Source organism: Podarcis erhardii, assembly GCF_964252035.2.
Source record: "Podarcis erhardii genome assembly, chromosome: 5".
In the NCBI taxonomy this organism is placed as follows: Eukaryota; Metazoa; Chordata; class Lepidosauria; order Squamata; family Lacertidae; genus Podarcis; species Podarcis erhardii.
Window position 1 is genome coordinate 57,877,887 of NC_138509.1, and position 144,179 is coordinate 58,022,065.

A 144,179-nucleotide genomic window follows, 5' to 3' on the forward strand; every position below is an offset into this window, starting at 1 on the left:
ATAATATTATATTGGGGAAAAGGTGTGTGCCATACCAGATCAAGCCACCTTTCAATTTAGTTGCTAAGTAGGTTGAATTCCTTCTCCCTTTCCCCTCAAGTTCTTCACTGCATCAGCAATTTCAAATTCCTCTATGGGAACACCACACAGCATCCAGGTGGTACTTATAGCGAACATGGAGGCAGCTTTAGAATGCCATCCCTGTTGCATCATTAGTCCAACCAAGGATCTAATTCATAACAGAACTTAAAACATGTTAACAGGTTTTATTGTCTTTCAGCCATCACAGCAATCCTTCATTTCCAAAAGAACAGAGCACAAGGGGACCTTATTGTGCTGATCCCTAAGTGATACACTGCAGAGGTACAACATGGAGGTGCGCAAAGGAGCCTGTGGGGCTAAGGGGATAACTACAGCTCACTAAGGTGTATTTCCCTAAGGGTCACCTAGTCAAACACAAGAACTGGGAAGGGCCCATGACTCAGTGGCAGAGCACCTGTCCTGCAAACAGATGGTCCCAGATCTTCAGTTCCTAGCATCTCCTACTTAAAAGGATCATGTAGCAAGAGACTGGGAATATCCCTGCCTGAGACCCTGGAAAGCCACTGCCAGTCAGAGTAGACATTATTGCGATAGATGGGGAAATAGTCTGATCTGGTATTAGGCAACTTCCAGTAAGCTCTGACTCATCAGCTAAGGCAAAGTGTATTCTGCTGTTTAATTCCTATTCAAGCCATACAGATGCAGAATGTGGTAAAGCACCCTGAGAACTGCAGCTTCATTTTTTAAAAGGGGGGAAAAACAAGTTTCAAGCCTTTAAGGCTGTGAAGACATGTTTGAAAGAGTGCAGGTAGCGCTTTGAAGAGTCTCAGTAGTGTACGGGTGTTTCAGCAGCATTTCTGGGTAAATAGACCTCAGTGAGTGTATTTTTGTGTTTTTATATTGTAAACACCCTGTGATCCCTGGATGAAGGGCAATATAGAAATTTAACAAAGAAATAACAAATTAGTACAGAATTATGTTTACCTTGGCACAGAAGTTTGATATTTAACTGCAAACTATATCTGAAACGTTCTTGAGAGATGTTGATCCAGCCTCTTCTTGGTACTCAGAGAAGCATATACCCCAAAGTTGTTTCACTGCCTGATTCTTCTTAGTGCTAGAAAAGTACCTCCAAGTTATTCCAGCCAAAGCTACCCTCCTGCTGTGTTTCACTTCATGCCGTCCTCTGCCCCTTCCCTACTGGCTTGCAGTAGCTCCCTCTCCTTTATTCACCTCCTGAAAGTACTAAGAAGAAGTTCCAAATCCTGAAACCATACCAAGCTCTACAGTTAGCATAAATTATGCAAATAAACAATCCTGTGCCACCATTTGGGGGAAGGGTAAGATTCTAAAACCTCTAAAACATTTTCCAAGGCCAGGAGCAGGGTTGGAGGGAGAATATAATGTCAGCTAGAAGAGATTAATCCCGAGATGGAAATCCATGACACTTCATTTCTTGGCAAACAAACCACAAACTCCCCTCTCTTAGCAGAAAAGCAGCCTTTCCAAATAAGAGAAGCTAGCAGCCTTAAAAGGATGCTACCTTTGCAAAGGTGTGTTTAAAATTCATTCTTAAAAATCCATTCTTAAAAATCTATTCATTCCCCCTACCACTCTTCCTCCGCCTTTACATGGGAGTTTCAATGTGCAAAATCGCTTTACAAATTTTCTCATTCATTAATTAAAACTGACTGGTGAGGTAGGTTAACTTGCCCTTAGTGCCTCTCTAATGGCAATCCATTAAAAAACTGAATCCATTCAGGGCCTTGGGCTTTTCCTCCCAGTAGCACAGAGAAGGACCAGCTCCCCGTAATCACACAAGTCCTCCTGTCTTTAGCACCAGCAAAAATTTGCCAAGGAAAGCATACATGTCTGCAGGCTAAAAGGTCCCAAGTGAGTCACATGCAAGCACCACGACAGCATCCTCAAATAGCTCTCTTCCTGTCACCAGTCCCTCTCGGGGGGCTCCCGGTAAGGCAGCCCCAGGTGAATGAAGATATCCCTCTCGGTGGGAGTAGAGAGGGCCACGCCAGGCACTGTTTTGAGGCCACCGGCTCCACGCACCACCCCGCTGCTGAGGGCATGCTCCGACAGGCTCATGCCCTTGGTCTTGGCCAGAGCTCGCATGGAGCGGTTGAAGTGGGCAGAGCCAGTGAAGTAGAGCAGGGCGCAGGCAAACTCACTGTAGGGCACCACAATGATGTCAAGGCGGTGGTGGCGCCGGCCTGGTCCTGGCAGACGACAGACCCCAAGGTATTTCTTCTGGCTTCCATTGTCTTCCTGACTCACCAAATCGTCTGTCAGGAAGCCTGTGGGGAAAGGCACAAGTCAGGGAGTTTGGCTGGCAGAGTGCCTGGAACATGTGCAGGGGACGGCGATCAAGATGATCTGGAAACCAAGCCTTATGAGGAGCCGTTGAAGGAGCTGGGTATGTTTGGCCTGGAAAGCAAAGGCTGAGAGAAGATGTGACAGCCATCTTCTCAAAGGTTGTCACATGGAGGATGGAGCAAGCTTGTTTTGCCCTGCTCTGCAGGGTAGGACCTAAACCAATGGATTCACGTTACAAGAAAGGAGTTTTTGACTAAACATCAGGAAGAACCTTCTGACGGTAAGAGCTGTTCGATAGTGGAACAGACTCCCTCAGGAAGTTGTGGACTTTCCTTCCCTGGAGATTTTAAAGCAGAGGTTGGGTGGCCATCTGTCATGGATGTTTTAGTTGAGATTCTTGCATTGCAAGGGGTTGGACTAGATGACTCGGGGGGGGGGGGGGTCCCAATTCTATGATTCCTGTAAGGATTGTTTTCTGTCCCCACTCAGTGGTAAGCCTGTGCTGGAGGGCTCCCTGCTTGCTAGCATCAGTACTGGGCTCCTGGCTCACCAACATGATTGGTAGGGAGTCTCCTGGGATCTGGCGGACCGCTGTTAAGTACTGGCCTGATTCTGCAGGGGTCTTATCAAGATTGTGCATCACCAGGACAATTCACGGTGTTCAACATACAAGAGACCTGAACTACCTGATCATGATCAGCATTCTGGCCTCTCAAAATATATGTTCTCTCCTAAAAGAACATCTGAGACATAGCTAAACCAGTATCTTGGAGAACGGCAAGAGTAAAGCCTTTCACCAAAATTTGGCTAGCGATAGAGGCTCCGTTGCCGTTGTATGTTGGCACTAAGAACAAAGAGTCCAAAATGTAAGCTAGAAGCTAATCAAACCTGCTATGTTCATTAGGTTGTGGGTCTCATCTTTACGGTATAAGAATAGGTGAGAAGAGGTTCTGACATTCGTACAGAGAAGTATGTCAAGAAACAGAATCACCCATGTTATTATATTATGGAAGCACGATAAAGCATCCCTTCTTAGAAAGTCCCTCATGCAGGGAGCCCAACTATCTACACGGGGGAGGGGGGAGAAGATGGCTCCTTCCGAAGATGTCCCAGATATAGGCACTTTTAGTGCCAAGATGAGCTCAACATGGCAGAGCCAGATACACATTCTGGATTCCCATTCTGCTGATTTCAGAGTGGTGAAAAGGTTCAACAGTGTGACCCCTTGCCCTGCCCTGCCATATTCCAGCCCCACAGATACCCTCATACCACTTTTCCGGAGGCTATCAAGCAGCTTGCTGAACACTCCTTGGTGCGAGTGCCCATCGGGGTGAGTCACCAGCACATCCACATCCCCACAGGTGGACTTTTCCCGCCGGAACGAGCCACACGCAACACACACCAGCCCAGGATTGATCAACTGGGCTGCTTCTCTGACCTGCAGTGAAAGACAGTGTAGAGGAACGGGCAGAGGTGTAGTTGCTGATTTCAAGTATCTTTCCATTCCCATCCACTGTGGTGATTCAATTACCCCCAGCAGTGTGGGTAAAACAAAACAAAACAAAAAGCAAAACAAAACAAAGCATACACCATAATTCAAATTCTTTTGTCAAGACAGCTGAATTATTTTGCTTGTATGAATCATTAAATCATTAAATTTATTCTGCTTCTGCTGGGCATGAGGGAGGGCAAGGAGTCCAGCCCCTTCGCAACAGAAAATTGTACTGAGCCCGACTGGGGTTTGGGAGTTTACTTTCAATTATCTATATGCTTGCAAATTTAAACTTCAAACTCTCACAGTGGTGATAATGAATGCTAAAATTTTCAGGATGCTGAATTACATGAGTTGTTACGTATGCAGATTAGCTAACTTGTGACCCATTTGTAGTTTGGGTTATAGGTGAAAATAACCCTTCAAAATTATGGGATGTTACTCTGCTGCATAAACAAAGCATTCTGTCCAAAGCTGTAATGAAGCAGGTTGGAAAAGAGTGGGACCTGGGACCTTTTAGCAGAGAAGGGTGGTAGCAAAATATGTGACGCAGGAGAACCAGTCCTAAAGTCACCAGGACATCCAAAATTCATAAGGGATCAGTATTTTGGGCTGGAGTAAGGCTGGCTGACTCTGGCACTCTCCTCCTGCAGGACTGGGCCATTTCCCATTTCATGGAAGGAAAACTCTTGGCAGTGAAGAGCAAAATGTCCTGCTGGAGCAGCAGTCAAACCCTAGACTGCTGGAAATCACATCCCAGTGGGTGGGTGCCCAAAGAAGAGTCCCTCGCCCAAGAGCTTCTCTGCACCAGCATACTTCTGATGGCTTTATTTAAAAGCATCGCTTGAAGGTGATTTCAGAATTCAGGATTATGGGTATCACGGTGCCAATAATCCACCTTACTAAACAAAGACATGATTGCTGGTTCAGAACATAGAGAGTGGCATGGGTAGAGGGAAAGGAAGCAGTTGTGGGGCTGGGCAGTGGCGGGGGGGGGAGGGTCTGAGTGCTCCTTGTCAGTCTCCAGGATCATCCTTCATTAGTGAGGGATAAGCTCATTAACCTTTGCCCTGCAACATTTGGGAACAGCTTTCATGGCTTTTCGAATGCAGATCTGTCCCTCTGCATCCTCAATTAAGTTTTCTTGAAAGCAGCCAGCCCCACACAGCACCTTGGGTCTCAGACGGACAGCAGCTAATCCCCTCATTCTCTTGTCTACTCCCTGAGGTGGGCAAGAAATGGGTAATTCCATCAAACCCACAATAGGTCCACTCCCAAGGGCAGGGGCTTCCAAAAGAGCTTTAATCCTGTGTGAGGAATGATGCCCTACCTGGCAACGATGCATTCTTCAGGGGCAGGCACTGTGACTGAGTGACAGTATCATGCTGCCCAGTGCTGCCATGGTGATTTCAATGTACAGGAGAAGCAGTGATAAAGGATCACGTAACTTCAGCCTATAAGCCGACAACTTGCAACCCAAAAACCATTTTATGAACTGCCTATTGGCTTCTATGAGCACCATCCTGGCACAAAAGGAAGAGAGACCTGTTCAGAAAGTTAGAAAGCTCCCTTTCCCTACCATGGGGGTAGGGGGGGACCACAAAGATTTTCAAGGTGTTATTGCACCACTGTTCTGCCATGATGCAGTCTGAGGGTTCTTTAAGAGAAAGACTGGCCTATCAGGTTGGGAGCTTACAAAAAAAGGGGTGAGAATTGCTGGTTTGTAGAAAATAAATAGACAGGTAAGATTTCTAGGCTCTCTTTAGAGCTGGGATGTGGAGCCTGGGGTCCACCAGATGTTGTTGGGTCTCCAAATCCTATCAGCCAATGGTCAGGGATGATAGGAGCCAGAGTCCAACCACATTTGGAGGACCAAAGCTTCCCATCCCAGTTATACATGTTTACAGAATCTGGTATGTACCAAATCGCCAACCTGGAGAGAGGAAAGGCAAAACAGGCAGCAGCTTTGCTCATCATCCTTCCCCTTTGAACTGCCAGGAAGTCCAACTATGTGGGACCTACCAGAATCGTGGCTGCCTCAAGAGCTGATTTGATGAGGTGTGTCATGTGACCTGTTAAGCCTTGACATTGCCCTGCCCAGAGTCCTCACAGGGGTACTCACCGTCTGCTCAATTTGGGCAGCTTCTTCACGTGGCATGCGCTCCAGCAAGTCCTCATAGTGCTTCAAGCCAATGGCCTGCTGGCTGGTGAGGGAAGCTTTAGTGCGGATGTCATCCAGAGTGCGGAAGCCCTGCCCAGAGGACACACGGGACATGTATGAAGTTCCCTCCTCTAGCACTTTAGCAGGTTTTTCCATACCAGTTTCAGCAATGAAACTAAAGAATTAACTCACAGACAGGGTCCTTGTAACAATACCATAATACAAGCAAAACTGCAGCACTTGTTGACAGCAGAGGAGAGAATATTACCTGCTGGTACCACATCTGAGCAGTCTTGACTCCTGCTCCCCAGATATTGGAAAATACTTCCAGCACGGACACACTCTCACTGATGTGGTCCAGCTTTCGAAGATGCCCACTCTCCAGGATCTCCACAATCTTTTCTGCCATCTGCTTCCCAATTCCAGGGATTTTGCAGGCTTCCTGAAAAACAGCCACAAACAGACAAAAGGCTAAAATGCTGATTTAATCTGGAAATATCACCTGTTTCCAGCTTGGAGATGACTAGCCTCAGCTTGGGCAGGGGGGAATTGGTTCTTGACTCCTGAGGGTATCTAACACAGACCCTCCTATCCAAGAATCCACCTTCCTAAATTGGGATTTAGAAGCCTATGATTTTTTTGCAAATAAAATCTGACCTTTACTCTTTAACTATAAGATTTTTCTGTCTTTCTCTCAGTGCAGACAGAGACTTCCTCTGCATTCCTTTTAAATGACAATAATAATAATAATAATAATAATAATAATAATAATAATAATAATTTATTATTTGTACCCCGCCCATCTGGCTGGGTTTCCCCAGCCACTCTGGGCGGCTTCCACAGAAACCAAAAATACACTAAAATATCACACATTAAAAACTTCCCTGAACAGGGCTGCCTTAAGATGTCTTCTGAATGTCAGGTAGTTGTTTATCACTTTGACATCTGATGGGAGGGCGTTCCACAGGGCGGGCGCCACTACCGAGAAGGCCCTCTGCCTGGTTCCCTGTAGCTTTGCTTCTCGCAATGAGGGAACTGCCAGAAGGCCCTCGGCGCTGGACCTCAGCGTCCGGGCAGAACGATGGGGGTGGAGACGCTCCTTCAGGTAAACTGGGCCGAGGCCATTTAGGGCTTTAAAGGTCAACACCAGCACTTTGAATTGTGCTCAGAAACGTACAGAAGCATAGTGTAGGCTTTTGCTAATTTCATACTTAAGAAATCTCTCTATACAATGGCCCAAGTAGAAATGGAATGATGCTGCCAAGCCCAGGGAAGTTAAAAGACAAGCAATTTGGACCTTACAACTGTCCAGTGCAACAAAGCTGCTGGCTAGCCACACAGGATGCAGTGCAGCCAGGAGTTGCAAGTGTGAGGCAGGAGAAGAGAGGCTAGTTGCTCCATAAACTTAATGGCTGCTCCCAATAACATTAAGCTGCAGCTGCTTTAGAGAAGACAAGAAAGGATTTGCTTTAGAAGAGATCTATCTGAGTTACCTGATAAGAGGTGATTGGCTTGTGGTAGCTCTTGAGGGCGTTTATGGCTTTTGAGTATCCCAGAGACCTCCACTTGTCCCCTTGGACAGAGTAGGCTTTTGCCAGCTGCTCCAGCTTCTCTGTAATGCTCTGGTTATGATTAATTTTCTTGCTTGCAGAGGAGTGGGCACAAACCCACTTGCTAGTGGGAAGCGCCACAGAAGAATCTCCTGGCAAAGTCTTTGGGTCTTGGCCTGACCTCAGTGCTTCCAGTTCTCCCAGAGTGACAACAGGCTCTTCCCCTTCAGTTCCCTCATTGTCCAAGATTGTCTTTGGAGAGAGGTAGAAGAGGAAGCTGTGAAATGTAGCCATTACTTAGGCAAGCAATTACAAGGCACTGGCTCATAATGCACCAAAGGCAGGGAGACTCTGAAACATTAAAGGGGATTGGTAGTCCCTGTGAGACCCACCACAATCGTTAGATAGGTTGAGAGAGAGAAAGAAAAAGCATAAGCTGTACTAACAGTTGCATATAACATGTTCCTCCCCTCAGTTATGATGATCATCTACAAGAAAGCATAGCTGGCAGAGTCCCTGCAGTGACCATAATGCTATGGATTCATATAACTTATGAAAGTGGCTTTATTTTGGAGTGGTGGTGACGAGTGAGCAGGAATAAAATGTCCCAAGTTACAGCAACCTTAGTGGCACAATTTCCTTTTGCTCTCTACTTCAGGCACTAGGGGGCAACATCCCATTATGAACATACCAGGTATTCCATTGACTAGTAGAAAACAGAAAGGATATACCGTATTTTTTGCTCTATAGGACTCACTTTTTCCCTCCTAAAAAGTAAGGAGAAATGTGTGTGCGTCTTATGGAGCGAATGCAGGCTGCGCAGCTATCCCAGAAGCCAGAACAGCAAGAGGGATTGCTGCTTTCACTGCACACTGATCCCTCTTGCTGTTCTGGCTTCTGAGATTCAGAATATTTTTTTTCTTGTTTTCCTCCTCCAAAAACTAGGTGCGTCTTGTGGTCTGGTGCGTCTTATAGAGCAAAAAATACAGTAATACTTCAGAAGCTGAACAATAACTTAGATTCATTACACCTCGTGGTCAAGATGCTATAAGGAGCACATTGTAGTCAATATGATCTTTTTATGTTCTGACTTTAGGGTGCTAACACTTTGTAACTAGTATTTTACTAGCTTATTTTAATATTGCTTCAGAGTTGAGAAAGATTAAAATTCAAGGCAACTGGACATATAGAGCTTTTACAACAGTGTATATTTTTGCCAGATTCTCTGAATGAAGAGGAGACTTGGCATAAATGAACCTCAAGGCATTGCCAAACAAAGACGGCAGCAGAATAACACACATACATTCCAATGCAGAAACAATCTACCAAAAGCTCCTTCTACATTTTCCTATTTTTGTAACTTTTAGGTGTTCTGAAGTGAAGCTTGCTAGAAAAACATACTTAGAGTAACCAAAGGAAGCACATGTTAGGTGCCCAGCTTCTACAATGACAGCCCAGCATTTGTTTAATAGAGGCAAATTCACTCCTTTCAGAAGAGAAAAAAATGGTTGTATCATCTATAGACTCCACCCGCTTAATCTGTTGTCAACACACACACCTCGTTCCAATTACAATATTGTTCCCTAACTCTAAGAGGAGAATGACACCTTTTCATCTTTGGAACAAAGGGGTGTCAATCATGTCCACAGTGACAGCAGTTCTCTAAGATTTCAGACAGGGCTTTCCCCCTGCCTTACCTGGACACACTGGGGATTGAACCTGGGATATTCTGTATGCAAGGCAAATGCTCTGTCACTGAGCTACAGCTCTTCCCCAATAAAAACCCTGGCATAGCCTACAAAAATGCTCAAAAGCACAAAAATGGGAATCTGCTAAGTGGGCTCACCCCTTTAACTTCTTGCTGCCCTGAGGAATTTGCTGCACTACAGGGAGCGCTGGAAACATCTGCCTGAGATTCATCCTTCAGTGCCAGGACTGCACTCTCCATTTGAGGCTGGACCATCACTTCATCCAGAAGTTGTGATTGCTGCTTTGAAGTGTCTGACACATCCAGATACCTGCCAAGAATCAAACGTACAGCAAGGTGCAATCACTGCTTCTGAAGGCAGCCATTCTATCCATAACAAGAGTGTGAGAAAATTGAAAAGAAATGAGGAATTCAATTCTCTTTCCTCTGTGTCCATTCCCAAAATAAGAAATGGATTTCCACATAAAACTTGCCACCACATGCTTAAGTAAGAAAGGCACCTACTTCTCCGGGATGAAGAGGCTATAGCCAGTAGTCTTCAAGATCTGCTGTGCTGCAATACAGGAACTCAGCCAGGATGCCTTCACCAGTTGCAATCCCTGGGGTAACTTGGCTAGTTTGAGAAGCCGGAAAGCTCGGTCACAGTCCATGCCTTCATCCACTATAACATGTGTCACATCTGGGGAAAGCTGGCTGCAGACAATTCCCCCATTCTGGACGATCTGCTTGCGGAAGATCTCAGCCCTGGCCTGGCCAATTCCTGCTTGCAGCACATAGGCAGTGATTGGCTCCAACCACGCTGCTAATGAAAGCCAGAGAGAAAAGACTCAGCAAAGCAAGAGTGGGCTTCATGTCTTATCTGAGTGATGGGAGTCTGACAGCCTGAAGCCATAACTAGTATGGAGAAGACCAGATCTCTTGTATCACACAGATAAGACTTCAAAACTCAATGCCTCCATTTGATTGGAACCCTCCAGGTTTAAGTGATTTCTCCCAAAGTAAACCACTTGCACTAACAGCTAGGCCATAGTAATCTCCAGCAGAGCATGCTAGGTTGTCTCATAGCTTCACATGGCTGAGGAAGCAAACAGAAAACTCACCTTGCTCATTCTTGGTTTCTTCTTTCAGTACCTTTGTAGGCACTGCCTTCTGTGAATCATATCTGATCTTCTTTCGTTTGGGGAAAGCTTTGACAATTCCTTGGGGCTCCATGGAACATGGATGCCTCCTTCCCAGGCAGAAGTAAGCAGTCTTACTGAGGAAGATGGTAAAGATTGCAAGAGTTTGAAGTGACTAACAACACAAAGGTATTTGTAAACCTGAAATGAAAATCAAGCTATCATATGCCCCATGCCAACAGGTGAAACGTAACCTTATACGCAACTTTAGCTAGAGGTGGAAATTAATGAGGTGCAAGAATTTGACATGCCAATAGGGTAACTTCAGTTTCTAGAGGGCATGCCTTAGCTTGTGATCTACCTTAATGACAGAGAATCTTCTAGCAAAAGGCACTCCCTATGTTAATTCAGTTGTGTGTTTAGAGCTGGCCATTTATTTTTCTGCAACAGGTGAAAGGCCCTGGTAGATATCCCACCAAATCATTAATAGGTCTTATTCGCCTCAATTTGCAAAATGTGGTACATTCAAAGACCAACAGACTTAGTGCTTCATAGCAGTAACATAAGGCCACCTCCCTCAAGAATTCCTGAATACACACTAGCTCCACAGACACCACCTTTTATTTATATAGCATCCTCAATGTGCATGGTACTTTACAGAGTATGAGGGCAGGCCCCTGCCCCGGGGAGCTTTCAATTTAAAATTCAACTCAGGGGAACAGTTTGGCTGCAGTTGTTTTTTTTAAGGGGGTACAGGGCAGGCTGTCTTCAGTGGAGCCCCCAGCACAAAGCAAAACATACATTCCAGGATCTGCTGCCCCTTGGGCCCTCTAGTGGTGATGTTCCTGCAGCCACCAGACTCCCCTCACACTTCTCCACAGTGGCACTATAACAGGCAAGGTCCCAAGCAACCACTCAGTTCCTGGCCCATTTCAGAGCTGTGACCATCTCTGAGAAGGTCCATGACAGCACGCAGGGAGGTGGTAGAGAAATTATCAGCCTCCTCCTGGCTCACCTGTTGCGGTGCTGCTGCAATGGGCTGGGAGTAGAGTGACTACTCAGCAATTCATCCATTACATCACTGGGGTCTCAGGCAAGCTCACAGGCAAGCCTGTGAAGGGAGCAGGATGCTGGTGACCACAGCAGTGCTGCCACTAGGGAGTCTAAATGGTGGTGGATACAGAGCATCAATCCTGGTGGCCCTGTTGGAGCCCTGAGAAATAAAAGTGGAGGCAAGGATAAACAGGGGGGAAACACACAATTGTTTGAGTTGCATGTGCTTAGGCTCAGTTACAGCCTTAGTTGCAGCAAGGCATAGGAACTAGGGAGCTGAGCCAAGGGCCTCACAGAAAAAATAGGATTTGAGGAGGAATTTGAAAAATTAGGAAACACCACACAAGTATTCTGGGAGACAGTTTCAAGCATAAGGGGAGAAAGGGTAGAGTATTTTGAGGGAGCAGGAGACTTTAGGATGGCTGAAAGTGGTAGAGCTGGAGGAGCCAACGTCACAAGCAGAAACCTAACAGGATGTTCGTTGTAACAGGGCTACAGAGAGCGGAGGCAAGGGACGTGGAGCTTGTGCAGAATGCAAGAAGAGACAGGAAGTAGGTGTCTCACTTCCAGAGTGGAGTGCCGGACAGATGTGAGGAGAGCAAGATGAGACAATGCGAGACCATAAAGGAGAACAGGGGAGAGGTAAACATAGCCTGCTGGACTACGAATCCCATCAGCCCGGCCAAGCAGGCCAATATTGCCGTCGCCTCAGAGAGGTAAACAGAACCTGCTGGACTACGAATCCCATCACCCCAGCCAAGCAGGATGGGAGATGGGGCTGATGGGAGATGGAGTCCAACACCGCCCCAGGCCCCTCTCCACGTGGCAGCAAGGCTTCGCGCCCGCAGGCATGCAGGTGCGCCGACTCTTCCTGCACCTGTGCTCTCGCTCTCTTCTGATCTCCCCTCGGGTAGGATGAGGCCCACTAAGGAGGGAGGGAGGCGGGGCTAAGGAGACGCGCGGAGAGGCCTAGAAACGCCCCTCGGGCGGAGGAAGGAGAGCGCGCGCGGTGGGGGCGGGGAGCTATTTCGCGTTTTATTTCACTTACCCGGGGAGTTGCGGGCGCGAAAGAGGACTGGGGGAGGGCGAGGGGGAGAAGCAGCAAAACTTGCCCCCGCGCGGCGTTTTCTTCCGTGTCCGGTCAGGAGAGGCCGGAAGTGTAGAGCGGTTGCCCTGGCAATGCGTCCGGCGGCATCATGGCCGGGCCGAGTTGGCTGGAGCAGTTGCGCGCGGCGCGGAAGACCGCCCTGCTCGGGGACGGTAAATGGGAGCGGGGCGTCCTCGGCAGACCTTCCTCCGGAGAGCTCGGAGGGAGCGGGGAGCGGCGAGGCCCGGATCCTGACGGGCTGCGGACGAGCACCGGCGAGGGACGGGGGTGGACAGGGGCGAGTACGAGGAAGCGGGGAAAGTAGAGCCCCGGGGTCAGTGGGGTGTATGCAGTGCAGGGCTTAGGACTGCTGACTGCGGTCCACGAAAGCCTGTGCCACAATAAATTTGGTTACAACACTACTGTCCCATGTCTTCTCCGAAATAAGACTCATTGGTTCCAGTGGGACTTGCTTCCAAGGTAAAGGGGTCTAGGAGCGATCCAATGCATATTTACTCAGAAGTGAATCCTACTGTGTTCAGCTTGGGCTTGTTTCCAGGCGAGTGTGAGTTGGGCTGTCACCTTCGCATTAAGGCTGCTTTAGTACGTACAGCCCAAGGGCTCGCCTGAGGCGGCAGCCCCTGCTTGTGCTTACCTGGGAAGCAGCCCCAGTGAGGTGCTCGTCCCAGTGAGGTGCCCTGGGAAGCAGCCCCAGTGAGGTGCCCTGGGAACTTGTCGAAGGGTGGGGGTATAAATCTCTTAAAATAACAATTAAAACTGAACTTAACTAAGAGTAAATTTGCAAAGGGTTGGGCCTTAGTCATTTACGCTTGGGTCAGTCCCATTGAAATCTCTGTCCGCTGTCCCATAAGATCAAGCTGTATGATTTAGGGTGGCAGCCTGTGAATGCCACAGATGCTGTGGTCTAGACTTTTGGCTTCTCTAGCAAAGTCTTGGGGTAGCAGAAAACAGGGTCAGGGAGTGTGTCAGTGGGTGGGACTTTTCTCTACATCATTTCTGTGGATTCACTCACCTCTGCTCTCCTTAGGTATGCGAAAAATCCATTACTTGTTTGACAATGGGAAGGAGATGGCAGAGGAATATGACCTGAAGACAAACCAGCTGCTTTGTAAGCAAGCTTCCTTTCTTTATTAGGAGTTTAAAATTGGTCATAACAGGGGCTTGGCCTATTCATAGTACAGGTTGATGAGAAGTAGGAGCTTGCATCTGACAGTTGCTGCACATAACACAGGTTTCATGTTGATCATAGCAAAGGGAAGTTCCCAGTCAAAAATGCCTAGTGCAGCTTCGAATTAGGCCACTTGTGACTCATTAATTTCATCCTCCCACTCACTTTGGTAATTATTTCCAACATAGGAGAAGTAGAATAGAATTGTACAGTGGTACCTCGGGTTAAGAACTTAATTCGTTCTGGAGGTCCATTCTTAACCTGAAACTGTTCTTAACCTGTACACTTTAGCTAATGGGGCCTCCCGCTGCCGCCGCACCACCGCAGCGCAATTTCTGTTCTCATCCTGCAGCAAAGTTCTTAACCTGAGGTACTATTTCTGGGTTAGCGGAGTCTGTAACTTGAAGTGTCTGTAACCTGAAGCGTCTGTAACCCAAGGTACCACTGTACTTTGAGTTAGGAAGCAAATTCATACTTGACAGGACCACGGGAAAGAATACTCTTCTAGAATGAGCTTGCATGTTACGGTACATATTAGCAGTGATGCAAGTAGGAAATTTTCCCAATACTACATTTATCCTTGGACATTTGTTTGTTTCTAAAACTGCATTATTCCATAAAATTTCAGCAATAGCATGCATTAAGCATGTATGTCTGAGCCAGAAAAGACTCTGTGAGTATATTTCCATGAAAGCTGAAGGCCTCATTGTTTTGACCTTGCCCCTGAGGCCTCATGATCACACATCTCCCAACATCTGCATATTGAGTGTGAACATCTGAGCTGGGTAAGGCCACTCCTATAGGAGTTGAAACTCTGAGCATGATAGCCCCAGCCTCAAGTTATGTGGTTCCCCATACCCATGTGGATCTCATGGGTGGGGAACTCTGCATGGCTTTGCTGCCCCTTTCAGCATGCGGGGCATAACTGAGGATAAATTAAAACTTAAAGTATAAATAACCCACCATTGTTAAATCAGCTTCAATTGGTTTTCAGCATTGGGAAATTTTCTTATTTCAATTTTTTACAGAAAACCTACACCATGCCTAGTGCAGTTTCTTGTTAATCATGTCTTACTCCTATATCAAAATTCTTAGTCATGCAACATCTGAAGTTACTCCTTGTAGTGTCAAGAGAATCCCATCCTCAAATGCAAATTTACTGAGGATGTTTCCCTGAAAAAGCAGTTTCTTTTTCTTTGCAGTGAGGAAATGGAGAGAGAAGAATGCTTTGGGTGCTTGTGGCGCTTGGCAGGTTGAGGTAGGAGAGCCAAACTTGCTCGCATCAGGACCTCTGGATCGTGAGCTCATTAAGGAGAGCAGTACTAATGTAAGTAAGTTCCTTTCTACATCACAGTCACCTCTGAAATTGCTACGGGTCTAATTTTCTTAGGATACCTGTTTTGAATTCTGAGACTACAGTTTGGCTTCTTAAGATGAGTAGTAATGCTTCCATTGCAAAGTAACATAATGTAGCTCATCTTAGCTTTGGAACTGAGAAAGAGGTAATGCATGGTTTCTGTTTCCTTGGGGATGTATCCGGGTTGAGAAACCTTACGTAGTACTCTGTTAGGTGACTTTACTTCATGACTCACTGGAGAACATATGCCTATGACATTAGTGCTGGTATAAACTTGTAAAGCTGTCTCACACCAAGTCAGACTAATGGTCCATCAATATTACCTGACTGGCAGCAGCTACTTACTGAATTAGGAATGTTTCCAAGTGCTACTGTTTAAAATAATTTAACCAAAGGTGCCAGATCCTAAAACTTTCTGCATGCAAGGCATGTGCTGTCCCACTATGCTATGGCCCTTCCTTAAGATAAATAGCTCTCTCCATAGAATGACCAAGGGAGATTCATGATCTCACCACCAGCAGGTAACCAATGTTCCTTGTGGAACAGGCTCATGATACCTCTACCAGAGACCACATTGTTCCTCATCTATGAGGCCTTTGTTAGTTAGTTAGTTTCCTTTCCTTCTGGCTTAAATCTAATACAGCTTTCTTCCTCCCCATTCCGTCACATCAGTTTCATTTGTGTATCCTTAAGAAGCCTCTGACTGCTTGGAAATTATATAAATGACTTATAAACTTATATAATTCCTGATACATTTGAAGAACTATAAGCGAGGATGGGGGGGTGACCTCAAAGAGACTCCATCCTCAGTACTGCTATGTGGGTCCACATAACTAGACCAAGCACCTGAATGTGCAAAGCCAAAAACTCCCCACTGCTATCTATTCCATTTGAGTGATGCCAGGATAACTGAAATGTGCCTTTTCTCTAGCCTATCTTTATGCGCAAAGACACCAAGAACAGCTTCCAGTGGCGGATCCGGAACTTGCCCTATCCTAAAGATGTCTATCGTGTTTCAGTGGAGAAGGATGAGCGCTGCTGTGTGGTCCGTACAACAAATAAGAAGTCAGTAAGCACAAGGTTCCCCTGAGGTGGGGTGAAGCTGAGTGGGGGGCTGCAGATTTTGATAAAGCCCAGGATATGGAGGAAACTTATTGCAAAGTTTCATCACTTCTCCTCTTCCTGCCTGACAATAGCATTACAAACAGAAGCAAATGCATTTCTCAATCCCAATTTTTGATGAAGAAGTCGGGGGGAAAACATTGATTTTCCCTTCCGTTCTCTAACCTATTTTTGTGCAATCCCTGACAATTACCTAGAGGTGGTGCTGTTGGCAAAGAGCTGCTTTGCTCTCTTTGACCAGTTATGTTTTTAAGTTAAAGTTCTTCTGAGGGCATAGAATACTATTAATCAGTGACAGTAAAGGGCCATGGATATGGTTAAGACTTGTCGAACACTTCACAATGAAGGCCAGGCTACATTGACCCTGTAGGCCTTCCACTTAGCATCTTTGCTATCTGACTGCAATTGGCAGGTGCAAGATCAAGTTCTTGCTGCTCAATGGCCTCCTCTTGATAGGTATGGAGATGCTTAAGTACTTCGTGATTTGAGCAGCCCTTGACTAGCCTCGACTTTCTGCAGAAACGCATGGTGCATCTCATAACACAGGTATTCAGGGTCAACCAATAAAAGAGGGGACTTATTCACACATATAACTCTTAAAACAGAATGGGCAGATGGTCACTGGCTTTGATGGCTTTAAAGGAAACATGACAAATTGATAGGGGATTTACCTATCATTGGCTACTAGATATGATAGTTAAATGGTATCTCTATGTCCAAAAGCATAGCATCTCTGAATACCAACAGTAGAGAGCCGTTTCATTCATGTTTTGCTTGTGGGCTACTGGTTAGCAGGCCTGTACAGAAGAGGAGAAGAAGGGAGATAATTTTGGTTTTCAGAACTGCGAGAAGGGAAAGATGAGGTACATCTAGGTACATTAGATATACCTGGAGTGAACTGCTCTTAACTGTGTGCAGGATCAAATCCCCAGGATCTCCTCTTCAACAAGCAAGACATGTATTGTGAAAGGCAAAAGTGTTGGGTTGGCATCCACATCTTGAACTTAAAAGTTCAAGAACAAAAAGGAGCAGAGTGTCTCCTGCTCTGTAAGCCTCTCTGTACTTTAAGATTTACAGGAGAGGGCTTGCTCTCTTTTGTAGCACCTCCCTTATGGAACTCCCTTTCCAGCAAGGCCTGCCCAGCTGCAGTCCCCACCCCTGCTACTCAGAATGCCGGTGAAGTCCTTTTTCAAAAAGCTTCTGGGACTACAGATGGCTGCTAATATGGTGAATAGTGGTGGTGGGGATAAAATAATCTGAATTCAGGTTTCCTGCCGTTATTGCTAGTGGTATATTATTTAGAGAGCAGAGATGCTGTGTGTGTTTGATCTTCTTTACAATTGTTGTACTCTTAGTGCTTTTACAAAAATCAGGCTTTTGTTTAGGCTAGATATAAACTCCTAAAAACCGTGTCAATTCTTGTGGCTGGGTAAACAAGTCCATGCCTGCACTTAGGAGTCCAAAGAGACTACAGTTAGGGATATCTTTATGCCTCCAACAGCTGCATGGCAGGCAGAAGTTAAACAGATGAAATCTCCACGCAGGGAGATGCACTGAGGGAGAAAACTAAACCTATTGAACATTGACTATGCAGCTGTTGACAGCACAGGAGCCCTGCCAGAACACACAGCTGCCCCGAGGGACCTTAAAAAAGAAAATATTGCCATCCGTTCCAACTCATTCATTGTTGGCCCCTCTAGCCACAGCAAAAGGCTGCTCAAGTGGGATTTGCTCTAGCCCTCTTGCTGTAAAACAAATCCATTAAAGCAAACTTTCCAAACAAACAGGCAAAGCCTCTTCAGCCACAGCAGATTCAATTATTGCAGGGCAAGGTAGCAGTTAACATTACACTAGAAGGGGGCAAAGCAGCAGATCTGTTTTCCTTTGATCTCTCACAGATTTTAGTTGGAGACCATACCAGGTATTATTTTTCCCACTACTTCAGTCCTGGGGAAGGCTGGGGGGCAAAGTTGGTGTTCCCAGTGCAGGCTCCTTAGGCTCTTTGAAACACTGGGCTTTTTCTGGGACCTGCTTTTTATTGTCTCAATCAGTAAGAAGTTAACACTTCCTTAACATGTCTTTGTGTTCAACTAATCTTTGCAGTTTAACCTTTGACACCCCTATTATTATCCATGTCTGCCACCTTTCCCAAATTTACGCAGAAGGCTCCAAGCCCTGCGGTAACATTCCTTACTAGCAGGCAAAGCATCCAAGGCTGGTTGTCCTTTGTATGCGTTTTCGCTAAGGCTTGGAAAATAAAGGGTTCATGTTTTGTGCAGCAGTAGTTCAAGCAGTCGACCTCTAAGCAGAACGGGCTTAATGGAGAAGGATTGCTTATGGGCCTGACACCAGGGAATAAATTCTCCCATTCAGTTTGGGGCACCAGAAACATGTCCATGCGATGGAGGGAATTTCACAAGGGAAGAGTAACAAAGGGGCTAAATGGTAGTAGTGCAGAGGGTGGGGTAGGGGGGAGATAAGAATAATGTTCACTCAGTTTTGTTAAGTCATAGCTGGGTAGAAGACAGACTGTTTAGATCCACCAGATACTTGGCAGAACAAAGGTGTACGAACCAGTACAGATTCAAGGTAATTGAAAATAAACAGCCCTTCAAACAGTTATGGTTCTCTCCCACTTTAACCAGCACTCTGCAGCCATATTTGGAAAACACAGCTTTCACATGATTAAGAAATCTTAAGTCAGTTGGTGTTACAGTGGTACCTTGGTTTTTGAACGTCTCGGAAGTCGAACGTTTTGGTTTTCGAATGCTGAAAACCCGGAAGTAAATGCTTCCATTTTCGAACGTATCTTGGAAATCAAAATTCAATTTTCTCTATTGAATTTGCAGACCACCCTTTGCGCCTCGGGTTTTCGAATGTTTCGGAAGTCGAACGGTCTTCCAGAACGAATTATGTTCGAAAACCGAGGTACCACTGTATTCATATTGACTTATTAATAAAAATAAAATTCATTAACAGAGCTAGTCTAACCTTAGCTGGGGTGTGGGATAGAATGGTGTAGCCACCACTGCACCCACTCACGCTGGCAGGAATGGAACGCAGGGCACACAGGCAAACCTATGTGGCAAACACTGCACTATGCTAGTCTGGGGTTGGTGTAGCAACTGGACCCATATCTGGACCAGTGCCATCAACTAACAGCAGTGGTCCTGACTCAGCTCCTTCTGCCCCAGAACACTCCATCTGGGGGCTTTCTGTGAGTTAGTGCCAATGGGAATCTTGCAAGCTGTACCCCTTCCTGCTCACACCTTTGGTAGGATGATCTAGAAGCTGCACACTGGAGGAGTGGAGCTGCTGGAGCTGTTTGGGACTGGGCAGAGGGAGACCTGCACAGCAAATCAGGGAGATAGTTTGCAGCCTAAAAGTGCACATGAGAAAATAAATCTAAGGGGAAAACAAGCACACTTCATTTTTGAATGATGCTGTGTTGTAGTAGATATCATCTGTGGAATCCCTCCTCTCTCATAGCAGGTGGGATATCTTAAAATGGTGCTTGCCATTGCAATTTATATGTACTTGCATTAAAAAACACTATAGTCCCAGCAACCAGGGACATCTTCAGAATCAATCAAAATGTGTGCTTTTCAAATTGAGTGATCAATGTTAAATATTGAAACTGTTTCTGGTCAAAATAGAAGTATGAATGCATTTCTGTTTCTCTAACTTGTAGATTAGGTTTTATGTATAGGATTACATCTTATTGAACTAGCATTCCAAAGATGACAAAAGTAACAGCAAAAAATGGTCTTACCCTCACATTCTCTCTCATGCTTATCTTCAGATATTACAAGAAATTCTCTGTTCCTGACTTAGACAGATTCCAACTGCCCTTGGATAGTACTGCTCTGAGCTTCACTCATGCCAACAACACATTAATAATCACGGTAGGTACCTATAAGACTAATTTGTCACTGTAACTCAGAACATTTCCTGGCCTTCCTTTTGGCATCACCACCTCTCTGAAAACTGGGGAAACAAACAGAAAAATAGGCCCTTAAGTACAATGGAAAATTACAAAATTAGGAGCTAATAAGTCTCTTGAGGCTTAGTAGGAAAAATCCTAATTACTATTTCTGTTTCTGCTTCAGAGTTTAGAATGCCATAGGATTTACACCTCTCCCATGAGTAACCATCTTTTTCTTATGGCTGTAATGTTTAGTGCAGATATTCAAAACTGCTTGCATATATGAAATAGCCAGCAAAGTTAAGTGCATAGTTTGCCAGGGGAGACTGTACAGTCCAGTAGTCTAACCAGGGTTAAGTTCCAATATGAGATAACATGCATTAAATTAGATGCATTTGAGATACAGTTTTATGCTGTATTTCCTCTGTAAATTCTTATGCTCAGTGTTATTGAATTTTGGGGTGACTGCAAAGACTTCGCAAGTGTGAGAATTTCCAAGGGCTTGCAAGCTTGACACTGTGTAACAGCTCTGTTTGTGTTACAGATAGGTAGCCGTGTTGGTCTGCCATAGTCAAAACAAAACAAATTCCTTCCAGTAGCACCTTAAAGACCAACTAAGTCAGTTCTTGGTATGAGCTTTCGTGTGCATGCACGAAATGTGCATGCATAGCTTTCGTGTATCTGAAGAAGTGTGCATGCACACGAAAGCTCATACCAAGAACTGACTTAGTTGGTCTTTAAGGTGCTACTGGAAGGAATTTGTTTTGTTTTAGCTCTGTTTGTGCTAGAGATATACGTGGCTTATTTTTCGTTTTCACAGTACCTGAAGCCAGCAGAGATTCTGGCTGCGGAGGAGGAGCTGCAAAAGGAGCTAAAGAAGATCAAGGCAGCTAATAATGGAGATGGGGAATGCAAGACACAGTAGCCAGCAGTTGCAGAATCTCATCTGTATATATTTTACTACTTTTATTTAATAAATAAAGGAGATAAATAAATAAAAATAAAGGAGATGATTGGAGACAAACTTTTTGGGGAAGGACTTAAGTTACCTGAGTTTGTAGATCCTGGAAGAGCTTTCTCGCAAGACTTTTAGAGCTCCCCATCAGCCTGCTGGTTTCCAGCACAGGTGAGAAGCACCAATCTCTTAGGAGTTGACGTCTTTGTATGTGTGCTAATTACAATTCTCCAGGGAGCCAAAGCTCCCATATTGGCCCGAATATAAGCCGCACCATTAAAATTGGAGGGGGGAAAGAAAAAAAGAAAAAATACCCAAATATCAGCTGCTCCATTCCTCACTGCTCCTGGCTGGGTGGGGGGGAGAGCCGTGCTGCGTTGCCGACGGCTTATCCCCCTCCTCTCTCTCTCTCTCTCTCCCGTCCCAGCCTTGGGGGACTACATATGGGGCGGGCACCGCTATGCCGCGCTCCTGGCGCTGTTTGCCTCACGCTCCTGGCTGCATACCTAAGGTCGTGGATATAAGCCACGCTTTTACTTTTCACAGTTGGAATTTGGAAAAAAAGTGAGGCTTATATTCAGGCCAATATGGTATATGCATCCTCTATAGCACTATGAATTACTTTAAAGGTTCTAAAAACTTGTGTCTTTGTCTTCAAGAATATGGCAGGAGAGAGGTCCCAGAAAAAAGATGAGTACCATTACTTCTCCTACTGCATGCAATAGCATTTAAAGTTGATAGAAAGGGAAGTGCAAGAACCAAGTAAGCATATCTGACAGTGTCAGCTGCCCGCAGTTGCCCCTCAAACTGAATACCCAACCTGTTTCAAACAAAGCATAAAGGATTTTTTCCCACTGCCTTTGCCCTAGAACGTGTATATTCTGAGCTCTCAATACTTTGACCTCTCTCAGTATATCATTTATGCCAGTTTGTACCACTATTGAAGGTATCAATTTCATTTTAATAAAAGCAAATGTTCAAATTTCTATGCTGGTTTCTCAGTCGCGTATGTGTGGAAGAATAACCTGATCTTGTAACCATATCTGTCCATTCTATCATTCATCTATGAAAACTATACCCCTCCCAGCCTGATCCCAATTTTATATGTGAATAAAGGCTAGAATTTTTTAATTAAACAACAACACACACAAACACACAGGCCAGGCACACAACAGGCAAAAGGTAGATGATTATCTTTAGGCTGCAAGTTCACAAACCTTAAAAGCACAGCATTTCCTAGTTTCCATAGAACTCTGCTATACTAATGGCAAATAGAACCAACAAGGACTTGCAACAAAATGTTATAGTCTGGAGAGCTGCTGTTCAGTGGTCCAGCCATTTCCCCCTCATTGGACATTCAGCATTCTTTGGCTAGGCATGCTCAGTCCTCAATGAGTTGCTGCTGGGGGCTGCCCCATAAATGTTTGTATTCCTGAAGATCTTTTAACCTTTGGGTTCTCTCCTAAGCATGCTGATTTCTCAGTGTCACTCACTGAATTTGTTAGGACTGTATATCTTAATGGAAGGCTGGAGACAGGATGATCAAGGAACATGTCACAAACACAGGTGTTTGTTGGGAGTGGCTGACAGGGGCTAGGGTACTTGGCTACTTTCCCCCCGTTGTGTCCTACTCTTAGAAGTAACCAGGAATGGATGTTGCACAAAGTTCTTGGAGAAAAACATCCTAGTAGATTGTGGTCGATCACAGGCAAGTAATGTCCCCTTAATGGACTGCAGGCGCTAGGTCCCTTCGTTGGCGCCGCAGCAGCAGTGACTGTTACGGGAAAGCGAAATTAATGTTAGCTGTATCGCTGTGTGTGGTATGCATCTTTTAAATGATTTTATTCCCTTGATTGTCTTTTTTCCTCCCCCCTAAAAAAAAACCAAAAACCTCCCCCAAAAAAGCTCAAGAACTCCAATAACAATGGGTAGATCACTGCCAGCTATTTTATACTGGGAGTAGATCGCAGTCTCTTGGGAGTTGGACATGCCTGATGTAGTTCATTGCTTCAAAAGTTACAGCTGTAGAAATAACTTTATTTTAGGTAAGCAAATCATTGCATTTGATCCTAGGAATCTATTCAAATTATACAGCTATTAGTCAGTCACTGGTTTTGAACTCACATTCTTTCTTCCCATTGTAAAATTTATTTAGCACATTGACCTGACAACACCTTTCTAGTGCAGCACTCCTTGTATGCAGCCAGTTAAAAATTGGTACAATTTGCACAGAGTAATCTAAGGCTTTGGTCTTATAGCCCAGTGTCTATTTATGTGGCAGTGATGAGAGTCAGTGAAGTAAGCAGCTAGTCCCATCCTCCTTAACTAAATCCAAAACATGAAGAAATGGTTGGCTTGCAGCATTCAGAGGCCCAAACAGAATCTATGCTGATAGCAAAAGAGAATGCACAAGTTGCCAAGCTGAATAATGCCTTCAAATAAATTAAAATGCAACACAATACCCCATAATGTGCAAAATAAAATGAGGCAAGGAGACATTAGCCTTTAATGGAACCAGAAGGCAGGTGAACATTCCTTCCTTGGGTTCCCCCATAGCACTTAGTGTGAGTTTCAGGCTGCTTGTTCTGTCAAGGTAATCATTTCCTTTTTGTGCTCCCTGAGCTGGGTATTATATCTGCAGTCCAAGCCAATCTCCATCAGGAGGTAGTAAAATCAAGGGCATACAGGGCAGATGCCAGGGTGGCATAGAGATGAGTGGTGCTGAAGCGCAGGCAGTACACAGGACTGCTGGTGGGTGATGACAAGTAGAAGCTCTAAAGAAAAAAGAAAAAAGATCCTCCTAGATAGGTGATTTCTGTTATTCAGGAATAAGAGCCAGAGATAAGATGGCAATCATCCAGCACCCACAAAATTCCATTGCACCCTGTAAATCTGCATCTGCATCATATCAAGAAGATAACAGAACTGAGGTGAGGCAACAGTGAGGGCACTGCCAATTGTCTTTCTGAACGAGACTAGCTCAAAGTGGCAGCAACAGCTTGAGAAATCGCCACTACACAGATATATTCCTACTGACATCTTTGGAGTTCGACTGAACCCAAAGCTGTTGTATTAGATCCCCATAGGCAATTCCTTGCTCTCCCAGTTAATTTGCATTCATTTATTTAGAACACTTCTTGATTGCCCAATCAACAAAGTCCCCTGGGCAGTTCACACAGAGTTCAAACAATGAAAACTTTAAAATTATTAAAACATTAAAAATGAATCAGTTCGGTTTCCTGCCTAAAAACCAGCACAAAACAGCATGTCAGCATTTAAAACCTGTACCTGGTCTCATGAAGTCATAAACACAATTCCTTGTCCTAGTACCATGACAATATGGAGCAGCTGGCAGGCTTGTTTTGGTCCTGTAAGAACATTTGTATCCCACCCTTCTGGAGCTCAAGGTGACAAACACAATTCCCGTCCTGCAGCCAAAAATTAGTGTGTAGCAGGCTTGTGCCCCAGGGAAGTCACTTTGGTGCTGCTAATACAGTGGTTGGACTTCACCCCCGAAGGCACACTCCACTGTGTTTCAAGACAGACGGATGCCAACTAAGCAGCACTGAACAAGTTACTAGCTTCATGGCTGAGTAGGTATTTGAACTCCCATCTATTACTGTTTACGTAAAGCAATCAGGAATGAGCAGAAGTGACACACATCTCCACACCCTTAGTCCTTGTGCGGGAAACTTGATATAGTTCCCCTTTTATCAACTTTTGGGAACATAATGGTGATTCCTTACCTGTAAGCACCTGGTTTGTCGCTTATCCCAAAGACGGACCACGCCATAATAAGAAGATCCACTTGCAATCATGTGATTCCCATTGCTCCTAATGCAGTACAGGGCACTGTCGTGAGGCTCTTCCCATTGCTTGACACATTCCCTTTTGGGGAGAAAAACGTCACAAAAGACCTTTAGAGCATTCTTTTCCACATACTGGATCACCAGTCTTTATGGATAGCCTGGCATGTCAGAGCAAGACACCCAGGAAATTAGCAACCAGAATATTCCCAAGCAGCTTTGATAAATAGGCTACAAGACTGACCTTGTGCTCGTCCGTAAATCCCAGTATCGGATATAGGTATCATACCCACATGACAGCAAGGTGGAAGGTGTTTCATAGAAAACATCCAGGACTCCAGCTCCTCGATGGAAGTCTGTCCCAAGGCAGGTGACTAGTTGCCCACTGAAAAGAGAACCGATTATGGTACTGAACATCTTTTTATTACATATGTTAGGCTTCTGTTTTGATGCAGTTCTTCTGTCAGGAAAGATTAATGAAACCAAAGTGTTGAAAGATCATTCAAGTGCAGGTTAGTTTGTATCCAGTTTTTTAAAAAGAAAAAGAGCACAGGTTGCATACCAGGACAAATAAATAATAGCCGTTTTCCCTTTGAAAGTATAAAAGCCGTTACTCAAATCTACCTCTCACACTAAGCAGAACTAACATGTTTTTCTGTAAAGCAAAGAGCACTGACAAGCAGCCCTTATATTAGCAAAGATGCAGATTTATTTAGATAATATACTAGTTGTGGAATCCATAGACACCACATTAGTGGTCATTAGAAGATCTCTGTAAATATGAAGGGGTATATGTGCTTGGCTGTAGTATAATTCTCCCTCTGGTGTACTTATATTATTTTCTTAGCACTCTGCTTCTATATCTAGCCATAACAATTTGGGGATTTCTTGGCAAGAGAGGGCAACCACTTTGTGAACAGCAAGACGTACAACTGTGTCAGAAAATAAATCTTTGTTGAGAGCACTACTATCCTTGACAAACAAAGACTCATGCAAAAGACCTCCCTGGTAGACTGAAGGAACACTTACTTGATATAGTGGAAAACAGCATGTGCTGGAAACAATTGTGCTTCTCCAAGGGTTCTATGTATTTTGTCTTTGTGCTAATAGCCCTAAGCAATCCTCTCTTGTCTACAAATACCAGCACAGCAAGGAAGGAGACACTCAGTCAGTGCAATCCCACATTATGGCTGGAAGATCACTGATCAATTGTAAACGCAAGAGTTCAGAACGGAAAGCAGGTTTTCATGAAGACTGTGGACCATAGCAGTGAGCTGCATTCTACAGCTCAATTGTTTAGGAAGCTTTTGCCTGTTACTCCCCCGCCCCCCAAGCATTCATGTAAAATGGTTACTTGTATACCTGAGAAAGTAAAGCATGAACATGGCAAAAAAAAGTCCAGTGTTTGGAAGCACATGTACCCTGAAAATTGCTAGGAAGCCTTGACTCCCTTCGTTGCACATACATGGCAAAAACGATATTCGCTGCCATGTGATGAGTAAAGCTGCCCTTGGTTTCTGATCTGTCCAACTCTAAATGAGTGAAGGATTCTTCTCATGGGAAACATTTTCTGGCTCACTGCATTTTTAGGCAGCATCTCTGCAATACTGAAAAGCAACTCCATTTCTCCAAGACTCATTTCCTTTTTTATTTTGTTCTCACCTAGATGGGTTGTACTGCATCTGTACTCCAGATATGCTTTTTGTTTTCAGTAAACCTTTTCTTTCAGTTCACCTAGATTGGTTCCCTTCTTCCAGCCAGCCTCTTGCATGTAATGTTAGTGTTAGAGATGACAGCATTCACTGCACTTCCATCATTATCATGAAAGCATTTCAACCTGCTCTGTTGTGAACTCTTAGCATTGCAAGACAACAATGCCCAAGGGAACTATCTAGACTTTTTCTAGTGCTCAAATTACACAGGATACAGCACTCCCCTATCTTTCATGACAGCTTATCTCTCATGGCAGCCTTCGGGGGGAGGTGGGGAAGCATGATACGGCTAAAATTGGGGAGGACTGGGGATGGACCATATCGTTGTTGTTTTTAAGTGTCCCCACATCACACAACCAACACTGAAAGGCAGGCTGTGTTCATTCCCATCATCTGAATCAGTCTATTGAGCAGGCTCACTTTAGATGAAAAGCCATCTGAGGCTGCTTTCACAGGGACCCAGTCTCACAGACATGGCCCGGGTTGCAGAACTTTCTGCAGCCACTTCCCCATGTCTAAACTGGAAGGAGAGGAGCTGCTTCTGCAATGCCCCACCTTATTCAGGAAGCATTTTCATAAAGGAATGAGAATGCAACTTTATATCAGGAGACAGTTAAGGACCAAATGGGCATGAAAGGCAAAAGGATTGCAAGGAATAAGAGGCTGAATAAGACAGCTGAGTAGTTCCCTTCCTTCATTACAGCTACAAGTTCTGTCTAGCACAGGGCTCTCTGATTAATTAATACATGCTCCTAATCCACCGCCCTTGCAAGAGAAAGCCGGGCTGCCACAGTTCTCACTACCACTCAGACAACAGTGTCCAATGAAGCCCATTCAGCCACTAAAGACCCACATGTTCCCAGCCCTTCTCCTCCTCCCTAACGGTCTAATCAGAACTGGTCACAAAGCACCGAGCGCCTGCTTTTCAGGCTGCCGCACTGGCTCTCGCTCCGTGGGACAATGCAGCCCCACTCCCTGAAGCAACTAGTGCCTCCCCCTCCTCCCAGTTATTTTGTTACTTTCTGCTCCTTGATCCCGTATCAGTCTTTCTGGGGCACCCGAGCCAGAGGCCTTAATTCCATCTGTAATCTGGGCTAAAGCCCCATCGGGGGTGGGGGGGATAAAGACCACACAATAGGCGAAATAGAGTCCCGGGAGATGTTCAAACAAGTAAACACCGTTGTGTCAGAGGAGCAAAATTGCTGAGAAAGCAGATTAGCACCAGCAGCACTGGTGTCCCCCAGATCAGAAGGTGAGCCCTGCCCTGCTCGCCAGAGCCAACACGCTTCCATGATCACAGCACCGGCGGCCTGCTGGGGCCGGCCCATCTCCCCCAGTCACTCTCCAAAAAGCAGATTACGGAGAATAACAATTTCTTTGTGGCTGTGTAATTCCCTCCGTGACCGTGACTGTGGAACACTCCATCGGGCCGTAATGCCAAGGCCTTAGCAACCATTTAACACAACCAGTCGGCCCTAGCGATGCTCCCCCCAAGGCAAACCTCTTGGGCAAGCTTTAACATCAAGTGCAGGAATTAATCCTCATCCCTCCCCCCCCCGACCCACCCACAAAACCTGAATCCAGGGGTGCTGTGTTATTGCACTTTGTGTTTCTCAAGGCAGGGAATTGCTGGACAAGTTCTTAAAACATTAACCCTTGGAGGGAAGGAGTGTAGCCCATCTGCTCTATACAATATGCAGCTAGAGGTAGATGAGGGGAAGATGTTTGCAGGATCAGGGCAGGAGTAAGAGGCAAGGGACCCATCATCTAAAGAAAGAGGGACTCCTAGCCAAAACAAAAACAAAGAAAACTTCCCTGCTTTGCAATTCAGAGGAGGAGCTGGGGGAAATGAGGTTAGTGGGAGCTATACTTAGGCACCCTACTTAGGGATGCTGGCCAGATGTATATGGAAGCATACAGAGGCAACTATATCACCACACACTGGGAGCTCTCCAGAGACCCGGCTTTGCTTCTCTGGCTTTGCCATATTCCTCAGCCCGGCTCTTGAAATGCAGAACCTCAAGATATGAAGAGGATTTCCTGTCTCTCAAAAGGAGGAACACCTGAAAGGATGGTCCTTTAACTCCTGGGCAAGAACATCCTGATAAGTTGAGGGTTGTTTTTGTTCTTTGCCTGTCCAAACTGATCCAAAACTCGTAGAATTCATAGAAGCATGGAATTGGAAGGTACCCTGAGGATTATCCAGTCCAACCCCCTGCAATGCAGGAATATACAGTTGTCCCATATGGGGATCCAACCTGCAAACGTGGTGTTACCAGCACCATGCTGATAACTGAGCTATTTGACCACATATGACTGTGATTATATTGCAGTTGTGTGACTGACAGAGTTGCCTGAAAAATGCTCCTTAGATGATAACTGAACTGCCAATAAGCTTTCCTCTCCTATACTCACATTAGTGAAAAACTTTCCAAGTTGTAAAAAAAAGAAGAAGAAAAGCTCTTGACAAATGCCAATAAGCAGAACAGAATTGGAAGCACATCATCTATAGAGGTGCTTCTATGCAGATTAGAAAATCTAGAGATTACTTGGGCAGAGAACATTTACCAGGAATTGAGACCATGGCACTTAAGTTAATCATGGTTATAAAGTAAAATAATATTGTGTAACATTAAAATGAAGCCACCCTAATAACCTCACAAAAACTTTTTTTAAAAGCAAACTTTCAGAAATTCTCATGGGGTGCTGAAGATTTAACAGAGCTTCTGTTCTTTCTAATGAAAGCATTTGTGGTGTATGAACATTTTTAAGGATTGTATGAAATGTATGTTTGTGTATATATATATATATATATATATATATATATATATATATATGAAAAGAAAAGAAAAAAGCCAGTGGTTTTCAACCCTTTTTGTTGAGCAAGCCGTGTAATAACTCCCCCTCCAGGAAAGTGAAATAAAAACATTTTTAAACTATTACAAAATTCAAAGGCAAAAGTTTGCACTAACTAACCATTACTTGGAATTTTTCAACATCATGGGACAAGAATGTTCACAAACGTATTTCCAAGACTTCATTAAGCTTTCAGTGTCAAGACGAGCTTGGTGAATTTTGCAATATACAGTATGTCATGAGACAAACTCAGGCCATGTGTTATTTGCGGACACTTCCCACTATTGGATTGTAGATGTCTGGCCAGCATGAGAGGGCAAAGCAAAATGCCTAAGATGGAAGGCTGTAACATTTTGCAGAATCCCATGGGGATTCTTGCTGAACCCAAGGTTTCCATGAAAAATGCTGCCCCAAGTGGTACTATACTAACAGAGCCTTCCAACAGCTCTTTTTGTCTGAAACTGTAACACTGAGAAGATACCCAGGGAGCTAAGGACATGCTGCAAGGCACTTTGGGGTGTGGGGTGTGGATATGGAGGCATTTCAATCTAAAAGCACTTCTAAAGGTGGTATAAACTACATTCCCATTTGTAAGGAGGATCTGTTAGTGCAAATGAGCTCTCAAGTCTGCAGATGCATCCACAGGAGCTCTCCACCCTTTATCCTGACATGAGATCTGTAGCACTTACAACTGCTACATTTACTTACTCACCCACTCATTCTCTTTTGTGTCTGAGACACGACTTCTCCATCAGCACCTCACCTACCTTCCAGGCTGGGGAAGGATAACATCAAAATGTGCTGGCAGATGGGGACTGTTCAACCTCTTCTGCTTAGACTTGACCCTGAGCCCTCTCATTTATGAACAAAATGATTTCCAAAGGGGTGCCCGTATCACTCTGTGGCAACAAACACTAGAGTCTCTCCCCTGTAAGAAGTATATTGTGTCGTCACCTTTCATAGACTTCATCGGATGCATGGAGTAGTCTGAAAAGTTTATTAGGCTTATACACAAACTGATTCAGATAAAAGCAATCAAAAAACAAACAAACACGCATTAAAATGTAGCTACAAGGAAGAGAAAATGCAAGAGGTGTTCTATCCAGAGTGCAGAGGGAGTTCAGAATTCAGTTTCAGCCAGTGTCATCACAAAATGAAATCTGAATGGAAAGGGGCAATCAACAATTGTAAAAGCAGTCAGTGATCAAAATAATTGTTGAATTATGTTCACTCTTTTTGTATAGGAACTGGCAAGACCTTTCTTGCATCAGAAACTGTGGGGCTGGAAGCAGATGAAACAGAGAAGCAGTTTGCCATTTCCTCCAGATAAATGACGAGACAGCTTTAGAATCTTATTTTTGGAGGCTACCTATGTGTCTTCCATAGTGTTAAGGTATTCTGGGGCAAGCGCAAATCCTAACTATGTTCCACTGTAGCTGGTTTACCTGCAGAAATAACTACATGTGTGGGTGGATTACTCATTCCACTACTTGTTCAAGTAGTAGACCATTTGTGTGAGTGGTTATTTCTGCAGTTATGTCTATCCTGGCTTGAGCAATTCAATCATTCTGCTGCCACCCATTTCCCATAAAGATCACCTTTCAACTCCACACATCATAGAAAGGTTGAATGGCTTCTGGCTAGGTTTAAGGAAGCCAAGACTTGACGTTCAACTCACTGTACCCACTGTACCTTGGAAAAGCTTTTCTGTTTGCAACACTACAAAGAGACATTTCGATTCTAAACAATGCCCTTCGTCAGTTGGCAAGAGGCTCTTGTATCTCTTGCTACTACCCAAGCCCCTTCCAAGTGGCACAAGCATCATCTTACTAGGGTGACGGCTGCCTGCTCAACAGTTTGACTGCTGAATACACAAGGTCATCTGGCAGGGGGGAATAGAATTTAGTTTGCCAGCAGCTCTCCTGTTTTGTCATAATACCCTTCCTGAAATAGTATTCTAACCACACTACTAGGACTAGGAAATCAGCAGCACAACCAAGATTAAAAAGGCAGAACAAAATGAGATGACCTGGAAATTCTCCACTGGGTTGCTGTTGTTTTTTACCCAAACCCGGTCTTCCATTATTCAAGTTGGGTTGAGAACAGAGGCCATAAGAAGTATTGTAGCACTTTCAGGTCCAGTAAATTTAGGAATGAATTCTCAGAGGCAAGAACCTATTTCAACAGCTGCAGTGCACTAGAACTCACATGAATTTAAATTTACAAATTAGATGTATCAGAAGCTAATTTTGATGCTGATAAGTTAACACATTCATCTCTCTCTTTTCCAGAAGTTTAGACAAAACAGAAGTGGCTAACCTTTTCAGGTCTAACAGCTGCATCACCAAGCAGACCTTTATTTCATTGCATGCACATGTATTGAAATAAAGTGGGGAACCTTTTTCAGCCCAAGGCCCAGATCCACAGTTGACGTGCTTTCCATGTGTCATTTTGCAGTTCTGGCAGGTGGGTGAGGCCGCTCGCCTGTGATCTCACAGTGCTAATATCTGAGAAAAGCCTCTGCTGCTGGCTTTTACCATCAAGGAGCAAGCAGCCTTTGAGTATTTAGACAACAAATCTCTACACCTAATGTCATATGACTTCAGGTGACTAACAGATGGGCATGATTTGTCCAAAATGGCCTCACAGGCCAAATTCAGAGGCCTGGCAGGCCTAATAAGGCTTATAAGCCGGGGTTCCCTACCTACTGATTAAAGCAAACTTGTGCATGATCTTAACCCAGTATATCATCCATGCACGATCATCTACACTGGCAGAAAAAAACATGCCCAAGGCAGGCTTAACTACGTTGCCAAAATTTGATGGAAATTTTCATGCACAGTTACGTTTGGGCATTGTTCGCAGATGTTTGGGTTTGGGTCTCAATAGCCAAATGCTTTGTTTCAATCAACTGCAAACAGCATGCCAACAAAAGTCATAAACTGGAATGTTCCAGAGCAAATATAGAATTGTCGTACCACAAAGAAATGACTTGGTGCTTAATTTTAACCAGAACTGAATTTGCAAATGGTGTTGCCCAAAGTTATTAATGAAAACGAAGCTAGGATTCTCAAGATACTATCAAAAACCTGTGAGTCACAGAAAACTACACCAACGCTTATTCCTGCCACTGCCTGCCCCCCAGCCTTAGTTCTCCATTTTGATACATTCCAATTTGTTTTTTAAAAGTCACACTGTTGCTTATGCCTATGATTCGCTAATAATATAGGGACGGAAAGCATACATGGTGAGAAGCATAGAAGAATCAGGAGGTGGTCTACTGCTTTTATGAACTCACAGCTAAAAGTTTATTAATAAAGAATCAACAAGTGTTCCTGGACCATTTACAAATGAACCAGAGTGAAAAGAACTTGGAGGTGTAGCCATAACAGGATTCTTGGGACAAGGCTACTTTTTAAAAAGTTAACGCTGGACAGCACATTGCTTATAATGCTCCCTGTGCCAGCTGGAGGCACGCATGCCTTTCGCTACAGCAGGGGTGGCAATGATAGCGGTGGTAGCGAGGCTGGAAAAAAAGCTTTGCCCTCTTTTCTTCTGGTGACTCTGAATTAGCCCACACACACTTTAAAGGTTCCAATAAAGAGATACAATTTCTTTACCTTTCCTGGCTCTGAGACCCTGGAAGTTTTTTGTTGTCCGGGTTGTCGTAAGGTTAAGTTCAGAGGATAAACTGACATGCTAGCTATGGGAAAAAGCCAGTTTTCTCAAATAAAGCCACAACGGTGCAAAGGAGACCCCTCTGGGGCTTTTATTTGGGAAAACAAACAGAAATGGCACCAAGCCCTTCTGCTTTACGGGCCAATTTAACTATCAAACCAACTCTCTCCCTCCCAGTGGCAAAGAAGGGAGAGAGACACGGCAATATGACAATGGCAAGAAACATTCAGGGGAGAAAGGACAAAGCAAGCTGTCTGTCTCCTTGTCTTTCTTGTTCAGGGTTCTTTTTCTTAGCACACGTGTGTTCTTGTAAAAACGATTAGATTGCAATTTGTATAACATGGTGACCCCCAAATTCAGACGTTTAACCCCTTTTCTCTGCAAAGAATGTGAAGAATGTCTCAAAGATGGGGGGAATTCGCTCAAATTGGGGGGGGGGCAGTAAGGAAAACCGGCGGGGAGTTGTGTGGGAATAAGCCACTGTATAGCTTCTTTTTGAACAGACAGCACTTTGGAGGTCTCCTTCGGCCGTCAGACAAAAAAAAAGAAAGAAAGAAAGAAAGAAAAATGGAGATTCCAAATCAAAACAAAGCCATCTGTTTAAATGAGCCAGCCCAAAGGGTTGCGGGGGGGGGGGAGGCTCTGTGTGTGTGTCCATCCCACATGTAGGTGCTCTTATTTTTTATAGCTTCTGTTGATTCTCTTGCCACCTAGAGGAAAATAAAGATTGTCTTATGACTCATGAGCATGAAACTGATCAGAGACCGAAATCTTCTGGAGGATTTTGTTACAGATATTGCAAGATGCTGTTTGAGCACATGAAGGGTCAGAACAGAAGTCAGGAGTCCAAGGTAGATTGAAGGGTAGATGCTGTTGCTTTAACTGTATAAGAACTTCAAATGCAGCAAAAGAGGGCTAAGAACTAAGAAAGTTCAAGTCTACCTAGAACTGATTGTACCCATGGTCCTATGCACACTGACTTTTAAATAAGCTTCACAGAAAGTCCATCCAACTTACTTCTAAATAAAGGTGGCTGGGACTGAGCTATAACTTACACTAAAAGGCAAGACACCGTGAGAGTTATAAGGTAGAATCTTTGACCAAGATTTTCATGCACACGAAAGCTTGTACCCAGAACAAACTTAGTTGGTCTCTAAGGTGCTACTGGACAATTTTTAATTTTTTAAATTTATTTCTAATTATTAGAGTTTGACTCTATCCATAAGGCGTATTTATACAATCCCCCCCCCAAATGCAAAACACAGACACTAAAGCTCTACAAAGTGTATTAACCTCTACAAAGTGTACCCAACACTAAGGTCGGAGAAGCCCCTCAAGATATACCTGGAGAAAAGTCTTACTTGTTCAACTCCTCTTGACTTGGGTATCAATCAGATAAACCCATATGCTGCCCCTCTTAGCAGTAAAATATATTAAGCTTCAGAGGGTGAAAGTGCATTCTGGTTACATGTCAGCACACAGACAAAAAGGCTAATTTTTATATTGTGATTTTTGAAAGAGACTCTGCTTCCAAAAGTGAACATCTAAATTCTGATCAAGATTCTTTAGCCAGGAATGTTAATATTGAAAACAACAGAAAATAAGTCAGTCCAAAGCTTTGAAAAAAGTGTATGTCTTACACCCCTTTTGAAGAGACAGCAAGAAGGTAGCTTTCCTCACATCTTCTGGGAGAAGGTTCCATAGTTTTATAATAATAATAATAATAATAATAATAATAATAATAATAATAATAATTTATTATTTATACCCCGCCCATCTGGCTGGGCTTCCCCAGCCACTCTGGGTGGCTTCCAAAAAAATATTAAAATACTGTAATACATCAAACATTAAAAGCTTCCCTAAACAGGGCTGCCTTCAGATGTCTTCTAAAAGTCTGGTAGTTGTTGTTGTCTTTGACACTTGGTGGGAGGGCGTTCCACAGGGCGGGCGCCACTACCGAGAAGGCCCTCTGCCTGGTTCCCTGTAACTTGGCTTCTCGCAGTGAGGGAACCGCCAGAAGGCCCTCGGTGCTGGACCTCAGTTTTGGAGAAGTCACTATAAAAGGCCTGCTCTGACTAACTGAAGCTTATTTATTTGGTTATATTTCATAAGTTTTATATACCACTTGATTGTAAGAAAACCTTAAAGCAGTTTACAAGAAGAATAAAACAACAAAATTATCAATAATAAGAGTTAAAAGCTGCTATTTGAAACTTTTTTTTTAAAGTATAAGCTCAAAGCCAGAATAAACACATGTCAACATTCCACAAGTCTGGATAGGCTTCCCTGAAAAGAAATATTTTTCGCAGGCACTGATAAGGTGCCTGCCTGATGTCACTAGGCAGGGAAGCTATGTCATCTACAGGGGAAGCTCCATGTAGACTGCGCTACAGCTATCCAGCCTGGAAACTACAGTGGCATGGATCAGCATAGCAAAGTCTGACATTTCTATAAGAGGGAGGAAGGAAAACTTCCTTATGACCAGAATATCGTAGGAGACCCTCCTGGCAACACCTCCAAACTGTTTCTCAAGAAGCAGTGGTAGGTCCTGGAGTATTCCCAATATTCTTTAATAAAGGTCTCTGTGATTTATCTTAATTGGGGAATCACAGGCAGGCTGATCTCCTCCACATCCTTACCATTCCATATCAGCATGAATATATATTGATCTCACTGAACAACTACAGGTAACTTGGTATGTTCTGAATCAACAGTAGGAATGGGGAACATGGAACTATGCAGATGTTGTTGTACTACAGCTTTCATCTTCCCTAAACTACTGACCATGCTGATGGCATTTAGAGTCCAACAATATCAGGAGGGTCTTATGTTTTCAATCCCTGCTCAATAAAATTGTGGAAAAGGTCTTCATTTTATGGATGCAATATGTTGTATAAAAACTGGCCTTAAACTTTTGCAGGATCCTATTCAAGCCCCAAAAGAGAAATTCATCTTAGAATGCACTTCTATGTAGATATCTTTACTGGATTTCAATGAAAGGAAAGCAATACAACTTACGCTTTCCATTTTGATTAGAGGCCATGTTTCTATGGTATTTGCAAATAAAAAGCTGAATAAGCTTGAATTCATATATGAAAAGTCACTCTAAATCTCACCTGGAAGGTTTCTTAAACAAAGATATTTGAATAATATGTAGCTTTGGGATATGTTTGGAGTGATTTTGCTCAGAAAATATTGAAAGAAGGCATAATTAAATCATACTATCAAATTAAACAGGATATAGGTCAAGCACAGATACATTTCCTCCAGAATCTTCAAGTGAGGCAGATACTAAACCATTTGTTGGTGCAACAAAGATCCCTAAAAGACTACACAAAGTTTGAAAAGTCAGTATTATGGGTGAAAAAATGTGAGAAAAAGCCAGATACACACTCCCTTCAACAGTAGCCTGGATAATAAAAATGAGGGATATAGCTTATATATGATTAAACAAACAAATGTAATGGGTCAGAAAAGGCAGGCAACAGGATAACTTTGTTGTGAAATTGAGTTTATTCATCTTTCACTGGAATAAGTGTAATGTGCAATTAATTTGTATACAGTATTAGGTGAAATATAAATTGAACAGCACCAATCCAACAAATTCGCACGTCAGAATGTGTGATGCTTAGCGTGGCATTTACACAGGGTTCTCCTCTTTCACTTTACAGTAATATCTTTGACTAGCATTTCAAATCTCAAGTCACTTATTTTAAAATCCCTATTATGAATGAAGCAGTAGGTATTATTGTGAATGTTAATCAAATTAATCCAATTAATCTGGAATGAAGGAGACTGAAAGTACAGGAGAGAATTGTTAAACAATGTAATTTACAGCAGAGTTGTGAAGTATATTCATTATGTTAAGCATCTCAGGAATTTAATGAAATGTTATGCATATTATTTTACTGACAAGAAGAAGTGGGGAAAGAAACAACAAACACTGATCACTCTTTCTCTCACACACACTTTTAAACTTTACTCAAAAGGACATCAAAAGGGCCCTACCTAAGCACTTGAAGAGGTAAGAAAAAAGGCACCAGAGAGGAAAGGAACAGAAAACCCAACTGGATGAGAAGTGAAGGTCTGTGGCTTTCGCTTCACATGTGCTCCCTACCCCTCCTCCCTTTCTTCTTCTTCCTTGGCAAAGATAAATGAAGAAGAAGAAGAAGAAGAAAGCCACAATCTCTGTCCATCCGCCCACCGCTATTACCTAAGGGGGAAGGGACTTTTCCAAATAACCCAAAACCACATGTGCTCAGACACAATAGCTCAAAAGGCAGGCTAGGTAGCGGACCAACCCACTTTGTACTGCTAACAAGGGGAACCTAATTACAGGAAGAGGTTAAAGAGGGGCAGATAAAAGGGATACAAAATTTCAACATCTGTTGCTATAAAGGGATAAGAAGTGGGGAAAGGCAAAGGTGTCAGTTTGGTGTCAGAGATGGCATGAAGCCAATTTCAAAGAGTTAAAAAGATCGAGAACTGAAGAAGAAAAATTAGAGGGTTCCTTTAAAAAAAAAGCTGTCACAAGTACTTTTAAGAAAAAGATTATTTAGAAGAGGGAAGAATGTTTGGAAATAGTACAGCTAATTATGACCAGTGTTCACAGGGTCTCTGCAGAGCTGTGGGATCAAGGTGCATGTTAGAGCACAAGAAAAATCTCATTGGATCAGGTGAATGGTCCATCCAGCCCAGGACTCAACAGTAGCCAGTTCAGTTATTCACTCAAAGAAGAAAAGCAGGTGTATGCAAGGTGTATGCACATGCATATACACACACGTTCCCACACTCATTATCCATGCCCTTCTTTTCACCTCCACCTTCTGCTTAAAGACATATTGCAGAGGGTGCATTGTCATCAATACTGCCATTCATGACTTTGTCAGATTATTGTTTGTTTGTGTGCATTATTATATCCAGTGACAGCGGGATTCAGGAACCAACTGTGAGTAGCATCAAAAGTGTTATTTACTGTTTTAAATAACACTAGAAGGAGAAAGTACCTGAAGTTTGTCCAACAGTTTTAAGGCACATGCAAGCTTTGTTTCCCAGTTCCCTATTGGCCACCAATCATCATGCAGGCCTCTCCTTGAGCCACATCTTTTGAAAAATACCAATCTTCTTTATTTACTTTCCTCCTGAATGCATTTTGTGTACCTGACACGTATTTCCCTCCTTGGGGACAGTAACCAGGACTTTTATAGTACTGAGGCCACAATACGAAAGTTTAGAACAGTTCTGTTGCAATACTGGATATTTATAGCAAGCTGCTGATTTTACCTAGGCCAAACAAACAGCTATCTAAGCATATCACCCAGATTTTTCTGGGCAATATCCCTATTTTGCTTTCCTGTAGAGCAGATAAGAGAAAGTGGACCCAGAACAAGTGACAATGGCAAACATCTTACACAGATGTCAGTGGCAGAGGTGGGGGCAGAAATATGGATCTGAACACATAGTCTAGAGTACTGCCAGTGCAGCATAGTCCCAAAAGTGGTGAACTGCATGGGTAAATAGAAACATTCAGAAGCAGCATCTGTTTCCCATCCCCCTGAGGGTGGGAGCCCTCCAAGCTCCACTAAGATTCTGTGCTATGTTTGGTGTCCAAGCAGCATGGCATAGCTTTTCACACATCCAAAGTGTTAGAAGCACAGGGTCAGGAAAAAAAGCAAAGGTCATCCCATCACCAACCAAGTAAAGTCACAAACAGAAACCACACCTCTGGTGTAATTCTGTGGCATGTTCCAACTTCTTGAGCCAATGCACCAGAAAGAGAGGCACCCAAACATCTTTCTGGGAAAACAACACCCAAATGGACCACCATAGTTCAGCTAAAAGATGAGCAGCAAAAGGGCTTTGGAAAGAAACAACTACTAAGGTAGCAGAGTCCATTTGGCCACAGCCAAGCCAACATTAGATTAGAGGGGAAAGAGAGGGGTCAGCCTGGAATGTGCCTGCTTCCTTGGTGTCAGTTCTGGGATCTTCAGTAAAGCTCTGCAGCTGGATCACAATGATCAGCAATCCAACAGTGTCCTGTGGCCCCGTGAGGGTAAAGGAGAGAGACTTGAATATGAAATAGAGAACCTACTACAGTGGTGCCTCGCAAGACGAAATTAATTCGTTCCGCAAGTTTTTTCTTCTTGCGAGTTTTTCGTCTTGCGAAGCACGGTTTCCCATAGGAATGCATTGAAAATCAATCAATGCGTTCCTATGGAGACCGTCCGGGGACAGAGGGGAAGCGCCGCGCGCCTTCCCCTCTATCCCCGGACCTGTTTTAAAGCAAGGGGCAGCGGAGAGAAGATTGCTTCTCCCCGTTGCCTGCCCCGCAATCTCCGGGGACAGAGGGGAAGGCGTGCGCGCCTTCCCCTCTGTCCCCGGACCGGTTTAAAGCAAGGGGCGGCGGGGAGAAGATTGCTTCTCCCCGTTGCCTGCCCCGCAATCTCCGGGGAAGGGGATTTAAAGCAAGGGACCTGTTTAAAGCAAGGGGCGGCGGGGAGAAGATCGCTTCTCCCCGTTGCCGCCCCTTGGTTCAAAAGGGGTCCGGGGAGAGAGGGGAAGGCGCGCTGCGCTTCCCCGCTATCCCCGGAGCTTGCGGGGCAAGCTTCGTTTTGCGAAACAAGCCCATAGGGAAATGCGTCTTGCGAAGCGGCTAAGAAAACGAAAAACTCCTTCGTCTAGCGAGTTTTTCGTCTTCCGAGGCGTTCGTCTTGCGGGGTACCACTGTACTGCACAGACATATGTTTATCTACCTAGAACTGCCAAAGCAGAGAAAAGGAGGTACAAGGGACTTGTCAGCAAGAGTGGGGGAAAGATATAGGGAGAGGTATATGACAAAGAGATGTGCAGCTGAATGGGCAAGAAGGTTACAGAATATTGATAGGAGAAGCAGAGGAAGGAAAGAGAAAACATGACACTTGAAAGATTAAAATTGTGAAGAAGCACAAGGCTGTTTGGAGAGGGAGGGAGGAAAGAAGGGAGGGGGGAGGGGGTCCAGTATTGAGGTGGTGAATGAGCCAGAAGCAGGAGGGCTACAAATAATAATAAAGAAAATATTCAAACGCTTAAGCTATACAAAATGAGCTGGGAGGGGGAATCTATCAATTGTTTGCTTACTACATATAGCATTCTAGAGTGCAAGTAAGCCAGGCATGTCCAAAGTCTGTTTCGGGGGCCTAAGTTACAGAAGTATTTATGGACTTGCAGGTATTCAGCAGTGACTCCTTTGGACAGTGGGAGGGCTAGCTACATTGGTGGGTCCAGAAGAGAACACAAACTCACAAAAAATAACCCTTGGCTGGAAAAAGCAATGCAATAATAGAACAAAAATTAAAATACCAGTAGGGAGAAACACTGCTGGTCCTTCTCCTCCTTAACTGCCCAAATTTCACCAACTACCACGTCTCATGAGAAGTTGCCCCACCAACTATAGACTTCCAATTAACCTGTATATGTGAGAGACCCAAATTGTGTAGACTTTTGCTCCTCCCTCCATGTGCAGCCTGAGATGGGCAGCCCAGTGGCACAGTGCATTCCACTAAAAGCAAGTGAAAAGGGAGGAATCCGTGACACTCAGCAGCCACTGTAGGTAGTTTCCCATTGGTTGGATGGTTCCAGGCTTTAGCTCTGCCTGTCAGTCAGGCTTTTGCCTTATTGAAAGATCAAACTCCATCCTGCCTGTTCATTACCTTAATCCTATTTTCTACATAGCTTTATTATCTCTAGAGGCTTCCTTTGGAAAGGCAGAAAAGGTGACACAGCCACTCCTCACTTGCTCCTCGGTGCTGCTTCTATTTCAGGTAAGCCAGGAGAAGTTCATGGGCAAGGAGGATGGGAACAGAAAAGGCCAAAGAAGCCCTCATTCTTCCTGTAGTCTAAGCACAGGAACCACATTACACATAATTCACCAAGCACAGAGAAAAAGAATTTGCATAGACAAAGTACGAAAATATATTCATTGGTGTGTGTGTGCAAAGAAGTATACAAATATCTCTAATGCAGGATTTTGGTCCAGAGATCAATGACTAAGCTGAACCAGATGACTTCAAGTCTCGGCTACTTCTGAGTTAATGGTACACATTAATTTTCAACTACAGTCAGGTCTTAGAAAGTTTCCACAAGTATTCATCCCACAGGCAGATTTTTCTATTCACTGCCACAATTATAAGAGAGTCTTACCTCCCCAAGTCCCAGATTCTCAAAGGTGAGGTATGTCCACAGCAAGCTGTTCCAGTCACAAATGAACTGTCAATCAAGAAAGAAAAAACAAAACATTATTAGCCATCCTCTTTGTACCATTACTAAATATTTGTGTGACCACAAGCAGATGAAATACACAGAGGCCAGATGCCAAAACATTTGAGAGATGTAATGCATGAACTTCCATGCCCTGAAACCACAGCAGTAAAAAGCAAAGTGCACAAGCTGGAATAGAGTCTGCAATGGGGCTGCGGTTCAAGTCAAGGCATTGGACTAGGAAACATGGAAAGGTGTTCTTTTAACACGAGCTCTAGTGCAACTGTAAACATTATTGAGGTTTATAGTCTCAAGATAGTAATATGACCAGAAAAACTAAATGCCTACCATCATGACAATGCCAGCATAAACAGATGATTCCCAGCTCCCTAAGCCATTTTCTTTAAATGAAGGAAGGGAGGAGCATTTTTCTGCAAAATCTATTTCAAGACAAGCCATCCTACACCTACATACATAATGAACTGGCTCACATGATGTGCTAAGCCAAACCTTTGCTTTGCAAGACTGCACAAACATGTGGACTCCCAGAGAGTTGCACTCAGTCACTAGGTTCCTCCTGTCCTTTTTGCTGCCTTGCTGAGTATCATCCAAACAAGGACTTGTGGTTCAATTCTCTCCTCACTAACTACGAGGTGAAATCAAGAGCAAACATTAGCTACAACTGATGGTTAGTGAGGAAAGAGCATAACCACAAGCTCCAGTTCAGACAACATGCTAAGCCAAAGCTTTGAATACCTGCTTAGAGCAACTCAGCAACAATCAGGACCAGGGAGGAACAAAGGGGCTGCAACCGCCTCTTAAGAGCCCACAACTCTGTGCGGTCTTGCTAAGCCAATGTTTGGCTGAGCACATCGTGTGAACCAATGTAATACCTTTCTCCAATTTGCAGCACTGTTAGTGCTGATCCATGTTGCCTATGTAGGAAGATTACTGCAGCACACAGTCAGAATTATTACATGAAAAGCTCTTAGAGCTCCTTAGGCAGGTTGAATGAAGTACAAAGCTAAAGGTATCAGTGCAACTGCTGCTTCATCCCCCATTTTTGTGGTGTAGTAAGTGTCCAACTGCCCTTTTCAGTTGGACATCTGGATCAGAAGATTGTCTCTTGGAGTGGCTTCATAAACATATCCACAGTAATCACAAACAAACACAAAAGCAGCAACTCCCTAGTCTCACCCCAAGTCCCATAGCTCCTTGCTGAAATCCTGCAACTTTTCAGACCGAACGTGTCCTGGTTCTTTTTTTGCTGTTCTGCTTCCCACTCCACCCTGCTTTTCTTCTGTTGCACTATAGTGTAAGAGTGCCCTGTAGAAGGCAATTAATGTGGCAACATCAAGGAAATTCTGCAGAACAATAAATAATGAGCATGGTCTAACGCTATGACATACTGCAGAATACACTTGGCAAAAACAACAACGAAACACCAGTCGAGAGGGCCCTGAGATTGCTGCACCACGGTTTGAATAAAAGAGAATCACCGTTCTTCCTTTCCATGGCATCTAGCTTACAGGTGTTAGTCTTCTTGAAAACCAACAATGTTGCTGTTGACGCTTCAGGATTTGTGGGCAAAGAATTCAAGGAATCTCTGGTTGGCTGGCTGGCTGGCTGGCTGGCTGGCTGGCTGGCTGGCTTCCTTCCTTCCTTCCTTCCTTCCTTCCTTCCTTCAATGTGCCAACCAATTAGTTTTTTCTTAGCTAATTCCCTGGACTGTGGCACAGAACAGCCTAGAACGCTATAAATGTGATATTAGTTTCTCTGACACTATCTGTCTAGGTTTTATGCTGCTGAGAAACCCTTCTTTCCACACATATATATTATAAACATAATAAAGTTTATGGACTTGATGTCATCCTTCGCTGGCTTAGATGGCATATACTGCCTCATTGGATGTCCTCCTTGGAATGGCACCAGTTGTTCGTCAATTCTAATGTTTTCACATGGCACAAAGCATTGTGGGAGAGTGTTGGTAAACATCCCACAGGTTTTGCATGGGGGAAGCCTGTTTCTCACACTGGTTGCTCCGCATTGAAGCTGATAATCAAATCCCAGGCCTTAATTGACTTTTGAAGAAGGCCAGTGACATATTGGTCTGGAAGCGTTGAGGGCAACCCTTAACAGCACATTTCGCACAGAACTTTTTGTGAATAGAGGAAAGTGGCCATCTCAAGGTCCTTGACTGAGAGCTGTCATTAAGTCTGCCACTTGTCAAAGTAAGAGTCCTAGGTGCTTGCAAACATATGCAGATCCATCTGGGGGATCGGTGACCCCAAAAGCAATCAGTAAACTCTGTACAAAATGACAGTTTGATTAAAAAAATAAACTGTTTTGCTGGGTCAGAAGAAATGTTTCAGCTGCAGAAAAATGCTTTTTAAAAAATCAGGTTTGTACAAGGTTTTTGTAAACATGTGGAGTACTATTAATCCCCAATGTCATTTGTGGTAATGGTAAGGAAAGTGAATGATTCACCCAATATGAAAATAGTAAAAATAATGGGTAATATTCAACTATATTTTACTCAGAATAGACGCACTGAAATTCATGAACATGTCTATCTTATGTCCACTGATTTCAAGAGGTCTACCCTGAGTAAAATTTGATGACTATCATTCAATTTTCCCCACTCTATATGTGCTTTTCTCACACAAAATGGACAGAATAGGTTCTGAGGTAAGTACCTGTTGACATGACAAGTAACTAATGAATCAAGAGCATCTGACAAGGCTGCTTTCACCCCATCGCCTTACAAGCATAGTTCTTCATTTTCTCTGTCATTCCAACAGAGATAAATTTGTAACCACCAACCATAAGAGTAAAACCATAGGTTTTTAACCAAACTGAGGAGAGCCCTAAAATATCACATGGCAATTAATTGCTCACCAGGAATACAAAAAAAGTGTTATTGTGCTTGGCCCCACTGTTGATGGAGGGTTAAAAGCCAGAAGTGATTGATTTCTATCAACCAGCTAGCAGGTTCCCTTGAGGTCTAACTGAAGGTCCAAGCTGCTGATCTGATGCCCATGATAAGAATCTGCTCCACTCCTCACAGGCTATCAAAGGTGAGATGTCTGAACACTGACAAGCTCTTAATATGGAAAAGTGAAATATAAATATTTTGAAATAAACAAAATTAAGGATAGAGCATCATATCAACTGACACACATTTCAAAGTTGGCAAGCAATCTTTAGCAGCCCTGAACTACAAAGTGAGGTGCTGGGTTTTTGTCTCTTTCCCCCCTTTACCATAAGTCATTAGTAAATAGTAACGCCAATTACTGTGGTCAGAAACATAAGAGCAGCTTGGAAATCACTGAAGTGGGCAATTGGGTTTTAAAGGTTTTTGCTCCCTCTCCCCCTTGCTCTGTCTATACAGGCATACAGATCTTTCAGAAGAAGTTTGCAGCACCCCTCCAGAGACGGCACAGGTCTAAATTAGCATCAAGGTATGCCAATAAGAAAGGAGAAGTGGGTGGAGATGACCAGCACTAATCCCTGCCACTCTGCTGGTACAGCCTCCAAGCCAGTCTGTGGTAGGGATTAGACATTTCTCGGCAGTTGACTTCCACATTGCTCCTTAGCTTTGCACCACTTCCCTCTAGCTAAACAGATCCTGACCCACCAATGTACCCTGCCAACCTAGTGCAGAAAAGGGTCTGTAGGAAATCTCATAATTGGAATGTTTCTATTGTTGAGGTTAAAGAGACACACATTCGATTCTAAAATTATTGCTTTATTACTATTTTTTGAGAGTATAAAGGGGCTATCCACATTTTCAAATTTCTAGCTACTTTAAATGGATTCAAATCTCCATGGCCTGATGAGCTGCATCCAAGGGTACTAAAGGAGCTTTTGGGTGTAATTTTAGAGCCTTTGTCTATGATCTTTGAGAATTCTTGAAGTACAGGTGAGGTCCCTACAGACTGGAGACGGGCAAATGTTGTCCCCATCTTCAAAAGGGGGGGGGGGGAGGAAGACCCAGGTAACTACTGACTGGTAAGCTTGACATCAATACCAGGGAAGGTCCTAGAGCAGACAATTAAACAGTTTGTGTGTGAACACTTGGGAAAAGATGCTGTGATTACTAAGACCCAGCATGGGTTTTTCAAAAACAAGTCATGCCAGACGAATATAATTTCTTTTTCTTTTCCTTTTGTAGAATTACAAGCTTAGTGCAGTGTTTCCCAACCTTTTTTGGGCAAAGGCACACTTGTTTCATGAAAAAAATCTCGAGGCACACCACCATTACAGCCCCGTGACGTCAGCGCGCAGCGTCACGCCGGGAGGGACGCACGAAAGTGTAAGTTTCAATTTTTTCCCCTCCCCCTTGCCTTCCTTCTGTGCCAACCGCCAAAAAGCCAAGAAAAAAGCCAAGACTTTAGGGCAGCAGGTCGACACGGAAGAAGCTCCTACCTAAGGACAGGTGCGACGGCCGTGTCCTCTTCTGCCACACTTGGCAGCCCTGCCTCACGGTCGTGACTCCCACCCTGATTTCTCCCCGCAGGTCGAGCGGCACAGGCAGCCCAATGTGTCCAGCCCAGACACAAGCCCCGCTTCCCCACTCTAGATCCTGAATGCGACCAAGTGCTCTGGACTCCCGAGCAGGGTGGGAAAGAGGACTCGCATCTGGTAGCCTCCGGGCTCCTCGCCTGCTCGAGGGATGGCATTGCAGGCAAGCTGCCGGCCGTCGCCATCGCCGCCCCCTCATGCGAGTGGACCTGCCTGGAGTGGTGGGCCGGGGGAGGCTCGCTCTCTGTGGGGATGTGGCCCGCACGCGCGGCCCCGCTTCCTCCTGCCCAGGGCTGAGCTCCTTACCCGCGATCTCAGTCTCGCGCACGCGGATCCCACTTATTCCGAAGCTCGCGCCACTAGCCGGGGCTCTCACACCGTGCCAGGGCGAGGCGGCGCGGCCCACTGACGTCATCGCGGCTCGCCGCCGCCCTCGACTTCCCTGTTCCCTCCCCTCCCTCGGGTCGCCGTGGTTACCGAGGACTGCAAGCTGCTCGGGCGAGCGTGGGGCATTAAGTGGGAGAAGGAAAATTAAAATTAAAACTCGCCCGAAGGCCGCCTCTCCGGATATCTTTCGAATTTTTTAATTTTTCCCGCGGCACACCAGGCAACGTCTCGCGGCACACTAGTGTGCCGCGGAACACCGGTTGGGAAACACTGGCTTAGTGGATCAGGGGAATGTTATGGATGCAGTGTATCTCAATTTCAGTCAGGCTTTTGAAAAATTCCCCCTGGTATTTTTGTGGAGAAGCTGGTAAAATATGGACTGGACTAAGTAACTGTTAGGTGGATTTGTAGCTCGCTGGCTGGCCAAACCCAAAGAATGCTCACTAACATTTCCTTGGCATCCTGGAAAAAAGTAGCAAAAGAACACAGGGTTCTGTCCTGGGCCCGTTGTTGTCCAACGTCTTTATAAGAGACTTGGATGAAGGAATTGAGTGAATACTCAACACACCTGCAGATAACATCAAAACTAACAAAATGAATTTCAATAGAGACAAATGCCAGGTTTAACACTTAGGCAGGCTGCACAAACATAAGATGGGGAACACCTGGCTTGCCAGTGGTAAACGTGAGCATATTACACCCGTCCTGGCCTGACTGCACTGGCTGCCAATTAGTTTCTGGGCTGAATTCAAGTTCTGGTTTTGACCTATAAAGCCTTAAACGATTCAAGACTACAATACCTCAAGGGCCGCCTCTCCCCATATGAACCAATACAACTATTACAGCTCTAGAACCTAGATATACAGTGCACTATAGGATAAGCCAGGCCGACAGAAGCAGGCAAATTGTTCATTGTTTGCCATAAAAGGAAAATAAAGATTAAAGTTGCCACTTGAATATATTCTCAGCCTTGATGTACTGTAGATGAACCCCAGGCAACCAAAAGCATCCAAAATATAGCACATGCCCTGCAGGTATTGCACTTTATTTCCAGGTACCAAGACCACTTCCAGGTTGTCAGTTGTTTTAGAACTAAGGCTTAATGTGCTACCCTGTCTCTTGCACCTGCATCCAAATTAACCATGTTTCAGTTCTTTTCCATTTTATCCCATAATTCTACCCATTCTACTCTATTAACCCAACACTTTCCACCAAGTCCTGCACAGCTCTTTGCATATGGGACTCCAGAATCTGGCTGCATCACACAAGCTTCTATCTCTGTTCTTCTCTCCCGCCTATCCCCACACCCTTTAAACTGGATGTTATCATCGCATTTTGGAAATTATTCTATATGAAGGATCATCGAACCAAGAAACAAAGAACCTATTACTTAGCAAGAGCCCAGCAGCTGGGAAATGGGGGGTACGGCAAAGGGGGCTGAGGGCGGTCTCGTTGGGACAAAGAGTCTGGGCATCAGGGAGGAATGAACCCAAGTGTTATAAAGAAACAAGGGGAGGAACTGAGTGCACAGAGAGAGGAGACCAAAGAGAAGGACACTTTTCCTGAGCCTCTTTCAACCCCAGAGCTGTGCTAACCATATAGACCCAAACTGGTGCAGCCTTTGAATCCGCACCGACACGCTCTGGCAAGGGCGGCCACCAAAGCTGTCAAATCCTTCACCAACTTGCCCATCAATTGCATTCAGCTCTTCCCGACCCACATTGGCATTTTAATTACTGTTGGGTAAACTAATTTGTCCAAATGAAGGCAACTCGGCCTAATAGAATATGCAGGCTCCCTGACCTCTGACAGGCAATGACACAGGATACAAAAGGAGGCAGAGGAAAGCTTTTTTTTAATCAGAGCCTTATTACTCTCTATTACTCCAATTAGTCAAGCTCCAGTGCTCTGAATTGGGGGGGAAATTGCAATTAAATCAATTTTTGATGGTCTGGAAGTGGGTTACCGAACCGCCTGGCCTGTGAATAACTGATATTATAGCAGCAAAGGTCAAAGTCTTTGTCGGCACCTTTGGGCCCCCCGCCTTTCCTGCCTCTTCCTCCTCATTGCTCCTGCGCTCCTGCTAAAGCAAATCATTAGAACATGTCACGTCTTATCGTGGCTGCCACCAGCCCCGCTAACCTAATCAGTTGACATCATTATAGAAGGTAACTCCTGCAGTCTGAATTTAGTGCTAAGGTCACACAAACTTACTGCGTCCCCCCCTGCTGGAGGGTGATGGGAGGAGGGGCCCCAACAGTAGCAACATTGTAAAGGGCAGGAGGGAGGTGGACATTGCACAGCGGATGGTCCTAAGCTGAATCTACAAAACGTCATGGAGTATATCCAACTGTACACACATATCCAGAGATGATTGGATGGTGAGAGAATGTTCTTCTCTCCCAGGAAACATCACCCAACAAATTAAGCTATCAGCAGTTTAGTTTTAATTGACCAGTTCCAGGTCTCTATATATCACGCATGAGCATGGATGGAAATCAAACAATTAAAAGTCAGCAAGTGGGTCTCACAGAATTCAACAGAACACCCACCCCCATAGCACACCGCCATATTTAACTGGTTATAACAAGCACTGTCTTGAGACCCTGCCAAAATTTAGACCAGTTATAACACATGCAGCAGAAGGAGGTAGCGGTAGAATGGACTGCACCAGTTCAGGCTGTGGGGAGAAGATACCATTTCTGAATTCTCAGCCTTGTAAAAACACACATACAAACGCTGCAACTTAAAAACACATACACACTGCGGAGACAGGTTCTAGCTGAGCCTGGACCCTGCTGGACTACTTGCAAGAAATTTATTTGTTTTTAACAGGGAGAATACAGAAATGTAATCCAAAGACTGTTTCTAAGACAGTCTCCAGCCTGAAGTGGTACAGCCCATTCTACTGCCACCTCATTCTCCCACAAGTGCAGAATCCTCATTGGGATTCAAACTAGGAATGAAACCAGACGTTAGATGGGAATCATTGTACTCCCCACCCCATGTTTCTCCCATAATGCAAATGGAGTGCCTACAGAGGAAAAGCAGCACGCAAAAGAAAAGGCGTACATAATTCTCCCTTAGCATCTAATTCTCACCATTCACTTTGCCTTAACTTTTTTATTTGATATTCTTGGTACAGGCTATTTCTGAAATATTTATTTAAAATTATTCATAGCCCACTCTATTTCCAAAAAGGTATTCCAGAGCAATTTCAATAATAGAGACAATAATGATATTTTAAGGTTTTTAAAAATCTTATTTCGTCTGCCAAGTTTTCCTGGAGACTGATTCTTAATTTTTATTATTATTGTTTTACACTGTTCAGTTTTATTTGTGATATACTGCTGTGTTTTGTTTTTTTAAAAACTTATTTTCATCTAGCTTTTATTGAATGTTTTGCTCAATTTTGTACTTAAATTGAATGTTGTATTTTAATTGTTCTATGTAAACTGCTTAAATATTTTAATTACATTAAGTGGCATTACAAAATAAAAATATAAAAAACACTAGAAAACCAAATAAAAATAAACATCAATGAGAGCAGTAAAATTTCATTGGAACAGACTAAGTGCACAACAAAACACCAAAAGGTCCGGGTAAACAAGTAGGTTTTTAAAGGTAAAGGGACCCCTGACCATTAGGTCTAGTCGTGGCTGACTCTGGGGTTGCGGCGCTCATCTTGCTTTATTGGCCGAGGGAGCTAGCGTACAGCTTCTGGGTCATGTGGCCAGCATGACTAAGTCGCTTCTGGCTAACCTATTTATCTACTTGCACTTTGACGTGCTTTCGAACTGCTAGGTTGGCAGGAGCAGGGACCGAGCAACGGGAGCTCATCCTGTCGTGGGGATTTAAACTGCCGACCTTCTAATGGGCAAGTCCTAGGCTCTGTGGTTTAACCCACAGCGCCACCCGCGTCCCTAGTAGGTCTTTAAGTGGCACCAAAAATTCACAATAGTAAGTACCAGCCTTATTTGGGAGGGAATTCCATAAGCAGGGTGCTTGTAGTGGAAATGCCCTCTGCCATGTCACCACACGCTGAATCTCAGGTCCTGATGAATCTCAGGTCCTGATGTGCCACACCATACCGAGTATATAGGCATGTGGCACTTGCCGACATGCTTCCCCAACAGATCCAGTAGCGACATCCAACTCTGTACATATCTGAACATATCTGAACCATTTCACAAAGCAATCACCTTCGAAATGTAAAAAGTCTCCATAGAGCATTTGTATGTGGGAGTGTTTTTTGAGCAGGAGCAGTGGGTTTAAAGCAAGCCTGCAGTGCATATGGAGAGCACACACTTTGCATAAAGAAGGTCCCAGGCTCAAACCCGGGTGTCTTCATAAGGCAGCAGGTGATGTGAAAGCCCTCTGCCTTAGACCGCAAAGAAACACTGCCTTTGGTTGTACAGTGGTGCCCCGCAAGACGAATGCTTCGCAAGATGGAAAACTCGCTAGACGGAAGAGTTTTCCGTTTTGGAGGTGCTTCGCAAAACGAATTTCCTATGGGCTTGCTTCGCAAGACGAAAATGTCTTGTGAGTTCCTGCGGGGTTTTTTCCCCCTTCCCCCCCTTTTTCTAAGCCGCTAAGCCGCTTATCCGATAAGCCGATAAGCCGCTAAAAGCCGCTAAAAGGCTAATAGCGCTAATCCGCTAAGCCATCAATGGGCTTGCTTCGCAAGACGAAAAAACCGCTAGACGAAGAGAATTGCGGAACGGATTCTTTTCGTCTTGCGAGGCACCACTGTAATACTGGGCTAGTTGAACAAATAATTCCACCTGGTATAAGGCAGCTTCTTATAAATCAGAAACCAAGACTCACCAGAACAGTAGCTTCCTATAGGACACAGTTGGCAGGATGAGGGGGTACTTTAGGCAAAAGTGATCAACATTTTTCTCCAGGACATCTCATTGTGGTGAGTGCACCATGATAATACAGTTCATATTTGCCCCTGCCAACCATGGGAAATGGTAGCGACCAGCTTTATCTGAAGCACCACACACACTGGATTAGGGCTATTGGAAATGCTGAAATTAGACTCTCAGCTCCTGAATTAAACCCATATGGAAAAGCGCTTGGTTTAAATTTTGCAAACCAGAAAGTGTACAGAATCCAACTCTCTAAACTGCCTTCCCCCATTAAAAAAATCCTTTGGAATCCACGTTCATCCAACTTTAAATCCCTACATGTTGATTCTTTATCCATTTTTTTATTTCCGAATATAGAGCCCTTTGATGCCCACTGAATTCTGCCTGCAAAAGCTTTGACGCATCATTTTATATTTGCTTGATCAGCAGATTGTAGATGAACTTACCACATGGCTTATTTTTCCAGCTCTCAAATCTGTCTCATTACATTGTTCTGCACATTCAAACCATTTCTGTGCAGCTTAGTGCATAAAAGCATAGTATATTTAAAATACAATATGTAAAACAAATAAATAAAATTAATGTATCAAAACGAACAGCACAGATGAAAGCAACTGACACTATCCCCCTAAAGAATGGTAAAATAAAATATTAGCTTGCTTTTATAATGCCAGTAAGGAACTAGGTCTTTGGGCTTGAGAGGGAATACCATTCCAAAAAAGAGGTACTACCACCGAGAAGACACTGTTCCTACTAAACATCAACCTGGTTTCTGCCAAGAGAAGTACCTGGAGATATTGATGTGCAGGGAGGTGAATAAAGGAGAAGGTAACCTTAGTTAGCCTGGACCCAGACCACTTAGGGTTTTAAGTATCAATGCCACTGATGCTTTGTTAGGGGGTGGGTCAGGAGGTCTGAGCAGTGGGGTTTTTAAAATAAAAAACTTAAGATTTTCATTTTACGTTGCTTCCAGAACTGCTAGACAAGCTGCAAAGCATAATGCTGGTGAGGCCCTAATGACCCACAATTGTAATTTGCTCAAATTCCCAAATTTACATATATAAATGTAAGTGCATATGCATATTTTATGCAAAAGTTGTACAATGGGCTTGTGCCCTGAATCTTTTAAGATAATGCCTCTGCAAGCACCACTTAACATCAACATAAAATGCCCAAGCAACCAGTGCCAGTTAATAGCCACACTGCTCCATTCTGAACCAGCAGGATCTTTTGAGTTGTCTTCAATGTTGTTGTTGTTGTTGTTTAGTCGTTTAGTCGTGTCCGACTCTTCGTGACCCCATGGACCAGAGCACGCCAGGCACTCCTGTCTTCCACTGCCTCCTGCAGTTTGGTCAGACTCATGTTTGTAGCTTCGAGAACACTGTCCAACCATCTTGTCCTCTGTCGTCCCCTTCTCCTTGTGCCCTCAATCTTTCCCAACATCAGGGTCTTTTCCAGGGAGTCTTCTCTTCTCATGAGGCGGCCAAAGTATTGGAGCCTCAGCTTCATGATCTGTCCTTCATTCTGCATTTTAACAATGATCCAATTTGTAGCTTGAAAAGGCATCCATTATAGGGATGAACTTGTTGTGAGTCTAAAACACCACTATGAATTCCTTAGAATCATGATGGGGAACCTGTGGCCTTTCTGATGTGGTTGGACTCTAACTGCCATCATTCCTAAACACTGGCCATGCTGGCTAGGGATGAAGGAAGCTGGAGCCCAGCAATATCTGGAGACCCACAAATTCCCCAGCCCTGGCTAAGAGATAGGACCAGATACAAATGTAATACATTAATCTTATTACTACCCCAGCTCTGTATCCATGTTGTTCTAGCTCTACCTGGTCTTTCCTCCTTGCTGCCCTGCCTAAGTCTCAACAGCTACAGTACTGTCCTTTGCCTTCTCTGCAACCCTCTTCCCTGGCTTTGCTGGTGGCCCCAAATACCAAACTACCGTTCCTACTTGTAGAGAAGCCAATCAAACTCTTTAAAATATACCTGCCAAGTATTTAATGCTAATTTATTACCAAAAAGTAGAAGCGAATAGGAAAGTCCATCATATTAGCAGAGTTATGGACAATTAGCATATTAACCACTGCTCAAAAAATCTTTACATACACAGCTATATGCACTATGATGCTATTTTCATAGATCTCCGCCAGCCTGAGAGTGAATGGCTCTCTGGGTATGCATCATAAATTGTAAACAGAAGAGCTACAGAAGAACTTCGCCTGGTCCCTTCAGGTCCTGCAATGGAGACATTTGATGTGCAGAGAGAACAAATCTTGAGCAAGGAGATGTGTATATTTCCAGGATTTACAGTATTCCCCCACCAGCACCAAAGGAGGAAACGGTAGGGACCACTAACGACAGAAGCACAGAAAGATACCAATAATTCATGTGTGCGCCGTTTCCCACCCTGGTTGGAAAATTGGCTCCTGGGAAGTGGGTGTTTGCATTTCACACCAAGGAGAGCATTGTGAGTTGTAGGGAAAGCCATAATTCTGGACCCGGGATTTGAACAGAGATGCCTCTCAGTGAAGGCTGGGTTGAAGGCTAGGGCCAGTTGCGTCACTGTTCCAAGTCTGGTTTACGGATGAAAAGCACCATCTTCAGTCTCTGGCAAACATACTGCTTTTGTGTATGAAAATTTGCTCAACCCAAATCTTTTACAGCAGGGCTGGGGGATAAATCCCAGAAGTCCAATTGCCCAAGGACCTAAAAATTCAACCTGGTTTATAGGAATTCAGAACATTTCTTCAGCCCATTCCAGGCCTCCAGACTAAATGGATTAGAGCAAGCTATTTCACCAGGTTAATAAAATCAAGTATTAAGCATACAGCAAGAATGGCAACTTGTGGCCATCCAGATGTTGTCTGACTCCAACTCCTATCAGCCCAAGTAGTTAGCATGGTCAACAAGCAGGGATGATGGAACAACATTTGAAGGATCACAAATTCTCCATTTCTGCCTATTACCTGACTACTTCTATAAGTACAATGGTGGGCAATTTGTGATGCCCTCCAGCACAGAGTGTTTTGTTTTTGCAGGCCATTATATTTTGTGAGAATTATAAATGTCAGAGTTTGATTTTTGAGAGGCAGTATAATTGAATAGAAATGATGGCAATCGACTTTAAAATCCAGAGGCAGGTCCCAGATCCCAAACTTAAATATAAAAGTTTTAAAAATCCAGCAAGTTATAGATTTCCAGTATGCCACAACTGCTTGCTGGGTATGAACTGCAGCATAAAGTCAGTCATTTGACGTCACTAAAATGTCTGCAGCAGTCCTCTGTATTGAAGGAATCTCTTCCCACCCCACCCACTAATCTGATACAAAATGTAGGAAGTCAGACTGTGCCCTGCTTTGTATAGCAGAAACAGGTGAGCACATTGGGGATACTTAAACATATCGTTCATATGCAGCAGTTCTCTGGCTATTATACTGTTTCTTGTTTGCCTGTGGCTGGTGGGTCCAACAGACACCAGGTTGTACCGTTATCATTTCCATCCAACATTTGCATGCTTGTTGCATCTGGGCATTCCGTGGAAAAGTGAAACAGGATGCATATTATCTTGAACATATATGACATTGTTACAACTGAATCTGTCATTACTGCTGATTGTTCTGAGGCAGTCCATTTAAGATCAGTACCTCCAGCACAACCGCAAAAACAGATAGTTCAGGATAGATTTGGAAAGCCCAACGTATCCAGTTGCCAATATTATGTCAGCTGTGGGGGGGAGAGGTTGATTGCAAGGGCTAGGTAGCATCAGTTCACCACAATGCCATGATTTGATTGATTAATGAACTCATAAGCTCCCTCCTTCCCTTACTCCTGTGTCCGGTCAATTCTCACATACCTTGATAAACCACAGTTTACTGAACAGAGAAAACTATAATTTGTCTGCACACTGGGATTGCATGCAAGATTTGAACTGGGTTCACAATAATGTTTTGCCTAATTTGGGTGTAATGGCAAACTATGGTTTGCTACTAAATCAGGAGGAAAGCAGAGAATACAAGGAGACAAGAGAAGGTGTAGCATAAGGCTCATTCATATAGCCTCAAACCATGGTTTAGTGTTATATTTGAACCAAGCCAGTGTATTTCCATATGGTTGCTTTACTGTTCACAGCAACTAGGTTTAAATTCTGATAGGGGCTGGGCTGCTGAGGCAGTTCATATAAATACTGTAATTTTAGATCACCACATTCTAGAGTCATATCAGTTACAGAGCTTTTACTTAAGTCATAAGCTATTCAGAAACTGTAGGTGGTTTACTGTGCAAATGAATTTGACCTACCGCTAACTAAAGAAAAATATTTAAACCAAAATTATAATGAATGAGTGAGTGAGTGGTGAGGAAACTATCATGAGACTTAGCTTTTACTTGGTGTATTGAAGATTCAAGGATTCAATTTTGAGACCAAGTATGAATGCTATGCAGTGAAATGACACAAATGGGGCAGAAAACCAGGACAAATTGGCCATACACAGTCTGTTGCATATAGACATCCCTTAAATACTGCCTTGGCTTTCACTGAGAAAATGCCTGCTGAGTTTATTACTTAAAAAAAATAATAGATAAAGGAATTATAGGCTGTGGCGGGGAACCCTTATTTCAATTGCTAGAACAGTAAATCACATTAAACTACACAGTACTCTCACATTTAAACTCGAGAATACAAGAACGGGCCATGGCCTCTTTTTCAACACATACCCACACAACTGATTCTAGGTCTAAGATTAAAGTATTGATGCTGAAGACATTGACTAAATTCAGAAGTACTACAAAACCAAGGCTTCTTCTAACCTTAATTAAGAACCCACATCATAGTTTAAGCTTCCAGACTTACAAGAGGCAAACAGAGGTTTTGATTAGCCTTTTTGTTTCCCATCTGCTGAGCATTCAGCTTCATAAATTTACTCCTATTTCTATGATGTGACAGTCTCTTGAGGCAAAGTAATGGCCCTAACTGTGGTCTGCCAATGGTCTGTGAATTCATACACAACAGCAAGCCATAGTCGGCTCAAATAGTGCTCTACAAATCAGTTTGAAACTGTAATCTACATCCTGGTGAGTCACATATTTTGAGATCTGACTTGGGTTAGACACTAAATCCACTAAATGCAGATCAGAAGCCTCCATTTCCATTTTAAACTAACTACTGCTTGTCCTTTCGTTCAAACTGGGAGCTGCAGTTAATTCTAGCTATGCTTATTATAAACAAACCAGGATCAGAAACGACAGCTTGAGCTTGGTTTGTTTGGTGAAAACTGATCACAGTTTGTTCTGGACCAGATGACAAGCTGTGATTAGTTCAAAACAGAAGTATATGCTTCTGATCACCTCCTCGTGGCCACACTGCAGCAGAGGAGGTGCATCACCCTAAGGCTCAGCCATGTAACTATGGTTTAAGGGCAGGGATGGGAGACCTGTGGCCCTTCAGATTTTGTTAGACACTAACTCCCATCAGCCCCAGCCATCTTAGCCAATGGTCATACAGCCAACAGCATCGAAGAGCCACAGATTCCCCAGTCCTGGTTCAGCCTAACATTCAAAGACAGCCATTATAGATCATAAAGCTGTTGAGCTATGACCAGAGTTATACTCATATGAAGAAATAGATGTTGGCATGTACCCAGAAGAGTTTGCATATCACTCAAAACAAATCAGAAAGTAAGTATGTTAAAAACTGGTTTTGGTAGGGAGATTAGTGGTAGAATTCTCCTTCAGTGACCGGCCAAGTTTTTTTGTTTTTGTTTTTAAACTAAATGGGAATATCTGAGAACTGGGAGGAAGGTATGTTACATCTTTGCTCCACCCACCATCTCCTGTATCTGCGGCCAGGGCTGAGGCTGTGAGAAACACCAGCAGTAGCCACCTAGTAAGGACATCCTCATTTATGTGGGACTAATATCTAGCTGCTTCAACTGCTAGGAGATTCAACTGCAGAACAGCATTTGTTGGAACACCAGAAAACAAAAAAAAGGGGGGACTTATATATACTTTTGCCCTGTTAGGGCATCACTGTCCATTTTATTGTGTTTTAAACTTATTGTAAGTTGCCTCAAAAACTTTGGTTTGTATGTAGGGTATAAATACAAACAAACAAACAAATTGATAGGTCTGTGATCTCATGGAAAATTCAAGCTCTTTTATTATGTTCCAAGGTGCTGTTCTTGCATCGCTGTCTGCTAGCATTCCTATCTACGTTAAGGGTGGAATTTTTGTTGTACTCTTAATTATAAAGCTGTGCTGTCATTAGTTTCCTAGAACATGGGTTGTGAAGAATAACAACTCCCATACAAGATTTGTATGGAACATTGTCAGGACGGAATTACCTGGACAAAACAGGGAGGGCTTGCTATGTTCTCTGCTCAATGGCCAACTGCATAGACGAGGAACCCATTGGTTCTCAACATGTCACCTTCTGGCCTTTAGGTAGGGCTTAATGCGTCTGCCAAATAAAATCCTTCCACCTATATGCACAGCAGTTCCAGCAGCTACTCAGAGACAGGACAGTAGAGGGAAATGTGGGTTTTCTAAGGCTTCCACAGTACTGCGGACAAAGAACACAATTTCTGTTCAACTGATCAGATGGGTCCTCATGCCCCCTAAAGCACCTTACAAGAGGCAGTGAATGGCATTGTTGAATTTTTCAAAGCTTGCTCAGGTGTAAAGCTCCAGCGATTCCTTTTTGTGACTTATTTGTTCTCACTCTCCCTCCCTCTCTTGCTCCCCACTAGGTACATTCAAACCACTTAACAAGCAGGGAGGTTGGGATATATTTGTGGGAATCCTCCCTCCCTCCTCAAGGAAGGCATTTTATTTCCCCACCCAATGACAAACAAGCGCAAGAAAAAAGCCACAATTTCTAAGCAGCAGTTCACTCCCCCCCCCCTTCACTGGGTGACATTATTTTCCCTTAATTGCCTGGCAGGAATCGTTTATTTGAGGAGGAGGGATTCTCCCCTCTTCCCCCAAGGCTATATCGGGCTATTGAAGTTTAGTGGGCTTTCACCTGGAGACATTGGTAATTACCCCCTTTATTTTAAAGCTTCTACCTGTAGCTTCATACTTGGGGCTGGACACACTCTGCAGGGGAGCTTTGTTCCCACTAAATACAGCCCCTGAACAAATAGTCCCAGCAGCAGGAGCGCAGGGCAAAGTGGTAATTTTCAGTCCAGCATAATTAGCCAAGGTTCTTTTAGCCACCATCACTGAATGGAGGGACTTTGCCAAGGGAGGGTGGCCCATGTGGGAATGGCAGGCCCAGACATGCATGCAGTATGCAGACAAAAGCTTCTTGGGGGTCCAACCTGTTGAGGAGGAGAGGGGAGTGCAGCGGCACCTCTACCCAGAAAGGTCTCTCTACAAAGACCAAAGCACAGGTACCAGCACAGAAAGTCAATCTTCTTCTGGCTTTTATACTAAGCTCCAGACCCTCCTCCCCTCAAAACCAGATTAAAAGGGAAGAAAGTTGGCCTGTGCTGGGATGTCTGATCACCTATGATGTGTTTATTACCTGGTCCTTCCAAGGCTGCATTTAGGATGAAGTACTACTAGGGCTGCAGCAAAGGAACCAAGCTTGAAAAAACACTTTCCAGTTGCAAGTCAACATGGATAAAAGAGTAATAATAATTAAGAGCACTTTCTTTGGTGTGTAAGTTACCCGCATACTTTCACAGATGGCACTTTTCAAAAAAAGCAAACCAACTCCCCACTCTCAAGTTCCATTTTGATACAGGCAACGACCGATTTATGTGCGTTTGATAAGTGTGCAACCACGCATGCGAGCATCTCTGCAACCTGGAAATGGCTGGAAAAGGGGGTGGAACTGGGGCATAGTGGGTTTATGCATGCTCTACCACCGTGCGTGATGATCCGCAAAGCAACCCCCTTGCAAATCAGGGGTTGCCTGTACTATGTTGTGAAAGAATCAGACCAGGCACTTGTTTGAGCATATGAACTGGCTTTGGAAGTGGAAAGCACAATCTAATCTGGTTTTCTGTCAGTTTCTAGAATATGCATTTTGTTGAGGTGCACATCATGCCCTGTCAGAGAAAAGGGTTGGATATGTATGTATGTATGTATGTATGTAAATAATGAACAAACACAAGCAAAATAAGGCAGTGTATCATACAATTGACCAAGCATTTGCAAACTCTTGGGTTTTGACTGGAGGACACTTTCATGTAAGTAAACACTTGGTGGTATGGAAACTTCATAGCACAATCAATAGTACCACTAAGCTGGGCAATGGAACAGCTTCAAATCTGTGTATTTGTTATAAAGCAAAATATTCCCTTTGTAATAAACAAGTTTCTTCTACACGTTTTCAATAAAATATAAATATTTAAAATAAAAATTTATTTGGCACATTATCTCTGCATAAAAAAGCCCCTAAATTTATAAAGTGGCCTTGAATCAGGCACAAAGCCTTCCTACACTCAAAAGAAAATGTACTCCAGAATTAGAAAAGTGTAAATGTAAATTGTAAATGTACTCCAGAATTAGAAAAGTGTGACTATGAAGCTCTATTTTAACAGAGAAGGAATAAAATCAGAAAGAGACCCAAAAAGTTAATGCGACTCTCAAAATTATAAGCATCCAACAGTCTCAAATAATAAATATTACTTCAGCCTCCATTAGCAAAGGTATTAAAGGGTGTGGGGAGTGCAGCTCTACTGGCTGTAACTATACAAACATTTTGTTAGAAATGCCAACAACACAGAGAGGCAAAAAGTCTTTTTATTTTTAAAGTTTAAACCAAGATTTTTTCTCTTTTCGTTTTACCCTGTAAACAACCTCACACAATAAGAATGCTTATTGAAATAAAAGCCAAAAATTCTCAGCATAGTAAGCAGTCTGCTGTTGAGCAAGATGCTTTCTTCTAAAAGAACCTTGATAAAACTAGCTAAGGTGATAAATTACTATTGTATCACTGTATCAAAGGGAAGAGTCTAGACAGTACATGGGCAATGAGATATAGAGACACAGATGCATAAGATGGAAGTGGAATGTCATTTGTCAGCCATGAAATTACAGTGGAAGCAATCCTTCTCTAGTCAGAGCACCCTGGCTCACCGCTGCATAAATGGAGAATTTTCTGCCATGCATACTGATGTTGGACACTTGCTTAGATGAAAGAAAGAAAACTGGATAATTTCCAGAATAATACTCAAGCTTCAAGATAGGTCCTACAGCGTGACCTCCCAGCTTATTTTCTGCTTGTATCTTTACCTAGATCATTCCCCTATTCAGGTTCTTTCATATGGACAGATACAAAATGACCAAGTATGCATCTGATCCAATGATAAGCCAGACCTTCTGGCTTATTGTCATTTACTGTGAATGAGCAGCAAGCTAGTGCACACTGCCCAACTGTTCCCATGTGACACTTGCCCTGGTACAAGCAGGATATACAAAGCCAGGAAGCCTTGGCTTCCCATTATGTCTGAACCACAAATCGTTCTTTGTTGCTCCCTAACAAGTCATGATCAGCAAGCTAACAACAAACCATGCCTTAAGGTTGACTAGTGATTGTGGCTTGTTAGGGTGAAACAAACTGCAGTCCCTCACTGGGATGTAACGGGAAACCTGGACTTCCCAATTCACACCAAGAAAAGTGTGGACTGGGAGCAACTGAGTGGTGTCACCAGCAAGCTGCTTATTCCTTGTGAAACACAAGTAAGACAGAAAGCCTGATTTACTGTTATGTACAATTGTGAACGTTACGTGTTGATATATGCTTCCTGCAAAATCCTGATTTAGGAAATCTAGTACATCAATGTAGAGAAAACACAAACAAATGACAGCAGAAGACTGGAGGGAAATGCTTTCTTTTTCCTCTGCGACTAACTGACTGTATTTAGGGAAGCTGCAGTGGAAGCTGCAGGTGTGACAACAAATAGCTGCCCTTCGCTTTGAAATTTCAGAATCAGTCTCAAAATGCAAGAGACCAAGAATTAAAGGCAGCCTTGTGGTTATGTTCAAACAAACTGCTCCTTCCAATTATCCCCCTTTATTTTTTTCACTCTTCTTTCTGGAGTAGGGGAGGGGCAACGGGTGCTTGTTCCTACCTTCTTTTCTGAAGGGAACAAGCTGCTGGTGCCGATTTTTAAGCTCCCAACCATGTGCTAATAAATCTCCAGCCTATCCGTCACCTCTGTGCAGCCTGCACTCCTTAAAGGAAATGGGCTCTCTCCCTCCAATTAGTTGTCTGTGTCCACCAACCATGGAACAGTCCTCATTTAACTTTCCCTCAACAGGTGGAAAATCGGACAAATACAGGCACTGCCATCTTATGGGGTGGGGAAGGGGGCAATGTTTACAAATTAGCCCCCCTCCCAAAAAACTACCGCATATTTTGCATGAATACCAAGCTAACCACCAGCATTTCTACGTAACACCCAATCCCTAAAAATAATAATGTAAAGGTACCACATAAAAAAGCACAGAGGACAATGAACACTATGCCTCATTTTAAGCTGCTTCCTGTATCCAAACTGTACCTTGTACTAGAAAGAACCCTACAATGATCCAAAAACTTTTCTGTAACATGGTCTGCACATTCAATTTGCTATATTTCTCCAGTCTCTGCCAAAGTTTTTCAGCACAAGAACTTTATGAATTGAACTACAATCCCAGCATCTATAAGCTTTTTTTTTTCTTCAAATGGACAGCACATTTATATATGGCATTTTTTTTGTTTTGTTTTTGGAGCACTTCACATGTATCCCCTCCGTTATGCTGAAACAACTGTCCTCTATAGTGGGGCAATATTATTAGCCCTATACAACCAGTGAGAATTGTGGCTTGGCTAAGGCTACCTAGCAGCTTGTGGTAAGATTTGAACCAAGGACTTCCTGCCTAGAACTTAGGCACTTAGCCACTATGCTGCACCAGCTCTCAACTAAGTTAGCACCAAGTACTCTTGTTAAACTAATGTGATACAGAAGACAGCGTGTTTACTTTTTTTTTTTTTTTACTGAGGTTATGGCTCAAGGGGTGCATAAGATTTTCCAGAACCTAACATCTGTCTTTAAACTAGCTGAAGCTCACCTATATTGCAGGTTAGACATCTATATAAACAGTTTCTGTAAGCATCAGCAGCAGGACAATTGGTAAAAGGGAATAAAAGCAAGTAGAATGACAGAGAAATAGAAGCCAAAAATTATAGCATCTTCCAGAAGCTTTTGCTATACTATACAACTTTCAGGAGGATGCCAGAACATGCAAGAACAAAGCTGCTAGATGTTTTCATGTTCCCCTTTTTGCATTGCTGATGCAGTCTACCTTCCAGCACGTACAGCCCATAGGAATTTCCCTGATCAAACAGTGCACCTGCACAGAAAAAACCATCTTGAATCTAAAGGTTTAAAACGCCTTTTACTTTCTAATCACCTACCACACAAATGTTCTTTAGTGTGGATGCCCCACTCTCCCGCCACCACCACCGCCAACACACACATACAGGATGGGGCGGTAAAATTAAGAAATACACAAATAACCTCATTCTATGCTTGTAGAAGGTTCAAACCACTAGGCCCTGTATGCATCTATGAACACAGAAGGACTAATAATACCTCTTCAAGTTCTCTACCCATTTAAAAATATTTGTAAATATATATCCCAGGAAGAGGGCTTTTCCTGTTTAAAGGCATTTTGTGAAGAGTCCCAGCACCCTCTCCCCCTGGTAATGAATCCCTGTAATGGAATGCCCTACACTCCAATTAGGAAGAAATGCTAATTTTCTCCAGTTGAGCACCCCCTATAGATGTATCTAATTTGTTTCAATGCTTTCATCTCTCCCCTCCATTGCATTTTCATTTAAAGGTTATGATCTGTTTGTGCCCTTCATGCTGCGCCCTGACAAGACACCCCTATGAGAGGGCTACGTGGCCCCTGCAACCTTTCTAACCTCTGTCCTGAACAAAAACCAAAGCTATTTTTCTCCTGCCTGATGGAGGGGACAGAGAAGAGAGGAGGCAGGAAAATCTGCTGAATAATAGTCCTTATTTTTATTATCTAAATAAACATTGCTATATTGGAAGCTCATGGATTATCCAAGGCAGATTTATAATATTCAGAAATGGGAAAGTTTCAGTATAATCTGAAACCAATAGAGCACCTAGGAGAGTCTTATATATTAAATATGGTATTTAATATATTAAATATGGTACTACTTCACACACTCTAAGTCTGTGACTAAATGCAGAAGTTATGGCTTTAACACCAAGCCAGTTTTCTAATTTTTTCGCTCTGTCCCACCTCTCCTCTATTGCATAATGTCTAATGTATTCTGGAGAACTTGAAAGCTTGCTCACAATTGTCACTATTTTGTGACATTTTGGTTGGCCTTATAAAGTTATTATCCCTCTACAAATCAAGCAGAGAAGGTACCACCTTTCAGTGGACCAATTCCTATTTGTGAAAACAAGTTTCCCAACATTTATAGGGCTTACTTTCAGGCAAAAGTCAGGTTTTCTCATTTCAAAAGTCTCTAAGGGGTTCCTTTACACAAGACTGGATGAGGTTACTGTTAAGTGGATTTGTAGCCAGTTGATTGACTGAACCCAGAGTGCTCACTAACAGTTCCTCGCCATCCTGGGGGGGAATGACGAGTCGGGTGTCACGAGGTTCTGTCCTGGGTCTTGTTGTTCAACATCTTTACAAACGACTTGGATGAAAGTATTGAGAGGATGCTCATCAAATTTGCAGATGACACAAAACTGAGAGGGGTAGCCAATGCCACAGAAGATAGAATCAGGATTCCAGATGACCTTAACAGGTTGGAGAACTGGGCCCAAACTAACAAAATGAATTTAATTAGGGACAAATGTCAGGTTGTACACTTAGGCAGGAAAAACCGGATGCACAAATATAAGATGGAGGACACTTGGTTTGACATCAGTACCTACGAAAAGGATCTAGGGGTCTTAGTAGACCACAAGCTTAACATGAGTCAACCATGTGATGCAGCAGCAAAAAAAGGGTGAATGCCATTCTAGGCTGCATCAATAGAAATATAATGTCCCGATCAAGGGAAGTAATAATCCCACTCTATTCTGCCTTGGCCAGACCACACCTGGAGTACTGTATCCAGTTCTGGGCACCAGTGTTTAAGGATACTGACAAGCTGGAATGTATGCTGAGGAGAGCAACCAACATGATCAGGGGTCTGAAATAAAGAATGGTTGAGGCATGTTTAGCCTGGTAAAGAGTAGACTGAGATGAGATATGATAACTATCTTCAAATATCTAAAGGATTGTCATGGGAAGGATGCAGTAAGGTTGTTTTCTCCTGCTCTGGAGGCTAGGAGCCAAACCAAGGGATTCAAGTTACAAGAGAGGAGATTCCAACTAAACATTCTGACAAGAGGTGGTGGACTCTCTTTCCCTGGAGGTTTTAAAGCAGAGGTTGGATCGCCATCGGTCATGGATGCTTTAGTTGAGATCCCTGCATTGCAGGGGGTTAGACTAGATGACCCTTTGAGTTCCTTCCAACTCTACAATTCTATGATTCTATGAACATATGAAGCTGCCTTATACCATTAGCTCATTTAGCTTAGCAGTGTCAACACTGACCGACAGTAACGCTCCAGGGATTCAGACAGAAGTATTTTCCCAGACCATGTGCTCTTCCAAGAAGATTTTAGAATTGTTCGAAGATGTGTGGCATCTGCATTTCCTCTGTAAAATGATAACATTGTGTGCCAAATACAATTTTGCACCAACTGCTGGAGCAGTATCTAGATTGAAAAGGGCCAATAAACCTGGATCCTGACAAGACAGAGGTGCAGATTGTGGAAGCTTCCCACAATGGCATATTCTGGATGGAGCTGCACTCCCTCTAAAGGAATATAGAGTCACTGAGGCCACTTCCTGGACTGGGATAGTTTAACAACAGTTTACACTCTGATAACCTCACATTTAGACTATTGTAATGCAGCCTAAGTGGGGCAGCCCTCAAGGACAGTCTGAAAGCTGCAGTTGATGCAGAATGAGGTTCCCATATTCCAGTTATGTCTAAACTTGGGGGACTACAGTTAGTTCAAAAACAGAGGAAGATGCTTCTGATCTCACTGCCACCTCAGAAGAGGAGATAGGGGTTCATAAGTCCAAGGATCATTCATGTAAATGCTAACCCATAGTGTAGCAGCACATCTGAAAAGGCCCAATGAGATACAGAGAAAAACAGGTTTTAAGGAACTTGTGAAGGGAATGTAACTTCTGAGATCAAGCACTATAAATAAATCACAATAGATAATATATTTATTATTATGCAAATCATGAATATTTAGGCTGGGAACCAAACAGCACAGACATTTAGTTTCTGTGTGATGGGGAATACTGTTCTTCCAAACAACACTCAGCCCTTGCTTCTGGAAAGTTCTCAGCACAAGTCTTCAAGTACACATGATTTTGTTTAGTGTCCTTACAAGTGCACAGAGAGATTTAAAGGGAAATCCTTAATTTTACAATTGCATTCTGAAGCAAATACAAGTTCTGCAGTGGATGAGCATAGATTTTAGATTCTACTTCTGCCTAGCTTAGAAGTTCCACTTAGTTGCAAACAGATGTGCCTTAACTGTATGTGAGTATGTTCAGGAAACATATAAATTAAAAAGCCATACATTTTATTGATATTGCCAACGTTTTCTTGATTTAAAACAATCCACCATGGTACTATATTGGGCGTCCTTGGCAGAAGATTTCAGGACATTTGAAATGATGGAACTTGTAACTGCACAACATACAGTACCAGAAACATACAACTGCATGCAATGGGCATGTAGTTGTATGTTTCTTATATGTCATGCACAGTCACAAGTTCCTCCGTGACCAGTTACAGAAAGACTGGAAAGCTCTTAGAATACTTCCTCTGCTATTACGTGTACTGCTCCAAGAGCATAAACAAGCATTAAGAGCTCAACCCCAATATATCCTGATTTATCTCTGCACTTGCCTGTTCTACCCAAAAAAGCATGAATTGTAGGACTATTTTGAACTGCAGCTGTTTCTGCCTGCCCCCTCAAAAAAGAAGGTAGTCAAAATAATGATCGGTTGCTCAAATCCCATGTACTACACCCCCAAAAACATGAGGAATGGGTAGGGAACACAAAACTCTGCTCTTCCCAGAGGAAATCTATTCCCCTGTCTCCCAAACACACTTTTCTATCTAGTCCATGTGAACAAGCACCCGAGTGGGAACAAGCGCTCCAGTGGGGCCCACTGCCTTTCATCCAAGAGATGTCTTTTCCCACTGGAAAATACATGCATTGTGTGAAAATATTTTAATATATTCATGCACATTCCTATAGTTAGCAGGCACAGAGGCACAGAGGGTGCCGGCAAAAGATACACTGCAGTAAGAATGCCACCTGTTCTCTCGGATGCCCACAAGCATGTAAATGGTGGGAATATACAGGATGGGTGCTGAGTGTTTATTGTGCTGCAGGAAGATTTTACTAATTACTTTCCTAAAGTCCAAAGCCGCACGCCTGTTCTCCTCCCGCCGCTGCCCCCCCCCCCAACAAAGCGAAGGGCAGAGAAGAGTAAAGGGGGAGAGGGAGAGGGAGAGAAAGAGAGAGAAAGCAAGGGATGCATTTCAAAGTTTCTCCAAGAACTGGAAGGGGAAAGAAAAGCCGGGTCTGATGTGAAATCATAGAGGTCAAAGGTGGGCCTCCCTCCCTTGTGAGAAAGCGGTAAATCAGGCCGGTTTATCAAACGATCATTTTCTTTTGAAACTGGAAGGCAGCAGCTGGGACAATTCTGCAGATGTGCTTGATGAGTTTGGGACAAAAATGGGCCACTCCTCTCCCCCTCCCCTCTATAAGAGCTCCCAACAGGGGCTGCTTCTCCCTTCACTGCCTCCAAGAACCTCCCCTCCCTTCTTGGCGGTCAGCTGAGACCCCCACCCACTGATCGCTTTTGTCTTCTTGGCCTTTGGACACACTGGCAAGGCCCTTTATGAGACCCCAATCAAGACCCCCATGACACAGGTACCTAGTAGAGATACCAGGCCCTTTTCAAAGGAGGAACAACAAGGAAAATATGCTGAGCCCATTGTCTCCAAGCGACACTAGATGAGATGAAAAGGACGGGCCGCCCTTTCTGCCAAGGCTGTCTGCCAATCATCCCCACTTATTAAGGTCACAATGTAGAAAATTTTGACCTACATTTAATCAAAGAGTCATTAGACCTTTATAAGCCACAGGGGAAGGTGGAACTATGCCACAAATACAGAGGGAAAAGACTGTACCCTGATATTGTTTTTCGCAGGGTCAAGGCCAGCTGGTGCCACCTGGTGGCCCCCTTCCTATGTAGGTGGGTCACACCTGACTGCAGGTTTACCTGGTGACAGCAGCAGTCAGCTGGGAAGTCACCACCCAAAATTTCTCTAAATACCCTGGGAAACTGCAGTTTTGGGAGCTCCAGGAAACTGTGGGAATTCAAAATAGTGGTTGATAGCGGCCTGGCCTCTGTACACATTCCAGCTTGTCAATAATTTTCTTAAACCGTGGTTCCCAAAACTGGACACAGTACTCCACCTGTGATCTGACAAAGGCAAATTAGAGCAGAACCATTACTTCCCTTGATCAGGACATTATACTTCTGTTGATGCAGCCTAAGACCCCTATATCATTTTCAGATGTACTATAGGCAAGCCAGGTGTCCCCATCTTATATTTGTGCAGCTCTTTCTTCCTGCCTAAGTGTAGAACCTTACATTTTCCCCTGTTGATATGTGTTTTATTAGTTTATTAGTTTTGGCCCAGTTCTCCAATCTGTTAAGATCATGTGGAAACCCAATTCTGCCTGCTGCAGTATTAGCTACTATTCCCAGTTTGATGTCACCAGGGGCAGACTTTGGTCTTTCAAATTTCAGCAGTGTCCTATATGAGTCCAAAATTTGGTGCCCACGCCCCCTCACCTTCTGTTCTGCATAGCTGTGATACCCTGTGGCACTCGCTAGGCTAAGCACCCAGTGCAGCAGAACTGGTTGCACTACCCTAAATCCACCTATGGTGTCATCTGCAAATCTGATGAGCATCCCCTCAATTCCTTCATGCAAGTCATTTATAAAGGTGTCAAACAGCAACAGGCCCAGGACAAAACTCTGTGGCACCCTACTTGTCATTTTTTCCCCAGGATTATGGGGAACTGTTGGTGAGCACTCTTTGGGTTCAGTCAGTCAACCAGCTACAAATCCACCTAACAGGTACCTGGTCTAGCCCATATTTTACCAGCTTATATGCAAGAATATCTTAGGGACTTGTCAAAAGCCTTACTGAAATCAAGATGCACTAAGTCCACAGCATTCCCCTGATCCACCAAGCTTGTAACTCTATCAAAAAAAGAAATGAGATTTATCTGGCTGCCTGGTATTAACATTCAAGCTGACTGTCTGGTAGTTTCCTGGGTCTTCCTTTTCTCCATTTTTGAAGATGAACATTTGCCCACCTCCAGTCTGCAGAAACCTCATCTGTTCTCTAAGAATTCTCAAAGATCATAAACATAAGTTCTAAGATTAAATCTGCAAGTTCCTTTGGTATCCTTGGGTGCAGCTCATCAGGTCCTGGAGATCTGAATTCATTTAAAGTAGCCAGGTATTTCCTTACCACCAGGGTCATACAAGACACTCAGGTCCCAATCTCAGAAAGCAACACCTCAGATCCTACGTGTCTCTTAAAAGAGAGAATCTCAATCTAAAAGCTTTGTCTCCAAATACCTACAAAACTGTTTGTTCCAATTCACACAAGCAGCTCTTGCTTATGAAAATGTGTTATGTAACCATATTCCTTCATAATTGTTGAAAGCTGGAGAACAAAGATAAAGTTACTACATGAAAAACATGCCATATAAACAAGCTGTTTACATGGCACAACATCAGTTTGCCACTGCTGAAGGTGATACAGAAAGATTATACAACTGCAACAGGGCACGGAAGATAAAGCTGTTCAACAAGACTCACTCAAGGCAGACAAACAGTTGACAATATAAAAAGGCAGGGAAACCTTGCAATTCAGAGACCAATTTAGCTTTCAGAACAGGTCTTCACGGAGCCAGAATAAGAATGTGTATGTCCTGTGTCCTACATTAATCACCAGACAGGATAGTTTTAATGGCAGCCCTGCAACTCGATCCAGCTAGCACCTGCAGAGACACTGGCTGGCAGCTTTCACCTCCTTGTTACTGTAAATGCCTGAAGTTCTGATCAGGTTTCCTGGAACTGATGCAACACGTGGGCTACCAAAACAGTTTGGCCACATGACACTGCTCACTAAATGAAACTGCTTTAGAAGGCAATTGGCACCGCATGGCCTCAAAGGCCCAAGAGAAATACGGCTGCATGGCAGGTGCTTGATATCACAACTAATGTCAGATCTCTTCAAGTTTAGCATGCACTTTCCTGTATATTTCCAGATTATTTCTGCTTGAATAGGTAGCAGAAGAACAAACAAATAACTGCCTCCCCAGTATCATCTTCTGGCATGTTGTGGCTTCTACCATAATGTGATGTGGTTCTTAGGGGCTCAATTAGGGTATTTTGATAGAAGAGTGCTTTGTTCTCAGTCTTTAGGAAAAAAGAGTTATGTAATATCTCTAATGTAGTAAGCTATTTTGGGCTCTCAGTCTATAAGGAATAAATTCTCAGTCTACAAGTGTAAAATCCAGATAGTTATTTGCCCTAGCCCAACACATGATTCAACACATGATATGAGATTAGCACAGCATGTTTCAGACACTATTTACTGGAACATGCAACATTCCTTCCAGAACAATCCTGATCTATACTTGAGCCTTTAAAACACTTTCCACATAGTTTGCTAAGCATGCCCTAATTTGCTGTCCTGTATTGGAAATAAATTGCAGCACCAAAATGCCTGTGCAACTTATATACATCAAAGCTCAATTTCCTGCCCCCGTTTACTTTAGCTGACTCTGATATACACTCCCAACAAACTTATCCTCTCAAGAGCTCACCCACACCAGTTTTAACATATTTTGAAGCTGCCAGCAGTGCTAAGAAACAGCACTCAAAACTTCTTTCCCACTTTCCATATACACCCTTCATCCTCATGAGTTCTTGTTTAAAGGGTGTCCAGTGCTGGTTACACCTGAGGCAATCACATACCAAATGGGCCCCAAACAACCCTTTGAAGGGAAGAGGAAAAAAGACAAGAAACATGGACAACAACTAACTCTCTAATTGAAGGAGAAAGGCTAGCATCCTGCTGCCTGGGTACCTGTGCAGGTTTGTTGCGGATTCTCTTTGAACATTTGGCAGGTCGCTGCCCTCCCCAGAGAAAGATGAAAAAAAATAAAGCAATGATTACTATTGTAGCTGACTAGTGAGGCAGCCTTGCACGAGTCAGGCCATGAAAGGCCTAGTTGCTGAAAAACAAACCCTTAATTTAAATGTTAATGAAAGTGCTGTGGAGACATCAGAGAGTTACGTTTTTGAGGGTTTTTTCCTCTCTTTTTTGCAAGAAGCAGATATACCACCAGTAGAATTTATGGCCCCGTTGCCTCCCCTCTTGCTATCCCTGCTTCATCAGGCAGTGAAGTTAAAAAAAAAACTAATTTTAACATTAACTCCACACTTCCACCCTGGGATGCAATTGCTAAATTATCTGCTGGCAGGACACTGATCAAAGGTGGAAAAACAAAGGCACACTGCACAGCCAAGCAAAAGTAAACAGTGGCCATGGCCCAGGAAAATTACCTTCTCCATCCCTCCCCTTGGAAGTTTGAAAAATGGAGAAGAAAGATCACTGACTGGAAATGGAAACCTGCAGTCTTATGTGGGACCCCTGAACTGTAATCAATGTGACAGGAGAAACTAACACACACGGGCATTTTCTCCTTCACTGTGCAAAATGGTAGAAGAGATGGGTTTCTCCCCTAGCCTCACAGGAAAACCCTCTGCACCTGGAAATCGGAAATTAAAATCACAGCAGCAGCTGTACCACATAAACCTATGGAACTACATTAAAGGAGAACCTGACATTAGCTGCCAACTTCCTAATAGAATGAAGTCTCTCAGAATAGTTGTCTCCTCATTACAATGCTCTGACAAGCTCAGCAGAGAGAAGAAATTCATTTTAAATATTTTCCCTCTAACCTGTGAGCACCGTCATTTGCTATGATGAAAGAGTATATTTTCTGAAGGGTATGAGAAAATGTGGCATCACTATCACAATCTTTAATATTCTACAAGATTCCACCATTCAACAAATCTAAATCTATTGATTTAAGCAAATAGGTTAACAGGATCAAAACAGAAATATATAACAATATTGCTCCCATCATATGGAAAGGAGAATAAAGGTTAGCTGGAAAAATTACTGCAGTATTTAGGGGGGGAGGGGGGAGTAGCTAAACAATCATCGGTAGGGAACAGCCCTGCAGTTCCACCTTAATAGTAACCTTTAGATTATGGTCCATTTGGGGAAGCACTCAGTTCTGCAAACTGAACCACAGCAAATCTAGCTGGGCTCTTAACAGTGCATTTGCCACCATCAATAGCAAGTTAAACCTCCATTCAGATAACACACATCACTTCAGTTGCCTCACTGCAGTAGCAGAGGAAGCAGATGAAGATATTGCCATTATGGAGTTAGCCTAGAAACATAGTGCTACAAGAGATTAGCATAACAAGAGAAGAAAATCCAGCACTACTCAATGAATAGGGCAAACTCTGTTGCAATAAAAAACTGCAAAACACATTAGCTCAAAGTACCAAGGAACGCACCCCATAATCAACTGGATCAGACTGCAGACACAGGTGGAAACAAGAAAGTGTGTCCACAGGACTTGAGGAAAGTCAAATGTGCATTCAACTTTGCCATACACAGTGGCTGGATATTGAGCACATGCTGGTATCCTAGTCATCTGTATCACAAATGTGGAGAGGAAACCCTGAGACAAGTGCAGCCAGGATGACCCAAAGCACATCCAAGGATATGTTTCTGCTTTCAACCCCTGTACAGAAGTGGCTGCATATCAGTACTAAGTATCCTAATTGAGCAGAGACAGAATGCTCAATATTTTCATATGATCTATAAGTTTTGCTGATTGTAAGATAAAAGCCAAATGAATCAAACCTACAATGTATTTTGGACTGAAGCAAAAATATTCTGTTTGCTAACAATTATTAAGAATAGTGTTCGGATCCATCAGAAAGGCAATGATTCAGCATCCTAAAGGTAGATAGATGATAGATGATAGATGATAGATAGATAGATAGATAGATAGATAGATAGATAGATAGATCAAAGAAGAAAAAGATCCTAAAGTCAGGCAAGGATACTGAATCACCCAAAAGTTAACTCTTCCCAAAGAGATGAAACATTCAGTTTAGCTTGTGGGGGGACTCTCACACTACACTAAGAGTACTCACTCTTGCCCCCAAACTCACTTTCTTCTAGGATAGCGGCAACATTTTCTTGGAAGCGACAGGTTTATAGGTTAGCCGACACCTTCGCTCTGTGGAATTTTAATTAACTTCTCCCATCATTAATATGTTAAGGAGCAGAGGTTCTATTATATAGGGTCAGCCCGTGTTTCAGGCCTTGCTATATCAGCCGTCAAATTGAAGAATTAATGACGTGGCTAATCGGTTCTAATACTTGAGGGGTGGGGAGGGAAGAGAGGTGCAGTGGGATCAGCAGTCTCATAAAACAAGCCGAGTGATCCAAACCTGATTGCTGATGGAGAAGCCACTCTGCAAGCTTCCATTTATCACTCAGTGGGGGGGAAATGAAGCTAGGTAAATATTGTGACAGAGAGTGTGTGTTCACTCCAGGGAGAGAAGTCAGTGTTCTGACAAGAGGCCAGCCCTGCGGGTCATCACTTAGGAGGATAAAACAGTGTTCTGCAAGGGCTCTCCCAGTCACAGGAGCACATCCAGTGCATACTGCGTAAAGCTTAAGGGGATGAGCTCTGAACAGGCTGGCTGAAGGCTCTTAGTGCTGGTCTATCTGATGCACATGCATTTTAAAAAAACAGACATGTCCACTGGTTCGTGCTGGCAACAGTGCACCACTATGATAGTTCTTATGTTCACTAATTTAAAGGGCATTCCAAATGGTCTCCACTCAACAGTTTGGTGCTTAAAAAGACAAGCATGTGCTCACTAATTGCCAGGGTTTGGCCCTCTGAGGTCTCCTTGGAGGAAGAGCACATCTCCTTATGCTCAGAGAAGGAGGGAAGATACAATACCAATGAAGGAAGAATGGCAGAAAAAAAGTTAATAGAATATATAGAAATGGCAAGACTGACAAACAGAATAAGAGATTAAGATAAAAAAAACTATTCGAGGAAGATTGGAAATGTTGTATGGCATATTTAGAGTCATACTGTAAACATATTAAGAGGTTAGCAATAACAGAATAAATTCAGCAGTGAAAAAAAAATATTGAGCTATGAAGACAAAAATAAGATAGAGGGAGGAATTAGAATATGTAGTGGAAAGGGAGTCAATAAAAATTGTGTATTTCTTTATTTGTAATGTTGTAAAATACAGTGTGAAATGAAAATGAAAATGAAAATGGGGTGGGAGGAGTGTGTGTCCCCTAAGCAGATCTCAGTAACCCAGAAGAGCTGTTGAATATAGACATGCCTGCTCCAAGTCTGGAGGTCCCCCCTCACATCTGGGCTCCAAGCCAGCCATCAAGCAACACCCACATTTCACCCAGGGCCATATGAGAAGAGGAGATGGTGAGCAACACAAGAGATTTGGGAGCACACCTGCGTTACCAGATAGCTGCATGTGAGGTTACTTAGGAAGAGAGGGAAAAGGTGGAAGCCTGAATCAGGGCCTGGCTGAGAGCCAGGAAAGGAATGAGCACCCAGCTCCTAATCTGAACAGCTTTATCACTAGAGCAACAGCTCCAGCCTTCCTGAACTGAGGGAATGAACACTAAATTCAAGCAATTGATGTGAACCAGTAAAGGACAACAAGGTCAAGGTACTCCATGCCTTGGTAACTTCCAAATAGGATTATTGTGATGTGCTCTATGTGGGGCTACTTTTCATAGAATCATAGAATCATAGAGTTGGAAGAGACCACAAGGGCCATCGAGTCCAACCCCCTGCCAAGCAGGAAACACCATCAGATCACTCCTGACATATGGTTGTCAAGCCTCTGCTTAAAGACCTCCAAAGAAGGAGACTCCACCACACTCCTTGGCAGCAAATTCCACTGTCGAACAGCTCTTACTGTCAGGAAGTTCTTCCTAATGTTTAGGTGGAATCTTCTTTCTTGTAGTTTGGATCCATTGCTCCATGTCCGCTTCTCTGGAGCAGCAGAAAACAACCTTTCTCCCTCCTCTATGTGACATCCTTTTATATATTTGAACATGGCTATCATATCACCCCTTAACCTCCTCTTCTCCAGGCTAAACATGCCCAGCTCCCTTAGCCGTTCCTCATAAGGCATCATTTCCAGGCCTTTGACCATTTTGGTTGCCCTCCTCTGGACACGTTCCAGTTTGCAAGTGTCCTTCTTGAACTGTGTCCAGAACTGGACACAGTACTCCAGGTGAGGTCTGACCAGAGCAGAATACAGTGGCACTATTACTTCCCTTGATCTAGATGCTATACTCCTATTGATGCAGCCCAGAATTGCATTGGCTTTTTTAGCTGCCGCGTCACACTGTTGGCTCATGTCAAGTTTGTGGTCAACCAAGACTCCTAGATCCTTTTCACATGTGCTGCTACTTTTGAAGACGACTTGGAAACTTCAGCTGGTTCAAAATGCAGCAGCCAGATCGCTGAGGTTCCCTTAGAATGCATACATCCCTTAGAATGCATACAAGAGGCCTAATTCAAGGTGCTCACATTAGTGTTCAAAGCCCTAAATGACTTAGGTTTCAAATATCTTAAATACCACCTCCTTCCCCACAAACCCTCATGGGTGTTAACAGAAGGGGCCGTCTTGGTAATTCCAACATCCTCAGAGGTTTGAGGGGTGGTGCCCCAGGAGAGGGCCTTCCCCATAAAGGATTCCTTTCTTTACCCTAGCCTTTGACACCAGAGATGTTGTTGTTGTTGTTGTTGTTGTTGTTGTTGTTGTTGTTGTTGTTGTTGTTGTTGTTGTTCCACCATTCATCTATAGTTCTCAGTACCCACCCTATTCCTGTGACTGTAATTTTATTTCACTGCTTTAATAAACTGAAACTGAATACTGATGACTACGATGATATACACAAGAGAGGGAGAACCAGTCATCACAACAGGACAATGTTCAATTTAGCATAATTGGATGCTTTGATTCTCAACAGCCTAATGCAAGGTTCCAAAAGCTTATGAAAAAACTAGGCTCTGCTTCAAATGTAAGACAAGTTTGCCACAGAAAAGCTCATTGTAATTCAGAACAGAAAATGAGCTTCCTCAAAGAATAACTACCTTGCTGCAAGCTGCTTTTGAGGTTAAATACCTCAAAATAAAAGTTGAGTCAGGGTACAAAGCGCTTCCAAATCTTCAAGATACAAGGCACTGCTCAAGCCTTGTGTAGTTCAGTTTTGTGACTTTTGTATACAATTGTAACTTATGGCCAATATTCAGTTCTTAACATTAGCAGAGTAGCAATATGATTACAAAATAACTCATTGGAACAGTTTAATTTCCTCTGTGTATCTTTCCCCAACACATCAGATTTTGTTCACAGATGCCCAGCTGTGACAAGAACAGTAGCCAGAAGATACTCCCATGTGTTTTAATGACTCTTATCAACATTCCCACAGAAAATGAGTGCTTTTCTGGTGCCCCAATGGTACAGGGCAGCTTCAGGGAATCTGCACATTCTTATGTACAGATACCTTTTTCATTCTGCAGCATCAACAGAAGAGGCTGTCTGAAATAGAACCAAACTATGGGCTTTGGCAATAGAGCATGCACAACAGAATCTGCTTTGCATTTTGCTTTTTTCGTTGCCAGGGGACCAGCACTGAATAAGTTTCATATAGGAAATACATATGTACAATGTATCAAAATGAAATTTGCTTATTTTTACAGTATTCTCATGAACTCTGAGGTCAAGTGCCATAAACACAGTCTCAATTTAAAATATGGTTCTCTATCTTCCAACAGCACTTGAGTACGCTGCACTTAAAGGAAGAGCAGATTTTTCTCATTCCAATCCTTCCATGGATTGGTTGCAGCTAATTGTAAATCCCACCTATCTTCCAACTGTACAGGGATTTTCTATTAATTAGTTTTGGAATTAGTATGCAGAATGAACTGTTTGAACTTGCTGCAGTTTTCTGTTTCTTCAGTTCCTTGGACTGGTGATTTGCCATGAGCAATTCTATGTATTAACATATCACACAGGGGGTGGGGGTGGGATAGTATGATCATATCTACAGCATGTTTCATGGCAAAGGCCATGTTACTAGATAATGACCAACTTGCTACAGCTAGCCTGTAACCACTCTAAGCCTTCTTTCTCTTGAATCTTCTGAGCAAAACACTGTATTTTGTACTTAAGAAAAAGCCTTCCATATTTCCAGTTATAGATAGGTAGCCGTGTTGGTCTGCCATAGTCAAAACAAAATAAAAAAAATGCTTCCAGTAGCACCTTAAAGACCAACTAAGTTAGTTCTAGGTATGAGCTTTCGTGTGCATGCACACTGTGTATCTGAAGAAGTGTGCATGCACACGAAAGCTCATACCTAGAACTAACTTAGTTGGTCTTTAAGGTGCTACTGGAAGGAATTTTTTTATTTTGTTTTAAGAAAAAGCAATACTGTACAGTACTTTGCAGATTGTAATTGGAATGTGGTTGTACAAGTGGCAACAACTGGATACAGCTTGTGACACAGCGGTGAGTGACAGAACTACTCCCATGCTCAATCACATTCCATCAGTTGCAATTAAATTGCTTTGAGTGTGTACAGATCCCTACTGCATAATGCAGAAAGGCAAGGAAAAGATTAAAAATCAGCCAACAACCGAAAAGTTAACCCTCGTCCCCTCCCACAAAAAAAGTGCAACTTACTTTTTATGCTTTCATATGCATAGAGGATATAATGTTGCTCTTGCCAAAGTGGCACTTGCAAGGGTATTGTGCAAGTGTAAGCTTTGGGTGAAGAGAAAAAAAAGAGAAAACTAAAGATCCTTATGCAGAAAGTATTTGGTACAATATCTAAGTCAGTGCACCCCTTGACTTCACCCATACAGACCAGAGTATTTTGCAAGTTCAAACTTATTTTTTCTAGAACGCAAAGGGCAAGAGAAATAGAAGGAAATGTTCTGAATTCCACAAAAAATATAGAGTATTCTTATCTACCTAATTTACTGTTTCTACACAAAAAAAGGTTTTGAGTCACAGAACTGATGATACTTAAATGCTGAGTTCTAGACCTCCTGAATACTTGGTATAATAGGAAACTTTAGACCTAAAGAAAAACCAGATTTAACATGAGGTGTGCATACATTCAAATGCAATTTTTATTCTTGTTACCTTAATAATGGACTAATGGCAATGGACCAGACCCGGTCTTCAGTCTGTATGGTGTGCAAACACTGCCCAGCTCTGCCTGGTGATAAGGACCAAACCTAGAGAGAGAGAAAGCGCAAATGAACACCACACAACAAGTGCAGCTGTGTTTGGAAACGATCCCTCGCAAAGAAATATTGGGAGCACAATTTGAAATTAGCAGAGTAAACTTAAATCAACTTCTTTACCCCTGCAATATTTTGACTGCATGCTTTCTAAGCAAAGAAATGATAGAAGAGATTAGTAGCAGCTTCTGTCCAAATCAGTCCCAGTTCCGGTGCTAAAAGCAGAGAACAATCATCTGAAATGCATCTGCTCAAATTATGTTGAAGGTCTGCATGTCAGAACAAATTTAGATTTTATCTCATCTTTATTCTTATGGTTCCTTGTCTGGGCAAATCCTTAAAGCCTTCTCTCCAAGTTTGTTGCAAAACAATAGAAACACATGGAGAATGGGGCAGTCTAATTTCCCATGCAGTGCCCCCTTCTGTACTAATTGTTAAAACATGCTCAAATCCCTTAATGCACATTCACACTTTGATAATACTTGTTCTCCCACAATACATGTTGTTTATTACCAGGGTAAAGTGACTTGTTTATGAGCTTTCAGAAATCTGTTACTGACATAGTGAATAAAGCTTAGGCTTGTGTTCCTGACATCCTTTTGAATACCATCATTTCTTTCCTCTACCCCCAACAAATTCATCTCCCATTTTCTGGATCCTGAGATTTTAGTTTCTGATTCCCTCAACTATCCCCCAATGTCTTAAGGGAATTCAAAGCTGGGAGTGTTGTATTTGTTTGTTTGTTGATAATGCTCAGGATTGCAGGCTATTCAGTGTCAAAGGGGAATTTGGCACCTAGTGTCAGCAAAAGCAGCAGAAAAGTTGAGCTCTTTTAATGCACCCCTATCTCATACAGGTTAAAAATATTGCTGGGAGCATGCTATCTGGTGCCTATCAATGAGGAATGTGCATTAGCAGCTACTCAAAGCTCAGCCCTAATCAACACTCACTATCCCTCCAATGCACTTACAGTTCCCATTAGAGACCTACTAGGGATTCCCTTCTAGCTAGGAGTCAACACAAGGAAAATGTCACTTGGTAAAAATAAAAGCAAATTCCCTGCTCATAAGGATCAGGCTGGAAGAGTGTTAGGTGAGCCAGATTCCATTTCTGGGGTTTTTAAAAAAAGACAATGAGCACAATTAAAGCAAAATTCCCTTTGACTTTGAGGATTTTGCCCTCAAGGTCACAAGATGCCTTCCAAGTTTCCAGTGGCAGGGCATCAAAGAATCCCACATAGTGGATAGTTTAATTCAGTGTGATTAAAATTCAGAAACTGAGCTACTTTTCCATTCAGATCTCAGCCTGATGGGCCACAACAGGAGCACTGTTGAACATACAGTAAAATATTAAGAAATGTGTTCCCAAATGCATGTTTGGGTTAAAAGTAGGTCCTGGGTCTGAAAAGGTTGAAGATACCAGCTGTAGAAGTTCCAGCATTTTATTGTTCTCATAGGTAGGAAGTATAGATTCATAGAATCATAGAAGAATCATAGAGTTGGAAGGGATCCCGAGGGTCATCTAATCCAACCCCCTGCAATGCAGGAATCTCAACTAAAGCATATATCACAGATGGCCATTCAACCTCTGCTTAAAAACCTCCAAGGAAGCAAACAGCTGACAATAAACAATGAGTCATAATACAAATAACGTAAAGCAAATAGAGCATTTTTGCCACTGGTTGACACTTTTGAAACACTTCACATTCTTCTGCTGCTGTTCAGCCTATCCTCTTAATGGATTTCTTCTGAGTCTCCAAATTGTCAGAACCATTTGGCCAGTGCCAGAACCATTTGGTCAGTGCCCCATAAGGAAACTATCAGTTAAGACACAGTCTGCTGGCTGCTTGGGTGGGAATTGTTGCATGCAAAAGGCTCTGCTCATTGAAAGCAGCTCTAGAGATAACCCAGATCCTGATCTTAAACTAAGAGTAGGGAGCGTAGAATCAGAAAAGCTAGGACTGTTCACTGAAGCTGGACTAATCCTGGTCACTACCCCAAAGAATGTTCTTCCATTGTAAGCGTAATGTCAGGGGAAGAAAAACACTACATCCCTCTACACGTGTTCTCTCTGACAGCTTGCCACCCCAAACCTCAATAAATAAAAGCTCATGAAAAAATAAGCTGTTGCTCCACATCACTGTTAGCACAACTAAATTTCTAGCTAAACACACACACACACACACACACACACACACACACACACACACAGAACCTTGCATCTCCCCATTTCTCTCTAGGAAAATAAAAATATGACTCAGACAGTGAAAACTTTGGCTCTCAACAAGGGCCAGAAACCATATGGCCCTCTAAATGTTGTTGGAATCCACCTTCAAAGATTATGGGAATTGTAGTCTTTCATCATCTGAAGGGCCACAGGTTCCCAACACATGCTCTAAACTAAGCAAGTACGCTCTTTCAGCCCTAGAATCTTATAAAGGAAGGGAGAAATTGCTGTATAAATATTCTGTCCTCCAAGGGATCCTGACCCCCACTCAATTCAGCAAAAGAACTAACAGACAGAAGCCTTAAAGGGCAATGGAACCAGGACTCTGTAATCTGATTTTTGACTGTCATAAATCTCAGCATGCCCATATAATGTCTGTGTTACAAGAGAAATGTAGTTAGTTACTCCACTTTGGGCAGGTGGCTCTGAGATACATGTCTGAAACATTTGAGATAAACTTGTATAAATGTAAGAAAATCCCGGAAATGGGCAGCAATGAAGCTGAAAAGTTTGTTTAACTGTTAATCCCAAAGAGAGGAATGAGAACAGCATTCCCCCATTCCATCTTCCAATTTTCTTTTCTTACACACACTCCTATAAGTATAAAGCAAGACATACACACTCACCTTTGCTGTTCTGTCCCGTGAACCACTCACAACGATAGCTCCTTGACAATCCACACAGTTCACTTCCTGTTCATGCCCCAAGAACTTGAAGCTGAAGGAGCCATTCAGCTTATGAAGGACAATATTGCCATCTCTGAAAAACAAAACCACAGTGAAGAAGGTGCATCTCCTTGGAACAAATGCCACAAGGCAAATGGCATGAGAGCTTCTCATATCCAAAACTACTCTCCTTCACTGACGGTCAATTTACTGAATTCCGCTTCAGATCATCCCTGCCAATGAAAATGTAAAAAACGGATTTGAGAGAGCATGATGTAGAAGTGCTCTTCATGCTCTAGCTGGAGATATACCAGCACAATAGTTTCATTTCCTAAATACAACACATTATCTACACATACATTCAACCCAGCACATGCAGACAGGAGAGATCTCACCTCTGAGACCAATAGGTCTTGAAAACCCCTAGGTACAACAATGATAGAAACTGATGCAAAGTTGCCCTTTCATTTCATTTATTTCAAAAACTAGTATACAGAGATATTCAGGAAGTATTTATCTAATACAGCATATACATTCTATACTTAATTTGCCACTGAAGGCTGTACAGGCAACAAAGGACTTGCTCACATGTCCTAAAAGGTTTCTTTGGCAAATCCATGACCCCCACATGGCAAATGAACAAAGCACACACATGGTTTAACAGTCTTGGTCACAGTCTTGCAATAGGACAGGCCTGGGGAGGGCTGATTGTATATGCCATACTAAAAAAGAAATACAATCTGTGATCAAGCAACCCATACTCCGTACCAAGAGAAGCTGAATTTAGCCACATGCATAAATTATGCAAACTGAGCAAAAATGCATAATCTCTTATTTTGCATACATTATTCCACATTTTTTGATAGCCAAGGCTATTCAGGGTACAGAAGCTCCAACTGCAACCACTGGAAATCTGTTTCAGTCAACCTTCAGTTTTTGATCATATCCTTGCAGCTGTAAGGGCCAGAAGTCTGCCCTTTAAGAGTAAAATAAAAGAAAACTTAAATTCTCAGTAAACTGAATTTTGTTGCCCCATATAACATTTCACACTTCTGCAGAATCACAGCATGTACACCACCCTGGCCATGGGGACTGATTTGCCCAGTGATCCCCAAACAGGAATCCTTTAAATAAAAGTCAGTCACGCAATGCAGAAGCTCTGAAAGTCCGTTCTTCCAGTTCTTGTTCAAGGGCACCTATAAACCAATGCTGGACGCTCAACTACCATCACCCTCCTCCTTATTTCCCTATAACAAAGAGCTTACCCTCCTCCACTGACAATATGGCCATTAGCAAGCACAAAGCGGCACACGTCCTCCTGGTGGCCAGAGAAGACTGCTTGGGAACAGTGTTGCAAGCTGGTACCATTGGGATGGAGCCAATAAACTTGAATGTCTTCTGCCTGGGATAGGTAGAGGTAGTCATCATCTAGCTGCATCCAGGGCATTAAACTGGAGGGGGAAATATATTAAAATATTAGAAACTATGCTGACAGTTGACATCCTAAACTCTTAATTATTATGGAACTTCAGGCCTTTCCAAATGCTTTTAAAGAATCCCATGATATATTTGTACTAACTCTAACCCAACCACCAAAGCCCATAGAATATATAACCTTGCTGTGGAGAGGTATCTATGCTCCTGTTTGGCAAAGCTATAAGAAAATATACAGAAGAAAATGTGACACACACACCCAAGTACTACCCCTCCAATTTAAACTGTGATTTTAAACTGATAGTGCTATTTTACTGCTGGTGTGAGGCGAAAGCTTTTACTTTTGCTTTTATGTGATTTATGGTGTTACCTTTTTATGATTATATTTGTTAACTGTCTTTGGAAAGGGGTTTTCCCTAAAAGCAGGACAAAAAATATATTGTTCGTTTGCGTTTTATACCGCCCTTCGCCCAAAGATCACAGGGTGGCTCACAATATTAATAATATTATTATTATCATTGTAATCCAAAGACTTGGAATCAAACAAGCCTCAAATAATTATTATTGAAAAATATTATGTTAATAAGTGATCCATGTAAAAGCAGGCAGTTCTTTGGAGAGCTGGAAACTTTGGTGATGTTTAGCATTTTAAAAAATTGGAGACTGGATATTGTCTTCCCTGCCCACCCCATATGCTACTTAATTCTGCCCCCCACTCTAATTTAAGTAGCATATAGTGAGGAAGGGGAGAACACTCAGTCTCAAAAGAGGAACTGAGAGGAAAGAGAAGCAATTTATCAGCAGAAACTTTAAACACTCCTGTTTAAAGTTAGCTGATTCACCACTTTCTGCTTGTAGATATTCTTCCAGTGTCCAAGCAGCTTGGACACTGAGCTTTCAATGATAATTTGAGAATATGACTCGACACACAGAGCATTCAGGGAGTTTTGGTATTATAGTACTGGCAAATGAAAGCAGGTTGCAGAGAAAGCAGCATCAACAGCTACCCAATCTCAGAATGCCAAAAGTTAAAGAGGCTCAAACACTGTGTAACCAAAGAGATGCAAGAGCTGAACAGAGATAAAAAATGGGATGAACTCCCAAAGACAGAGAGAATTCTAGCTGAAAATCATGGGGCAGGAGAAAAGAGAAGGAACCACTTGCTTGCGCTTCCATCTGAGGAGTGGGATTTTCCGGCAGCGTCCACGCCTCCAGTTCTGAGAAACCTTGACCCTTTCCTTCACTGGAACACCAGCCACTCTGCAGACAAAGAGTAATTAGAGAAAAGTCAGGGCTGGGTAGGACTCCATCAGCTTACTGACATAACAGAAAGTTGACTCCATCACTATCCCAGTGCTTGAAGGAAGAAGGGAGATAACATTTGCCACCAATGCCACTGTAGTATTGCTGAAAGCTACCAGAAGTAGAACTACCGGTACATCAACTTGAGCAATTTTCAGTTCTCAACACTCTTTTTTCCATCATGTTTTTGTGCCTCCTTAAATCATCAAAATTATGACCTGCTAGTTTATATTTTGAGTATGTTAGGAATTATAAACCAGATCATGATAGATCCAAATCATAACTATACAGCCACAGACTAGTTTTGCTACAGATCTCAAGAAGACAACTGCATAATAATTGTCCCAGCAAAAGAAAAACATCCAGGAATGAAAAAATATATGTCTTTCCTCATGTAGACAATTACAGATTTGAAATTACAGAAGGGCAAAATTTTACTAAAATTGCTAAATGAACATATGAATCAAAACAGCAACCCAGACTAACCTTCCAAAAAATTATGCTCTGTCAGAGAAGGCTTAGAGGACGTGCTACTCAGGAAGGTTGACAAAAGCTTTATTTTCTCTCTTAAGCAAGAGCAGAACAACAAAAGGAAATACTGAATATTGCTCAGATACAATCATGTTAAGTGCCACCTAGTGACTAATCTATATAATGGCATTATCCATACATCCAATTCCTCAAGAGATTTACCTTTCAAATAAAGTCATTGTCAACTTCCTTTTAGCAATTAAGGCTGTAACTCTATGCACTTTTACTTGACAGTAAACTTCATTAATGTAATGGAACTTGCTATGACACAAACTTACACAGGACTGCAATGTAAAATGTATTTTCCATTTTAATTATTTCACATGAGGTAATGTACCAAACGCTCTGCTGAAACACGAAACAAATCAAGATATCGATTCCCATTTTTAAAAAATCCAACCTAGCAGTTTGAAAGCACGTCAACGTGCAAGTAGATAAATAGGTACCGCTCCAGCAGGAAGGTAAACGGCGTTTCCGTGCACTGCTCTGGTTCGCCAGAAGCGGCTTAGTCATGCTGTCCACATGACCCGGAATCCATACGCTGGCTCCCTCGGCCAGTAAAGCAAGATGAGCGCCACAACCCCAGAGTCAATCACGACTGGACCTAATGGTCAGGGGTCCTTTAGTCCAGTTACACTTCCACTTGCAGCACTGGCACATACCCTACACTTCCAAATTTTGAAAAGCTCATTCCAAAAAGAAAACCAAGCCAGGATTTTTATCCCCACATTCCAGAGCCATAGCAAATAGTTTTTTTTCCATTTCAAAGTATGTGACTTGCAATGAAACTTCACACACAAAGGCATGAGCCCAAAAGAAACGTGCAAGGTGGAAGTTACCAACTAGTCCAGGTGCAAAGCCAGCAAGGTAGTACTACCAACCCATTTCATCTCTGAAATTAGGCACAAACATGATCACTCAGGGAGGCCAAGGAGGTTTTATTTTAACACTACCAAGAGCTAGAGTCTAAATTTAGCAGCCAGTGAACTGATAAAGCAAATAAAGAGAATCCTCTAAGAGCTCTGCATGAAAGAAAGCTACTTTAAGCAGGCATGTGCAACAGTGGGAGGAACAAAACTGCAGGAATGCTTTTGTCCTGGCTTTGTGCATTCCAGCACCAGGCTCATGGGCACCAACCGTTCAAATGCACGGCAGGTAACAGCACAAGAGCTATTGTGGCTGTTTATTATTAACACAAACTTGGAAAGGATTTCTGTTCTCATGGAACTAGAAAGGTGAGTTCAGGCTAGTTAGCTAGTGACCACTTCAGTGGGGTAGCCTAAGCAGGTGTAACGGCATTTGTTCACGTTCCATCCATTACCCTTTCCTTGCCCTTTCTTACCTCCCTCTGTTGTCAACTAGTGTTGAGATTTGTATTGTAAGATCTCTGTGGCAGATACTTCTTTTTCCCTTATGTTACTCTTTACCCAGTACTAAATCTTCCTTTTGATTGAAGGAAAGAATCAGGGGCATGTTTATAATGGGCTTTTGATTTTTCTTCATTTTAGCTGCAGCATGAAGTTTAAAATGTCAAGTGCAAGAAAGGTGGGCATGGTTTCCCCTAAAAGTCCTGATAGGTCAGTCTCCAGGGACTGGCAGGCCGAATAAGGACTGTGGACTGGAGGTTTCCCCACTCCTGCTATACCATAAAAGCACTAATGTACATTTTGAAGGTACAGTATAAGTAAGTATAAAACTCCATTGTTGTCTGCAGCAGCACTGTCCATATGTAGGCAGCTGGAGCTTAAGGATTTATTACAACACCCTTTATTACTGTTGTAAATTTCCCCATCTCATGTAACTCAGCCAAACCCCTTCTGTTTCACCATCATGAAGGTGACCTTTAAAGGGGAAAGACCACAATACTAGAGGTTACCTTAAATTCCATAAAGTCTTCTGGACTAGTAAAATTAGGTACTAAATGAGGCCAATTCTGATATAGATGTGGGTTAACTTATAGACAGACCCGGTAGCAAACAGCAATGGCTGAGAGCACTCTACTTTTCTGCTCTCAACAGGAAACCACTCTTGCTTGCTTACATGGACCACTACCCAGCACACAGCTATGGGTACATAAAGGTGCATTCCTATGCCCAATTACCTGAGAGTAAACCCACTGAACAGGGTTTCCTTTTGAGCAGACATGCATATAATTGCACTGTAAGTCCCACCAAATCTGTGGAGCTTAATTGCAGCTAACTCTGTGCTGGACGGTAACCTCCAAAAGGACAAATAGATACCAACTGCCTTCCCATGGCATTTCCCCTTACACTGGAAATGCAAGACTATAGCAAGCCCTGTCTCTAAGAAAATCACAGCAGTAAGCTAACCCTTAAGGATAGCAGTAGAAACATGAACCATGTTCTGCCCCCAAACAACAAAAAAAGAAGTCTGCAACTGGAGATTTGCTAGCAATTCCATCCATCAAACATGAGACTGAATAGAAGATGTCTAGTTCCCCATTAGCGGTGGGGGCTAACAAAGAAGAAAGCTCTTTTCATGCATCAGTGGATAGAACTAAAAAAACATGAGGCACAGAAGAGATTTAAAACAATGGGTGAAGTAAGGTGCTGCTTTTAAACAGTTTCTTTTCCTATCCTAATAAGCTGTGCTAGAACAAGTGATACTAGAGGGATATTAATCACTGGCTACTGAAGGACTTGAAGTTCCCTGCAACTCAAACCAGAATAGTTGCCCTGGCAATAAAAGTATTTTTAATACTGACATAACAATATTGTTTTAATAAAGTCAATTAAGTTTAGATCCTGTTGGCCCGTGAAGTTTTTCCATCACTTTTTACGAGCATGGGAAGTTCACCTTGTATCAGTTCAAACCTGCCACGTATTCCTATGTATTTTAAGCAATTATCACCTTCACATTGACTTTAATTTCTTTTATCACAAAGAGAGGCTTCGCTGGGGAATCCTATAGAAGTCTACTAAGTAGTAAGTCCCACTTTGTTCAATTAGATTTACTCCCAAGCATAGGAGCCAACTCCTAGGGGCTGAGGTCCCTTTGCCCCCCCCCCGTAAAATATTTGAGGGGGCCATTCCTTGCAAAGTTTATGGACACTGCTATTCAAATGGTTTGTGTGTGCTGTGTCATGTGATTATGTTGGGTGGGGTTTACCTGCCCCCCCAAAATACATTTTATTCAATGTGGGCATCCCTGCTCCCAAGGATGTATGTTCAGGATTGTGCCTTTATTTATTTACTTATTGATACTTTGTTAACAAAATGGGACATGGGTGGCACTGTGGGTTAAACCGCAGAGCTTAGGACTTGCCAATCAGAAGGTCGGCAGTTCAAATCCCCATGACGGGGTGAGCTCCCGTTGCTTGGTCCCTGCTCCTGCCAACCTAGCAGTTCGAAAGCACATCAAAGTGCAAGTAGATAAATAGGGGAAGGTAGATGGCGTTTCCGTGCGCTGCTTTCGTTTGCCAGAAGCGGCTTAGTTATGCTGGCCACATGACCCGGAATCTGTACGCCGGCTCCCTCGGCCAATAAAGCAAGATGAGCGCCGCAACCCCAGAGTCGGTCACGACTAGACCTAACGGTCAGGGGTCCCTTTACCTTTCCCTAACTGAGTTAACAATTACTTTAAAAAATAACACATGTAGAATTTCTCTATCAATGTAATGTTTGAAACTATTAAACATGAAGTTTGATAAGATACATAGCAGAAGAAACAAGAGCAAGTGCACCAAGGAGTGCAACTATTCTTCTTGACCATCCCTCTCTGTTCTTGATGACCTGTATTGTTTAAAAAATGACAAAGCACCCCTAAGGAGAAAAAAATATCCCTTTAAACAAACATCTCTTATAGCTGTTAATGCATGGGAGAATCTCTAACCTGGCCCTGAGGCCTAGCCAGACTCTAGTATTCCCAGCTCTCTTTCCATCGCCTGGGGCTCTCTCTCCTCCCCCCCCCCCCATCTCCCTCCCTTTTCCGGCACTTTGTCACCATTATAATTTGACTGCATTCCTGGGCATGTGACCCACTTTAAACAAAAACACACAGAGATTGCCATCACCTAAGAATCTCGTTTTTTACAATCAGGAAAAGAGACTAGAGGGTCGGTTTGCAGTCTCTGTGCTTTACCTCCTACTCTGGTCCAAAATGGCAAAAAAATATGTCCACTGAAAGTATGAGGAAGAATTCCCACTTTAAATGCTGATGTTTTGCAAAAATGTCTTGGACTGGGTATTAACTTCCACTTCATGTCTGAAATCTAAATGCCCATGGATTCAGATTGAGTTCTAATTGTTTTATTTATTTGCTTGGAAATTTGTATCAGACCCCACAGCAAATTGTCAGGGAAACTCAGAAGATCGAGCAATAGCAAGATAGTCTGGGTATGGGGTTTTAAAACAGCATAAAACCACAAATAAATACAAAAATCAGATTTGAAGTTAAAATAAATCAAAAGGCATGAGAAAATGAAAAAAGTGCCAAAATAACTGTGGTAGGCACCAGGTAAACATCTGGGAAGAGCATTCCATAAGCATTCTGTATCGACATAGAAAATACCTTTTCCCTTGTAACCTGCCACAGCTTACCCAGCAACAAAGCTCATCAAGGGCCTCCAATGAAGATCTTAGGTCCCAAGTAGGCACATATGAAGATCTTAGGTCCCAAGGAGGCACATATGGAGACAGGGACATATGGAAACAGGATACCCTTTAGGTATCCTGATCCCGAGCCTTCAAATTGTGCCTGGAAATGGATCAGGACCAACTGTAATTGGCGAAGCACTAGTGTAATTTGCTTACTTAGAACCTTTACCGTGGCAGCTCCCCAAATGTAGAACTCTCTCCCAAAGCAAATTAGACAGGCTCCTTCTCTCCTGTCCTTTAGACAAGAGGTTGAGACATTTTTGCTCTGCCGTATTTTCTTCAACTCTTTTATTGTGGTTTTTTAACTGCACTGATATTTGATTATTTCAGATAATAATTTTTTTGGCTCTTCTCAGAGCCAAAAGTCAGTATAAGAACCAGTGTGAGGCCATTTTGTGGACGCTGCAATAAACCATAGTTTCTCGTGCTAAGAACAAGCCAGAAAACCCTTTCACGTTCCTCCCCAAACACGACTGCAAAAATGAGGTAAGAAACTTTCACTTCTATTTTGATTAACCACAGTTTAGTGTTACATCCAAACTCTAAACAGTGGGTAATCTTAAGTGTTGTTTGCTGAAACAAGCCATAATTAGATTAACTACTGTTTCTTGGTTTCAGATGAAACAACCGCAGTTTAGAAAAAAACTGAGGCTTCCAATCCTCTTTTTACAGTCATTGCAAAGGATAAGAGAAGGGAATGGTGTGTGAGCTCCAAAATCACTGCAGTTTGTTCCTATCATAACAAACCATGATTTACTGTGACATCCAAGCCAGCTCTACAAGTCTTTTATTGGATCTACTTCCACTAGGGAATGCGCCAGCTTTTCAGATTTAAAGGATTGTCTGCACATGCCCACCAGCAAAAGCTGACTTGGAAGTTATTACCATATCCTGCCTCCTTCCTCCTATGGTGCTAACACAACAAATAAGCCTAAACCTAGTAAAACACCATTTTAGGATGCTTACAGAGACAGGATTGTACTTGAACCAAATAGGAGCGCTGGCCCTCTATGCCCTCAGGCATCAGGCTGTCCACATTATGAAGAGACAGGAGCTTTCTTATCTACCATTTATCCACTCTGTCACTCTGAAGAGCTATCAATCAAGCTCAGAAATATTTCTTTTTCTTTATTTTCCTAGAATCCATGTTTAAGCAGCCTAGTTCAGATGTCTTAAACTGGTAAAAACATAGGAGGGGAAAGCAATGCAGAGGACATAGTACACAGACACAAGATCTAATGTTAATGTTCCCCTTTTAAGCTATAGATTTCTTGTGTTAGAATCTGAAGCAATGTGTAAGAAATGAAGATATTATCACCTTATTGACCCTACATATTTATCTCTTACTTTAGTCACCCACTTACAACACTAGTCGATTTATTCAGCACCAAGAGTCACCTCAGACAGATACCACATCAAAAAGCTATTCTAACTACATCTTCTTTCTCCTTTCTTTGGCGATCACTCATAGCCAAGTAAGATTGTCTTCCATGGATATGGTCTTAACAGTGTGTCCATAAGCGACTGTGGAGGCCAATTCTGGATCCACATGTCCTTCAAAACTAGGGACATAGGTTTCTGGGTGGAAGTTGATCATGGTGAGGATTGGCCAAACATGCCTTCCTCTTAGCATGTTTCTTGTTTTTGTCCTGAGTTCATGCTTCTTCAAATATCATGGCGCATTTGGTAGAGGCTATTCTTCAACTGGAGCGCTTGCAGGCCAATGTTCCCAATTATCTGGGCTTATACTGCATTTTTTAAGATTTGCCTTGAGAGAGTCTTTAAACCTCTTTTGTTGTCCACCGGCATTTCGCTTTCCACTGTTATAAATATAATGCAATAGTATATACCGGTAATCTATTAGCCCCTTGGGTAATCTGATATAGGCCTAAAACGGTTTGTAAAGTATGGTGAGGAGTCAAATTATTTTTATTTGTCTTCTTATTTCCAAGCCAAACATCTCATAACACCATCCCATTTGAAACATATCTTCATAATAATTATTTTAATTAAATCTTTAGTAAATCTTATTTTATTGATGTTATATAACCTTGGTATGATCAAAATTCTTGTAAAAATCCATGGATGACACTAAAATGCATTTGAGCTATATGTAGCCTGGAAACTATATGTCATAGCTCTTTCAGTCTGGAAGCAAGTCCTATCAAAATGAGACAATTTATTTCCAAACAAGGATGCTCAGGTGCAGGGTGTTTGCTTAAAAAACAAAACACTATGTTCCACCACTCAGCTACAGCTCACCCCAGGTATATTTTTATTTCTGAATAGGCAAGTTTAAAAGGCAGAGCTAAGGCCAAGAGTAAGATGACAAGAAGGTGTACGATGAATAAAACAGAGTCCAAGTTAACTACCACATTGCTGGTCATAAAACCGCAATGGCAAAGAATGCTCTGGCGTTCAGGGAAGGGGGCTCATCATTTCTGACAACACCAGGAAGCACTTTAGAGATGTTGCTTTACAAGATCTGAAGGGAACTTTCTTACAGACTTTTGGTTACTGAAGGGCAGCATACAATTTTTTCAAATTATGCACTCAGTCACCACGTGCACATACTGTAATACAAGACCTCTCTTCCTGCTGCAATGTACATTTGGGCAAACTATATTAAAATCAAATGGCCCTTTCCTGCTCCTGCAGGTGATTGATCACAATCTCTTTCTCCCTGCCACCGCCTTTAAAGAAATGCTAAACTCAATTTTTATCATCACACAGAAACCGTTAAACAAAACCTTTTGCAAACTTCTGAAGACGACAATAAATACAGTTGTGAACCTTGGCTTCCTAGCTCCCATGTGCTCTGAATCAAGTACTGCAAATTCCATACTTAATAGTAAGTTCAAATACTCATGTGGACATTTAGAGATGTTTTTTAACCCTGTTTGTTAGAACACTGCACAACCCACCATAGATCATGTTAGAGACTAATACCTTAATCAATCTACCCCACCTGCAATACACAGCTGTGCACAGTACAGAAGCTCATTCCATTGTGGTCTCCTAGGAATTCAAAGGATAAAGAGAGAGAGCAGAAGCCAAAATGTATGCGCACATAGAGGGCAAATGGCATTCTACAATTATTAGATGGGGCACCTCCAGTACAATAGGAAAGCATTAGTAGTCGTGCACAAGGCTGGAAACCTGAGGCATCCAACTCTTGATGAGTGTACCAAAGTGTTCTGAGATTATTTTCATCCTTGTGCAGGAATAGCCAGCAAGGATACTCTGCCAATGTCTCCCTCTCCTAGGCTTCTGGAAACAAAATAAAACTTATAATGTAATACTCAAACTGTAATTTCCATTTTAAAAACTGACAAAAAAAAGTCAAAGTAGAGAAACCTGACCAGAACACCATCAAACCCTTGGCTAAGTGAGACGATAACCTCCAAGACCAGTACACTGCTTATTTGTTTGTTTGCATGCTGTCATTCCACCAAACAGGGCTCAAGGGGGCTAGCTAACAAATAAATATAAAATAACAAAACATTAGCACACATAGGTAAAGCATCTGTAAAACGAACAAACAAAACTGGCTGTTGAGCAAACTGCAACATTTACACTGACAAAACTAGTGAGCTTATAGATGCTAGTTCATTTCTGGGCCCAATTGAAGGTGCTTACATTACTTCTAAAGACCTAAATGACTAGAGCCCCAAACATCTGAAAGACCATCTCCTTTCCTAGAGAACTCCCTCAGGTGTTGTATAGGAACCCTCTTCATAGTTCTGCCACACTCAGACATTGGTGGGGGTACAGAATGGGAGAAGGCATTCTCTGTGGCAGCTCCTAAGCACAGAGGCGCACCTGACACCTTCACTATATAGTTATTGCCATACAGGTTAAGTATTTAATTCGTTCCGGAGGTCTGTACCCTGAAGCGTATGTAACCTGAAGCGTATGTAACCCGAGGTACCACTGAATACTGAAAACACAACTGTTTACCATTACTTTTGACACATGTTATATACACACACAAACTAGGACCCACCTTAAGCTTCTGAATCAAAATTATTTCAACTGATTTTAATATTGTCTTTTTATATTGTTGTTGCTCACCCTGTGACCTTATGGTGAAGGACAGGTAAGAAATCCAGTAAATAATAATAGAGGCCAAAGGTATATTTGAATAAATATGTAATTGCTTACATGTCAGAATAAGTATGTAACTGCCTGCCAGCTGAAATTCAGCAGAGATGGGGCACCCATGGATCTTTTCTGGAAAGAAGTTGGCCCAGTAGCAGCCATCTAGAACAGCAGCCATCTCTCAGTTTCCTGTCAAATGCAGCCTAAAGCTGGTTTGAAATGGATCTAGATAATTCACCTCATCCAAGAACACCTGGAGCTGAGGTACCACTACATACTCAAGAACCTCATCCAAGAATATTGAATATTAGAGATTAGCTGGAAATAATCCCATATGGTTGGATTTGGAGAGGTGTTAGCTCAAAAGTACAAAACTAATGTTGAAAGCAATATTAAAACAAACAAACCCTGAAATTTGCCAATAGAAACCTGTAGCTGTTACTCTGACTACCACAACTTATTTTCAAAACTTGTTCCTTTCTGAAGTCCTTAAACAAGACAAATATAAACCTTCATAATTTTACCTAAAATTAACACACAACTGGCAACCCCTAGTCACCATCTGCACCTGCACACAAGATCTGAGAAATTCAAAGTAGTTGTCTGCTTCACCGTAACTGTGGGCCCACCTTATCCCACCCATAGCTCCATCTGCCCCATGATAAGCATCTGTTATGTGGCAGGAAAGTGGTTATAGGTAGTGTTCCCTGGCAGGAGTATAAAACCCAAGTCCAAGGACTAGTGTAAGCTGTACAGTGTATTACTGTACATGTCTTCTACTGCAAGCTAAGAAGCACATAACCAGTTCACTGTCTGACCACAGGCAAAAAAACCCCCAGTACTACTATCACACAATGTGCTCAAATCTAGGAAGCCTTATAATGCCCAGGGATAAGAAGCAAAATACAGGAAGAGGCCAATTCTAAACATTTTCCCACCACTCTTCACACAGTCACACTCATAACGCTATTGAGGTATTTTAAGAGTCCACTATACAACAGGAAAATGCAATCAAAAAAAGCCTTTAAGAAAAGCTAGTGAACATTTAAAGTTACCTTGAGAGGTTTATATATGCTTTCATTTGTACACTTTCCTCAGTTGACTGAAATTTCAGATTATTGTTCAGCCTTTCACTTTAGAAATAAGAGGAGAGGAGAGGCCCTACCAACTACTGCACCTGTTATGCTGTATACCTGACCCCCTCCTGCATCCAATGTAGAGCTTATAGTTAATGAAAAAATACAAAAATTCATTTCCTCAGAAGCAAGGACAATATAGCACAGCAAGCAGATCCCAGGTGCTGAAAGATACAACAATCCTACAGCCCTCACCCCTGCCGATTTCAATGTAACTTTCGCCCAAGACACTAGTGCAAAGGGAATTTCCTTTACTACTTCCCACAACCCCAGGTCTTGATGTGTCTCCTTGGTTTTCCATTCAGCAACATTTTTAAACAGATTAGCATAATAGGAGATTTTTTGGAAAGAGCATTAAGTTCTAAAGCTATCTTTAAACTGTTCAGGGCCATCCAACTAATGTTAGTCAGGCCTATAGAATCTGTTTGAACTTTAATAATTATTTCATGGTTCTTGGCTCATGATTAACTGAAGATTTTGATGTTTTTAATTCAAATGCATCAGATTTTTTTAAACACTTCAGGTTCTGCCCCTATGAACCTTATAAGATACACTCAAATGAAAGTCTGGATTTATTAAAAATAAATCCAAGATTTATCTAAGAAAAACACCAAAACAAATTAATGAAAATCATCCAGAGAGAAGTTCATCTGGTGAAAAAGTGAGATCATCTGGAGCAGGCTTTCTCAACCTCAGCCCTCCAGGTGTTTTGAGACTACAATTCCCATCATTCCTGACCACTGGTCCTGCTAGCTAGGGATCATGGGAGTTGTAGGCCAAAAACATCTGGAGGGCCGAGATTGAGGAAGTCTCAATCTCATGTTACAGAGGCCCAATTGGTCTTGGCTAGAGTTGAGCATTTAGTGTCATCTGTCCAATGCTGTGGAAAATTCTTCCAGCAATGATTTGGCAGGTATTCTCACTTTCAGGCATCTCTTGAAGGCTCTTGTACTGACAAGCCTTGCAGCTGTTTATTTCTTTTTTTTTTTTACTAAGTCACCTGAATGATTATCTGTATCTTTAATATTAAGTGAGAATATTAAATTGTGTCTTCTAGTGTACACCACCTTGATATATTTTATGATACGCCAGTACAGAAATACTTATTATAAATAAATAAATAAAATACCACATAAGTTGTTAAATACTAAAAGAGCTTATATAGTTTTAATATGGTTACGAAATCAAAGAAAGACAACTTTCTCTCCATTTAACTACTATTAAAGGATATGTCAACACCAGCATTCACCAGTTACCACTAATCCTTTAACCAGGATACAAAGCTGTGTGTTTGTCCTGTGTGTGCACGCACATGGGAGAGTGCATGTGTGGGAGTCTGAGATGACCATTCTTGCTTTAGGTCACATCCACCACTGGCATTAGTCCCCAAAGAGTTGGCCAAAGGTGAATGAAACCCTCAAACCAGAACATGCAGACCAGCTGTTGCCTGATCAACATGGACTGTCAACAGCTCTTCAATGTCTCAAGGAGGAGTCTCTCTCCAACCTACTACTTCAGATGTAGCTACAGATGCCAGCGATTGAACTAGGGGTCTGCATATAAGAGATGTATGGAGCTAATAGCTCCTCCCCATACTCCTTCACAAAATACCATTGATTCAATTGTCACTACTAGTAAACTGGGTTTTATTAAATATATAGCATAGCATCTACATGATGAACATTTCAGCTGGTCAGTTACCAGCTGAAATGTAAACTATTTAGATGCCATGCTGCATCTGTTGCATCCAGCTACATCATGGGGCAATTTATGCCACAAATTTCTTCAGAAAACAAAGGAGGCGGGAAAGTAGTGAAATTTTCCTCACCACATGTTGATGATATTGGCAGTTTGTTTCCCACACAATTACAAATGCAGTGATCCATGCGCATGAAAGTGCAACATTATACACTTCCCAGTTTGAGCACTTCAGAAACAAACCCGGAGGACAGGGTAAAGGAAGATAAAGCAAATCAGGAACACAGTAAGTTCTTTGCTGATGTACATTAAGTGCATTGTTTTAACACTGTAATTTTGCATTAACTCCATCCCTTAAGTAGAGTTTGAGTAGAACTTAAACATACTAATCAGTAATTAAGCATAGGTCAGAAAAGAACCAATCTAATTCAGCTGTGATTCCAGCCTTGCTACACTTGAGGGGCACAGAGTATCCCGAGTTATCACAGCAGGCCCACAACTACTACCAAGGCAACAGGAATACACAACACCTTTAATCGACCTTTAAATTTCCTGCATATTAAAACTGAAAAGTCCATGCTGACAAAGAAGTAAACTCGCTTTTCTTCCACTTTCTGTATCAGGTTATAAATTATTAAGAAATGCCCTATCTGAGACTCAAGGCAGTCTGGGATGTCACATGGAAATGCAACTCGACCCAAGGGCTATTAGGCATCTCTGGGTCTCAAAGTGTTGCCTTCTGTTCAGAACCAGGGCTGTACAACCCAACAGACAACGCAACCGAGTTCAAAGAGAGTCTGAAGTCAATGGGACTTACTGCCGGGTGTGTAAGGGTTGGGGCTGCAAGAAGGAAGCCACCCCCCCCTTATTCTGGAAGCATATATAATCATACAACTGTGTGAGTGTCTGGAGGCGGTTGGAGGATGGATGGCGGCTAACAGATTGAGATTGAATCCTGACAAGACAGAAGTACTGTTTCTGGGGGACAGGAGGCGGGCAGGTGTGGAGGACTCCCTGGTCCTGAATGCGGTACCTGTGCCCCTGAAGGACCAGGTGTGCAGCCTGGGAGTCATTTTGGACTCACAGCTGTCCATGGAGGCACAAGTTAAATCCGTGTCCAGGGCAGCTGTGTACCAGCTCCATCTGGTACGCAGGCTGAGACCCTATCTGCCTGTGGACTGCCTCGCCAGAGTGGTGCATGCTCTGGTTATCTCCCGCTTGGACTACTGCAATGCACTCTACGTGGGGCTACCTTTGAAGGTGACCCGGAAACTACAACTAATCCAGAACGCAGCAGCCAGACTGGTGACAGGGAGCGGCCGCCGAGACCATATAACACCGGTCTTGAAAGACCTACATTGGCTCCCAGTACGTTTCCGAGCACAATTCAAAGTGTTGGTGCTGACCTTTAAAGCCCTAAACGGCCTCGGTCCAGTATACCTGAAGGAGCGTCTCCACCCCCATCGTTCTACCCGGACACTGAGGTCCAGCACCGAGGGCCTTCTGGCGGTTCCCTCACTGCGAGAAGTTAAGTTACAGGGAACCAGGCAGAGGGCCTTCTCGGTAGTGGCGCCCTCCCTGTGGAATGCCCTCCCACCAGATGTCAAAGAGAACAACAACTACCAGACTTTTAGAAGACATCTGAAGGCAGCCCTGTTTAGGGATGCTTTTAATGTTTGATGTATCATAGTATTTTAATATTCTTTTGGAAGCCGCCCAGAGTGGCTGGGGAGGCCCAGCCAGATGGGCGGGGTATAAATAATAAATAATTATTATTATTATTATTACAATTGTAGAGTTTGAAGGGACAAGCCCACATCTACAGTACATCTTTTTGAGTGTTACCTAAAGCGTGTCTCCAATGCTAAATTGTAGTGAAAACAGGCATCCGCTGTCACAGTAATAGATGCCCTAAAAGCCTGGGTTCCTTGCAAGATTGTGGGATCTAACATTGGATGGCACAAATCAATGGGTCCAGGACACAACATACCGTGTCTAATAAGGTACCTAAGGACAGTATGTCCCGGGACTACAAAACTAAGCACAGTTCGGCCCCTGAACTGATTGTGTATCCCAGGCTGCTTCGCGCCCATTACGAGCCCCGAACAAGATCTCCGCCCCTTCGCCAGGCCATCCGGACTCCTCCGCGGGAATCCGCGGCGGTCATCCTCCCTCCCTCCCTCCCTCGCCGGGCCCTGGCGCTTCAGGAACCCCCCACCTCCCCTGACAGAGCGGGCGTGGCCTTGGTGACAAGGGCGCCCCTTAGCAACCAGCTAGGCCGCGAAGCCCCGTGTTTTCCCAGCCGGCTTTTCCCCAGCCCAGGCGCTTACAGGTCGGCGCCGTGCGCGCTGAAGCCTGCGTTGAGGCAGGAGCGGGCGAGTCGCCTCCACAGCGCATCCCGGCAGGTGAAGCGGCAAAGGCGGCGGCAGGTCTGGCCCAGGCGGCCCAAGGCCCGCGCGTCCAGGTACGAGCAGATGAGCAGCAGCAGCTCCTCCGGCAGCGCCCACAGTGGGCAGCGGCTCTCCGCCTGCGGGGGGCTGCCCGGCCTCCCCATGGAGCAGAGGCCTCGCCGGCCCGGGCCCGGCAGCGACAGACTCGGAAACGCCGCCGCCGCCGCCGCCGCTGGGCCCGGGTAGGCCGCCGCTTGTCGGGGGCGGCGGTTCCTCCCCGTCTGGTCGGTCAGTCACATGGGTACGTCCCGCCCTCGGGAGACCGGCCCTCGGTAGTGCGTTCATTGGATCCGCGATGGCTTCAGGGTGAGAAAAGGGGGAAAGAAACAGAGGGACTCCCTTTTGGCACGGCGGGGACACGTTTCTCTCCTCAGGAAACATATAGTCATGTTACGATCCGCAAACTTCTCAAATTCTGGAAAAGTACAGTTGCAGGCAAAACCCACGTCTGCAGCCCAAACGCCAATAAAAGAGGAGTGTGCTAGGGAAACGTGCCACTTCCCTTTCCATTGGTTGTAGGCAAGTCTGTTTTAGACACACAAGCACGTTTTGCAATAGGGGGATAATAACATACTGACGTATTTCACAGGGTTATAATGATTAAAACTGAGGTGGTGTATGCGCGTTGAACATGCCAGAAATTCTATATGAGTGCTAAGCTTTTTTTATCTCTGTGGTGCAATCCTGTGCTTGTTTACTTCCCATTGAAGTACCGGTAAGTGTTCAAGCATGTATGACTGCAACCTGTGTCTTATAAATTCCTTACAGGATCAGTTCCCCCAAGAGAAGATGTGCATTGCCCAGGCTGTTGTTTCAGAATCAAGAAAATTCTGAACATGCCGAAATAGGACGTGGTTTGTGTCATAGTAAATTAAAGCCTGTGGTAGAATTTACACCTATTTTATGGTTGGAGGTGCTGGTTATGTACACATTCACTGCTTAAAACCCCAGGAGGTTGTCTTCTCCCCCATCCCGCCCCCCAGCGTTTCAAGTTGCCTTAAGTTGCTGTACAGACCAGAGCGGGGGGGGGGGCAGGAATATCTTCATCCAGTCCCCATGACTTGCTTAGCTTCCACCAGCCAAACTCCAACTCACTGAAGATGTGATTTGTAAGCACAGTTTGTTAACTGGCTTCCTGCTGAAATATAGCATATAGACACACAAGCTAACTACAGTAGTGCAATGATACAATAAAGTATGTACCTTGATTTTGATAGAAATGTGTCTTCAGAGCCTTTCGGGCCATTCCTGTAAGATCTCAGAATATGTAGATATTGACACCTGCTTGTCCAGCATGCAGACTCCACTTGAGCCTTTGTACTCACATACCAGAGGATGCAGGGAATAACTAATGCAAATAATTAATATCCAGCAAATTGGACATGTTGCAAAGTTCCTTGTGAATAAACATACATTGTTCCCTCTGCACTATCTCTGTCAATATGGACCAAGGCATTCTCAGGGCAAGTTTTATTCTCTGTGCAACTTATTACCAAGTACAACCATTTCCTTTTGTGGGAGGAAAAAAAGGATACATTCAAAAATACTGTCAGGGAAGCTAAGTCTGTTTCTGGTCCTTGGCAGTCACAAGCATTCAGATAACAGGAGTGCTCTATTGCTGTACTGTAATATTAATCTAAATGTCTGATACAAATGACATCTTTTTTATTTCAGAGTCAGTGGAGCTAAATATTGGCAAAGCTACTTTCTTCATACTGTTTCCTTGAAATGGATCTATTACATGCTACACCATTTCTAGCTGAAAAACAAAACATTCTTCATCTGTCAGATGATCATCAAAGATGCACAAGATGTTCAGAATGTGAGAAGAAAAGGTTGGGATACAGTCTTTGTTACAGTTTTTGAATGGAATAAAATAGCTGGTGCTAAACCATATGCTGCAACGTTTCCAGTAGTATATGGCAATGGCTGTATTAAATATCCTTTTGGACCTGATGATGATTGTAGACTTCAATGCAATACAACTTGCAGACAATGTTTCTTCAATAAAGCAGAGTTGAAAACAAACTTAAGACAGACAAGTGTGGTTTTCAGTCTTCACATCAAGTAGAGCAACTAGTTAAGTAACATACCATTTGATTCAACGCTTTCCATAGTTGCACTGTCTCCTAGGACCAAGGACCAAGTTAAACCTCTTCTTTCACCTCTGAATTTGAAATAAATTGTTATATTTATAATAAATTCTGGAAAAGTGTGATATGAAAGAATAAGAGTTATTAAAGATTACATCAAATTGAGCTAAGAAAACTGGAGGATGGCATCAGCATAAAATCATAGAATTGTAGAGTTGGAAGGGATCCCAAGGGCCATCTAGTCCAGACCCCTGCAATGCAGGAATTGCAACACATGAAAAATGGCCATCCAGCCTCTGCTTAAAAACCTCCAAGGAAGGAGAGTTCTCCACCACTCGTGGGAGTCTGTTCCACTGTCCAATAACTTTTACTATCAGTTCTTCCTGATGTTTAGTTTGAATCTCCTTTCTTGTAACTTGAATCCATTGAATTTGGTCCTAGGTCATTAATGAACACTCAGCTAACTTGGATATGTATGTGGAAGCAGAGTAATTAAAGATTCAAATACCAGGTGGAGATACATTTGCATGAGAAGTAATTTACCACTCCAGTTATTATAAGATCTTCACAGGTAAGAACATCAACAAACCTGTTCTGTAGCAGCCACAAATTCCAAAAGTGTGAGAAAGAATTTCTTGAGATCACTGAGAGGAAAGTTGGTGAGAAATGCCGTTATCTTCTTGTAAATTCCTGCACAACCTACAGTAAACCAATTTGGCATATAAGCAGTATATAAATTAATAATAATACATTATCTGTATGATACTCATGGAGTAAATTAACAGTCACCTGTCTGAGAAAGGTTTGTATACAAAGTTAAGCATATAAAGTTAAGCATATAATAGCAGAAAAGATGTTAGGCATGTCCAAGGAAATGTAAATCTGTTCAGCTGATGTAAATCTTGTAGCCATGAGGAGGGAGATACTCAAGTTGTTTTATATAATTGTTGTTTTAATGTTTTATATAAGACTAATACTAATTTTATTAGTCTATAACAATACTCAGAAACAAATTGGTTCATACACATTGATTTAACAGTTTCATCAACATAAGGAAAATCATTGCCAAAATTGGAATTCAAGCTTTAACATACCTTGCCTTCCATGCACTATTATGGTTGCTGATGTCACAAGCTGCATCTAAGGAATCTGGAAACATGCTTTCTGCAGTCTGGCGCTCTGCCTCTTCCCTGCAATTTTGCTTCATTTCCTAAAGACAGTTTCTGGAGTTGTGGCAATGTGTCTCTTGATGCATTGTCTCACTACCCTCTCTCACTGCCTCACCCTCAAACCAACCCCCTGTCATCTGTCCTTCTCTGAATATAATAATCTATCTGGTTTGATGGCTTTCATTACATTACAAGGAGATTTGTGGTCATAACAAGCCCCACTGTGGAAGGGTAATGCATTTTCATATATTTCACACTGCAAAGATTGGTGCTTAAAGGAAAGCATCGAAACTGACAGCAAATAATGAGAATACAGTATTTGCAGCAGACCAGCTTTTTCTTAGTGTGTAGCTGGGTTGTCTTTCTCAATTCAGATTAGGGTAAGAAGCAAAGCCTCCATTTGTGTGATTCCATTTGTGTTCCAATTAACACAACCTTTGATACTTGGATGTGGGGGATATTCCTTTTTGTCATCTCTTCCATGCAAAATATAATGCCTGTAGTGTGTTAATATGAGCATACATAGATTACGGTTCCCAGAAATAAGTTTCTCCACATTTATGAGTGCACTGTATGCAAAAGGCTCACACAGCAGCTTTTTTTTATTATGTTTTGCATCACATGTAATGTACATGTGTGTAGTGCTGTACACAAAGTGGTTCACAAAGCTTCTAATATAACCAAAAGGCAACAGCCGTAAGAACTACCTGTTCATTACCTGACTGCTGTTTTTATTTGCACTCCCTTTTTTCAAAGGCTTCCTCTTTATGCTGTTGGAGCTTTGTACCTTTTTAGCAAAAGACACAGGTCATGCGGATGAGATTTTTCTGTTTTGTTTTTCTTTCTAGCTAACACTTTTGTGTATTTCTGAAATTCAAGACACCTCTGATACTAGCAAGGTACTTATCTGTAACGCCATCACTTTGAGGGATTAAAGCCAGTTACTTGTTACACACTTAGATCAAGAGTTATCTGAGTAGAGAGGCTGTCCTGTTAGGGTTGGGGAAATCTGGTTTTGATCTTGAGTTGTTTTGATTTTCTCTGAGAGCAAAACCATGTTATTTTAACTCCTGAATAAGGTGGGCTACCTGGCTGTGTCTCTTTCTCTCTTCTTTGGCAGAAAGGATTAGAAACTTCCACAGAATCAGCTCTCTATTAAAGCAGAGTGCTCTCTATTGAGTGGCAAGGAATGGAATTGTTTTCAGATTATATGTGTGTGTGTCTCTCTCTCTTTCCCACATCAAAGACTTTGATGGAAGTTGTGCACGCTATTGTCAGGAATGCAGGCATCGGCACAAAGGTGATTAGCAAAATTGCTTTTCTACAAGAGAAGCACAAAAAATTATCAAGGGATTAAGGGGGATAAAAAAGTTTTCATTGAATTCGGGGTGCAGTCTTCTCCAAATCATGGTTCATGGGTTTTACTTCACAAAAGTAGCCCATGACAAATCAGAGCAAATAGGTCTTCTGCATATATGTATTTATTAGAAAGAATTATTTGTTTCTGCTAAAAAAAATTTCTTGGTTCTTACCTTCCAAGGTGTCCACCAACTATTCATTTATTTATTAGAGCAGAAATAGGCCTCTTACTAACTTGTGATGTGTGTAATTAATTAAATAATGAAATACTATAGAGCTGTGACCATTCAGTGAAAAACACAATTTGTAATCTAAAATATTTTTATAACAACAGAATTTAGAACAATAAAATATACTACCATTATCTCTTTCCCTTACACAAACAGTTCATCCAAAATATGGTATAGCTCCACTCATCCTGATATTTGACATCTCCCAGTTATTCAGATACTTTCCCCAGCCAAGTCCATATAGCAGTGGGCAAGAGATATTCAGTTCACCCCTCTTAGAAGACAGGGAAATAGGTGTATGATAAAGCTTAAAGATGTAGGCTTGATTGGACAATGGCCTCATGTGTCATGCCTCCCAATATACTCTGAATAGTACCCCAAATAAGCATATGAGCAAAAACATATGAGTGACTTTGGCTTCCATCCACAAATCAGTTTAGGCAGAGTACTAAACAGGCTAATTTAAGTTATCTAAGCTGCCTGGCATTATTCAATTGGTTTAAGTTCAAGTACTCCAGTTTAATCTGTTTGTAGATCAGGTTTCTTAATTAGCACACAAACCTTAATTCATCCCATTTAAACGATTTTTATTTTATTGCCTCTGTTTACTAAAATGTTCTTAAGTATCTCTTCACAAAGAGATCATTTTAACTTTAATACAAACGATGTCATCTCTCTCCCTGCCCCAGGCTATATCAGGCTGTCACTCACCAGCCAGCTGTGGAATTCTGAAAGATTCCATTTAAAATGCTTTACAATTCCAAATGCACAATTTCTAATGCCACAGTGTGACTGCCACACAGATTGAGAAACGCCCCAACCCTTCAGGCTTCAAAGGCCGGACATCCTTGATCTCCAGAAGGAATGTGTTTGAATCCTGGGTCTTTTTAGTGGGCTCTTACAAAGATATTTATTTTAGGAGAGGGTTTTTTCCCCCTTTCACACTTGAAGCCTGACCTTGCTTTTTTAAAAATCAATAGCAAAACTCCCATGTTCTCCTTTGGTAGCAGAATTGGGGCCCATTTCAGTGAAACATTCTTTAGGGGTGGGGGGGTTCGGGGGGGTTGGTTGGTGTGTTTTTTTTAGTGGGTTGCCGAAAGCTTTTGTCATGAACAATTAGAGCTTCACAGAAAGAGTGCTTGAGCCTACCTCTTATTTATTGCAAAGGCAAGAGTCAAAGAAACAGTCCATAGACTGTGGTCTCCCCCCCCCCCCCTTCAAGAGCTACAGCCCTTTCACTGCTTCTCATGTGGGTTACTTTTGTTGGGTGCTTCTCCTTCAGATACAGAATTATAAGCAACTGTCTTGTTCGTTGCAGGACTGATCTATAACTGCCTATGTTAAGAAACAGGAATTGATTAAGTGCTTACATTTTCTGTACTTTCCCAGGAAAGAATGGCTCTGTGACTGTGTATTCTCCAATATCACCTTTGCTGATCAAGGTGTTTGTCACCTGCCTGCCTTCTTCTTTGTCTTTCCATTAATTATATTTAGAAGGTTAGGACGGGAGTCAGAAGAGTTTATAATAATGCAGTTCTCTGCATGTCATCTCAGAAGGAATCCAGTACACACCACTTATATACAAATGTACATCCTTCTTTATAGTACCTTTTTACTTTAATAGTATAAGAGTAAACTTTCACACCCACACCAAGAATAATGTTTTCTAAAATATTTACTTTTTAAAGTTGGGTTTTAGAGAGTGGCTTACAAGATTAGAACCAACACAACTAAGATTGCAATCCTATATACATTCATGGTAAAAGGGTGGGTATGAAGTAAGGTATGCTCCATTGAACTCAGTGAGACTTAACTTCTGAATAGACAAGTATATGTTTGTGCTTTAAATCATAAAGAAAGAAAATCTGGAGGAAAATAGGTAGGATCTATGCTTTATAAGCAGTAGACTACTAGGATACACATAAACAATATTTTTTATTTAAAAAATCTATACTTGTTGGGTGGCATGATACTTGAGCATACTTTAGGCTACTTTTGATAATGCAAAGTGGGATATACATTATTGAAGCCATAACAACACATCTAAACAAGTTGTGAAAGGATGCCAGGTGGTGATAAAGGGAGGCTGGTTTAGCCATGATACTGCTTACTTTCATAAAACATTTATTAAAATAAGAACAATCTCTTGCTGGACATTATATTGTTGGGTAGTATTGGTGGGGTCAGTATTTCTACTTGAGGAGCGGCCAAATACCTCTTGGTCCCTCGTGGAGTCTACTTTGAAGTAGCCTTGATTTTTAACATTTGTTCAAGCCAACCTCTGATTTTTCAGGTTGCAGGCACAAAGAGTTGATGGTACAATCCTCAATAAATTTATGCAGCTTTGGTACAGCCATGCTGTATAATGCATCACATCTCCCATGGAAGATGCTATTTTTATGTTTGTTTGTTTAGATCCGAAAAGAACCCCCATCCCTAAATGAAGAATGTTTTCCTTGGGGATTGTGAGTACTGTAAACATTCTTGATGGCTTTAACGTCTGCTGTCCAGTGTATGGGTGGGCAGTTCACACAATTTTTGAACACGCACGTGTGTGCAGCATGTCAGATTATAAATTCTGGAAGAGGTTGACTAAACTCTCTTGCCCAGCCCAGCCCAGCCTCAGCCCTCAGCTACCTTAAATCTCTGTACTGGAAGACAAACATAAAAAGGTGGCTTCTCCATTGACTTCTCCATCCAGCTCTCTTTTTCTAATGTCACAAGTAAACATAGCCTGTCCCTTTCCTAAAACACTTCAACATGGCTGAATTCTTACACTGAGTCCAACATGGGTGAGATACCAGATCTGCCACTGACTGGACCTGAGGCCTATGCTTGCTGGTGTTCATGATGGCAGAGAATGGTTTGCAATAGATGCAACTGATGCAACTGATGGACTATATGCAACTGGCCGAGATGACAGGCAGAATCCGTAACCTGGGAGAAGAGAAGATGGAGGAAGACTGGGAGAAATTCAAGAAGTATCTACAAAAACATTGTAATTTGGTTGAATGCTAAGAAGGATGCTAGATTATAAAAAACTGGCCACCACTAAATTAGATTTGAAATTTGATGATAAGTGAGACTAAAGAAAATATAAAATTTTTTGGAAGAAGTGCTAGATTATATTTGAATGAGTGGACATGAGATTGTAAACAAGTCGATAATTTGTTTGGAAAAAACTCTTAACGATGTAAATGGGAGCGGGAGACGTGAGGAAGTCCAAAGAAGTGATGAAATTATGTCTGTGATAGAAGTAAGACTGTTTATTATTTGTGCATTTATATTTAAAAACTTTAATAAATATTTATAAAAAAAAAAAAGAGAATGGTTTGCAATATATTTGAATGCCATCTAAGTAAAGTTATGGCAGAATGGAAACTGAGCACCACCTGTTCCACAATCAGGTGGCCTTTGGTAGTTATCACAATGTGTGTGGAGCATGCTGTCAATAATCAATGGCCTTCATTGCCTCTGATTACCAGTAAATTCCATTTGCCAATGTTGCCAGAAAGCTTCCCATTCAAGACAGACAGACAGATATAGTTATATTTGAAATTTCTAACCTGCCTTTCTAAAAGAGACGAAATTATAAAATATAATACAATAGCTACAACACTGTTGCATTCTTACCTTTTCAAAGGTAAGTAGCAGGGCTGGCTCTAGACCAGGGGTAGTCAACCTTTTTATACCTACTGCCCACTAATGCATCTTTTTTGATAATAAAATTTCCTTACCTTCCACCAGTGCTCGATGGAAGGAGGATTCAGCTTGTGCCGTAGAACCCCCTACTGCCCACCTAGAATCCTGAAACTGGTAGCTGGTAGGGACCAGGTTGACAACTCCTGCTCTAGACCATGAGACAAAATGAGGCATTTGCCTCAGGCAGCAGATGCTAGAGCAGGGGTAGGCAACCTACCCAGCAGATAAGGCCCGGGGGCGGGATGCGGCCCAATCGCCTTCTCAATCTGGCGTGCAGATGGTGTTTTTACATGAGTAGCGTGTTTTTACATGAGTAGAATGTGTGCTTTTGTTTAAAATGCATCTCTGGGTTATTTGTGGGCCATAGGAATTCGTTCATTTCCCCCCCAAAAATATAGTCCGGCCCACCACATGGCCTGAGGGACGGTGGACCAGCCCACGGCTGAAAAAGGTTGCTGACCCCTGTGCAAGAGGGAAGTAGTGGGGGCTTCTACTGTTCCTTCTGAACCTCCAGCTGCTTCCAACTAGTGGAAGACAGGACTGTGTGTGTCACCCACTCCACCTTGCACCCTCTAAGCTGTCTTCAAGTGCAGTGGAGGGCACTCACATTGCTAGTTTTTAGGTAAGATTGAACTTCCAGTCTTTTCAGCTTTTGTATAGAGAATTGGAGCACATGGTCTTCTCTGCCTCAGACAGCAAAATGTATTGGGTTGGCCTTGGGCAGCAGTAGCAACAACAACAACAATGTGGGATAGTCAAAAAACCTAAAGAAACTTCAGAAACAGAAATGCACACAGTGAATGAGCAGTCTGATGGACTGGAGGGGACTCAATTAATGACAGTTGTGAAAACCTAAGGCTTGGAGGAACACAAAGAAAGACGAGATGGTTAACTTGATCAGAGCACCACCAGAGTGGTTAAGGAGGGCAAGGACAGAGAAGAGACCTTTGGATTTGATAGCAAGGTCATCTAAAATTTTAGCAATGTGTATTTTAAGGAAGGAGTCGAAGGAGAAAGATGTGAGGTTGATGTGATGGGAGATGGGGATAATGGTAGAGGAAACTAAAACCAGGAAGGAATAGGATCAAAGTGACAAGCAGAGAGGATAAGTGAGGAAAGCAGAATGGCTACCTTGCCAAGGGAATCTGTGGTAGTGGGGAGCACTAAAGGTACAGAATGGAGCAGAATTTCCTGAAACTGAGACTGGCTTCTCCTGAAAAGCTGAGTTGGTAATCCTAAGACCCTTGCTAATCATGGCTCCTTTCTGGATGACTGAAACCCTGCACTTCCCCTGTAGTGCTGTGTTCGTGATAGCACCAATCCGTCACCAATAACATTATATCCAGATCCTATATAAAGGAAAGTGAAGTAACATTCTTGCAAGGATGAAAACTCTATCATTGGCAGTTGTAAAAAATATAAATAAATAAATAAATAAAATCAAGGGAAAGGTGTGCTTCCCTGCTGGAAGCAGAAGCACAGCCTCAAGAAAATAAATAATGCAAAGAAAATACAACAACCCAAATAAATAATAACCCCCCCCCCAAAAAAATGCTCTGTCTCTGTTTCCCATCCAGTGTTGTACCCACAGTCATTTTACAAAAATCAAATCTATTTTTTTTAAATGATATTTATTAAAGTTTTGAATAAACACATATAGACACAAAAAACAAAAAAAACATAAACCAACAAACAAACATAAAAAACAAGTATAAATTCAAACCTTATTTTCTAAACCTAATTTCACCGACCTCCTCACACCTCCCCCTTCTGTATTCTAATCTCATTTATCTTATCAGCAAATCCATTCCCATATTTCCCATAGTTTTTGTTAATTCTATTCTTTTTCCTTAATCAACGCCCCTGCAAACCACTGATTTTTAAACCCATGTCTTTTTAGCCTTCATTGATTTTGTAATGTTTATTAAGATAGTCTTTGAACTTCTTCCAATCTTCTTCCACTGTCTCTTTGTCCTGGTCTCGGATTCTGCCAGTCATCTCTGCCAGTCCCATGTATTCTGTCATCTTCATCTGCCATTCTTCCAGAGTGGGTAGATCTGGTGTCTTCCAATACTTTGCGATAAGAATCCTTGCTGCTGTAGTAGCATACATAAAAAAAGTTCTGTCCTTCTTTAACACCACATGGCTTACCATACCCAGGAGAAAGGCCTCTGGTTTCTTCAGAAAGGTATATTTAAATACCTTTTTCATTTCATTATATATCATTTCCCAGAAAGCCTTAATCCTTGGGCATGTCCACCAGAGGTGAAAAAATGTACCTTCATTTTCTTTACATTTCCAACATTTATTGTCTGATAAGTGGTAAATTTTTGCAAGCTTGACTGGGGTCATGTACCACCTATATATATATATATATATATATATATATACACACACACACACACACAAAAATCAAATCTAACACACACACATATATATATATATTCAGTTAGTATAGTCCTGCGTTTTCGTGCGCTCTGGCTTCCATCAAGGTGTTCCGTTGTGCCAGAAGCGGTTTAGTCATGCTGGCCACAAATGCTATCCTGCACTTTCCAGAGCCTTTCCCTTCACCTTCCTAATCACAAAAGGTGTTCCCAGACTGTTTTGGAGTGAGATTCATTCGCATATCTGCATATTCAGGTTGTGCAATTAGAGGTGATTTGGATCTCTTTCCCAGCTCACTTGCTTTCTCCAATTTCAGATTGTTTGCAATAAGGAAAGTGGCAGGGAAATGCACTGGGAAGTGTGGGGTAACATTTACTTGATGCAGTGTCTAACCTCTCTGCAAACAAATTGGAGTGAATGTTCAATAAATAGCTGACGACATTCAATATCTCCAAAGAAAAATCAGAATGAATGCTGAATAAGTAGGCCATCTGGAAAGTGACCCCAAAGTCTGGTTTGGGGGAGGGAATGGGTTTGTTGCACAAGAGCTCCAAATCAACTGTTAATAGTGCAATACAAATTTGTTGTTAGGTGATAGAACCTTGGTCTACCTGATTCTGCAGATTTACAACCTGAGGCTGCCCCTTTAAGGCTTGATGCACTGACATAAACATTTGCCCTCCCTTTTCAGAAGAAAGAGTCTGCTTTACACCCTTCCAAGGTATGCCTCTCCTCTGCCTCCTCTCCCTTGCACCATCCCTCCCCACTCCACTTCAAACCCTGGGAAAAACCTCACTAAAGAGACTCGCCGACCAAGGGACCGTTTCGTTGCATTGTGTTTTCCAGCTAGACCTGAACAGACTGAAATCAATGCAGCTCCCTCCATCTACCCCCCTCCCTTGTGCTTTCCCCCCTTTCTTTTTTCTTTTTTTGTTCCTCTTAGTTTGTGCCCTCTGCCTTAAACAAGCCCAGTTTAGTTACATCCCCATAGCAATGAAGTGTCCAGCAGCTTCTGTTTCTTGTAAAAACACAGGTCTTTTTCATGGGGCTCAAGTGCCTCGTCAGTTCAAAATGCCCAAAGAGCAAGGGGGAGCGCAGCTTGCAGAATCAGAATGCATCTGTTTTAAGGATTTCTAATACACTCATCACCATGGTATCGGAGTGCTTTTGTATCAATATAATACATGACACCAGGCATCCACTGTGGTATAGAACCGCAGAGCAGAGTTACTAGAAAATTACATGCAGAGTTACTAAAAAATAAGCATGCAATTGTGTGTGTATGTTTGTGTGTATACATGTATGTACTTATCTTTCATCAGAGTTGATGTCTAACACTGCAGTCAATGAGACTTACTTCTGAGTAAAGATGTTTGGGATACCCAGTGCTTTTTTCCTAAAAAAAAAAATGTTTAGGGGATCTCTCATTTTAACTCAAGAAAATCACCATTTTATAGTTCAAGTTGGGAAAAATAAATACAGTAAATGGACAAAAGTACGACGATTCACAAAATGTTTAGGGGTATACATACCCCTGCATACCCCTAGAAAAAGAAGCACTAGGGATACCATTGCACAGCTAGTATTTTGGGCTTACTAGGGGCAATATAACATTCTCTGTTGAATTGGATGACACTAGGATTTGACTAGCAGCTTAAGTCTGCAAAAATTTAAACCCACATATATTACGTCCATGGTTAACACCATTATCTGAAATAAAGTTTGTGCCAGGCACTAATGTTTAAAAAATGCTTCCACTTTGTACCACTTTTATTTATGTTAATACAAGTTTCTTGCTGTTATGTCAGGAGTTGTAGAGAAACTTGAATATGGCAGAAAAATTTGAAGATTTGGCTCATTGCAGAGCAATCTGTTCCTTGAAAGAAAATGGCAGGCTGTGCGTTGCAAGTGAACTTGCTCCTGTTGGTGTGGTGTCAGAACAAAAATGGAACAAATCTGCAACACTTAGAGCATGACCTGTATGTAAACACCATTGGGATGACTGGATCAACAGAGCTATCCCTGGCTATAATTTCATGCACAGACATTTTGCACTTAGTAAATACATCAAAAATTGCACAGTTGTGTGGCACCTCATTTTGTCTAAATGTTTTTGGTGAAGTTGCACAAATCCAAAAAAAAAAAAGAAAGAAAAAGGAGGAAGGGAGGTGGGCAGGTGCTTCTCAACTTATCATCCTACCTGTGGAGATGACCTGTTTCCAGAACGGTGGTACTGGCTTGTAGAGCTATCCAATCATTGCAAACTACAAGCATAATTGCAATTTACTTTCCATGCTATCAGGAATATTATGCTTTTTCTTTGTGTGAATCCTGCTTTGTAATGTCCAAACCAATGGATATGCAATGGGTGCTTTGGATATTTGAATACATTCACTATAACCCTTGTAGTAGGTATCCTTTTATAACCCCATTAATTTTCTATCAGTCTTTTAATTAGTTCCAGAATGCCTTTGTAGCTATAATTCAAATTTTACTGAGACATAGGTGTAGTGCTATAACACCATAATTGCTATACAACATCGTTATAGAGCTATAATACTAGAATACAATATTTTTTTTAATGTAGGGGGAAATTAAAAGATTGATTTAATAGGGGGTCATAAAATGGCCCCCACCACAAAGGTGGTTTTTAAAATGTTTTTATTGAGTTTTTCTTGGGTACCAATGGAAGTTACAGAGGCTCTGCCTTTTTAAGAAGATGGAAGAATGGTGCTTCAAGCATCTACATGTATGGCGATTATGCTACACTTCCATTCTGCTGAAAAATGCCAGATTTCCTGTAGTTTGAGAAAAGATGGAAGACCAACAGGGAAAATCTATGATGACAGTGATCAGTGTTGTGTAGATTCCCCCAGAAAAAGTGAGTGAACAAAGCATAGCAATCACTAATGTCTAGTGTGGAAGTGCCTGGAAATGTTGATGTGTGCCTTCAGCCACATACAACTTAGCAGCCTGACACCTGTGATACTAGCTTCTCTCTTTAGCATGGTACTAGCTTCTCTCTTTAGCATAAATAACTTGTGCAGGCACAGGAAAAAGATAGTGTTGATTTTTTGTGCAGCCTTATTATCTATTTCTAGTATGTCAGAAAGGTTTTAGGCCTGTAATTTTAAAAGTAGACTACTACTTATTATTTTTTAGTTGCTTTGCTTATAATAAATAATATACCCAGTTACAATCCAGTTATATAACAAGCGCTATATCCCCAGCCTCCCAAAAAAGTTTAATAACCACAGCCTCCAAAAGACACCTCTAATTAAAATGGTTAAATTATTCTGGATTTACAGAGGAATTCAGCCCACCCATATCAGGCAGTATGGGGGTTGTGTTATCTTGCGGTAACACATTCCGTAGTTTAACTAAGTGCTGTGTGGAGAAGTACTTTCATCTATCTGTCCTGAATCTCCCAACATTCAGCTTTACTGAATGGTCCTGGGTTCTAATATCATTTATTTAATTAATTTATTAAATTTGTTAGTTGCTTCGTCTTGCCCAAGACAACCCAAAGTGAGTTAGTACGAGTATTATGAAAGAAGGAGGAAAACTTTTCTCTATCCTCTTTCTCCGCATAGTGCATAATTTTATAGAAGTTATAATAATCACTATTAAGCTTTCCTCATTGGGCGCTTTGCTTCATCTCTGCGATCATTTTGGTTGTCCTTTTTCAAACCTTTTCCAGCTCTGCAAGATGCCTTTGGTAGTACAGAAAACAGAACTGTACCTAGTCCAAATGCAGTCATGCCATAGATTTGTATAGTGGCAATATGATATTGGCAGGATCCTCCTCCCCCCCCCCCCCCCGCACGCACACAAAAAAAAATCCCCAAATGAGCCCTGAGATGGAATTCACTCTTTCACAGCTGGGGCAACATCATCATCAAGCTATCCACAATGACCCCAGTACAGTATCTCTTTCCTGGTCAGTTGCCTTCAGTTTAGATCCTACAGCTCAGTTGGTAGAGCAGGAGACTCTTAATCTCAGATTCATGGCACGCTGGGCAAGAAGAGTCCTGCATTGTAGGGGGCTGCACTAGATGGCCCTCATGGTCCCTTCCAACTCTACAGTTCTATAATTCTATGAATCTATTCACGTATATGTGGTGTTAGGGGCTTTTGCCGCAACGTGCATCACTTGCTTGCACTAAATCAATTTGCCATTTTAATGCCCATCCACCCAGTTTGGAGGGGTTTTAATGGAATCAAGCGGTGTATAAATTTTGTTAACGAAAAGAATTCTTTTTGAGGCCCTTGCAATCCCTTTTTGTTTTTGCCATGCTGGACAATTGGCTGTCCTCAGCAAACTTGCCCACCTCACTGCTCTCCCCCCCCCTCCAGGTCATTATGAACAAATTAAAAGTACAGGTCCCTATCCCAATCCTCAGGGAATTCCACTTCTTACCATCCCTCCATTGTGAGAACTGTCCATTTATTCCTGTTCCCTGCTTCCTGTTCTTTAACCAATTACTGATCCATAAGAGGACCTATCCTCTTATCCCATGACTGCTAAGTTTACTCAGGGGTCTTGGTGAAGCTTTATTGAAAGCTTTTTGAAAGTCTATGTACACAATGTTGACTGTATCACCCCTATCTATATGCCTGCTTGACACTCAAAGAATTCTAAAAGATTAGCTGGAAAGGACTTATCCTTGTAAAAGCCACCTTGGCTCTGCTTCCCTTGATCAACATTAGAAATTTTGTAAAGGAGGAAACAGCACCCATAGCTATGTTGGTCCCAAGCTGGTAATGATTTTTTAAAGCACTCAGTTGTGCTTTGAAGACAATAGGACACCAACCGTGATGCTGGAACAACATAGGAAGCTGCCTTATGCTACAGCAGACTATTTGCCCCATCTACTCAGACTGGCAGCAAGTTCTCAAGCAGGTATCATATAATCTGCTGTAATCCTCTTAAACTGAAGATGCCAGGAATTGAACCTGGGACCTTTGGCAGAAAAGGTATGTGGTCTGTCACTGAGCTACAATCCCTCCCCTAATATGCTCCAAGGTACTCGTATTTTAAAACAGATGGTTGCATTAACTACCAAACAACCATCAAGGGCAGTCCCACAAAAGGCACATTCCAGTAGTCTAGTCTCAGGGCAACTGCACATGCTAAGATTGTAGTTTATTACCTACAATCAATGTTGTGCAAAAAGAAGATTTTGAGTAAATGCAAATGATCTGCCTTTTTATTGGTGGGGTTAAGTAGGGCTGATCCTACTGCCATTGCACAGGGTGAAACAAAATATCTATACCATTAGATTTTTGAATCATAGAATTGTAAAGTTGGAAGTGCCCTCAGAGTCATCTAGTCCAACTCCCTGTAATGAATGAATCTTAGCTAAAACGTCCATGACAGATGGCAATCCAACTTCCGCTTCAAAACCTCTGAGGAAGGACAGTTTTACAAATCAATCCAGTTCAGTTCCATGCCAGGAACACCAACCACTGGTCCCAACTCCATTCCAGCTGCCCGCACTTTGCTCCCTTCTCCTTCCGCAGCTGCCACAACCCTGCACAAAAAAACATCCCTGAGCAGGCAAAGATCCAGCCATTGGCACTGCCAGCTCAGCTCCCGGGAGTCCACTGTTTCCTGAGGGAGTCCATTCCACTGTTGAACAGCTCTTACTATCAGGAAATTGTTCCTTATATTTAGTCAGAATCTTCTTTTGTGTAACTTGAAGCTATTCATTAAGGTCCTACCTCCAGAGCAGGAGAAAACAAGCTTGCTCCTTCCTCCATGTGGCAGCCCTTTAGATATTTGAAGGTGGCTAACATATCCGCTCTCAGTCTCCTCTTTTCCAGGTTAAACATACTCCATAACCGTTTCTCATAAGGATGGTTTCCAGACCCTTTTATTATCTTGGTTGTCCTCCTTTGAAAACATTCCAGCTTCTCAAGATCCTATTTTCCAATATCCTTCTTTGTACCATTAAAAGGCAACAAATGGTCAGTTATTGGTTTATGATCAAAGTTTTACCACTAGGCTGAAGTGGAAAGGGGAAACAGAAGGGAACCACTGGGGCAATCTGTTTCAGGGGCCAGAATACATTAGGTTGTCTCTGAGGTTAGGATGGAGAAGGGAAAGCATGTAAGAAATGCGAATTACTATTGTTGCCATTGTTATTGAATTGCAATTCCAATGGGATTTACAATAAAAACAACTAAAAATAAGTATTACAACAATACAGAAAACAACTAAAGGCAGGTTTTTAAATAATACAAATAAGCATCCAAGGCATGTGTGTGTGTGTGTTACCTGTTTAGTGAAGATCTCTCTCTCTCTCTCTCTCTCTCTCTCTCTCTCTCTTCATCCTGCTAGAAAAGCTTGTTGAAATAAAAAATATCTTCTATTGTTTCTACATACTATAAATAGTGGGTGGCTGTCTTATCTCAACAGGGATGCTGTTCCACAAAAGAGGAGCAGCCACCTGCCTTATGGGAAACATGAACCGCTCTAACATACACACCGTCCATTTGAAGCACATCCAAAGCACGCCTCCCCAAAGAATCCTGGAAACGAGTTTGATGATGGTGCTGGGGATTGTATCTCTATGAGGTGTAAGCTACAATTCCCAGGAAGCTTTGGGAGCAGGAAATGTGCTTTCAGTGTATGGTGTGCACAAAAGTGTGGGTGCAGGAAGAAGTGGGACTCTACCAAACAGAGTTACAAACAGACACAAAGCTCCACACATAATTCTGTAGAGAGAGCAGAAAGGGATACCTTCAGCCAGTAGGCTCATATAGTCCAAACCCCATCCTGTCAATAGGTACCCTAGATCCCCAAAATATATCTAAGCATTTCCGTCCAGCAGTTTTTCCTAATGCTTAACCTCTCCCACTTCTATGGAATATCAGCCTTTGAAATATTGGAATATTTTCGCCCAGTCTTATTTATATGACTATCTCCACTTCCTTGTATTTTCTTTATCATTGCTCTCTGAATGCTGATTATTCTTAGAGGTGGAAACTTCCAGAGTTTAAAAATAAGGTTGTGAGCAGGGTGGGGTTGAATTTTTGGATGGGGGGCTGCTGCTGACCTTTTCCCATCTAGCAATTCCTTCTGTCCCAGTGCAGAATGACAATGGGATCCCAGTGACAGGGCAATTGGAATCCCCTGTTTACATCACAGCAGTTTTGGTGGGATTTTGCTGCTTGCTCCCCCCCCCTCCCCAATCCTCCAGAGCACCTTGCAAGCAAAAACCAGACCCGGCTTTCCCAGCTCGCTCCCTTCTTCTTCTTCTTCTGTTGTTGTTGTTGCAGTTGCTGTTACTGTTTGTTTCCATTCGCTCCCCTTTTATTCTCCGTTTCTTTTCCCCCTTTCTTGACTCTGACGGGGGCTCCCTTTTGTGCACAACAAGCCCTTCTGATCTCCATGAAAGGCGAGCCCATGTCATTCTTCCAGATCATCATTGTATGACATGTTTTTATATCAGGCTGACAAAGGAGCTATTTGATCAGGGGGTATGGTGTGTGATTGTAAGAAATTCAGCTTGCCGGTGGTAACCATTGTTCCCCAAAGCGGCTCCCTGACCCCATTCTATTCAAGAGAAAACTCCCTTGGAGTGGCCCCTATTCATTGAGGAACACCAGTCCACAGTCTCACTCCGGGAGCATGCTCAATTCAGAGGCATGTCACTGATATTGCCCATCGGCCAGCATTTAACTCTTTCATTGGCATTGGATTTCCAGCACAACAGCTGTTATCACAGTGATAGACTCAAGGGGTTTAGCGAGGCATCCCAGCTCACTTCAGCTCATCTTATCTTGAAGAAACTGAACCTCCCTTTCAAAAGTCAGGTTGGGAAATCATCCGTCTGCTGCTTTCCATACTGCCTGGCTTAGTTTCACGCCCTCATAATAATGACTGAAAGCATTACACAATTCATCAGCAAATGGTTCTGTTAATTCATTAACTTCAGGCTATTTTTTAAAAAAGTTTGTATTCTGTAAAGGAAGTTTGGTGTTTATTGTCTGGTAGAAAACACCATGCTTTAAATAAAAATAAAAATGCCATGATCCAGCAGCCCACTGCAAAGAGCTCTTTGATGTGGGCACAATATTTTCCACCCAAAAGGCTTCACCATTCACTTCTATGGAGGGGCAGCTTCCTACATGCATTCTTTGGCATGTGTAGAACTGCTGCTTCCCTTAATGAATACAAGAATTCCTTCTGTACATTTTGGCCCACAAAAGATATCTGGCTCAAAGTAAACTGGCTAAGTTATCTTCCAGATAACAAGTGATTTCTTTGTACTGTGTATACAAAAAGGAAACACTCTCTCTACAAACTATCAAAATATATTTTGTATTTAGACATGGGGATGCTGATCTTGACTGTTAATTAAAGGAAAGTACTTGATTTAAAAACTTAAATTGGGTGACAGCCCTACTTTTCCAGTATTTATGTCTAGGCTACCCAAAGACTGTCAACATTTGCTTGTTTCAGACACAGGCTGGTCTTGTCCTCCCCAAATTGCTGCATGGTCCTAGACTCTCGCACAGGGATGGGGTGCCTGTGACCCTCCAGATGTTGGATGCCCCAGCCAGCAGAGTCAGTGGTCAAAGAGGATAGGAGTTGTAGCCAACCACAACTGGAAGGCCACAGGTTCCAAAGCCTATGCTCTGCCCGTTTCAGAGATGGCTGAGCTTGGTCAGAAGGAGATGTCTCTTCTTCTCAGAACCCTGCTGATGTAGCCTCCACTGCAGCCTCTCAGAAGCAGAAGGTATCTGGCTGCACCTTTCAGGATCAAATAGTCGGGATTATGAAGAGATGCAGCAATCTCCATTTAAACTACCTCTGTATCCATGCCTACTGGTTAGAGCTTGCTCATGGAAGGTAAGCATTAAAAGAAACATTATGAACATCCAAACATGGTCTCTCTTCATTGAAACTCATTCAGAGGGTGAATGAACACAAGGAGAAGAGTTGTAGCTCATGGGAAGAACATCCCCTTTGCATGCAGAAGGTCCCAAGTTCAAGCTCCAGCATCTCCAGGTAGGGCTGGGAAAAATTTCTGGCCTGAAACTCTGAATAGTCACCACCAGTAACTGGAGACTGGCCAATGGTCTGGTGCAATATAAGACAGCTTCCTTTGTTCCCATACAGATACCACCAGTGTGACAAATGGCAGAACTGCCCTCTATGCATGTATGCACATCTTGTTATGCTAAATTTTAAAGTCAGTGAAGGCCAAGTTGTAACAAAATATCATATCATACAATTTCCAGGTAAAATATCAAAAACATAGGTTGCGGGAGATATCACATCAAGAACATCCCCAATAATCTGGTTACTCAGACACATGTTTCCAGTTTAAACATCAATGTGTAGCGAGCAATGCAAAATATATTGCTTCAAAGATTGAGATACAGGAATGAAATTTGATGGGCATGTTAATGTCATGATCAAGTACAAGCTCTGTGTCCATTTTCAAGAAAGCCAGGAAATATGTAAAACACACAGTAATGCAATATTTCCCTTAAGCACTGGGATATCATAACGAAACTTGGTGTGTCATTTTACAACAGAAATTCTTCATTTGAAATTTGATCAACCTCTATGCTTGTTTTATGGAGGGGAAGAGGGGGAGAAAAGGCAAAATAGATTGAAATATGATCTCTGAAATGAAGCCACTCCAGAACTGTGCTCTATTAGTTTGCAATGGGAAGAGAATTTTTCTAGGTTCGTGGCTGAAGAGACAAAGTGAACACCTGGCTGAAGACACTGGAGGCAAGCCTGAGTACCCAGGTAGCCAACATGCACACCTGTCTGTCTGTTTCATTTATCATTTTAAAACTGAGTTTAAGTTTGACTCAGCGCTGCCAGGCTGCCACTATTTTTGAGTGGGATTCAATCACATGCTGGCAAATTCAGGTTGCACATTTGCAAGTGAGCTCCTGCACAACAAACCCATTTCCCCCAAAGATCATGCTTTTTGCAATAAGGAAAGTGACAGAGAAATGCACTGGGACTGGGATAAAACTTGTTTGGATGCAACATCGTTAAAAACAAACAAAACAGAATGATTGCCCATTCAGTCATTGGCAAATAGCCAATGTTTTCTAAACTCCCTGCAGACAAATCAAGATGCTCAATAATCAGGTCAGGAAACACTCTTAGGGTATTTATCATGCACACAACCTTTTTGCAGCAGCCACATGATGTCATTGACAACTAAACACTAGTCCATAGTCCTGCCCTCCCCCCTTCAGTGTAGATATTCTTCTTATGGGAAATCCAAGAAGTAAAACAAACAAACAAAAAACATGTTGCCAACCACCTGTTGTGATACCTCCCATTTGCAAATTAAACCCCCTCTCCACACACACAGACCTCGTCTGGAAATAACCCATAGCAAGATGGGCCAAGAATTGACCTGTTATAAATCCAAAATTTTTCATCCACCCCTAATAAAAAATGATTGCAGAGCTATGGGGTGGATATGATAAAGATAAAATTGAGGAGATATTGGGAAAGTAGGGGGGGCAGAGTTGAAGGGAAGATTGGTTTCTAACAGCCCTGGTTTCTATCTCTTTATTCTGGGCACTGAAATAAACTATTCTATCAGTGATTCAAAAATGGGATGGGGGAACTGCAAATCATTTGTAGCACTGAATGGCTTTTGTAAGCAGTTCTGAGAGCCTTTTTAGCTAAGAGGTGAGATATAATGCCTTAATTTTTTAAAAAAACTGTTCAAAGAAAGTATCCTAAAACAATAATTAATTTGTTCCATTATTACTTAGGTAATGTTTTCCCATTTCCCCTATGTTTGCTTGTGCCTTTTTCTTTTCTTTCTTTTTGACCCATTAATCTTTGAACTTGATGGCTTCTTGGCGGTCTCTGAAGAGTTGGGGCACTTTAGGTTATTTTAAGCCACATACGCGTGAACTGTTGATGGATTGGCTTTCTGTGCTATTGATTGTGGTTCCATGCTCTCAGTGTTCCTTCGTCGTGGTTCTTCTCTCTTGCACCCCTTCTGCCTCCACCTGAAGAGTCCCCAGCACAGAACTAAAAGGTTCTACAGTTGTCTTCTACTGATGGTCTGTCTCTAGAATTGTCAGCTTTTGCATCACAAGTTTGTCACCAGCTTCACTGTTGGTAATGAGTGTTTGTCAATGATGCAGTGCTCCCTCTGCTGGCAAGGAACACAAACTACATATGTGCTTTGTAACTCTTGCATTTTCCTCGCAGGTTATCCACTGGGTTAGGCTTCCATTCGCACCACTCACTCAGCTGTGTTTATAACCCCATCACTCGTAAGGATAAATCCACCTGATACCTCTCTACTGTTTGCCATCTGGGATTCTCCCAATCCCCATTAGGCGCTTTCCCATTCTTGCTTCTAACACACAGCCAGAAGAACAAAAAGCAGTATCAGTGGATATGTGTGCACAGAAGTGAGGTGCAATGGGTACTTTCTGAATCAGCATCCCCTCTTCCTCCATGTACACTGTGCAGCCCAGGCATGGCCAACAATTCCCTACATCTATCATGCAGCAAACAGAAAAAACCCTGGATGAGTTTGGCTTAAGGAAATATGTGCTTTGTTGATCTGTAGTGCACTGAAATAGCATGCCTAAGGCATGGGGGGGGGGAGCCATTTGTGAAGGAGACCCCTGGATCTCTGCAGTCGCATAACACAATAAGAAAGTAATGATAATTCTTCAAGGGCTTGTGCCTAGTTCTCACCAAGGTGGTATTTCACCTGTACCACTTCGGGCAACAGATGGAAGTGCATCTGATGGAATGCTCCCAATGGAGGAAAAAAAGATTCACACACACACTTATATTATATTATATTATATTATATTATATTATATTATTATTATAATATTATTCGTGTAGAAGGCAAGTCTAGAACTCAACATCCAGGGAGGAATTATTTAAGGTGGTGGAATATTCTTCTCACTAAGAGAGAAAGTGAAGCTGTTTAATGTTCATAGTGCACAAGCGTTGCGCATAAGTCTCACCTCTGCAAAGAGCAATGTTATGGAAGTTATTCTAGCTCGGTACCAGCTGGGGTGGCAACAGGGGTTAGAGTTCATATTATGATGCTTGTATCTTCCAAGCAAACAGCAAAACGACTTCTGATGGGCAAGCAAGGAGCAGTGTTAGCTTCTGGAAAATAAGTATAAACATAACCCAGGGTGTGTAGTACAGTAATTAGACTAGAAATTGTCATAAGAGAATCAGGGTCAGAGAGGGGAATAAAGGAAAAAATGATCCTAATGATATCATCCTACCCCAAAGCCCCACAACAATAATCAGACTTGGGAGATCTGGGCTTAAATGCACACATAGCCATAAAGCTCTCTGGACAACCTTTGACCAGTCACTAACACTCAGCCTAACCTACCTCACAGGACTATTGTGACGATAGACTGAGGGAGGACCATGCATCCTCTCTTGAGCTCCTTAGATAAAAGTTGGGATATAAATGTAATAAATAATCATATATATTTCTACAGATTGGCAAAGCTGAGGACAAAGGCCCCCTGGGTACCAATGTTCTAGTGAAACAGACAGGCCTGATTTAGCTCTAATTCTTTAGTGTTACTGGTTGAGTCCACATCCACTCCATGGCCCCTTCCTTTCTCCAGGTGGCAAATAAACTCCCAGAGACTTTGAGCTTCAAGGGTGTTTATTCCCATCCTCAATGTGCTCCTTAAGAGCCCTGCTGGAGGCATCTGGTTTTCAATGGCTCTGCTTCCAAGTTTATCACTTGCAGGAACTCTCAAAGTGCCAGGAGATTTTAGCACACTTTTCTGATCTTTGAGGTGCATTTTTCATGCTGAGTTTGTTCTCAGTGGCCCCTCCTCTTCTCTGTAGATGTTGAATGGCCTTTAGCGAAAATCCCTGCCACTCACCAGATCCCCTTGCATTGCCTCTTAGCATCAGCCAAAAGGAAGGAATCTTATCTGGTTAAATATATGTACATGTGCATTATATATACTGGTAATCATTCTGCATTCGGAAGAAATGTGTGTGTGTGTGTGTGTGTGTGTGTGTGTGTGTAAAACCAATGGGAATTTTTAAATTTTGCATATATTTAAATAAACTAACACGCTGATCTTACAAGTAGTTATTTTTCTTTGAGAGAAATCCACCACCTGGGGCAGGGCTCCTATGTCTTTCACAGCTGTGCAATAAGGAAAAATTCAACTGGTGGAGGTAACCCCACATCACTGCAAACCAACTCACAGAGAAAAGAATTAGCCACTGTTCTATACATTTGTGAGAATTTAAATACATTTCTATAGAGGCACCGGAGCCCTGTGTGGGACAAAGGAGGTGGGCAGAGAATGTTAGTGACTGTATCAGGAAGAGCTAGCAAGCTTTTTGTCCTTTCAAGGATCTAAAAGAGCACTAGCCAGAAACCGTGAGTGTGACTCTAACCGCCAGTGAAATCAATAAGGCTTAGAATTGTCACAACCAAGTGCCATCATCTTGCTTTCAATATGAATCAGTTGCTGAGCTGCATCTTCAATATCAGCACAGGTGACCGAATTGGATGTCAAAATCCCAACCTGGAGCAGCACCTACAGCAGTCTGGTCTTGGTTTTTGACTTAGATGAGGAGGGGGCTGACAGACATGCTGGACCAGTGGCATCAGAAACAGAGGTATTAGGAAGCCAGTCTGGAGCCCAGCATTATGACCCCAAATCAGATTAGGGGGGCCTTGATCCAGGAATCCTTGGAGGAGGACTTCTTGACTCTGTGTCCTCAGAACCTCACCCCTCCCTGACACCCTCAATATCAGGGGCCCTCACTCACCATCTTCCCATTTACACCAGCAATGAGTCTGAAGGGTATCCTCAGAGAGGAGGCAGAAGAGGAGGAGTGCTAGACTTCAGAGTAAAGAGTTGTCATGTTAAGGCTTTTCTTTTCAGAATAAAGGGGTGGAGCCTGAGAAGACAGGTGTAGACATCAAAGCATAAAAAGTTTCAGTCAGGTTCTAGGCATTGCTGGAGCAAGTTGCTCCCTAGGAGCTCTCCTTGGTGCTGTGGCTCACCGTCAGCTGCATGGTGCATTGCGTGGGTGCTTTGTCAGGATCAGGACAGGCCATTGGTTCGCAAACTTTTTTCTCGGGGCTATACTTTCAGAATTAATATTTGCTTGTGCCACACAATTTTTTTTTTTAATGAAAAGAAATGCATTGGGAGGGGAGAAACAACTCCTTGCAGTGCTTGATTTATAACATAGAACCCAAGTACTTTATAATTTGATTGTGGGGCATCCAGAAAGTACAAAACAATGCAGCTACATAAAAACATGAATAATTCCCATAAAAATATGATTATAAACAAGCCTCCTACATTTGTACCTGAAGCATGTATACAGAGGTTTGAGCTTGTTTTTTGCTCATTTGTAATAGATCTAATTTGAGACAAACTCTCATCTTTCTCCTTTCTGATCTTTCAAATTTGTCAGAGTTGAAAATCCCTGTTCACAACAATATGTCATGGAGAAATGTAGAATAGGGGTGTGGATACTGATTCTGGTTGTGTGTATGCATATATATAAAACTGTGATTACTACTGATACATACAGTATATACTGAAATTACTACTGATACATATATACTGAAACATTGACATGTTTCTTGATTGTCCTTGACTCTTCCCACCACACTTGCCATCCTCTCCTGTCCCAAGGCTCTTGCAACTTTAACAGGTCTTTTGTAGAAGAGGAAAGTGGCAGTTTTGAGCAGATGCAGCATTTGTCACCCCAACATGCCATGCCAAAATTCCTTTTCTGCACAAGTTAGTGAGGCACAGGAGCCCAGTCCTCACCTCCTATCTGTATCTGCTCACCTGAGGCAGACAGTCCTTGGGCTCACTGTGGACAGCTCAGTGAAGATGATGGCCCAGTGTGTGCAGCACTGTGAAAAAAAGCAAACCCCATGCTAAGGATCATTTGGGGAAAAAAACCTGAAAATGAAACTGCCAGTTTCATAATGGCATCATACAAGTCTACAGTATAATGCAGCCACATTTGGAATGCTGTGTACGGTTCTGGTTGCCTCACCTCAAAAAGAATACTGCAGAGTTGGAAAAGGTTCAGAAAATGTTGTCCCAAGTGATCAAGGCGGATGGAGCTACTCCCCTCTGAGAAAAGGTTACAACATTTGGAACTTTTTAGTTAGGCAAGCAAGAGGTTATAGAGGTATATAAAATTAAGCAAGGTGTAGAGAAAGTGGATAGGGAATAACATTTATCCCTCATAACACTAGAACGAATGGACATGCAATGAAGCTGAATGTTGGGAGATTCGGGAGAGACAAAAGAAAGTGCTTCTTCACAAAAAACATAGCCAAGCTACAGAATTTGCTCCTACAAGTGACAGTGATGGCTACCAACATAGATAGCTTTAAAAGACGATTAGACAAATTTGTGGAGGAAAAGGCTATCAGTGGCTACTTAACCTGATGCATACATTCTACCTCCATAGTCAGAGTCAGTATGCTTCTGAATACAGTACAAGTTGCTAGAAGCCACAGGTGAGGAGAGTGCTGTTGTCCTCAGGTCCTGCTTGTGGGTTGGCCACTATGAGAACAGGATCCTGAACTTTGGCCTGAACCAGCAGGGCTCTTCTTATGTTATTGTACTGCAAAGTCCAAGCACCAGCTTCTAAGGCAGAGCTGAGGGATTTGTGGCCTTCCAGTGTCGTTGGCCTAAAACTCCCATCATCCCTTACCACTGGACATGCTGGCAGGTGCCGATGGAACTTGTAGCCTACAGTGCCTAGAGAAGGCAAAAGGTTTCCCAGCTCTGTGCTACAGAATGTTGCTGTAGCTTCTGGTCCAAAGGCAACCCAGCCTGATGTAGTAAGAATTGCTAGCTCTGTGACCCCTTCATATGAATTTGATTCCACTTGGTCAGTGGAACTGTAAGATGCAGAGCATGGAAAGTGATACTTTTTATTGGACTGACTTCTGTGGCGAGAGTTTGCATTCTTTGCTGGTTCACGGAGCTCTTTGAAACTAAGACACTTGCAAAGTCTTACCTGCAGAGTTTGTATCATCTTACCCATGCCCTGTCTCTCATTCTCTGGAATCTGTGCCAGTGGTACTGTATTTATTTAACAACTGCTGCCTGAGCATGCTCACCTTCCCATCCCTAAGCTATGGCACCCTGATCTCTTATTAGCTCCATTAATCATGAAGGCAGGTGGAAGATTGATGTCAGTTCTTCAGAGGTGAGCGTAGGCTTCTACTGAGGCTTCATCTTCTTCAAAGCACTTGCGTCCCCTGCTTTATTTCACTGCTCGTTGCTCTACAATGGATCTCTACAAGCTGTTGTTTCACTGCAGTGAGGATTCTGCTCTCATATAAACTGATAAAATCCAAGTTGGCCACCAAGGTCAAATAACTGCAGACCCCTGCTGATGGAACAGTACAATAATCTATCAGTATTCTTTGTAAACAACCTTTTCTTCTGCTCATGGTATAAATAGCATCAGTTTGCATGTGATATGAAGTCAACCTCTAGCTTGTTTCCTTTGAGGCACAACACAGGAAGATGCAGAGGAGGAGTACAGCAGCTACTTTTAAACAGAGTGCACCAACACATGGCTCATTCACCTTAAACCATAGTTTATTTTTTAACTATGGCTTAATGTGATATGTGAACCAGACCATAGTCCATAAACTGCCTTGGGAAGAATTTCATTGTTAACAGGCAGTATATTAATTTATTAACTAAGTATGAATACATAAATAATAGCAACCTTATTTTGTGTTCTAAGTTATATATCTTTACAAGTGGGGAGTGCCTGGCACTGCCTGGGATTTTTTAGAAACCCCAAAATGTTGTTAAATAAATGTTTTTAATGGATAGTGTAGTTTGTCAGTTTGGACCCATCACACCAAAAATTGTGTGAAGTCATGCCAAAATCATCTCAGGATCCCTGTGCTGAATTTGGTGATGATATATTCAGAGGCAGCTGAACATATGCCCCAAACGGGCAAAGTCAAAATCTTTTAATATCATGGGTTAAAGGAGCTCAACCTGTTAAGCTTATTTGAAAAGGAAATTTGCATAGAAGAGAATTATATATTCATTCTGCAGATAACTAGGAGATTGTATTAAGTGAATCATTTATAAGGATAAAGATCCCGATATGTACAAGGCACTGGAGATGCCACATCTGGATTCCAGCTCCCATTTTGATCAGAAAGGGTAGTTTCAAGCTGGAAAAGGTATAAATGAGAGCAGCAACAATTTGTATGCTTACTGTAATTTTCGTTTCCCTTCTGTGCACTTTTTGTGGCTTGAGTCCATCCCATTTTTAATATTAGTAGTAGCTGAAGCATTGCCAAAACTGTATACAAGAATCCAAATGCAGCCACACCAGTGCCTTGCACATAAAGGGTTCTCTGTCCTGACTTAGAAAAGCTGAAATCAGGAATTCAGTGTTGTCCTCTCTGCAGCCAAACTTGAAAGCTCGGGTTAATCTCATGAACAACTAGTACCCCAATACCTTTTTCCTCTGTTACATCCCCCCACCCAGCACATGACAAAGTATGCATGACCTTATACTTTTTGCTACTGCATTTCATTCAATGTTTTGTTCTTCTGTTTCATGAGGTCATCTGATTCATACACCATGATTTCCTGATCCTTTACTGCAGTTACAAGGACTCCTAGTTATCTGCAGATTACATCAACCCACTTTCCTCCCCCAGAATATTATTACTGTACTGACTATAACAGACTCAAAGACCTATCCCTGAGAGACTTGACTGGTTTTTTCTCTTCTGCTAGAAATTTGGCCTGTTAGCAAAACTTCTTTTATTTTAATCTCTCAAGTAATGATTTTTGTTGTGTTACCAGATATTTTACTAAAAATCAAAATGGTCCCATTCTGGTACATTTCCATTGTCTAGAAAGCCACTTCCTTGATAACAATGACAAGGAGAAAGAATGTAGTAAATTAATCTGAGGGTCAGCTCTCTATGAACCTCTCATGCTATTTTCTGGTTATTTTTTCCATTCCCTTTTGTAACAGGACCTTTCCTGCCAATACTGTTGTTTGACTATACAGTCATACCTCATGTTACGTCCGCTTCATGTTATGTTCTTTCAGGTTACGTCCACGGCAACCTGGAAGTACCGGAAAGGGTTACTTCTGGGTTTCGCTGCTCAGGCATGCGCAGAAGCGCAAAATAACGTCACACACATGTGCAGAAGCGGCGAATCGCAACCCGCAGACGCGCTGTTGCGGATTGCATTCTTTTCATGTTGCGAACTGTCCTCCAAATGGATCCCATTCGCAACCAGAGATACCACTGTATTATGGGACCCTCCAGATGGCTGGGCTTGGGGTTTTTTTTGCCAAGGGTATATTCCAAAGCATGCCACTGATGCAATAACAGTGCGTTAGTGGTGGGTTTAGACTAGACCAGGCATAGGCAAACTCTGGCCCTTCAGATGTTTGGGACTACAATTCCCATCATCCCTAGCTAACAAGACCTGTGGTCAGGGATGATAGGAATTGTAGTCCCAAACATCTGGAGGGCCGGAGTTTGCCTATGCCTGGACTAGACCATCTACACATAATCCAATGTTATTAGTTGTTCTACAATACTTCCCGAATGTTACCACATTATTGGTAACTCTTGCGGCAATGTGCAAGAAAAGAGGGACAAAAAATAATAATCAGCCAGAACCTTTGTGGCATAAAAAGTTTACAGGATTTCAGTAGGAAATTCCAGGATCTGAAACAAAGCAGTACGTCTACCCCAAACTTTTGCTGGCACAAACAGTATTGAAAGCAGGATTTTGTATAAGCACCCCAATATCACCATGAGCACAAATGATCAGAAATCTATACAGTCATACCTTGGGTTACGAACTCTGTGGGTTGCGCGTGTTCAGGTTGCGAACTGCGCCGAACCTGGAAGTGCCGGAATGGGTTACTTTCAGGTTTCAGCGCTCGCGCATGCGCAGAAATACAAAATGACGTCCCGTGCATGCACAGAAGCGCTGAATTGCATCATGCGTGTGCGCAGACATGGCGCTTCAGGCTGCGAATGCCACAGATTGCGAACATGCCTCCCACACAGATCATGTTCACAATCAGAGGTATGACTGTACACGCCAAGGGGGTGCGGCAGGGAGTCCGGTGTAGGGACTAGGCGAGATCTGTGAGGGGCTGACGAGGGGCACACAACCACGAACGGGATCCAGACCGTAATCGGGATGGTTAATGTGACTTATTGAGAGGAGACTACGAAGAGTTTAAACGGTTTAAAGTGTCTGAAGTGTTTGAAATAATTGAAAGTGTTTGAAATAATTTAAGTGGGGTTGAATTTGGATTTACGGTACAATAAGCTGTGCAGGACAATACGCCTTTAAGAGCAACGTTCCTCCTACCCCCCCACGGTGTGACGTAGGTGAGGCCAGCCAAAGGGATTAACGGGAAGACGGAAAGAAGTGAAAGAGGACGCTAAGGCCCTGAGTGGACTAATTAAGGCTTCCGGATTGGTACCTCTCACCCGGGAATTTAAAGATCATACGGCGGAATTGCTGCCCCCTGGTGTTTGTATGTGTATACGATCTAGCCATTTTGGACATTGTATACTTTATATCGGTGGGAGTTTTTGAGAGGAGAAGAGGAAAGGTTAAGATTAGAGGATAAAAGAGGATAATAGGAAGAAACCTACGAAGAGAAAGGGGGAGTACAGTAGATAATGATGGGGAAGGAGGGAAAAGACTGGAAGAGAGCGGGTGGGACTCCAGTAGAAAGAAAGACATCACGTCAAGAGGAGATCAAGGACTTAGATAGCTTATGGGTAAAAATTAAGGAAGAATTTAAGCAAAATGAAACATATATGGAAAATAAGTTAGGGGAAATGCATGATTTGATTGATAGGAAAATAGAAGAAGCAGTAGGAGAGCTCTCATCCAAAATTCAAGATTTGTCAGCCAAATCTAAGACAATTGAGGAGTGCAATAAAAAACTACAGAAAGAGATGAGGGAACAGAAGAAAGAGACAGGGAGGATGAGAGAAGAGCTGGGTGAATTAAACAAAGCACAGGACAGGATTTGGGACAATCTCGCCATGGCTGACATGCGACAAAAGCAACTCCACTTAAAATTTAGAGGTGTGGTAGAAGAAAGAAATGAGGATGTTAGAAAGAAAATGATTAAGGAACTCTCTAAGTGGTTGGATCTAAAGGAAGAAGAGATAGCTCTAACGATAGATAATGCATTTAGGATGTCTAGACCACAACACTTAAAAACTAATAAGTTCTTGGGGGACTGCCTGGTGATATTTAACTCTTTAGAAATGAGAAATCTAATTCTAAGGACGAGTTACCGTAACAAATTAAGAATTGAAGGCAGGCCTATCATTATCTACAAAGAAATCCCAATTAGATTGCTACGAAAAAGAGAGGGCTACAGACAAGTGGTAGCTGCTCTAAAGAGAAATGGGATACAATTTAGGTGGGAGTTCCCTGAGGGGATTACTTTCTTCTATAAAGATAAGAAATTCAGACTGACGGACACACAGGAAACAGAGAAGTTTATGAGAAGGTATGAAAGAGAGTTGGGAAAGACAGAGTGTAGAGTCCGGGATAAGGAGAAGGTGAATGGACTGGAAAAGGAGGAAGAGAGGGAGGAGAGGGTGAAAGACCTAGGAGAGAGGATGATAAACTCTGGAGATGAAGACGAAGAAGCCGTAGTGGGAGAAAGAGCGGCAGAAGAGGAGGGGCTCTTAGGAAATAAAGGCGCTAGATTTTAATTTGAGCATTGCCCGGAGGCAAAGCAGTCGAAGAATTTAAACAACACTGGACACTTTAAAACTTTTATCATGGAACGTGAATGGGTTGAACGAGAAAGTTAAAAGGAATAAAATTCAGAAAGCTTTGAAAAATAAGAAATGTGATGTAATCTGTTTCCAGGAAACCCATATTGCGAAGAAACATAGACACATTTTGGTGAATAAAAAATTAGGAGTAGAATTTATAAATTCGGATGTAAATAAAAAAAAAGGAGTGGTAATATATGTTAAAGAAAGGTGGGAACCAACACAAATATGTAAAGATGAGGAAGGTAGAGTACTAGGTATCCAACTAAATTTCCGAGGGGAAAGAATTAACGTAGTGTCTGTCTATGCCCCGAATACGAATAGAGCAGAGTTTTTTGAGAAACTTGAAAGTATGTTGTTGGAACTGGAGCCCTATAAACTTATTCTGCTTGGAGACTGGAACGGGGTACCAATACCGAGTTTGGACAGAAGTGAAAACCAGAGGGCCACAAATAGGGGGAAACTCCCTAAATCTTTTAGTGAATTAGTGGAAAATTTAGATTTAATTGATATTTGGAGGCACAGAAACCCAACTATTAAACAGTTTACCCATTATTCAGAACCCCACCAGAGTTGGGGCAGGATTGATCAGATATGGGTGACCAGGGCTTTATCATGGAGAGTTAAGAGATGTGAGATACAACCTAGGACCCTTTCAGACCACTGCCCCTTGACTCTGGAAATTAAAAATGAATCAAAAAGACAGTTCAGGTGGAGGATGAACGAATACCTATTTGAAACAGAAGAAGTGGTGGAAATGGCCAAAAAAACCCTGAAAGATTATCTGGAGACAAATCTGATTATAGACACCCCAATAGAGTTGATATGGGATGCCGGTAAGGCAGTCTTAAGGGGTTTCCTAATACAACAAAATAGCTACAGAAGGAAGCTCAGGGAAAAAAAGAAGGAAGACATTCTGGCCCAACTGAGAGATTATGAGAGGAAACTGACCTTAAACCCGACAGATGAAGGGACCAACCAAGTGATGAGGGTATTGCAGTCTCAATACTCAGCTATTTTAAACCAGGAGGTAGAACAGAAAATTAAATTTACAAGACAGAAGTACTTTGAATCGGCGAATAAAATGGGGAAGCTACTTGCGTGGCAGCTCAGGAAAAGAAAGAAACAAAATATGATTAACAAACTAATTGTGGACGAGAGGGTGATAGAGGACCCAGATGAAATTGAAAGCAGGTTTGTTAATTTTTTTGAAAAGCTGTACGGAAAAGGGGAAGAGAGCAGCATGGAAATAGCGAACTACCTGGATCAAGAAGTAAGAAAACATTTTACAGAAGAGGACTGCACACAACTTAATAAAGAGGTATCAGTAAAAGAGGTCAGGGACGCCATTAATAGGATGAAGAACGGAAAGACCCCCGGACCGGATGGTCTACCCGCAAAATATTATAAAAAATTGATAGATCTGTTAGCCCCGGTATTAACGGAGGTAATAAATAACATCTTCCAAGGGGGGAGGATCCCCGGCTCCTGGAAGGAGGCGTATATCACGCTTATTCCTAAGACCGAAAATGAAAAAGTGGATATAAAAAATTACAGGCCAATCTCATTGCTGAACTGTGATTATAAGATCTTCACAGATATAATGGCAAGTAGGCTTAAAAAGCTCTTAAATAGATATATACATAGAGACCAAGTGGGATTCCTCCCGGGAAGGCAGCTGAGGGACAATGTCCGACATCTTTTGGATACTATCGAGTACTTGGAGGCAAAACCAGACATACCAGCGGCTCTCATTTTTATTGATGCAGAAAAAGCATTTGACTGTGTCTCCTGGGAATTTATGTTACAAAATCTTGAAAAGGTAGGAATAGTCGGTCCCTACCTGAAGGGTATTAAGGCGATATATACAGAGCAACAGGCTAGGCTGATTATAAATAATTACCTGACTAAATACTTTCCAATTATGAAAGGCACAAGACAGGGTTGCCCTTTGTCACCCTTGCTGTTTATCATGGTATTAGAAACAGTAGCAAATAAAATAAGAGCAACCTCGAACATCAGGGGATTAAGAATCGGAGAGAAAGAATACAAATTAAAGGCCTACGCCGATGATTTGGTTCTAACTTTGGAAAACCCAGTTGAAAGTACTAGCAGAGCGGTAGAGCTTCTGGAAGAGTTCGGTAAACTGTCTGGATTTAAGTTAAATAGAGAAAAAACTAAAATATTAATAAAGAACTTGACTGAGCAGGAGAAATTACAGATGGAACAAAAGGTGAACATCACAGTAGCAAATAAAGTGAAATATTTGGGTGTTTGGTTATCCCCAAAGAATATTAATCTGGTGGAGGATAACTATAATAAACTGTGGAAAGAAATTAAGAGGGATATAGATACCTGGCATAGATTGAATTTATCTTGGACGGGGAGGATGGCCTCGATTAAGATGTGCATACTCCCGAGACTGTTATTTTTGTTTCAGAATCTACCAGTTATTAAAGGCTCTGCCTGTTTTAAGAATTGGCAAAGGATTCTGACCAAATATATTTGGCAAGGGAAAAAGCCTAGGGTGAGACTTAAATATTTGATGGACTCTAGGGAAAGAGGTGGTTTCGGCGTACCAAATTTAAGGCTCTATTATGAGGCAGCATGCTTACTTTGGATAAAAGATTGGGCCATCCTGAAAGATACTGATCTATTAGATCTGGAAGGATTTGATCTAAGATTCGGGTGGCATGCCTATCTTTGGCAGGAGAAGGATAAAGTCCATAGAGGCTTTTATAACCACATAATAAGAGGACCCCTCCTAGAAGTCTGGAACAAGAAGAAAAAATTGATTGAACAAAGTACCCCCTGGTGGCTCTCACCTGTGGATATCGTTAAAATAAAGAAACTAAATATGACAGGTAAAAGGTGGACATATGAGGATATCTTAGTTAAGTCAGAAGAAGGGTGGAAGTTAAGACCGTTTGACGAACTGAAAGAGAAAATTAAGGATTGGTTTCACCTGCACCAAATTAATGCATTATGGTGTGAACATAAGAGATTAGGTATGGGAGAAAATAAGTCTAGATTTCAAGTGGAGATACTAGAGAGCAATAATAAACTACTCTCCAAAATGTATAGGCAATTATTGGAAAGTGAAAATAAGGAGGAGGTGGTAAAAGAGGTTATGATTAAATGGAATAAAGATTTAGGATATGAGATAGGATATGATAAATGGGAAAACTTATGGAAGAATGGTATGAAATTTACCGCGTGCGCCGCCCTGCGTGAGAATCTAGATAAGATGATGTACCGCTGGTACCTGACTCCGGCAAAATTAGGTAGAATGTATAGAACAGTAGATAATACCTGCTGGAGGTGTAAAGATAAAGTAGGGACCTTCATCCACATTTGGTGGATCTGTGAGGAGGTGAAGGGTTTCTGGGGTCAGGTCTATGAGGAGTTAAAGAAAATTTTGAAGTATAACTTCCCCAAAAAACCTGAAGCGCTCCTCCTGGGGTTGATAGGGGAGGAAATAAAAAAGACGGACCAGACCTTCTTCCAATACGCCACCGCCGCAGCGAGAATCCTAATAGCAAAAAAATGGAAATCATCCGAAGTTCCAACAATTGGAGAGTGGCAGGTGAAATTGTTTCAATACCAAGAACTTGCGAGATTAACACAATATATTAGGCGGGATAATCCTGTAAAAAAGAAAGAGGACTGGACTAAATTCTTAACTTATATTGAGAATAATCTTGGAATTAAAAACTTAACAGTAGACGATGCTTAACTCCTATGACATGTAAAGATATAATGAAAATAACTGTAGAAGATATATGCAGATTATATAATCCAAAGCTGAGGTAATTGGAAGTTAACTGTTTGTATGTGTGGGATCGGAAATTTTCTTATGTGTATAGTTTTTCTTTCTTTTATTGTTTTCTGTTATGTTCTCTATTATGTAATTTTCTTTTTTTTCTGTATGTGTTATTTTATATGTTTGTAATAAAATAAAATTTAAAAAAAAAAAAAAGAGGTATGACTGTAATAAAAAGGACTCCTGGAAGGTTTTTTCTTTTTCATATGGGGACTTGCTTTTTGAATGTGCCCCTGCACAAATGTGATGCCCTCTGGGCATCATTTACATGTGGGTTGTTTTTTTAAGGCATTATGGAAAACATCCATCCTGGTTTCAAGTATAAATGAATGGAAGTAAGTCCATTCATTTAAAAGAGGTTTGCTCCCACTACTTTCATTTGGAAGTTCCTCCTATATCTGACTCAGGAACCTAGGAAACTGCCTTATACCAAGTCCACTGGTCCATCTAGCTCAGTATTCTTTGGATCTCTGTTTTTTTGTTTTGTTTTTGTTTTTTGGTCATTTTAATTTCTTTACTTCTTGAGATTAGAGAGACAATTGGTTTGAAGGGTGGGATGTTAATTAATCTATTAATTGAACAACAACTAATTAAGCATGTATCACAGCTGGATGCACAGGACACACAGTGCGTACCCTGTAGTAAAATAAGTGTTGCAACATTTCTCATGCAGAATGCATAAAGAAATCTATACCATGATAAATCTCCAGTTGCCCATCCATGAAGGGATTGGCATAGCAGTAAAAAAAAAAAACCAACCCCCAACACCGCATTCCCAAAATAATATTGCAGTCAAGAAGACACACCTTTTTGAGTTCTGAAATCTAAAGGTGGAGTTCAATGTGATCCAGTGTGTAGAACTGCAACCAACACTGTGCACTGAACTTCCTTTAATATCCAGAATACTGGTCCCATTGCACTAGAAATACAAAAGTCAGGGCCACTTCAGATGTTACATTTGTAGGTCAGGCGATTTATGTACATACAGTACTTAAAAATAAAACATGATGGTGTGACTAACATGAATTGCAACAGGTTTATTGTGCAGAGGACATGTCAGGGAACTGGGACTGGTTGTGAGCTCCTGTTGAGAGCGCACTGGGTCACATACCTGGGTTTGAAGCTATGTTGTATGTAAAACAGTTCACAGATCTGTAACATCTCCTGCCCATACTGAAGTCATTGCTGTCATAGCAGTTTGGGTTTTTTCCTCTCTTGCATTTTCATGCATCATCCTGGAGTGCTTCTACGAAGTGTTTCTACAAAGGCAATACTCAGGGAAGACTATTTCTTGAGACTAAGGCTTGATTTTGGATTTCTACCTGTGTGTGTGTTCTCTGTCTCTTAGCCTTTCCCTTGTGGCATCTCTCTCTCTCTCTCTCTCTCTCTCTCTCTCTCTCTCTCTCTCTCTCTCTCTCTCCCCCCCCCCTCTCTGTGTGTATATTTCACAAGGCTAGGCCTATTCCTGCACTGTAGTGCATTCTCTGTGTTTTCTAAGTGTTTTCAAACAGGTGTCAGCCTCTTTCCACTCTTTACATGCTACAACTTGAACCAGCAGCTTTGATCATGTGTGTAAGGAAAGCTCTTAAGTACCAGCAACAATGTTGTAGACCTAAATAGTCCCTCTGAGGAATACAATGTAAAGCTAGAGACAAGGGGAAAGAAACAGGTTTGGACAGATTAAATGCTGACCAGGAGCTACCTCCCCACCCCCCAAAAGGAAAACTATGGTTTGAAATTAATTTATTTTTAAAAGCCCCCTAAGTTTGAATTAAAATGAAATGGGACTTATTTCTGGCAGTATCTCTGAACATCCTGGATGAGGACAAAGCTCTGGAGTCCAAATGACTTCACATCATGATTGCACATGTTGTTGAGGCCTGAAGAAATTTTTCGTAATCACCTGTCCTCGGTCACAAAGTTGCACAAAAGATATCATGCCGAAGGATTGTAGCACAGAGATGAAATTCCAGGTTTCACACAATGGGCTGGTTTGCACCTACATTCCCAGCTTGCTAAACCATAGTTCAGTGAGTTGAAAATTTTAACGTTGGCAAATTCAACCCAACATTTCAGTCAAGCTAAATTTATTTATGTGCCCCTTTACTGCAGTTCCTGGCTGCACTCAGAATGTGTTTGTGACAGATAGCGTAACAGTGTTTGCAACATAAATTCATAGCAAAAGTGAATCAACAAAAAAAATCAATTTGTAGACATATGCACAAACATGCAAAACAGATTTCATATTCTTTCTCAAGACTTAGAAAGCTGCACAACTGCCCTAGCTCTGCAGGTCCCAGTTTCAAATACTGGAGAATCTCGCAGGTTTAGGGGCATTCAGTTGAACTAGATATCCAGGCATGCTCAGGCTTGTCTATTATATGCAAAAACTGCATTTCAGACTTGACAGAAACTTTTGCTATCAACATCCTCATGGAATCTTAACTGAAAGCTCATGTGGTATATTGGTTAGAATGTTAGAACAGGATTGAGGAGACTCAGGTTTAAATCATTGCTTAGTGATGAATCTCCCTGGGTGGCTGTGTGCCAGTCACTCTCCATCTAGCCTACCTCACAGAACTGGTATAAAGATAAAAGGAAATGGGAAGTAATGTATGCTGCCTTGTGTTCCTTGCAGGAAAGAGCACGCTTGAGTTCCAACAAACCATTGAAACTTAATAAAACCACAGTTAAAATGACCCAAACACTAAAAACGCTATAGGTGTTCAAATCAATACAACCACAGCAACCAAACCAAGCAGAAGCCATTTTGCTAACATCAGCAAAGGCTTTCAAGAACTATAAAAATTTAACGGGTGATGGGAATTATTTAGGAAACAAGGGCAATTGAATCTCCAATGACACCAGTTCCAGAAAGTGGGTACTACATTAGGTAAAAGCCAGGCGCTGGACTTGGAGGAAATGACCACATTACCATGATCATGATCACCTCCAGACTCTCTGTATTTTGTGGGAGGGATCAAGCACATTTGAACTTGCTCAGTTACAGTGGATTTGCCCTTCTGCAACAAGTCCAATTTATAAATTGACTTTTTGTGGTTAGGAAAGTGACAAAGGAATGCGCTGAAAAGTGTGGGACGAATGAATGACTAGTAGCAAAACATATAAACATTGTGCAAGCAATTCAGGGTGACTGCTCGTTGTCAAATAACCTCCCTATTTAAAAAAAAGGGGGAGGGAATACTCACTTAAGGCCACATATAGTAGAACCTCTGTGGGGGCATTTTGCCTGCTCGATAAACAGATTGTTTTATTGCATTCATATCCCACATTTTCCTCCAAGGAGCTCAAAGTGGATACGTGCCTTTCTCCCTCCTCTATTAATTCCCACAACAACCCTGTGAGGTGGTTTCAGCTGAGAGATAGCAACTGGTCCAAGGTCACCCAATGAGCTTCATGGCTAAGTGGGGATTTGAATCCTGGTCTCCCAGGCCCTAGTCAGACCCTCTAACCACTATACCACACTGGCTTTCTGGTCATCTGGAGGAGCCCTGAATTAACCAAAGTTAAATTAATCTGAGTTAAACAAAGCTGAGAAATCTGGGTGATTATTGATGGCTGCAGGTTTCCTGGTCCTGATGGCAATGCTTGTGTCGCTGGCTGCTGTGTTTTTATCTTTGAGCCAGATGCCCTTTGCTGAGGCTTGGTGGATGCAGTTTAATGTCCCAGGTCTTTGGCTTCTCCATCCAAGCCCCAACTGCCGAGGAAATCAATCATTACCAACTCTTGATCACCTTACAGTCAGCAGGCTGAACTGAAGCCAAACTGGCTGTTAATTGCAGTAAGGACTGATTTCAAGGGGCTGCTTCACAGAGACTAAGGTGCTTAGCAATTTACCCTGTGTTGAAATTAGCAGGCAAAGCAGTGATAACGGGCAATAAAGAGAGCTTCACAAGCTGTTAGCAAACGGTCTCTCTTTCCCAGTTGGGTGTCACTTTATGTGGACTGTGACTAGTAAAATGGTGGCTTAAAGATGAAAGATGGATCCTTGTATTTGATTGCTTTACTGTGGATTGTTAAAGAGCTACCACTGGAGGAGTAAATAAGGTCTCTCCCCTGGCTTCTGTATCCATCCCCAGAATCACCCAGCATAAATAATTTCCCACTAACTATGTGTGATTTTGCCCAAAGTAAAAATAAATAAATAAAATAAAAAGCTATAGGGCGTTCTTTCCTTCTTTGAAGCTAAGCAGGTGTTGGTCTGAGAACATAAGCAGGACCTGCTGTACCAGATCAAAGGTCCATCTAGTTCAGCATCCTGATCTCACAGTAGCCAACCAAATGCCTATGGGAAGGCTGGAAGCAGGGCAAGAGAGCACCAGCACTCTCCTCGCTCTTCCCAGCAACAGGCATTCAGAGGTATACTGTCTTTGATAGTGAAGATAGAACATAGCCGTTGTGGCTAGTAGCTATGGATAGCGTCACCCTCCATGAATTTATCTCATCATCTTTTAAAGCCATCCAAGTTGGTGGACATCATTGCCTCCCGTGGGAGCGAGTGCCATAGTTTAACTATGCAATGTTTCTTTTTGTCTGGCTTGAACCCGACCTCAGTGGGAGACCTCCTGGGAACTCCCTGTATGCTGTGTTTCCTTCTTGCAGGAAAGGCTGGTGTCAAGCGAAATCAATTAGCCACAGTTTTTGTGCCAGCAGCTCCACTGCTATCACCGAAAACCATCTCTCCTCTTGATTGTGCTGAACTGATCCTAAGTAGACATTAAGCTTTATGTAACATCACACACAAAGACCTTCGAGCAGCAATGAACCATGACTGCTTGTATACACAGATAGGGCTCATCACACTGGCAGAATTAGGAAAACTCACGGGAGAGATGGAGAAGCCCCAGGACATGCTGTACTTGGTCAGCACAGAACCTTCTAAGATTGCCTTTCTATGAAAAGTGATTCTATTTATTTATTAAAGCATTCCTATACCACCATAACATAAAATATCATGGTAGGGCACAGCAATATGTGTGCAGTAAAATATAAAAACACAATTAAAACCAGTACAAAAGAATCATTAAAATGACTGATTGAATGATTGAGCAGAATCAAGCCCCAGGAACCCCAGGAAGTCCACCGTGGCTGATGCCAGCCTCCCCCTTTTTAATTCTTCTTTATGGCATGACACTGTAATGAGAAGTCCTGAGTCATGTGCAGCTGCCACTCTCTTCCTTTATCCTCCATGTTTCTGGACTCCAGCCTCAGCATACACAGTGAGGAAGGAGAACACAGAAGCACTGGGGATATGCTCTGGTAACCTCTAGGCTGGATTACTGCAATGCAATATACATGGGGCTGCCACTAAAGAAACTTCAACCAGAATTCAGCAGCCAGATAACTTACTGGGACAAGACAAACCGAGTATGCAGCTACAACATAGATTATGGCTCAACTGCACTTGCTACCACTTGGTTTCCTGGCCCAATTCAAAGCGTTGGTTGAGACCTATAAAGTATTATATGTCTCAGGACCCCAATACCTGAAGGACCATGTCTCCCTCAGTATGGACCTACTCAGATGTTATGGTCATCACCAGAGGCCCTTCTCTGTATGCTTCCCCCAAGGCAGGTGCAATGGGCAGCAACGAGAAATTGGGTCTTTGTAGCAGTGGCCTCATGACTGAGGAACATTCTCTATCTAAAGAGAATTTGCCTGGCACCATTGTTGTCAGTTTGTATATGCCAGGCAAATACATTATTGTTTCCATGGGCATTTGGGTCTTGATATGGTTTGATTTTTGGCTGGCTCTTGGCTTTTCATCTTTTGGTTAGGTCAGGAACGATATTTTTCTTGTTACTGATTGCACCCTTTTAGGGTTCTAAGCTATCCTGATTATGTGTGTGCAAAATGACAGGTATTGTATGTTATTAATTTTTGTCAGCATGGATTTAATCCTTAATGCTATATTCATATTAGCTTCCATATAGAGCAGGAACACAGCTTTATAACAAGTCAGTCCTATCAAGCTCAGCATGTCTATTCTGACTGACAGGGACTCTCCAGGATTTCAAGCAGGAATCTTCTCCAGCCCTAACTGCAGATGCCAGAAAGTGAAACTGGCCCTTTAGAACTTAGATATGGTCCTTCCCTCTGAATAGGAACTTTACGTGCATTATTTCACCCACAAACAACTTGGTTGAGTGCTACAGCACTTCATAGCAAAGGAGCACACAACCTCTCCCCCACCTGCCAAGTAAAAATCCCCAAATGACTGGCCAATGCAGAAGCAGTGTGTGGGAGTAAGTAGAAATAGGCATGCTGCTTTTCAAACTTTATTTTTTATTTTTTTAAAAAAACCTTCTCCCTGGATGATCTCTTCAATGCTGTTGTAGTCACACTCTTGAGAGGAGTGTCCAGCCATCAATGGCATGTTAAAAATACAGAGGCAAAAGATGGGGAGGGGGTGTTAAAATGTTGCAGATAATAGGAGGTGGAGCTGTATCACCATCACTGGTGACATGAGCGTCTATGACATGGACTAGGGGTGGCCAGCATGGTGGTCTCAAGATGTTATTGGAATCCAGCTCCTATCAGCCTCAGCAAGCATGGCCAAGGATGATGGAAATTGTAGTGCAGCAAACATCTGGAAGGCACCACTTTGGCTATTCCTGGCATAGCTGGTATGTACCTGCAACCATCTTCCATGCAACAATCACAACAGCAATGGATCACATTTTCTATCACAAAGTACAGCATCCCTGTATCAGAAGCACAACATGGAGGAAAGCCATCTGGACACTGCACTAGAAATAAGTGGGAGCTGCAAATCTCTTGCACTATAGATTAATTGCCCCAAAGGACCTGTTTCTACTTCCTCTAGCTTCATTTTAGACTTTATCATGAGCCGAAAAGAGTGTGATTCACATTAAGTAATTGGATAATGATGGCATGACACTTGTAATTTACATGGGAAGCACCAAGAGGTGGTAGCAAAGTAGCTGTGAAAACACCAGCATGCTCCACATCCCTGGACCTAACACTTACTTGGCAGTCAAATCACAAGCTTGGAACACCTCCTGCTGCTACCCTGTGAGCTGCAGGGAAGTCTCAATCCATATCAAGACATCTTAGCTTGGGAGGAAGCAGGTTTTTTGGGGGGGGGGAGAGAGAGAGAGAGAACACTTCCAGACTGTCACTATTTTCAGGTGGGATTCAATCACATACCAGTAAATTCAGGTTACATAATTATAGTTGATTGAGAGGTCTTGCACTACAAACCAGCTCCCCACAAATATTGACTTTTTGCAATAAGGAAAGTGATGGGGAAATGGCCTTGAGAGCCTGGGACAAAGCACTTTCTTTGACACAACATTATCTAGCCTCCCCACAAACAAATCAGAGGGAATGCTTACTGAATAGCCAACCTTGTCTGCCTGCAAACAAATAATGATGAATGTTCAATAAACAGGTGATCTGGAAGTACGCAAAGAGTGAGCCAAAATACACCAACCTAGGAAAAAGGAAAAGCAGAAAGGTGAAGTGAAAAACTAAATATTACAGTCTGGGACAAACAGTTTTCCCAAGATGTTTTTAATTTAAAAATTCCAAACATTAAAAAGAATCCCTTAACATACAGTCCTAAAAATAAGCTTTTAAAGGTTTTTAACCTTCAATAGCTGCACTTTCATTGGAAAGGTATTTTAACACTTCAGCTCTTAAATAAAATGAGCTGCTGGAGGAATGATATGTGCATTCAGTAAAATGTGTGTGTGTTTTCTGTATACTGTATATTCAGCTGCTGTCCACTTTAATAGTAGTTCCCAGAAAATAGCAAAGGAGGCAGCATTTTTTCTTATAGTGGCAGCAATATTGAACTCCCCAAAATTCAAAAAGCACTCCAGAACAGAGATTTCTGGGAGAGACAGAATGGCAGCTATTCCGATTCCTGAAAAGAATTTTACCTCAACCCCTGAATATAGCCAAAACAAGGCACAGGCTTAAGCAAAAGCCCTTGAGGATGAAGAGCAGAACCACTTGTCTTGGGCCACATAATGAGAGATTGAGTCAAAGCTTGGGATCAACCAGTGGCCCATCCCTCCTCCCAGGGCTTGACTTTGTCCCTAGCCTGCAACTCTCACAAGGCAGCCAGGTGATGTGGAAAGTTTATTCCTACTCCACAAACAGCCTACCCCACCCTTTGGCAGTGGCGGACTTTGGGCTCTCAAATTTTAGTGGTGCCCTGCATGCCATTTGAGGACAGTAAGGTGGATTCTGGCTTAGCTCTTGATCTTCGGCACATACTCCTTTCCAAAGAGTTGATAAAGCCTTGGCATGTTGTGTCCAGCAACATCTTTAGAGCCATAGTTTTAGTGGCGGCAGCAGCAGAGAAGATGGTGTGCGGCAAGGGCAACATTGTGGTTCCACCGTGGCAGGTGCTAAGAGCACAATAGCTCATTCAGCAGCTGTGATCCTGGGATGAGGGTTTGCAAGTCAAGCCAGTTTAATCTGGAGTAAGGGACAGAGGGAATTAAAGTATGGGGTCCTCCTGCTGGGATTTTTACAGAGTCCCTTCTTAGCTATAAATCCCTTTAAAAGGAGGGGGGGTCTTTAGAAAATCCAGCAGGAATGATCAGCAAACCCCAGGACCTCCCTACCTCCCTCGCTCTTCCTCCCCACTGGAATTGCTCTCAAACAAATGAAACGTGTGTAATTAATGGGCCAGGGGGCTGGACAGGTCCCACATGAAAGCGTTTCCTGGACTTCTTCTTCATTTGCATGGCATCAGAAGCTGTTCAGAAGGTGTGACTTTTCCCACGGGGGAGCCCTGGGCTCCATGGCACAATAAAGGCAGCACTTTGTAACTAGAATTAATTAAAGGAGTGGGGAGGGCCGATGGAGCAGGAGGAGGGCACAAGGCACGGAGGAAAGATGTTTGAAAGCTGAGCCCTGTGCAATAAACAAGCATGCTGGAGCCACCCTTGTAGAGTTGAGGCATTCCAGAGGCCATCCAAGCAGCAGAAGCAGCTTCTATCTTTGACGCGGGGCCCTGGCATCATGGCCTGTTCCATTCTATCCCATGGTTTCAGCTTGCTTTTCATTTTGCCTGACAAAGAGTTCTGTGTAACTGTGAAGCTTGTATACTCCTGCACTTCAACATAGGTTGGTGGAACTGTGCATCTTTGCTTGGTTCAGAGCTGCATGGCTATGATCAATTGAATGATGGACAAGGTACCAAAAAGGGAGATCAGACAGGATATTTTCCATTAGCAGGAAGGGAGTATTCAAAGAATCAAGAGCTTTGTGTAAAGAGACTGGGCTAGGAGAAACCAGATAAACTTGAAACATTGACTATTTTATGGAAATCACTTGAAATCATTACATGTCTTAACTAGATTCCTAATCATAAAAGTAGTATGCCCCCCTCGCATATATGAAATCTACAGTGATTTCTGAATGTGCACTAATTTCGGCAGAGAACATGGCACTTTATTAAACCACAGTTAGGAGGAAGGTTGGAAAATATGAGCCAATGGCTCATATTCCTGAGAGCACATCCTAAAAGTTATGGAGTAGTGTCATTCTATGTCTACTCTGAGTACAGTGGGGCGTACAAATAAGTAAGTGGATATATAGGATAGCAGCTGGGTAAATCACATAAGTAATGAAGAGGTAGAAAGAGCATATGGAAGCATTTATTCCAGATGATAGCTGCCACCCAGAATGGAAACATTTACCTGGAAGTTATTCCTGTTGAACTGAATGGAATTTACTGCTGAATAGGCGCATTAAGGATCGCCCTGTAATTTATCCCAAAATAAACTGTGGATATAATACACCAAAGAGACAACAAATAATACTAGGAACTTAGAGGTCAGTCTGGTGCAGAGCTCTTCCTCCTATTCAGGATCATCACAGCCCCACAGTCTGTAAAGGTGAGTTTCCCTTATTTCCAACTCATGCACAACTCACTCTTTGATCTAGAAACCTTAGTATCCACTCAAGTACAAGCAATTCTGCAACCGTATAGGGAATTTATACAAATCAATAAGGAAGGGTGTTCAATAAAGGTTCTGTAACAGAGGCCACAGCCTGGCTAGGTTTTGCTAATACTAATTGTACAGGGGACTTTGACTATTATATAATGACAGACTTCTTGGGGGTGTTGCCTTTTCATCAAAGAAACGCTTTGCAAGGAAGCTATTAATTATACCTAGCAAACTACCACATCCCCCACACCACGGGTTATCCTGATGCAAGAAGGGCCCATGTTAAATGCTTATCAGCTTTGCCCTCCCAAACAGAATGGTTTGAACTGCCCATAAAACTTGAAGTTATACGGAAGGGAGCTCTAATTTCTTCCTTTTGTGAAAAACTGGATATCCAGTTGCAGAAGCCTTGACTTTACCAGTTACATAATTCTGGGCTCCTGTTATCATTTCTGCTGGTAATCCAGATTCCTGTAGATGCCTGTAGAGCAGGGAGGGGGGAGCTGGGGCTTCCAGATGTTGCTGGACTCTAGTGTCCATCAACCCTATACAGCATGGCAAGTGACCAGGGATGATGGGGGGTTGTAAATCAGCAACATTTGGAAGGCTACAGCTTTCCAATCACTGCTGTAGGGCTATTCTAGAGTGAATTACAGGGATGTCGTCTCTGCTTCTAAACTGGAAACCGAGCCAGTGAGAATAGTTGGGCCTGAGTTCGAA

General features: G+C 42.5%; 3 protein-coding genes and 2 long non-coding RNA genes across 16 annotated transcripts; 2 read left to right on the forward strand and 3 right to left on the reverse strand.

The window, feature by feature from the left end:
• Positions 1-246: 246 nt before the first annotated feature.
• On the reverse strand, positions 247-12,580 carry POLL (DNA polymerase lambda). 7 transcript variants are annotated; one of them, XM_081863993.1, is made up of 10 exons: positions 12,501-12,561; positions 11,415-11,612; positions 10,382-10,536; positions 9,786-10,083; positions 9,420-9,591; positions 7,517-7,825; positions 6,292-6,465; positions 5,985-6,113; positions 3,640-3,808; positions 247-2,351 (listed from the first exon to the last, which is right to left on the reverse strand). In XM_081863993.1, exons 2-10 carry the CDS (start codon positions 11,471-11,473, stop codon positions 1,987-1,989), a joined length of 1,830 nt encoding a protein of 609 aa, XP_081720119.1. In that variant the 5' UTR covers positions 11,474-11,612; positions 12,501-12,561; the 3' UTR covers positions 247-1,986. The 7 variants fall into 7 exon arrangements, with proteins under 7 accessions (XP_081720119.1, XP_081720125.1, XP_081720124.1 ...); XM_081863999.1 differs by lacking the exon at positions 12,501-12,561 and having other exon boundaries at positions 247-1,278; positions 2,226-2,351; positions 11,415-12,069; XM_081863998.1 differs by lacking the exon at positions 12,501-12,561 and having other exon boundaries at positions 247-1,287; positions 2,226-2,351; positions 11,415-12,069.
• DPCD (deleted in primary ciliary dyskinesia homolog (mouse)) lies at positions 12,180-21,107 on the forward strand. 5 transcript variants are annotated; one of them, XM_081864026.1, is made up of 6 exons: positions 12,196-12,308; positions 13,588-13,668; positions 14,931-15,055; positions 16,017-16,150; positions 20,010-20,112; positions 20,953-21,107. In XM_081864026.1, the coding sequence occupies exons 1-6, from the start codon at positions 12,218-12,220 to the stop codon at positions 21,055-21,057; spliced, it is 639 nt and encodes a 212-aa protein (XP_081720152.1). In that variant the 5' UTR covers positions 12,196-12,217; the 3' UTR covers positions 21,058-21,107. The 5 variants fall into 5 exon arrangements, with proteins under 5 accessions (XP_081720154.1, XP_081720152.1, XP_081720153.1 ...); XM_081864027.1 differs by lacking the exon at positions 12,196-12,308 and adding an exon at positions 12,576-12,712; XM_081864029.1 differs by lacking the exon at positions 12,196-12,308 and adding an exon at positions 12,880-13,019.
• Positions 17,601-20,003, reverse strand: LOC309342992. Its single transcript, XR_014157055.1, has 2 exons — positions 19,461-20,003; positions 17,601-19,392 (listed from the first exon to the last, which is right to left on the reverse strand). It is a non-coding gene; the product is annotated as an uncharacterized lncRNA (long non-coding RNA).
• A 1,996-nt stretch (positions 21,108-23,103) lies between the features above and the next one.
• Positions 23,104-98,446, reverse strand: FBXW4 (F-box and WD repeat domain containing 4). 2 transcript variants are annotated; one of them, XM_081864007.1, is made up of 9 exons: positions 97,786-98,446; positions 83,236-83,331; positions 81,903-82,088; positions 80,599-80,731; positions 77,646-77,740; positions 41,318-41,383; positions 25,138-25,278; positions 24,834-24,975; positions 23,104-23,861 (listed from the first exon to the last, which is right to left on the reverse strand). In XM_081864007.1, exons 1-9 carry the CDS (start codon positions 98,007-98,009, stop codon positions 23,745-23,747), a joined length of 1,200 nt encoding a protein of 399 aa, XP_081720133.1. In that variant the 5' UTR covers positions 98,010-98,446; the 3' UTR covers positions 23,104-23,744. The 2 variants fall into 2 exon arrangements, with proteins under 2 accessions (XP_081720133.1, XP_081720134.1); XM_081864008.1 differs by lacking the exon at positions 97,786-98,446 and adding an exon at positions 97,301-97,439.
• LOC309342987 lies at positions 97,779-99,933 on the forward strand. The gene is made up of 2 exons (XR_014157050.1): positions 97,779-97,919; positions 99,580-99,933. It is a non-coding gene; the product is annotated as an uncharacterized lncRNA (long non-coding RNA).
• The last annotated feature ends 44,246 nt before the right edge of the window (positions 99,934-144,179 follow it).

Bases quoted from the DNA above. Each gene is read 5' to 3' on its own strand.
- DPCD (XM_081864026.1), top strand. From the start codon at position 12,218: ATGGGAGATGGGGCTGATGGGAGATGGAGTCCAACACCGCCCCAGGCC. The intron at 13,669-14,930 runs GTAAGCAAGCTT...TTTTCTTTGCAG, and splicing joins GAAGACAAACCAGCTGCTTT to TGAGGAAATGGAGAGAGAAG. The intron at 20,113-20,952 runs GTAGGTACCTAT...TCGTTTTCACAG, and splicing joins ACAACACATTAATAATCACG to TACCTGAAGCCAGCAGAGAT.
- POLL (XM_081863993.1), bottom strand. From the start codon at position 11,473: ATGGATGAATTGCTGAGTAGTCACTCTACTCCCAGCCCATTGCAGCAG. The intron at 6,114-6,291 runs GTAATATTCTCT...TCCTCTGGGCAG, and splicing joins CTCAGATGTGGTACCAGCAG to GGCTTCCGCACTCTGGATGA. The intron at 2,352-3,639 runs GTATGAGGGTAT...CTTTCCCCACAG, and splicing joins TGATAGCCTCCGGAAAAGTG to GCTTCCTGACAGACGATTTG.
- FBXW4 (XM_081864007.1), bottom strand. From the start codon at position 98,009: ATGGGGAGGCCGGGCAGCCCCCCGCAGGCGGAGAGCCGCTGCCCACTG. The intron at 83,332-97,785 runs GTAAGCGCCTGG...CTTTGTCTGCAG, and splicing joins AGCGCGCACGGCGCCGACCT to AGTGGCTGGTGTTCCAGTGA. The intron at 23,862-24,833 runs GTAAGGAATCAC...TTTTTTCTTTAG, and splicing joins GACAAACCAGGTGCTTACAG to AGCTTCTACTTGTCATCACC.